The sequence below is a fragment of the Procambarus clarkii genome, chromosome 42 (assembly GCF_040958095.1).
Source record: "Procambarus clarkii isolate CNS0578487 chromosome 42, FALCON_Pclarkii_2.0, whole genome shotgun sequence".
NCBI lineage: Eukaryota > Metazoa > Arthropoda > Malacostraca > Decapoda > Cambaridae > Procambarus > Procambarus clarkii.
Window position 1 is genome coordinate 35764998 of NC_091191.1, and position 138664 is coordinate 35903661.

Genomic DNA, 138664 nt, shown 5'->3' on the forward strand with positions numbered 1-138664 from the left:
TTAATCATTGTGAAGGGTTTCAGATTGTCCTTGGGCGTTTTCCAGGTAATCTGCTGTTCATCTTCAAGATGTTAAGACCCTTAAACCTCTTGGTTGATTGGTTGTCATCAGACGTAAATCACTTGGGAAGTGATGGTGAGGATTGTAACGTTTTCGGCATGTTTTATTTAGTCTCTTGGAAGACTAGACGGTTGATGAACGTGTGTGTTGTGTTCAAGTTCACCATCAGAGGGTGTGAACTTGTCTTGAGAGTTATGATTGAGATATGGTGCCTAGGTATATGCCTGTTTTCTTTCACTGATCGTTATGACAGAGTTATGAGGCAATTGATTTCTGTGTTCCTTATGGATCATCTGAGTCAGTTCGATCAGGTAGTCTTTGCACTTATCTTGGGTTGTATTTCTTGGTTGGAAGGTCAAAGGTTTGATAAGTCGGTGTCTTGTGTTTCGGAAGGTTCTATGAATGGGAAAGTCTTATGCATAATTGTGAGGTTTAATGCTACTTTCTCTAATTTTAGTATCCATTGGGCGAGAGTATGTGTTCCACAGAGGATCAAGAGTGATGAGCAGATGTCTGTGTCAGAGCATACCCAGGAGAAGTTCCAACTCAACTCAACATACAGCCTGCTTCAATTAAGCAGTTCAGCTCCAGAAAAAGGGAGTAATGGAAAATCGAGGCTGTCTTGGGAAAATTCACCATGTGGAAAAGGAATCACATGGAAAAATGAAACTGATCTTGAAGAAATAGTAGAAACATATGAAAAGCAAAATTGCCATGATAACTGTGTGAAAGCAGCTACCTTTATTGACAATTCTATTCATGCTACTAATGATAATGTAGATAGGAGTGTGAAATATGCTCTAAAACAAAGTGAAATAAATGAGATAGTACCTTGGAGAGATAAATTTGCATACTCCAGTGACACATATGTAGAACATAGTCATAAGACTGAAATTTCTGAGTTTCCTGTAAGACTATATTTGGAGTGTTTTCATATTTGTCCAGAAATGTGTTCTTATTACTTATACATGTTTGGTGTAATTAATACCATAAATCTCAAGTGTCATACATTTTACTTTGAAAAAATGCCATTGATCTTCAATCTATTGCATTTTTTTTCTTGGAGGTGGAAGTGTTACGTACTCCTAGCAGAATACGTATATAAATTTAAAATAAATATTATTTTATTTTATCATTGCATGTATATGTACACACATTGTGTTTTGGGTAAATTGTCGTGTGGTTTGGCAGCGTCAGTGGACAGGAGAGCGGTTGTCTCTGCACACGTCTATTACTTGATTGATACGGGAAAGCTGGACCTGTTCAGTTTGAGAGTTCCAGATGTCACTTTTATTTAGTTAGGAAATGTTTTATATACTGTAATTAAACAGGTGTCATTGTACTTATATATTTTGTAAGTAACTATTATATGTAACTTGCAGTCGTATGTGTTTTGAGAACAAGTGGTTGTTCAATTAGTTTATAATATTAAAAAGTCCTTAGTTTCCATCCCTCATCCTGGGATGAGGCAGACGGGAGGTGAGAATGTGGGTGGCGACAGAGCGAGAGTTCAGTAGCTGATACAGGACTAGGAGAGTAACATATGGGAGATAAGTCTGTTATATTCTGTTATATTTTGTTGTGCCATAGTTACTATTATATATTACTTGCCATGAAAATATTTTTCATATATTCTACAAGTTAACTTTACCATCTGTGTTTTTATATTATACTGTTTTGAATATATAGCTATCATATTGTGTATCTATTCTTCAGTCCTAAACGAAGATTGTTAATTATGTGCTCATTACCTATTAAGGGGTTATACTGGTGATTCGCTATTGAGAACAGCAGTTGTGTCGTATCCCTAGATGTAATTAAAGTTTGGCTGCTGTAGAGTCACGAGCCGTAACGTACGATAGGTAACAGTGATCATGTCCCTCATAACTCTTCTGTCTTCCAGCGACGTGAGGTTTAATTCCAACATTCTCTCCTCGTAGCTCATACCCATCAGTTGGGGTACCAGTCTGGTGGCAAACGTTTGAAACTTTTCCAGTTTAGTCTTATGACTAGATATGGACTCCGTGCTGGAGCTGCATTCCCCAGGATTGCTCTGACATGTATGATATACAAAGTTCTGAATGATTCCTTACACAAGTTTCTATAGGCCGCCCATATGTTAGCCAACCTTACATATGCCGCTGATGTTATTCACTTGGATGTTACACACACATGACAATTAGCACATACCCCTTCACAATCATTACTCCACAGTGCATAAGTAATATTCAAACAAGTCCTCCACCAACAAGGACAACCACCCTGGTATATTCAAACACGCTAATCACGTCATCTCCCTGACTCAGAGCCTTTAGTATTGAATCACACGTTCCAGTAAACACTCGCCTAACTACATGCTAAGTTGTTAAGGTGGAGACGCTTAAACGAGGCTGTTTATCATTATTTATGTCGCACTGGAATAAAGTCAGGTAGGAAAACTCAGCTTAAATAATTGCACGTTTAAGATAAAAGTTACACTAAGATATAATAATTTAGCACGTCAATTGATAAGGAAAGTGATAACTGGCAAAGGATGAAGGGTATGGGGAAAGTTGTGAGTGTAGGGAAGATGGTGAAGGGAATACAAGGAAGATGAAAAGGCAGTAGAGAAAAGAGAGAAGTGGTGGGGGTGGGGAAGGGGAGAGGGTCTCTGGCTCAGCCGGATACCCTTCCTAGTATACAGATATACATGTGAATATTCATATTTGTATTAAAGATATACACACACATACACAGGTCTAAATGCACATCAGTACCCAGTGGTTAACGGAACAGTGCAAGATTCCGTGCGAATGCAAATACACACCAGTGTACGTAGCAGTGTATACCCTTACCAGTGTATATTGCAATATAGAAATTTGGGAAGGCTATAAACCTGGGCTTAGAGAAGTGTTGAAATAGACATTGCGCAGCGGCCCTGTTAGCGTTCTAACCTTCCAGCCTCCAGTGAAAAATGATGACGGGAGTTAATTGAAGGCAGAAACCAACACAAGGATGGCGTATCTGGGTGCGATTTCAATTAGATCAGACGGCAACGCGAGTCAATACCTTTACTGCGTGGTGTGGTATTGGTGGTAGTGGTTGTGGTGGTGGTGGTGGTGCCTGCAGCGAGGTGTGGGTGGTGGTGGTGCATTCAGCGAGGTGTGGTGGTGGTGCATGCAGCGAGGTGTGGTGGTGGTGCATGCAGCGAGGTGTGGTGGTGGTGGTGCATGCAGCGAGGTGTGGTGGTGGTGGTGCATGCAGCGAGGTGTGGTGGTGGTGGTGCATGCAGCGAGGTGTGGTGGTGGTGGTGCATGCAGCGAGGTGTGGTGGTGGTGGTGCATGCAGAAATGTGTGCTGGTGATGCCTGCAGCGAGGTGTGGTGGTAGTGGTTGTGGTGGTGGTGCCTGCAGCGAGGTGTGGTGGTGGTGCATGCAGCGAGGTGTGGTGGTGGTGCATGCAGCGAGGTGTGGTGGTGGTGCATGCAGCGAGGTGTGGTGATGATGTCTGCAGCGAGGTGTGGTGGTGGTGGTGAGTAGCGTAAATTATGACTACGACCGGGCACGCCACCTGGGCAGGTGTGCCACCTGTGGCTCACCTGACAGGTACCGCACCCAGTCATAGTTTCAAGGAGTGAGAGGTGCCCCACTCACGCTCGGTCGTAGTCTCCCCAGGAGGTTTTACCTCACTATGAGTGATTAATTGAGTGTATGTGAGCCTGTGTGCAGGTGTGTAGCATGTGTGCAGGTGTGTAGCATGTGTGTAGGTGTGTATGATTAAGTGTAAGTAAAGGTGATTTTTGAAAGCGGATGTATTGGAAGCGTAGAGTTGTACTGGTATGTATGCTTAGAGTGTTAAGCATAGACCTCTAGATCTGAGCATAGGTCTTCTAGAGTTAAGCATGGTGGTTGCACATGGCATCACCAGACCTAGGAGACCGGCTGCAGTATGTGGAAGGTTGGGTTAGTGTTAACGAGAAGGGGGGACGGGGCTGGCAGAGCCAGGCTTTGAAGACCAACCGTGGGAACAAAAGGGCAGCTCGCAAGTGGCCTAACGCGGTGAGAGCACCTAGTTGTACTTACCATTGTTATCAGCTGTCCACGATCCCTCACTCAGCTTCTGGGTGTTAAAAACCACACATATTAACCAAAGGAGCTCAAAGGAGCATACACACCTGCACAACTCTACACTCCCAATACATACTTTCAACAATCACCTTTACTTACACTTTATCATACACACCTACACACATACGTCATACCTGCACACATGCGACACACCTGCACACATGCTCACATACCCAATTAAACACTTGTGGGAAAATCCTGGCAGCTATTCTCTTTTTTAAATTGACTTTAATAAGATAATTTTCTAAGTGAGTAAGTAATTAAGTGAGTGAACTGTATGTACTGATTCAACTGCCGGAAATTATCTCACATAATTTGGGGGGACAATTTGCAACTTAAACCACTTTGAGATGGCTCCTTCTTAAACCACAAATTGTTTACCTTATAAATATAATAATATCATACCACATATGGTGGTCTAATCTACTATTATTATGGCAATGATTAATTAATAATTATGAGCACTACTTCTACAGTATATACAAAAGGAGGGCTTAGCTGTTACTGTAGAAGGGGCCTGCTAAGGCTGTGTATTTTTTGTTGCGATATATACAAGAGTTGTTACATTCTTGTACAGCCACTAGTACGCGCAGCGTTTCGGGCAGGTCCCTGGAATACGATCCCCTGATGCGAAGAATCGTTTTTTCATCCAAGTACACATTTTACTGTTACGTTAAACAGAGGCTACAGTTAAGGAATTGCGCCCAGTAAATCCTCCCCGGCCAGGATACAAACCCATGACATAGCGCTCATGGAACGCTAGACGGAGACTGCTAAGACCACGGAGAATTGTTGCATCAAAGATGGGTGTGGCCCTGTGCCTCTGAGTGCCATGTAATGGCGGCTGTTTAGGAGGCCTACAAGACTTGGCATACAGCTAGGTAATATTTGTGTAAGGCCCAACTGTCTGCTCAGCTTCTTGTTACTCCAAATCATAATTACCTGCCAAGTTCAAAGAATTAATAATGTTTCTCTAAACATATAAGTACAGGTAAGACATGGAATATGAGTGTTGGAAATTTCCAACACTAATATACTACTGTTGTATTATAATAAATCATCATCATTATATACTAACTACAGTAGTTATTAATTTCACTAATGGTAGTGTAAACATAAATTAAACCATTTCATCTGCATATTAGTGCTAGAATTCTCATGAAATCGAGTAGCAACATTGCGTCAGATAATGTCTAGTTAGACACGTTTATTACCAATGTGTTAGAGAATTGAATGTGGTTCTCTAAAATTATCAGTATTCCGTGTAATAATTACCTATTGATAATATGACTCCCGGTAATCTAAAACCGAGAGTTATTAACTGAAATTGTTATCAAGTAGCAGTTTTATCTGTTACGTGCAAATGCTATAGAGAACAAAAATCATCTCCATTTCTCGTTTAAGACCATTAAACGAGAATATGATAATATTTAAGTCCCTATAACTGCAACCCAGTTCTCATTAATGTATTACATCCATAATTGAGCGGAAAAGAATTATTTTTGATTAATAATTTCTGTGGTGAATGCGAGAGACGGGTCGAGGGAAGGCGGAGACACCATTGGACAAGAGGCATCCCTGGCGTGAGGAGTGGCGAGACACGTGGTAGTGGCTGGGAGTTTCTATCGACAAGAATTACGTTGATACCCGGTTAACAGTTAACTATTACTTATTCACGTGTTCTATAGTGCCCGGCCAGTTAATAACGCCACGTCAATTGAAGCCACGACCCGTAATTACACGTACACAGCAGTGGACGCCTGGGACTGGCTGACGCGGTTTTGGCAGACCTCAGTATTTGATACGCTCATGTTAAGTATACCATTCTCCTTTGATGCATCATCCTGGATTGTATATTTGTGAGTAGTCTGTCGTTATACAGCAAGGATACCTAATACACAACGTTAGTTGAATTTCAACAATTTCTCCGTTTTCATGAATATTTGAAATAAATCGTAGCCTAATCAAATGCTACTTAAATTTCTCTGATTTCAGCGTGTATACGAGGAGTCGACAAGTTGTTTCTCATCATTCATGATATTCACCTCAGGTTCTTTCCTTATTGGGATCCTGTGACCACGAGGACGAATGACAAAAGGGCGTTATAGAAATCGTCTTACAGCTAAGACCTCTATTTCGTACAAATTTATCTAATATTATTACCGATTTCTATATAATTCATATAGGATCTTTACATTGAATAAATTATTGCCAGAAATGATGATTTGGTAATTAAGGTGTTTGCTCTGACTGTTGTTCACTAATTCATGATCTTTAATATTCATAATTTGAGTTATCATATCTTTGAATCTATTGTAGTTTAGATTTACTATGTTACTAACTCAACAATGAACTAGTGACGAACCACACTGATTCCTAGATATATTTGAACCTCTAGAAGTATCCCCCAATGTTGATATTTGAGGCTTTGACTTTAATTAATTAATAATACAGTTTATTCATTATTTTCAAGTGATTCTTCTTTTAATTATTATCCATAGACACTGGTTCTCTAGTGTCATTCTAATGATCACTTTTATTCGTTTTCCCTCTTTTCTCAAAAGTGGGTGGTCCTTCGATTTATTAAATACAATAAGCAAATAATTGAATATATGAGTCAAGCCCCAGAAATCCAACATTATGGTCCTTAACGAACCGGATACATACCAATTAACATTACTAATTAGTCATAACTAATCACCGTGTGAAGTAGTCTAGAGTAACCACATTTAACTAATTGTGGCTACCGGCAGTGTACCACATTAGTTAGCCTAATTCACACCAATTTATTTGCTGCTTATACCTCATGTATAAAATAGCACTAGTGGGACACAATCAATTGCCTACAACACTCAGACCTATACCTCACACTGAGGTAAGAATCTTCAGGTCACCAGGAGCAACAGCTCAGAACTTCTATAATAATTCCACATTAACACCTGCGTTAGAGTGGCCTCACCATCTAACTATTATTTATTTAGGTGGTAATGACATCCATCCTACTCGACACCCAGCTGAGGTAATTAATCACCTTAAAACAATAATTTCCTCATTTAAACTTGTTAGCAGTTCAGTAGTGTTCACATTGGTGGAACCTCGCCAACTGAGCAATAATAATCGTTGGGGAGTGAGTACAGAATATTACCAAAGAGCTGCCAAATATATAAACTTTAGGCTGAGGAAGAGAGTACGATTGGATGCCACTTACATTCAATTTACAGCCAGACCATACAGGCAAAACCTGGCAAGAGATGGTGTACACCTGTCAGGTGAGTCTAGGTCATATGTAGTTGACAAATTGATCCACACAATCAATCACCATAAAGGGCTGTGGCTGGCAAGCCAAATTAATTGTACATAATTGTATTTTCACCTTTGTGTGCAAGTGCACCTTTATAAACTATATAATCTAAAAAACCCAAAAACACAGCACAACTATATATTCACATTATTGCACCACAAATTAATCTATGCCAACCTTCATTAGGTAGGAATTTAGGCTGTGATTGTGCTGAATTTGGCACAAATGCAGACTAAATAAATTTGTAGTTTCTTAGGTAGAAATTCTTACAACTAGTCTTGAACTAGTTAGTAGTGCATACATTATACATTATTGTGCTGACCCTATCAAGGGTGGGATTCAAACTTTATGGTAACTCTAATCAGAGTATATCCATATTAATTATTTGTGTACTCATTATTTGTGTGTATGCATTTTGAGTGCTGCTGAATGATCACCATTACCTCTAATGGTGATAAAGATGAACTAGCCGGAAGAAAGTTAATAGTGAAATTCAAGCACTGCTCAAAATCCTTAGCTACTTATTGTTAGGTAGGTACATTTAACCTCGAGTGAGGTAGAGTGTAATTTAGCCAGATTAATTTAGGCTATACTCAATATTAATTGTCAACTAATGAGCAAGTACCTCAGCTTCATTAGTAATATTTATTCAAGTCCTATGAAATTTGGACTTAAAGCCACCATGGCTACTCCTGAACAATTAAGGAGAACCTATATTGGCCTTAAAGGTCATTTGACCAGACTAATTAATAAGTCTGATACCTTGTCTAAAGCAACTCCCATTGATTACTATCGACTAGAAACATCAGTGAGAGTGGCTGATCTAAAATTTGATCAAGTTAGATCTACAAGCCAGTCTTATCTCAATCTACTGAATGCAACTGAAACTGATCCTGAGGAAATAGATCAAATTATAGCAGATATTTCTCAGTATGAAGATGAGACTCACGATAAACTTGACATACTATCCAATATAGTAACACAATCTAAATCTAATGCAAATAATACTATGTCTCAATCCAGTAATCAATTACCTGAGGTTCGTCTGCCTACTTTAGACTTACCTACATTTGCAGGGCTGGATGAAGAAAATTGGGACACATTTTGGACTTCATTTGAAGTTCATATACATAAGAAATCTTCTCTTGACAGAGTTTCTAAATTCTCATACCTGATTAGTCTTCTCAAAGGGGAGGCTAAAAAGGTCATAAATAATCTAGCTCTCACTGAGAGTAATTATGAGGATGCTATAAAACTGCTAAAGTTGAACTATTGCAACAAGGAGTTGAGTATAGCTAACCTTTATTACCAGTTGCTGGATCTGAATGCACCAAGTAACAGACCAGACTCACTTCAAAGCGCTCAGGCTAGAAGTAGTCTCTAGTGAAGGCCTTAGGTACTAAAGTTAATGTACCCGCCTCAGAATGGTCAATCAAGTTACTTTTGCAGAGGAAATTGCCTCAAAATATCTTAGCAGAAATCTGCTCTCACTATAAAACCGAGTTTCTCACTGTCGAGCAATTATTCGAGGGGCTGAGAATAACGGTTAACAGGTTGAAGACTCATGATAAGATTAAACCCGAGTCTAAACCACCTAACATTGACAACTCAATCAAAACCAAATTGACTTTGAATAAGCCCAATAAATTCAAACCTAAGACTACTCCATCCACTGGAAAAAGGAGTGGTAGTGTAGGTATTTATTCTGTATCTCCCTCTGACGTTACAACTGATATGTCTACTAAAAGGACAAATTCAGCCAGAGAGAGAAAGTGTCTATTCTGTGATCAAGAACATGTCACCACAAATGCACTGTTTATCCTAACTTTAATACCAGGATTAAACGGCTACAAGAATTACACAGATGCACCAAGTGCACGGGTTCTCATGATCCCAGTAAATGTGTAGTGCAGCTACGGTTATGCAGTAGATGCCACAAAGGTGTACATCATTATGCCTTATGTAGAAAAACTTCTACGCAATCTATGACACCTGGGGAGAATTCTATGAATTCTACCACAGTACAATATTGCAAGGTACATCAAGAAATAAATGGTACTTGCTACTGAGTCAGACAATAATACCACTCTGCCTACAGCTCAACTCAAACTAATTGACAGGAACTCTATAGTTGACACAAGAGGTCTCATTGATCAAGGATCACAGAAAATCTTCATCACACAACAATTAGTCGAGCAGTTAAAATTAAAACCTGTCAAAAGTGAGAGACTGAATATTTCTGGATTCTTGACTAATAGTGGACCTCGTGAATACCAATTAGTCAAGGTGTTAGTGAGACTTGGATCTTCCACTAGTCCAATACAAGCGGTAGTAGTAGATAAACGTCCTTCAGACCTGCAGGTCACAGGACTAGCTCGCACTGCGAGATATCTTAAAGGAAACCGCATGAGGCTAGCAGATTACAAAACAAATTCTGAATGCCTCACAGATGTTGGTATACTTATAGGCGCTGACCATTATTATAAATTTATAACTGGGATGCCCCAGACAACATGGAATGAATTTGTTGTCATCTGCTGGAGGCAAGTTGCTTACTGGACCGGTGCTTTTCCAACAAAATCCAGCGTCAGCCAACCAACAATCTAACAATACAATAGTGGCGTGACTAGGCTTGGACCAGTCATCCCTACATTTCAGAGAAATATCTGAAGATAATGAGTCTGATCCATCTGTACATCGTCTGTGGGATTTAGACACATTAGGTATTGTCCCTGAACAACCAATACCTGATATGTGGACTTACCAGCAATATCTGGATACAGTTGTCTATAAGGACAAACAATACTGGGTGAGACTACCATGGAAGTTGAATCATCCACAACTTCCAGTTAATTATTTCATGGCAGCCTCTCAATTACAGTCTCAATTAATACGGCTGAAGAAACAGCCAGATAAATTGAACATGTATCACCAATTAATTCAACAACAACTCAATAGTAAATTTATCGAAGTTGTTGATAATGATGACCGAAAATTAGGTCACTATTTACCCCATCACGCTGTGGTGAAAGATTCATTGACAACACCAATACGTATTGTCTTCAACTGTAGTGCCAAAGTGAAGGTAAACAGCGTGTCCTTGAATGAATGTCTCCAAACGGGACCTAGGCTAACACAAAGGCTACATGATGTACTATTACGATTCCGCACTAGTATTTTCGCTTATACTGCTGACATCAGTAAAGCTTTCCTTAGAGTAGGCTTGCAAGAAGAGGATCGTAACTACACCAAATTTCTCTGGATTAAGGACCCGCTGGATCCTGACAGTGATGTCATAACCTACCAATTTGCCTCTATGCTATTTGGAGCGACTTCCTCCCCGTTTCTACTTTAAGCCACATTTGAGGAAGTCAAATAGCCCTTATAAAACATAGATCAGTGACAACTTGTATGTCGATAATTTCCAGGGAACTACAAATGACAAATTCAAATTGGTAGAAATCTACCATGAGGCTAACCGTGAGTTATTAGGAGCCAATATGCCACTACAATCATGGGCCTCAAACAATAAATCATTAAACCAGATAATCGAGAAAGAATTTCCGGGTTATCAGGTGCTTAATCAATTAAAAGGTCTGGGCGTGGAATGGAACACAGGTACTGACGAGATGAATGTCAAGTCAGTACAAACCAGTAATTCATCCCTTACCATGAGAAAATTACTCACGTATGTCAGTCAACCATTTGACCCTTTAGGCTTACTTAGTCCTATATTAATAAGGGGCAAACTCCTAATGCAAGAATGCTGGCAGAAACATATGGGATGGGATGATCTGTTGCCAATTGAGTTGTAAGATAAATGGCAGATACTCACAACAGATTTCAATTAATTAGGTGTTTTGAAATTTCCTCTTAATGCATCAGGACAAAACTTACCCACAAATTTGCACGTTTTTTGCGATGCCTCTGACAAAGCGTATGGCGCTGCAGCCTACTTAGTCAATAGTGCACAATCAATTTTACTCACATCTAAAGCAATAGTTGCTCCAATCAAGAAGAGATCTTTACCTCAAATGGAGTTGACTGCATTGCTGGTGGGAGTAAGATTGGCTCATTGCCTGAAAAAGACACTCAATAATATCCACTTTGGTGAAATCGTAGTGTGGTCAGACAATGAGGCAGTCTTACAATGGGTAAGAAATAACAACAACAAAACTCCCTACGTTAGTAATCGCGTTAGGGAAATTCATGAATTATCTGCTGGATATAAATGCAGACATGTCCCCACTAAGGACAATCCTGCAGATTACTTATCTCGAGGGTTAACATTAAAACAACTAATCAAGTCTTCGATGTGGTTCAATGGACCTTCATGGCTTGTTAGTGGTCAGTGGCCCAAACAGAAGCCACAAGTCATAGTGACCAGCATAACTACTCCTATGAAAGAACCAGAACCTCATTGAATCTCAGCTATTAATCCTCACAATTATTCTAACTTGAGTAAGTTATTAAGAGTCACAGCACGTGTGTTTGACTTTCTTGCTAAGATAGAAATCAGACATAAGTTTCCCAATCCTATCCTCTACTGGATCAAACGTGCACAACAAGAGACATATAGAAGTGAATATGAAAATCTTACAGATAAATTAACCACGTCTCTAGGTATCTGATATGATACCAACACTCATAATATAATAAGGTGTGGAGGACATTTACTTCATGCAAAAATTGATTTGGATATAAAGAATCCTATCCTTCTACCACGTCACCACATTATTACAAAACTTCTAGTTTTACATCACCATCAATATGGTACTTTGCATGGCGGAGTATTAGACACTCTCACCGACCTCAGACAGAAATATTGGCTTCCTCAAGGTCGTCAAACTGTCAAATCAATCATTAAGTTCTGTGTAATCTGCAAAAGATACGACGCTCGAGTGTGTCCTTACCCAGGACCTCCACCACTCCCTAAGGAGAGAGTAGCTCATCTTCGTCCCTTTGAGACCACTGTCACGACCCTTGAGACTAAATAATGTTCTTCTCCCCACAGTGTAAAGAACAAATAAAAATCTGCCATGCCAATAGGTGTCTAGGGGTATAATTAATCACTGTATAAAAACGGGAGAACAATATATTTTGCTAAGGGTGACAACTTAACAACAATTAAATAAATAGTAGCCAGAAATATTTATCAGCATATAATACTATAGAATGCAAGTAATTATTTGAGACCTGAGCACTATCACCAGAATATGGAGTAAGCCATAAATACACTAAAATCGTCTATCCAGATAAATTAATATTTATATGGGCTTAAAATAACAAAAACCAAGAACTTAGCTTAAACACAACTGCACTCGACCGCAGCTGCCACTCTACTGCCTAGGACGTGGTCCGCAGGCCCAACGTCGACTAACCGTCTACCCAAACACCAATTAACGTTCGCATGAACATTGTGAACATTCTATTTACAAAGGTCAGCCCTAACTCCAACATTATTTACTAAGAGTTGTAATTACCGGTCTCACATTCCTTGAAATATTACGGCTACCACATATGGGAATAAATAAATATAAAACTATAGGCAATTGATTTGCCAACAATCGCCCTGGCCATTCCCAAATATTGTCAACTGCTTACACGGCTAATTTCACGTGACATCCACCACCAAAACAACCTTACACACACTACCCAGCTATCTATGTTATATATATATATATAATGTATATATATCTATATACACAAATCTTATACAACTGACAGCAATATTTACTTAGAGAAAACAATAATATAATACGAGGTTCGGGAGAATTGGCAGAATCGTAATAAGATTCGTGACAACCACTGGTGTCGATTACACAGGAGCCTTGCTTCTCACTGGCAATCCAGATTAGATACCAGTGAAAACTTATATTTGCCTCTTCACGTGTGCTACCACACGAGGCGTACATCTAGAAGTGACTTCTGACATGAGTGCCGAAGCCTTCTTCCAAGCTTTTCGTAGATTTGCAGCTCGCAGATCCTGTCCCAAACTAATGATATCTGATAATGGTTCAAATTTTGTGGCAGGAGAAGCCTGCCTACGAGAGATACGGAATCATCTAGAAGTGCAGTCAGTCCTGCAGAGACGACAATGCCACTGGAAATTGATTGTTCCCAGAGCCCCCTGGCAAGGTGGGTTCTATGAACGTATGATAGGGACTGTCAAGAAATGTTTAAGGAAGACCTTACATCAACAGAAAATTAGTTACTCCGAACTCCAAACACTTGTTGTGGAAATTGAGGCGCGAGTCAACAATCGCCCATTAACTTACCTATCAGATGATTTCTCACACAGAGAGCCTCTGAGTCCCTCGCATTTAATACATGGAGGCCTGCTGAGCCCTCTGATACCTTTGGCAGCAGAGGACCCCGTCGACCCTTCCCATGTAACCAGGAGTGACTTAGTAGAAAGTTACCAACATCTCTCGAGAGTAATTGAAAGGTGGAATGAGGTGTAGACTCGAGAGTAACTCACCGCTCTACGTGAGTACCACTATGGAGCTTCGAGCCCCTATAATAAAGTTCAACTCAAACCAGGAGACCTAGTATTGGTTGACAGTGATGGACCAAGGTCAGAATGGCCTATAGGCAAAATTGTTGCTATCCACACAGATCAACAAGGCATCCTGAGAGTAGTACGGGTTTTGTGCCGAGGCACTACTACCCTAAAGACATTAGAGAAGTTGGTACCTCTCGAATTAGCAGAACGAGAGTGTTTATCAGAACCAGCTTCACCAACAGTTTCCGAGAACAACAATTCTGATCCACCGAGCACCCGCCCCACTAGAGCAGCTGCTCAACAATGCAAACGGAAACTACAAGCCTATTATAGCTCTGACTAAGAGCAAATACTTTCCCATCCAATTTGAGTAATCATGATGATGCTGTGTTGTGATGTCAAGTAACAAATCAGTTACCAGTCACAATGACCCAAGACATTCACCTCACAGTGGATTCTCAGTTACTTTAAATTGTATGATTTAATTCTTAATTTGTTTGTGTATGCTATCAACTATAACATTATTTCATTGAGAGCATCTATGAGTTTGCAAAACTTTAAGACTTAGTAACATAACCGTCACATGTCATCGCGACACTAGTCACAGAGTACATTGTAGGCTTTAGTAGTCATTAACTTTAGATGATTCACAATTCCATGTTTTCATTTAACATGAGTTCCTTTACAAGACTTAAATTCTTGTATGTCCTTGACAATTACGGGACATCCGTTATGTGTGTACTAACATACTAACACAAATACTAACTTCGGGATAGGTACGTCAGTACTCAACATTGCACTGCGACTAGAGTTTTCTCCCCCCGGAGTTATGTTGGAAATTTCCAACACTAATAAACTACTATTGTATTATAATAAATCATCATCATTATATACTAACTACAGTAGTTATTAATTTCACTAATGGTAGTGTAAACATAAATTAAACCATTTCATCTGCATATTAGTGCTAGAATTCTCATGAAATCAAGTAGCAACATTGCATCAGATAATGTCTAGTTAGACACATTTATTACCAATGTGTTAGAGAATTGAATGTGGTTCTCTAAAATTATCAGTATTCCATGTAATAATTACCGATGGATAATATGACTCCTGATAATCTAAAACTGAGAGTTATTAACTGAAATTGTTATCAAGTAGCAGTTTTATCTGTTACGTGCAAATGCTATGGATAATAAAAATCATCTCCATTTCTCGTTTAAGACCATTAAACGAGAATATGACAATATTTAAGTCCCTATAATTGCAACCCAGTTCTCATTAACGTATTACAGCCATAATTGGGTGGAAAAGAATTATTCGTGATTAAAAATTTCTGTGGTGAATGCGAGAGATGGGTTGAGGGAAGGCGGAGACGCCATTGGACAAGAAGGATCCCTGGCGTGGTGAGTGGCGAGACACGTGGTAGCGCCTGGGAGTTTTTATCGACAAGAATTACGTTGATACCCGGTTAACAGTTAACTATTACTTATTCACGTGTTCTATAGTGCCCGGCCAGTTAATAACGCGTCAATAATTGAAGTCACGACCCATAATTACACGTACACAGCAGTGGACGCCTGGGACTGGCTGACGCGGTTTTGGCAGATATCAGTATTTGATACGCTCATGTTAAGTATACCATTCTCGTTTGATGCATCATCCTAGATTGTATATTTGGGAGTAGTGTGTCGTTATACAGCAAGGATACCTAATACACAACGTTAGTTTAATTTCAACAATTTCTCCGTTTTCATGAATATTTGAAATAAATCATAGCCTAATCAATTGCTACTTAAATTTCTCTGATTTCAGCGTGTATACGAGGAGTCGACAAATTGTTTCTCATCATTCGTGATATTTACCTCGGGTTCTTTCTTTATTGGGATCCTGTGACCACGAGGACGAATGACGAAAGGGCGTTATAGAAATCGTCTTACAGCTAAGACTATTTCGTACAAATGTATCTAATATTATTACTTATTTCTATATAATTCATACAGGATCTTTACATTGAATAAATTATTGCCAGAAATGATGATTTGGTAATTAAGGTGTTTGCTCTGTTGCTCAGTAATTCATAATCTTTAATATTCATAATTTGATTTATCATATCTTTGAATCTACTGTAGTTTAGATTTGCTATGTTACTAACTCAACAATGAACTAGTGACGAACCACACTGGTTCCTAAATATATTTGAACTCCTAGAAATACCCCCCCCCCCCAATGTTGATATTTAAGGCTTTGACTTTAATTAATAATACAGTCTATTCATTATTTTCAAGTGATTCTTCTTTTAATTATTATCCATAGACACTGGTTCTCTTGTGTCATTCTAATGATCACTTTTATTCATTTTTCCTCTTTTCTCAAAAGTGGGTGGTCCTTCGATTTATTAAATACAATAAGCAAATAATTGAATATATGAGTCAAGCCCCAGAAATCCAACAATGAGGGTGTTAAATTGTGTAAACGTACTTGTTATGGGGGGTCGTCATGCAAATAACCGGCGACCTATCTACATTAAAAGATCAATCTATTTAAAATAGAATACTAGCAGTCAGATACTTAATTGCTCCAGTTGAGTGGTAGAGGAGTTGCTGGTAGTTTCTTGGGGACAGAGTAGGTCTATCGTGTGAAACTAATATCACAATTCTCTCAGGAGCAAACGTTCTGTGTTGTTATTGTTCAGAGAGTAAGTGACGCTCTCCCGGCGACCGACGCCCCTGTTTTGTTGGTTCCACTTCTTAATTTAATTTTACAGTAACAAGGGAGTCAAGCTATATTTTGGTGTTAGTAATTATATTCAGTCTTATTGAACACTTTTATTAAATTGAAACATTAGACTGTTGTATAAACAGAATTAGGATAATGTAAATATGTAGCGTCGATGACGTCACGGAATCACCCATTCTCGATTCTTTAAGGGGATACTTTAAGGAAGTACTATGTTATTATGCGTGTCGGATTTCCGACAACACTCATAATGAGGTAAAACCTCCCGGGGAGACTACAACCAAGCGTGAGTGGGGCACCTCTCACTCCTTGAGACTATGACCAGGTGGCGCACCCGGTCGTAGTCATAATTTACACTACTATTGTGGTGGTGGTGCTAGTGCTGCTGCTGGTGGTGATGGTGGTTGTTGTGCTGGTGGTGGTGGTGATGCTGGTGGTGGGGCATGCTGCGAGGTGTGGCGGTGGTGCTATTGGTGCTGGTGGTGGTGCTGCTGCTGCTGCTGCTGGTGGTAGTGGTGGTGGTGGTCCTGATAGTGGTGGTGGTGCTATTGGTGCTGGTGTTACTGGTAGTGCTGGTGATGGTGTGGCGGTGCTGCTGCTGGTGGTGGTGGTGCTATTGGTGCTGGTAGTGCAGGTGATGGTGGTGCTATTGGTGCTGGTAGTGCTGGTGGTGGTGATGGTTGTGGTGGTGGTGATGGTTGTGGTGGTGCTGATAGTGGTGGTGCTGCTCGTGGTGGTGCATGCAGCGAGGTGTGGTGGTGGTGGAGAGCGCGTGTCAAACACCCGTCTTCTCATTAGGTTAAAAACTGTTATTATCCGTGCAGAACCTCGGTGTCTGTGGCGTATGGCCCAGGACGTCCTGTCAGTGTGGCCCGGGACGTCCTGTCAGTGTGGCCCGGGACGCCCTGTCAGTGTGGCCCGGGACGTCCTGCCAGTGTGGCCCGGGACGCCCTGTCAGTGTGGCCCGGGACGTCCTGCCAATGTGGCCCAGGACGTCCTGTCAGTGTGGCCCGGGACGCCCTGTCAGTGTGGCCCGGGACGTCCTGCCAGTGTGGCCCGGGACGACCTACCAGTGTGGCCCGGGACGTCCTGCCAGTGTGGCCCGGGACGTCCTACCAGTGTGGCCCGGGACGTCCTGCCAGTGTGGCCCGGGACGACCTACCAGTGTGGCCCGGGACGTCCTGCCAGTGTTGCCTGGAACGACTTACCATTGTGGCCTCGGACGTCCTGCCAGTGTGGCCCGGGACGTCCTGCCAGTGTGGCCCGGGACGTCCTGCCAGTGTGGAACGGGACGTCCTGCCAGTGTGGCCCGGGACGTCCTGCCAGTGTGGCCCGGGACGACCTACCAGTGTGGCCCGGGACGTCCTGCCAGTGTTGCCTGGAACGACCTACCAGTGTGGCCCGGAACGTCCTGCCAGTGTGGCCCGGAACGTCCTGCCAGTGTGGCCCGGGACGTCCTGCCAGTGTGGCCTGGGACGTCCTGCCAGTGTGGCCCGGGACGTCCTGCCAGTGTTGCCTGGAACGACCTACCAGTGTGGCCCGGGACGTCCTGCCAGTGTGGCCCGGGACACCCTGCCAGTGTGACCCGGAACGCCCTGCCAGTGTGGCCCGGGACGTCCTGCCAGTGTGGCCCGGGACACCCTGCCAGTGTGGCCCGGGACGTCCTGCCAGTGTGGCCCGGGACACCCTGCCAGTGTGGCCTGGGACGTCCTGACAGTGTGGCCCGGGACACCCTGCCAGTGTGGCCCGGGACGACCTGCCAGTGTGGCCCGGGATGCTTTGCTAGTGTGGCCCGTGATGCCCTGCCAGTGTGGCCCGGGACGACCTACCAGTGTGGCCCAGGACGACCTAGCAGTGTGACCCGGGATGACCTGCCAGTGTGGCCCGGGATGCTTTGCTAGTGTGGCCCGTGATGCCCTGCCAGTGTGGCCCGAGACGACCTGCCAGTGTGGCCCGGGACGACCTGCCAGTGTGGCCCAGGACGACCTAGCAGTGTGGCCCGGGATGACCTGCCAGTGTGTTATACTCAAATTCTGTCAGTTGAAATGTAACCAATCACAGGCGAGTAGGCCTCTGACGTCATGCCAGACAGAGGAGCATCAAGCATGCTCCCAGCAGCCTCAGTTATCCTCACAGACTCAGAGTAGAAGGACCTCGGCTAGGCAGATATATACCTTGCTATCTCAGTCAATAAATATATACAGAAGCGACTACTGTGTCTACATTCTACCCGAACAAGGCAAACGAATACTGGTAGCAGCAGTGGGATCCAGAAATTTTTTCTGGAAACAAAAGTTCAAGTACCCAGCATCGCCTCGTGTTCCAGCCAAAACCGCCGCCACCGCCACCGCCATAAGCCGCCATCAAGCCACCCACGCATCAAATATTGTGCCAGACCGGGGTCCTGCAATCAACCACTACTCCAGGCCAACGTTTCAGAAGTAAGGGTCAGTATTTTCCGGTGAGAACGCGCACTCATCAGTGAGGAGGAAGGAAGCTTCCCGCGCCAGCCATTTTTTGAACCTCGCGCCACCACGTGGGAACCTCAACCCGTTCTCGCAAATTCGTAAAGTCAATATTGACTTATTAACTACGTGCATAGGTGATATACTAAACATAATAGATACCCTTAAAAAGATTCATAGAAAACACCGACCTTACCTAACCTTGTTAGTATCTTAAGATAAGCATCTTATTGCTTCGTAATTACAATTATTACTTAACCTATACCTATTATAGGTTAAGTAATAATTGTAATTACGAAGCAATAAGATGCTTATCTTAAGATACTAATAAGGTTAGGTAAGGTCGGTGTTTTCTATGAATCTTTTTAAGGGTATCTATTATGTTAAGTATGTCACCTATGCACATATTTAATAAGTCAATATTGACTTATTCAATTTGCGAGAACGGGTTGGGGAACCTACACCCACCACCACCACCCAAGCTGACAGCATCTAAGCTTTGCTCACACACCTCGCCTCCCTCTAAGCTCACACCTCGCCACCAGCCCCTGCTACATCGTTTTGTGTGAACTTCTAGAAAATTGTATTCTCAATATCGTCGTCTCCGAATTTATCTTCGCGCTCCCAAGATCAACAGTGTGGGGTCCCTGAGTCTCGCGCCACCGCCGCCAGGAGCGCTGCCGTCGCATCCAGTTTGTAAACACGCCTCACATGGGCCTCTTCAGATCTTCACGACGCTTCTCCTACTTTGGCTACTGGTGATCCTCATAAATTACAACCCTGAGATAAGTAATTGCTAGTTGAGAACAACGTGCCAAGTGCTAAAAAGTGACTTATGTAATAATTCCCATAATATCCTGTGAATTAACCATTCAGTGACTTGTTAAATATTGGAGCTGGTTCAGTACTCCACTCCCCACAGTTTTCTTGTGTGATTTCAACATTCCTGCTTCTTACAGCAATTTCATTGAATTTTAATTGTTCTCCTAGAGTGTTATTGGTAAATTCAAATTCCAGTGAAGTAAGAAATCCTTGTTTTAGTAGCAGTTAAGGATTTGTGCAATATAATTTTTTTTTAATTCCTCCAGGCCTAAAATTTAAATTTATTCCTTCAACATTGCATATTATAATTTTTTTACCAGAGTTATATACATTCCTGTGTCCAGTTTATGTGCTACATACATATTTCTTGCATTGCCACTTGTTGTGTTGAATCTTTTTAATGAAATTTTGCAATTGCACTTCCAGTTTTTATATTCTCAATTGCTGTGCTTAGTCTGGTTTAATTAATTTACATACATCTAATTCCAGTCATTTTTTTAATGAAAGATTGCTAAATTTAGTTTACAATTGCTTGTTCTTAATTATTTTCTTGCCTAGCCCAATTTAAAAATTTTATTTCTGCCATTTTTACTTTAGCCAAGTTGATATTTTTTTGTGTTTATTTTTGTGTATACTATTTCTGATGCCAGGTGCACTTAATTATAATCTGCGTTCAAATATTACTTCCACGGCTGTGACAATGCCTACCACTGTTGAAACCCCTTCAGAATCAATGGGAACAGTTGCTCGTCCCAATGGCCAGAGATCAGCTCAGGAAATGGCTATTCCTCTTTTTGCCGGTGAATCCTGCTTATTAGAGTCATGGTTTAGTAAGGTTGAAGCGAAAACAGTTGCACGTTTTTCTAAGCCTACTGATGCCGAATACTTAGCAATTGCACGGTCAGCTGTGGACACAACCAAAGGTGATGCACGTTTTGTTGTTGATGAGAAAGCCATTGTTAGCCTCCAGTCTTGGCCTGAATTTAAGGATTTCTTTCGCCGTCGCTTTGTTAATAAAGGAGACCTTGACCCATATAGGTTAGTCAAGAAAATTGCCAATGCCACCATGCAGCCTGGTGAATCGTTTAATGCGTTTACTAGCCGTCTCGATTAGTATCTGTATGCCTTAGTTTCTGCTATGAATAATTCGACTTGGTTAGATAAAGACAATAATCTGTCCCCAGAGGCTATGGCCAAAATGATAGCATTTGGTACTTTAATGCATTTTGCCCCCGAGCATACAAAACCAATCGTTGAGCAACAAAATTTTGGTGTTAAACATGAAATTGGTGAAGTGTTTGAGGCTATTAACAATGCCGCAGATAAACTAGCTCCCCAAAGTGCTCAACTGTTGCCACCCTCTGATGCTGTAAATGTTGTTACAAGCTCTCAGCATCCTCCCACAAATTCTCAAAACTCTTGGTCGCAGAAGCGTACCCATGCTCGTAGCCCCCAGTCAAATTCGCCGCCTCATAAAATGCCGAAACGCCATTGTCCACAACCATCCACTCCCTCATGTTGGCATTGTGGTAAGAGTAACCACCTTGCAAGGGACTGTTGGTCCGCCCCTAGATCATCACCACCTAGACAATTCTCTCGGTCCCCTCATCAATCTAATCATTCTAGGATTCCATATTGCACGTACCATAAACAAGTTAGTCACCACACTGCGGATTGTAGAGCTAGGCAAAGGACATCTCCACCTCATAACTCCCATGGTCAGTCTTGGTGAGGCTCACAGCGTCCAAGACATTATCAGAACTCTCGTAATTACAACTCCCAGCCCAGCTATAATGCAACTTCAAATTATAATGCTCAGTCACAGAATGCTGGAGCTCAGAATGTTCACTCCATGTCGTCGGGAAACCCCCAAGGCCATCCGCTAACCAATTCAAGCTAGCCAATCCTAGTGCCCTCCCTGTGTATTCAGTAGCTACCCAAAATAGATTTGGACACTTGACAGAGGAGGACACTGACTCTAGACCAGTTGTAGATGTTGACGGATCCACAGTAAATTTGACACAAACAAGACGCAGATATCCCAGACAACATAAGTCAAAAGTAGTAACTTGTCCAGTCTCAAGTGATGGTCCCCTTGTATCAGCCATTGTACATGGTAGAGTTTTAAAAGTTTTTTTGACTCAGGTGCAAAAATTAATATTGTCAAGCCCTCAGCTCTTAGAGACATTGAAAGTAAGCACCCTACTATTTTAAAACAGTCACACATACCTTTTCTAAGTGGTATTTCAGGAAATAAAGTAAAAGTTCAGGGTGAAATTGACCTCCCACTCAAGTTCAATGATGTCACATTGTCTATAACATGTTTAGTTGTTGACATTAGTCATTTTCCTGGAGACATTCTCTTAGGTCTGTACACCATGATTGATGAAAATATTGCATTGTTTCCCCATCGTTGGAACATAAGTATCAAAGACCATGTCATACCCTTGTGTAGCATGTATCGACAGGGCCACGAGTTCAACCTTCAATCAGATTATGTTAATTTTGTTGACACCCGCCTTGCAAGCGTAGGTTTGTCAGATCATTGTCGTGGTAGCATACCCGAGAAAACAGGCACTCGATTGAAGCATAGTAGTTGTGCAGTTGTTAAGGAGAATGAGTATCGGGACTTTCTGGAAGGGGACGCCCTAACGGATTCTCGTTGTCTCGCTCGCCTGGCAGCTTCCATCTCTGAAGTCAGTGGTTCCACGGCTACTGACACTGTGCTACACCCTCATTCTCTCACCAGAATAAGAGTTAAGGTTCAGGGAGTGCCTGAGTTGTCGGATGTGATTGCGGAAAGTGAAACATGTAAAGTGAATGGTACATTTGTTGAACCCTCCTGGCACACAGTGCAGGATGGTACTGTCACACTTTTTATCGCAAACACAAGTAATGCCGATATCTATCTCCAGTCTGGTACCCATGTTGTAGATTTTGCCCATTACTCGTTACCGGTGCGAGTTGTGGATGATGTCTCCATGGATCATACTGTTTGTACACTCACACCAGGAGAACAGGGATCTCAGCCAGAGGTGCAAACGCAACACCTCAGTCCTACTGATTTTCCTGACTCGGTGGCTCAGCTTTTGGAAATTTTGAACAGGAATAGAGCTGTTGTTGCTCTACCAGGAGAAAAATTAGGTCTCACTCCTCTCATTACACATAAAATTCCGCTTGAACAAGGAACTACGCCTATTTATGTACCAGCTTACCGTCTTCCCCATTCTCAGAGAGCAGAAGCAGATCGACTTGTAGAAGAAATGGTACAGAGTGATGTAATTTAATCGAGTAATTCGCCATGGAACGCTCCATTGATTCTTGTACCAAAGCGAGATGGGACTTGGAGACCTGTAATCGATTATCGCAACCTTAACAGAGTAACAATACCCGATCGTTTCCCACTTCCAGTTCTAAATGATTTGTTGCAAAGTGTTGGTCGAAACAAAGTATTCTCAACGTTAGATTTGTTGCAGGGATTCTGGCAAATCCCCCTTGATGAGGAAAGTAAACAATTGACAGCCTTTAGTACTCCCAATGGTCATTTTCATTTCAAAAGAATGCCGTTTGGTTTGCGTAGTAGTCCAATAACCTTTTCACGGCTCATGACAATTCTATTTCGTAGATTGATAGGAAGTACGCTTCTAGTTTACCTTGATGATCTCATAATCATGTCGCAAGATGTTCAGACTCATTTCCAGAACCTTGAAAAAGTACTTGCAAAGCTCGCTGAAGCTAATTTAAAAATAAAGCTTGCAAAATGTTCATTTTTAAAGCAAAAGATAAATTTCCTAGGTCATACAGTTACACCTTCAGGTATTACATTGAATGAATCAAAAATTATTGCTGCCCGTGATTTTCCAACACCTCGTACGTACCGCAGAAGCCGTAAGACAGTTCACAGGTCTTGTAGGATTTTATCGTTCATTTATTGCTGGATTCTCTATTATAGCCGCTCCGCTTTACAAGTTGCAAAGAAAAGATGAACCCTTTGTTTGGGGAGAGGCCCAGGATCAGTCATTCAAAAAACTCAAAGCAGCCTTGATTTCGTCACCTGTCCTTAGGTACCCAGATTTTTCTAAACCTTTTACGTTGGTTACAGATGCTAGTGACATAGGTTTAGGTGCTGCATTACTTCAAACAGAAGGTCACAGAGATTACGCAATAGCTTATGCTAGCCGTACTTTATCTAAAGAAGAGAAAAATTATAGTGCAACAGAACGAGAAGCCTTGGCAGTTGTCTGGGCACTTAAACATTTCAAGGATACAATTTATAATTACCCAGTTCATGTTCTTACAGATCACCAACCATTAATTCCCTTGTTCAAAAATAAGAATCCAGTTGGAAAGTTTGCTAGATATTTGCTCACAATTCAAGAATTCAATCCCACATTTGGATATATTCCAGGAAAGCAAAATGTTGTAGCCGATGCGTTTTCTCGACACATAGCTGCGATTCAGTTAAATTACCCAGCATTAGATGCTACAGTAGTAGAAACGGAACAAAGACAAGACCCCATATGGGCACCCGTCATTAAATTTTTTACTAAGCAAGACACTCGCCCGATTCATAAACCGCCAGTACCATTGAAAGAACTAGTTATGTTGGACAATTTACTGTGTAGAGTAGTAAAGCTAGGGACAGCCCCGAGGAAATGTTGTCAGTTAGTTGTTCCAGCTGTCTTGGTACCAACTGTGTTAAAAATTATCCATGATGCTCCTGCAAGTGCACATCCAGGAAAGGATCGTACACTCCAACAAGGTCGATTGAAATATTTTTGGCCAAAAATAGCTAAGGAGATTGCTCATTATGTTGACAGATGTTTAACTTGTTTACAGCACAAGGGACATGTTTCAGGACCTAATCCAATTCAGGTGTACCCAGCAACTAAAACTCCTTGGGAACGAATATCGATGGATTTATTGACAAATTTTGCGGAAACAGAGAAAGGGAACAAACATTTGCTTGTAATGGTCGATAATTTTTCACGGTTTTGCGAACTAGTTCCTATCCCGAACAAAACAGCAGAAACCATAGCCAGCGCATTCCATGACCAAATAATTTGTAGATATAGTATGCCTAAAGTAATCCTTTCAGATAATGGTCCAGAATTCAGTAATAGTATTCTAACTAGCTTGTGTGATTTATATAACATCAAAAAATATAGCATCATGCCTTATCATCCGGCAAGTAATGGACTAGCTGAACGTACTAACAGGAAAGTGTTAGATGCCTTGAGAGTCACGTTGAATTTTGATAACAACAATTGGGATGATTTTATACCCTTAATTCAGTGTGCTATAAATTCTTCAATTAATGTTTCTACTGCTGACACACCTCACGCCTTTATGGTACAGATAAGATCCTCCCTAATGAATTGATTAACGTACCTCCTACTCCCTTATATAACGTAGATGATTTTGTTCAAGTGAAGCGTAGACAAATGCAATTAGTATTCAAGAAAATACGAGAACAACTGTCCAAAGCAACAGCCGAGTTCACTCTAGCAAGGAATGCACGAGCTAAACCCAGTGAAATAACTATTGGATCTGTAGTAATGATACTTAACCAACACAGGTCTGGTCCTATGTACAAGTTAACTAAGAAATTTTTGGGTCCATATAAGGTAATCGAGCTTATTAAAGGTAACAAATACAGACTTAAGAACTTGTTAACAGGAGAGTATATAAATGAGCATTTAGACCATATGAAGTTAGCTAAAATGACTGTTGACGAGACTGATGAGGAAGATGACAATGAACTTACCCAGACAGATACTCCTACTCAGACACCACCTTCTGTGGTTGACAGACCACTGGATGCTCAGCAACCCCATACTAGCAATTATAATCTTAGATCTAGACCTCTCGTTTCAACCGTGCACTCACCACATGTCCATTGGATAGATGCTAACGAGGATATCTCTCAAGATGATAGTTTGTCGCATGAAGTTTCATCTGTTCTGGACCTTCAGTCAGAGCCAGAGTTGTATAGTGCTCTGGATGAGCTAGGTGTAGATATCCGCTGAATTTATAATTGATTGCACTCTGTAGTTATTCTGTTTGTTTTGAAAAAAAAATCATTTGCAGTATTTCTACCACATGTGTCTTATTATTACCATTATATATAATGTATAGTTTTTCTCAACTTTATTTTGTTATGAATTAGATGCCATTGTTAAGTCTACTACCATTTGTATTTTTACAGTGCTTGTCATAAGAGTTATTATTGTTCTAGCAACCACATTGTGGCCAGTGAATCCTGACTGCTATCACGCAGATGTTAGTCTTCTTGTTCCAGGTTTTGTATATAGCTTGTAAATATATGGCACATTAAATATATTGTACATTGGTCTTGTAAATATATTGTATATTTCAGAGAAAAAAAAATGAAAAAAAAAAAAATCATTATCTATCTTGAAATTCAATTGTGGTTGTTAGGTCAGAACTTTGTTCTATTAATGTAATAATTGTTTAATTTTGTATGGTTTTCAAGCACTTGCCATTGACACATGTTAATAATTTTGTTTAGGCAATACCTCGAGTTGTATTGTTCATATCTGATCAGTAGACATACACACGTTCTTAATACTCTGGTTTAATCAAAGCTTGTTACCATGATTTTCACCTATTATGATGAATTTTTTTTTTGGTGCATATATGCTGAGTTGTTAGTATTACGCACACCTGATCTTCTTTCAATGTTTTATTATGCAAATTTCACATGTAAGCCATTATTGAATGCCACCGAGGTCCTTTCAGTATCATTGTAACTATATAGCTAGCCAGAGCTTGTCGACAAGGGACGTCGACTTGGTAGCGTGTCCGAGCGGTGTTATACTCAAATTCTGTCAGTTGAAATGTAACCAATCACAGGCGAGTTGGCCTCTGACGTCATGCCAGACAGAGGAGCATCAAGCATGCTCCCAGCAGCCTCAGTTATCCTCACAGACTCAGAGTAGAAGGACCTCGGCTAGGCAGATATATACCTTGCTATCTCAGTCAATAAATATATACAGAAGCGACTACTGTGTCTACATTCTACCCGAACAAGGCAAACGAATAAGTGTGGCCCGGGACGACCTGCCAATGTGGCCCGGGACGCCCTGCCAGTGTGGCCCGGGACGACCTACCAGTGTGGCCCGGGACGACCTGCCAGTGTGGCCCGGGACGACCTGCCAGTGTGGCCCGGGACACCCTGCCAGTGTGGCCTGGGACGTCCTGCCAGTGTGGCCCGGGACACCCTGCCAGTGTGACCTGGGACGTTCTGCCAGTGTGGCCCGGGACACCCTGCCAGTGTGGCCCGGGACGACCTGCCAGTGTGTCCCGGGACGACCTGCCAGTGTGGCCCGGGACGACCTACCAGTGTGGCCCGGGACGACCTGCCAGTGTGGCCCGGGACGACCTGCCAGTGTGGCCCGGGACGACCTGCCAGTGTGGCCCGGGACGACCTGCCAGTGTGGCCCGGGACGACCTGCCAGTGTGGCCCGGGACGACCTGCCAGTGTGGCCCGGGACGACCTGCCAGTGTGGCCCGGGACGACCTGCCAGTGTGGCCCGGGACACCTTGCTTGCATGCAGGAAAACCGCTGTTCCAAGAAGTATCAACATTCCCTAGTGCTGTTGCAATGCTTTTGCAACTCATCCCCAGGTAACTGGTATATACCAGACAGTTTACTCAGGTTACTGCGCTCTACAGTACGTCCCTTTTACCTGTGCGCCTCTACCTGTGCATCTCTACCTTTCTGTCGCTACATTTGCATCTCTACCTGTGCGTCGCTAACTATTTTTATCTATCATATCTACTACATGTATTTCTCCCGGGCACACAAAGTCTTCTATGAAGTGTGCGTTTAACAAAGTTTCAGAGAGGGTCGGAGAAATGGCTACTGGTGTTCAACACGAGCTAAGTGTAAAGTTATGGAAATGAGACCAGCTGACACGAGACCAAATGGTCAGTACACAATGAAGGGGAAACTACCTTAAGAAAACATGTTATTCCCATACGTTTGAGGGTTGTACGCAATAGTTGTCCGCAATAGTGACACATGAACTTCATTAGAAAAAAAACACAGGCTTGGTGGTATAATGTCTTCTTCTGTCCAATGTGTACACATATCTGATCAGGACCAATACATGTTACGGTAAACCAATAGCTAAATTGTCATCAATATCAGTGAACTCATTCCTGGTTGATACCTGGTTGATGGGGTTCTGGGAGTTCTTCTACTCCCCAAGCCCGGCCCGAGGCCAGGCTTGACTTGTGAGAGTTTGGTCCACCAGGCTGTTGCTTGGAGCGGCCCGCAGGCCCACATACCCACCACAGCCCGGTTAGTCCGGCACTCCTTGGAGGAATAAATCTAGTTTTCTCTTGAAAATGTCCACGGATGTTCCGGCAATATTTCTTATGCTTGCTGGGAGGACGTTGAACAACCGCGGACCTCTGACGTTTATACAGTGTTCTCTGATTGTGCCTATGGCACCTCTGCTCTTCACTGGTTCTATTCTACATTTTCTTCCATATCGTTTACTCCATTACGTTGTTATTTTACTGTGTAGATTTGGTACTTGGCCCTCCAGTATCATCCAGGTGTATATTATTTGATATCTCTCTCGTCTTCTTTCTAGTGAGTACATTTGGAGGGCTTTGAGACGATCCCAATAATTTAGGTGCTTTATTGCATCTATGCGTGCCGTATATGTTCTCTGTATTCCCTCTATTTCAGCAATCTCTCCTGCTCTGAATGGGGAAGTGAGTACTGAACAGTACTCAAGACGGGACAACACAAGTGACTTGAAGAGTACAACCATTGTGATGGGATCCCTGGATTTGAAAGTTCTCGTAATCCATCCTATCATTTTTCTGGCTGTCGCAATATTTGCTTGGTTATGCTCCTTAAACGTCAGGTCGTCAGACATTATTATTCCCAAATCCTTTACATGCTGTTTTCCTACTATGGGTACATTTGATTGTGTTTTGTACTCTGTATTATGTTTAAGGTCCTCATTTTTACCGTACCTGAGTACCTGGAATTTATCACTGTTAAACATCATGTTTAACCTCGGGTAGTAGTAGTTAAAGTAGCAGACATAGCCCCTCTACACAAGGGAGGGAGCAAAGCATTGGCAAAAAATTATAGACCTAACATTATATGCACTAACATCGCACATCATAAAAGTATTTGAGAGAGTGATTAGGAGTCAGGTCACCAATTTCATGGAGACCAATGACCTTCACAACCCAGGCCAACATGGATTTCGAGAGGGAAGATCGTGCCTCTCACAGCTACTTAAGCACTACGACAAAGTCACTGAAGCATTAGAAGAGAAACAGATTTCACTAATATTTTCACTAATAATAATTTTAGGATTTCACTAATTTCTTTGTCATCCTCCGTGTATGAACCTTCACTTGTACGAATAGGTCCAATACTGGCAGTGGTTTTTGCTTTTGATTTCGCATATGAGAAGAAATATTTTGGATTTTTCTTTATTTCCTGAATGGCTTTCTGTTCTAACTGCCTTTCTTCAGTTTCATATGAGTGTTTCAATTTCCGCTCGATTTCTTCAATCTCCCTATTTAAATTATTCCTTCTTTGACGGGAAATTCGTGTCTGCATAAGCAGTTCCGTTATTTTTTTCCTGTGTTTATAGTGTCGTCTGTGTTCTCTTTCTACGTTAGATCTCTTTCTGGCTTTCCTCAAAGGAACATGTTTCAGACAAACTTGATACGCTTCTGAAGTCAGTTTTTCTATTCCTTCTGTAGGATTTGTATTACTTAGAACAGTTCCCCATGGAATGTTTGTAAGTTCCCTGTTTATTATCTCCCAGTCTATCCTTTTATTATTAAAATTGAATTTACTGAATAGCCCCTCTCGCTTTATCAAAGTTTTAGGTCTATTCTGAGTATTGATGGTCGTTTGCACTTCAATGAGCTTGTGATCTGAATATGTGGTATCTGATATCGTAATGTCTCTGATAATGTCTTCATTGTTCGTAAAGACCAGATCTAGAATATTTTCATTTCTCGTTGGCTCCGATATCTGCTGATTGAGTGAAAATTTGTCACAGAATCTAAGTAGTTCTCTAATCTGTGGTTGGTTAGGTCCTGATAGATTTCCTGGTATAATATTATTGTTTGCTATTTTCCATCTGAGACTAGGCAAGTTGAAGTCACCTAGGAAGATAATATCAGGTATCGGGTTCTCCAAATTATCAAGGCTATTCTCTATTTTGCTTATCTGTTCTGTGAATTCCTCAGCCGTTGCATCTGGCGGTTTGTATATTAGTATAATCACTAAATTTATTTTCTCTATTTTTAATCCCAGTACCTCTACCACCTCATTTGTAACGTTTAGGAGCTCCGAGCATACAAGGTCTTCCCTAATATACAGACCCACTCCTCCATGTGACCTAATTTTCCTATCACACCTGTATAGGTTATATCCTGGAATCCAGATCTCACTGTCCAACAATTCCCCTGCATGGGTTTCTGTGAAAGCTCCAAATACTGCATTTGACTCCGTGAGGAGGCCATTTATGAACTGTACTTTGTTGTTTGTTCTTGTTTTCAGTCCTTGTATGTTGGCAAAGATGAATGAGGTTACTCTATTAGTGATAGTTTGAATGGGAGACTTTTTCGGCAAGTCCATTATTCGTGGACATAATGAGTTTGTTCTGACCAGTACTGATTGTTGTAGGGCAGTTTTCTGTCGTAGTTGTAGTTCCCTTTCGGTGGGTAATTGTATCTGTAATTCTTGAATGCAAGTGGATCTGGCATCCAGTTCCATACACTCTTCATGCTGCTCCTTTTGAATTCTCTGCCGGTCTGGTATAAAAAATTTATAGAGTTTCCTCCAAATTCATTATCCTGCTTGCCACTCTTTATGTAGCGTTCCGTGCCTTTCACGTGAAAGTGTGGGCAGCTGAGGTCATAGCATTTTCTGTCCTCCAGTGAGGTTTGGCACATGTCAGGATGGAAAAACCTACATATTGATCCAAATCGACACTCACCTTTCCTAAGCATATTTAAACATTTTTTGGGATGTTGGTAACCGCATTCTAATCCTTTCTTATTACCAGCATATCTATGTCTGCATATGCCCTTTGCATAAAATTTGCATAAGTCTGTCCTTCTGTTCTGAATTGCTCTATCGGGAATCGTCGTAGTGTCTGTACCTATCGAGCTGTCAGTGCTGTCTGTTACACTTTCTAGTTTACTGTCATCTACATCCGGGCCTACTGAGTCAGAGTTTACAACTTCCTGAGTTTCAGCCTCAGTTTCATCCCTGACTATATCCTCCCCCCTTGTATATTAATTTTGTTGTTCCTTTCCCACTCCTTCTGGATGGCTGGTAGGCTTCCAATGAACGATGTTTTCCGTTCATGCGTCATGTTATCTAGAAGGTTTTTTAGGATATTCCAAGCTGGCAGGTCATTTTTACACACCCAGAGCAAGTGGCCATCTCTCAGTGCCGTAGTGTTACTCACTCCTGTACAAGCCGAATGGAATCTAGTCTTACAGATATAACATTCAATTCCCGTTACCTTCGTCTTTAAGAAGTTGTTACAGTGGCCACAAATTTGTTTATTTACTCCCATATTGCCTCGTTTTGTTGTATATATCTATATATTTATAATATTATATGTATATTGTATATTTGTAACAATATATATGTATATATATTTATATGTTTAATATTTATAATATTATATGTATACCGTATATTTGTAATATTATGTATGTTATTTTATTCAAACTTTATGGCAGATACTTAGCGTAGGTAGCGAGGCTGGTCCCCCGGTCAGTACAGGTGACCTCTTGTGGCCCAGGTTGATGTCACCAGTTTCCAGTTACCCGATTTATAACCACTGATGCCGCCTCTTGCCACTATTCTATATTTCTAGTATTCTATATTTATACTATTCACTTCCAACTTATATGTTATTTTGATACCCGTTCCACATCACTGTTCCACGAATCACCGTTCACTATTTTTTTGTTTTTTTTCCTAGTACACGCATGTACCCAAAGCGTCGTTCACTGGCTCACACGTGGTCTCCAGTTTATTCTCTATTTAACACAAAGTTCTATTGTTAATGACTATTTTCAATTTTCCAGCGGGTCACTATGCACTTTGTTATGTCTGTAATCAGTAATCCACGGCAGTAGTCCTAGGAATCCCTGTTAATGTCACGATTTTAACGGAGCGCGCACGGTACGTCTACCCGTGCGTCTATTCGTTCAGGCTTTAGGGCTATAACTGCCCCGCAGACTGGCTCCCAAACACACACAAAACTCACTCACAAACATATCAATAGATTCAGAAATTACAGCCACAGAGACTGACACCCATAGACAATCAGAATCCAGACTGACAATCAGTGACACTCAGATATACGGATACAGACACATAGGTCTCCCTACAGTCCTTCTCTCAGATAGATGTATCACTGCGAGCGAGCTCCGCACCGTACTCTGGGTAGAAATGAACTTGTTTTCGAATAAAACATTTCATGTTTTAATCTTCATAAATATTTCCTTTCAGAAACTGACGTTGAAAGATATTAAACAATTACCACTAACACATAAAACACATATCTGGCAACTCTCCACCCGGACCTACAGAAGAGCTGTATAACCCGAGGCCCCACACACGACGACTCCGACTCCATCCACACCAGAAAAATGACAACCAGAAGCCAAGCCATCAGGATTATGGCCAGGAGGGAAAATGGACATCTACACTAACACCATGTCAGCTACAACCAACAACATGACAGGTGGTGAGAACCTTCGTTTTCTCTGTTTAGGGGGATGTGCACATAGTTTGGCTCTATGTGTAAATTTCTTCTGGGACCAAAAGTCCGTCATCGAGAAGGAAGAAGACTCCAGCACCACCGACGAAACAAGACTCCAGCACCACCGACGAAACAAGACTCCAGCACCACCGACGAAACAAGACTCCAGCACCACCGACGAAACAAGACTCCAGCACCACCGACGAAACAAGACTCCAGCACCACCGACGAAACAAGACTCCAGCACCACCGACGAAACAAGACTCCAGCACCACCGACGAAACAAGACTCCAGCACCACCGACGAAACAAGACTCCAGCACCACCGACGAAACAAGACTCCAGCACCACCGACGAAACAAGACTCCAGCACCACCGACGAAACAAGACTCCAGCACCACCGACGAAACAAGACTCCAGCACCACCGACGAAAGAAGACTCCAGCACCACCGACGAAAGAAGACTCCAGCACCACCGACGAAAGAAGACTCCAGCACCACCGACGAAAGAAGACTCCAGCACCACCGACGAAAGAAGACTCCAGCACCACCGACGAAAGAAGACTCCAGCACCACCGACGAAAGAAGACTCCAGCACCACCGACGAAAGAAGACTCCAGCACCACCGACTAAAGAAGACTCCAGCACCACCGACGAAAGAAGACTCCAGCACCACCGACGAAAGAAGACTCCAGCACCACCGACGAAAGAAGACTCCAGCACCACCGACGAAAGAAGACTCCAGCAACACTGAAGAAAGAAGACTTCACCACTCAAGAGGACAGTAGTCCCCACTACAGCGCCCCACAACGAGACCTCGCCTCCTCGCCTAGGTGTTGATGGCGACAGTTAACATCGTGCAGCTGGGCCAAGCCCGGGCATTATCTCTACGACTTCAACGTTTCCTCTCACCGGCTATTCTTAAGCTGTAACCACTTACCTGCTCACCCCATGGGTATCTTGTCCTATATATGAGATATATATATATTATATATACGGTACAGGCCAAATGGGGGGATGGGTAAGGTCGCGGAACAGGAGAGTCTTGTTTATGAATGAAAAACGGTTTGCACGAATCAGCTGATGACGTTCGAACGTTTCTCGAACAGTGCTTCGCTGACGACCTCTGTTCGAACCCCAGCCCGTCCTCGAAACAAAGACCCAAAAGTGATTCCATGCACCCGCCAAACCCCATGTTTATGAATGAAAAACGGTTTACACACGACTCAACTGATTTCGTTGGAACACTTCCGGAACAAGTGCTTCACTGACGAATTTTGTTCCACCCACAATGCTGTAAATGCAACACCCGCGTTCTACAAATACAAATAATCGCCAATAGAACCTAATCTATGCCTATATATGCACAATATGCTAATATTTAACAATATTAATTTATATTTGAGGAAATAACTATTATGAATGAAAAGCATGTTAAAATTGATGAATGCGTCTTACCGAGGACGGGTTGTCGAACCACAAAGCTATAAATGCTTCACCCAATTGCTTCAAATACAAATAATCGCAAAAAGAACCTAAATACCTAACCGAAGCCTTGTACTTTACATGAAAATTTATTATGTGATAATATTAACTTATTAGAACAATCCAAGTTTTAATTCACAGTACGTTAAAACTGACGAATGCTTCTTGGGGGGGGGGGGGGGTAGGGGGATAGGTCGACGACTGCTGCTCTAACGAGCCTGTACTTAGGACTTGTTGAGCGATCGGCCCCAAAATCGCAGTCATCTTGTTTAACATCTTGCTCATTCAAAACCGTAATTATATATTCCCAACAGGTTATTAATTTTTTCCCTTGTGTTGGTATTAAATCACAGGAAGAACAAAACAATACATGCAAGAGGGCAACCATGGGGAGCATACAGAAATACAACAATCGTATTAATTCAGCAGATATGCAGAGACAGGTCACATAAACAATGAACACCCGACCCCAAACGGAGCTGCCCATTCTCCCGAGCGTTTCCAGCTTCATTAATCTGTTTCACTAAATTGCCCGAACCTAACCAACCTAAGGACCTAAGAACAGAAAACGGGACATCGTCAATTTCCCGAGCCGCTCTCAGTTTAAATGCATCTATTTTGGCCTTTGGGAAATTATGCGTCAAAATGGCGAATAATTATTCAGGAGAATGGGTTGAACAGAGAACATTGACCAGAAGGACACACCAAAAACAGTCATACATTATGAAGCCTCAAGGCCTATATCAAACCATTTACTTCTATTAATAAAAATTTACAATAATACAAACAGGCAAATGAAACTTTAACCAACAGCAAAATGCACAAAAAGGCAAAGCACAAACAAAATAAGCATTCAGAAAATACACAAACCACACAAGTGTACCCACCAATTCCACCAAAAGACAAGTAACGCAGCCAACCGGAACAAAACGAAGCAATATTCACACACACATGAAAGAGATACTCACCTGAGCGAGCCGCTCCTGGGTAACGGTCAACACCACACTCGCCCCTCCTGCAGCATGCTGTATGGTCAGTTGTCGCAGCATCCGCTACCCGACTGTTCGGTCTCCACAATCATCCACCACAAAGACTGATGGAGTACCAGACCAAACCCCACACTATAACACCACGACGTCACCCTCACACACCACCCTGTGAGCAGGAAGCAGGAGGAATACCATCACTCGTCAACTACCTGCTGGACAGTAACCTCACTGTCCCGACAACCACCAACTGCAACACCCAAGGTCGACTGCTGGCAGCCGTGGAGTGAGGACGTTTAACGACCCTCCGTGGCTGTTGGGGTCGTTTGCCATTTTGGTCGCCAGGTGGTGTGGGCGTCTCTGCCCTGCCAGTTTTGTTGCCTGCCTGACTGCGTGCTGACGTGGCGGTTCTGACATGGGGGGGGGGCCATTTTCCTCCTGTCGTCCGTGTAAATTCCGTGGGGTTGGAGTTCACGTGTAAGGCTGGATATCCGACCATTAAGTTGGTGATGTGTGATATGCTTCGTATCTTGGTGGAGGCTATTTACGGTATTGAGCTTGTTACTGTCACCCAGGTGGTTGTCAAGTTCGTGAGGGAGGAGGAGTACCGAGACTTCCTCCATCGGTACGAGGGACGTACGTTGCCGTTGCCAGATGCTGCCGGCTCTGTGGTGATCTCGGACCGCAGTGGTGCCCTGACTTATGTCAGTGTCCACGGTGCACCCCTGGAGTTCCCTGAAGACCTCCTCCGGCACTACTTCGGGAGGTATGGTGCAGTTGTCGGTGTGCGAGTGAACACGCTTTCCTCGGGGAGATATGCTGGGCGGCGGACGAACATCCGTACCTTAAGCAGGCGATAAGTCACAATAACGTAGCTAAAGTATGATGACCAGACCATACACTAGAATGTGAAGGGACGACGACGTTTTGGTCCGTCCTGGACCATTCTCAAGTCGATTGTGATGAGGGAGTAGAGACAGGCAATAAATAGGAACGAGTGATGAGGAGCAAAGTAAGGTGTAGTAGAGGGGCTAGTAGTAGGAACTGCAGAGGGCCTATTGGCCCATTCGAGGCTGTTCCTATTATAACCACCGAAAGAGAAGGAGAAAATAATGAGAAGAGGAAAACGAGCGAACGTAGGAGAAGACAATGAACAGAAAAAAAGAGAGAAAAGAGAAAGAAAGGTAAATGGAAAAGGTAAGCTTATGTAAGGTCACGTTTGTTAGAAAGATTAGAGCATTTGAGTATATACTGTGAAAGGGAAGAGTCCAAAGCAACAAAGCGAGGACTCAAATTCATGTTGGGTACATTGTGTATTAGAGCTGATTCAACAAGACGGCGTCTGTGTAGAGTAGAGGCAGGAAAGATTATTTTGGAGGAAGACCAATCAATGGGATGATTAGAATCCCTCACATGGCAGAAGAGAGCATTGTTAGTGTCTGCAGACTTAACCCTTCTCTTGTGTTCTTTAAGTCTGTCATTCAGTGTACGGCCAGTTTCGCCAAAGTATTCTCAAGCTAAACGAAATTTCTTTCATCCTAAACCCTCTTCCAACACAAGTAGCACTGTACTATGCCTTCCCTTCATATCTGAACTCAAACCGTTTACAAATACCTTTCGTCCTCTTGACATTAAGCTCGCCTTTCATCAAACTAACAATTCGTAGCAATCTAGTTCACACTGCTCCTCCTGCTTCTAATGCTGCTGGTGTCTACTCTATTTCCTGTTCGTCTTGTCCTCTCCAATACTTTGGCGAAACTGGCCGTACACTGAATGACAGACTTAAAGAACGCAAGAGAAGTGTTAAGTCTTGCCGCCTCTTCCGTCTCCAGCCGTCTCTTCCATGTCTCCTGCGGTCTCAGTGGAGGAGCTACCGTCTCGTCGACCGTCCCCTGCTCCTGTGCGTACGACGGCCAGGCAGTCTCAGCGACCCTCGTCCGCTTCTTCGGCGTAGTCTGCTTCCTCGCAGGGAGTGGTTGGCGCTCCCCGGCCTCGTTATGCGACTTGTGTCAGTGACCTTAAGCGTTGTTGGCGATCTGATCGGGTGGCTGTTGCCACCTGATCTGGATGTTCCAGAGTTTATGATACCTCCTCGGCAGCGGGGCATTCGTAACCCTTCCGACCTTGAGGATTTGATTTGGGAGGCTTATAAGAAGTATCCATACGATCTTTTCCCTGAAAAGCACACTTTTGCCTCTTGAGGACTGTGTTCCTCGCATATGATTTCTTTATATTTTGTGTATCCTTTTGTGTGCATGGCTGTGGGGTGCGGGTGGGGCGTGTGAGTGTGTGGGTGGGGTAGGTTATGCTTCCCGGTTCCTGCGTGCTCCGGTTTATGTTGTGGGTTTTTTCTTGTATGGCTTGTGTGTGGGTGTGCGGTTCCTGTGCGTTGGTGTGTCCGGTTGTGGATGTCGTGTGCGCTTGTTTATGTCTTATTGCGTGCCCTTCAGGCTGTCGGCGTGTTCCGGCCACGGTTTGTGCTCTTTGTTATGTTTTGTCACTATGTTTCGCCTCCAGTTTGTTATGGGAGGTCTGTTTCCTTTATTGGTATTATCTTTCTTATTGTATGTTATCGTTTTGTGATGATGCCTCTCCGTCTGTGTTTGAGGTGTGGGTAGGCTTGTTATGTGTACGTTATGTTCTGGTGTTTTCCCTGTGCTTATATTCTGCTGTGTTTATCTTTTTGTTGTGTTTTATGTATGCGCTTCTGTGTGTTTTGTGGTCAGCCCTTCCGGCTGGTCTTCTCTTGATTTATTCCTTTGTCCGTGTACATATGTGTGCTTTGTACATTGTGCTTGTGTTCTTTGTTCTATTTGTTTATGCTTTTATTGTAACTTCTACGCATGCTTGCATGTAAAAATAAAAATAAATAAAAAAAACTGCAACACCCAAGAACCACCACCATACCTCACCTGATCCTTGGTCGGACACAACGACCACCACTTGTAAAATCCCCGAAAGTCCTCCTCTTTCACTGGACTTCAAACAATGGCAGACCCGCTTCGTGGTAACCCACAGCAGTAGAGAAATAGTTGCCGGACCTGGCATCACCGCCCCTGACCCTACCATGGGTAACCAGCCACAAAAACCACCCGCTAACTGCCGAACAAGGCAGAGGCTCCCGGTCATGGCGGGGATTACGTATTAGTGTATATTTATTGCGTACTAGTGTATATTTAGAGGTTGCGTTAAACGCTTGGTATATGATAATAATTTTATACTTATTCTTATTTAATTAAATACTATAACAAACACTCGCTGGTGTTTGAACGAGAATGAGTGTGTTTTTTTTCCACCGTTGCTACGATATATGTTTGGACGGAATAGATAAAATTGATGACACAAGAATGGTGACTAATAATTGACTTATAATTCATTCCTCGGCGGCCTTGTTGCGATGGTGAGTCTTGTGTCTGGTTTTGTGTTAGACTTAAAGACCTGTCAACCACGTGAGGGGTTTAGGGCCACCGTAATACCTTACTGACCAAACAGTAAGCACATTTCAGTCCTATACATAGTCGAGGACTGAAGTAAACTCTCGATGTATACCCCCCTCTCGATTTATATACCTCTCAATGTATACCCCTCTCAATGTATACCCCCTCTCGATGTATATACCTCTCAATGTATACCCCTCTCGATGTATATATTCCGTGTGAAATGTTTTTTTGTTTCATCCATGTATGGTAAACGTGATAACCGGAGATGCTTAAGCAGAATTACCCAAATTAGTTCAACTTAGATACCTGACTCAACATGAAATTTGATATTAGTAACTTGTTGCACCTTTTCACTCGGAGCGGCTTTAAGGTCCGTGCAGATTATATGAAGATGTTCTTCTTTCGATGACTGCAAGAGTTGTGATGTTAGGAGACGCGTCTCAGTGGAGCGTCAGAGCTGATAGTCTAGGATTCAACGTTCTTTCTAAGTGTTAGATTTTGTTGTTGCTGTTGGTAGTTGACTTGAGGGTGAGGATGAAACTAGACGTATGCATCCTTTTGATTCGGTTCTTGGCATGGAAACAAAACGGACAGGTTATCCCCCCAAAAAACAATGTCAAACACCATTAACAAAACCGCTTAGTGGGGCGACACACGAATTTATGGACTCCTGGTTCAACCTTGACGCCGAGCCTGGACACCTCCGCCTGGGAGCCGCCTAATCACGTCATGGTTTCGCGTTCTGGCTTTGCTACTGCCGTTTGGCATCCCTATTCAACGGTCCGATTGTACGACGCCTGGCACACATACCGCCTTGGGGTCACGGGAATGTTGATTGATTTTTTTTTACGTTTTCTGACTGGTTCTCCTAAGGGGTGACGGTGATCGAGGGCAGGCTTGGCTGAGAGGTGCCGGGGGTTGGCGGGTCTTACTGGGCTCCTGGTGTGCCCTCAGTCGTGGTGGGCGGCTGGCTTTTGCTCTGCCGGGAAGACTGGATGACTTTTGCGTTTTAGTTGGGGGCCGAGTTTGGGGTTTTGCTACCTGGTGGAGCGGAGCCAGTGCTTGTCACCCTGAGGGTCTCCTGGGGCTCACCAATCATTTGTCCATCTGTGCGTTTATTTGCCGGATGGCATATTAGTTTCTAGTGATTGGCGTCACTCGTTTCGCGATTGGGCTTCGCGGTTCACCCTTAACGGGTCCGCCGGGGCGCATCCGTACCTACGATCGTCGTCGCCCCTAAATCAACAACAACACACGAATTCAAATTCAAATTCAATTTTTGTAATTCAGGTAAAAGTACATACATTGATGAAGAGTTACAAACATAATATTGGATTTATAGATAGAGCTAGTACATACAATACCTAAAGCCTCTAATATGCATAGCATTTCGGGCAATACCCATAGCAGGGCAGGCGCAGGCCATCCAGTGGGCATAATATCCCAAAAGCAACGCCGAATCAACGTCATTGGGATCGTTGATTCAAAGTCGAAGCATCGCCATTCTTGGATGTTTTGAAATTGAAATTGAAATAAGTTTATTGAGGTAAAATACACACAAAGGGATGAGGTAGCTCAAGCTATTCTCACCCCGTTCAGTACAACGTGTAAATACATACATAGACACACATCACAAACAATAAACATATTATTCTTCTTGGACGTTGTGCCTGCTATAGGAACCCACACCACACACAGCGCAAAAAGAGCCACGTACCTCCACCCCCAGAGAGCGCACAGGAGCCTCCAGGGACCTCATCACCTCTAAGCAAAGTAGACTCTGGACTTCCGATCGATGCTCTAAAAGCAACCCAGAAAATGAAAAAAAAATCCCTCAACGCACCTTTGACCTCACCTCACGGTGATGAATGCGCCAGCAGCGGTCCGGACACTTGATTAAACGTGCCTTACAGAACAACGTATTAACGTGGTATTTATAAACAATTAACAGCCTATGCACCTTCACTCAATAATTCTCAGGACATGGAGAGGGAGGGAATTATCAGGGGGAAAGCGCCAAGCCATTACGATTATATATATAGCACTGGGAAAGGGTAAGGATATTACGGGCTATTCATGCCCGTGCCTCCTCTTGGGTGGCTTAATCTTCGTCAATCAATCGGGTCAGGATAAGTATTTGGGATGGGACGGGGGCCCCACTCTCTTAATTCTGATCTTGTGATAACACTGACATGGGGACGGCTTACCATAAACATGAAACAAACCAAGCAACACAACAAAGGAATTATTAAGCACATTAAATAGACACGCCTTCTGTTATAAATGACAGGAGTGAGATTAATACTCAAGAAGCTTTTAACTCAACAATTAATTGTTTTAAGTAATAAAAAGGAACACCATACTGTGTTTTGTCCCTAACCGGACATTAATAGTCAGGTTTATTGTACCAGAACGGGAGCAACAAGTTCTTGTTAATTAATAGAGCACAAGTATATTCATGGTCACTCGCAATGTTAGTGTCACCCCCGATGTTAGTGTCACCCCCGATGTTAGTGTCACCCCCGATGTTAGTGTCACCCCCGATGTTAGTGTCACCCCCGTTGTTAGTGTCACCCCCGATGTTAGTGTCACCCCCGATGTTAGTGTCACTCCCGATGTTAGTGTCACCCCCGATGTTAGTGTCACCCCCGATGTTAGTGTCACCCCCGATGTTAGTGTCACTCCCGATGTTAGTGTCACCCCCGATGTTAGTGTCACCCCCGATGTTAGTGTCACCCCCGATGTTAGTGTCACCCCCGATGTTAGTGTCACCCCCGTTGTTAGTGTCACCCCCGATGTTAGTGTCACCCCCGATGTTAGTGTCACTCCCGATGTTTGTGTCACCCCCGTTGTTAGTGTCACCCCCGTTGTTAGTGTCACCCCCGATGTTAGTGTCACCCCCGATGATAGTGTCACCCCCGATGTTAGTGTCACCCCCGATGTTAGTGTCACCCCCGATGTTAGTGTCACCCCCGATGTTAGTGTCACTCCCGATGTTAGTGTCACTCCCGATGTTAGTGTCACCCCCGATGTTAGTGTCACCCCCGTTGTTAGTGTCACCCCCCGATGTTAGTGTCACCCCCGATGTTAGTGTCACTCCCGATGTTTGTGTCACCCCCGATGTTAGTGTCACCCCCGATGTTAGTGTCACCCCCGATGTTAGTGTCACCCCCGATGTTAGTGTCACCCCCGATGTTAGTGTCACCCCCGATGTTAGTGTCACTCCCGATGTTAGTGTCACCCCCGATGTTAGTGTCACTCCCGATGTTAGTGTCACCCCCGATGTTAGTGTCACCCCCGATGTTAGTGTCACTCCCGATGTTAGTGTCACCCCCGATGTTAGTGTCACTCCCGATGTTAGTGTCACTCCCGATGTTAGTGTCACCCCCGATGTTAGTGTCACCCCCGATGTTAGTGTCACCCCCGATGTTAGTGTCACCCCCGATGTTAGTGTCACCCCCGATGTTAGTGTCACCCCCGATGTTAGTGTCACCCCCGATGTTAGTGTCGCTCCCGATGTTAGTGTCACTCCCGATGTTAGTGTCACCCCCGATGTTAGTGTCACTCCCGATGTTAGTGTCACTCCCGATGTTAGTGTCACCCCCGATGTTAGTGTCACTCCCCCCCCCCTGCCTTGCACTCTGAAGACACAACACACAATTGAATTCTCACTAGTCACAGGCATACAGTGCCCGGGACGCCTCGATCCTCGGCCCGCTCATGAGCCAATGCCTTCATGAGCACTATCGGCCTATCCTGCCGGCCTATCACAGTAGCTGGCCCCTCCTCCAACCGAGGCCACTGCTCTCTCACATTGCTCAATTGAGGAGTGGCTTCCATCCCATTATGTCCCTGTTGACGAGGAGAGAAAACCTTGTCTCCCCAGTGGAGGAGCCATACCCAACCCACCTCCCCAGTGGAGGAGCCATACACAACCCACCTCCCCAGTGAAGGAGCCATACCCAACCCACCTCCCTAGTGGAGGAGCCATACACAACCCACCTCCCCAGTGAAGGAGCCATACCCAACCCACCTCCCCAGTGGAGGAGCCATACACAACCCACCTCCCCAGTGGAGGAGCCATACCCAACCCACCTCCCCAGTGGAGGAGCCATACCCAACCCACCTCCCAAGTGGAGGAGCCATACCCAACCCACCTCCCCAGTGGAGGAACCATACCCAACCCACCTCCCCAGTGGAGGAGCCATACACAACCCACCTCCCCAGTGGAGGAGCCATACCCAACCCACCTCCCAAGTGGAGGAGCCATACCCAACCCACCTCCCCAGTGGAGGAGCCATACCCAACCCACCTCCCCAGTGGAGGAGCCATACCCAACCCACCTCCCCAGTGGAGGAGCCATACACAACCCACCTCCCCAGTGAAGGAGCCATACCCAACCTACCTCCCCAGTGGAGGAGCCATACCCAACCTACCTCCCCAGTGGAGGAGCCATACACAACCCACCTCCCCAGTGGAGGAGCCATACTCAATCCACCTCCCCAGTGGAGGAGCCAAACACAACCCACCTCCCCAGTGGAGGAGCCATACTCAATCCACCTCCCCAGTGGAGGAGCCATACCCAATCCACCTCCCCAGTGGAGGAGCCATACCCAACCCACCTCCCCAGTGGAGGAGCCAAACACAACCCACCTCCCCAGTGGAGGAGCCATACTCAATCCACCTCCCCAGTGGAGGAGCCATACCCAATCCACCTCCCCAGTGGAGGAGCCATACCGAACCCACCTCCCCAGTGGAGGAGCCATACCCAACCCACCTCCCCAGTGGAGGAGCCATACCGAACCCACCTCCCCAGTGGAGGAGCCATACTCAATCCACCTCCCCAGTGGAGGAGCCATACCCAACCCACCTCCCCAGTGGAGGAGCCATACCCAACCCACCTCCCCAGTGGAGGAGCCATACCCAACCCACCTCCCTAGTGGAGGAGCGGAGGAGCCATACACAACCCACCTACCCATTGGAGGAACTATACCCAAACCATTTCCACAGTGGAGGAGCCATACCCAACCCACCTCCCCAGGGGAGGAGCCATACCCAACCTACCTCCCTAGTGGAAGAGCCATACCCAACCCACCCCAGTGGAGGAGCCATACCCAACCCACCTCTCCAGTGGAGGAGCCATACCCAACCCACCTCTCCAGTGGAGGAGCCTACCCAACCCACCTACCCAGTGGAGGAGCCATACTCAACCCACCTCCCCAGTGGAGGAGCCATACCCAATCACCTCCCCAGTGGAGGAGCGATACCCAATCCACCTCCCCAGTGGAGGAGCCATACCCAACCCACCTCCCCAGTGGAGGAGCCATACCCAATCCACCTCCCCAGTGGAGGAGCCATACCCAACCCACCTCCCCAGTGGAGGAGCCATACCCAACCCACCTCCCACACATCAACTTAACACGGGACCTGTGAGTACCTGGAAACAATTCCTTACTCACAGCCATAAAACTTGACAAACGTAATGGTTCTTCTACCTCAGACGAGCGCCCTTTTGGCTCTGTCTGGCAGCCTGGAATGTCAGGAATAATTGCTCAACCATAACCCTGGATCAGAGGTCTCTCTGAGTTTCCCAGCGAATCCCAGTGGACCCTAGTTAGGCCCCAGCCAGCTGTTAAGGACAGAGAGCGAAAAACACCAAAGTACGTTACTTCATAAGTGTTTTATACCTAAATGGCTAAAGAATAATGCGATGAAACACAGTGATGTTGCCAGAGTGACTGTGACGTGGCCAACATGACAGTGACGTGGCCAGTGTAACAGTGACGTGGTCAGTGTAACTGTGACGTGGCCAGTGTGACATTAACGTTACCAGTGAGACAGTGACTAAACCAGTGTGCCACAACGGAGGACAGTGAGACAGGAACGATGACAGTGTGACAGGAACGGGGCCCACTGTGAGAGTAAGGAAACCAGTATAACAGGGACGAGGCCAGAGTAACAGTAAAATCAGTGAGAGGAGCAGAGTGACGTTATTCACACACTAAATTAATAATTGTGTCTGTCTGTCTGTCTACTCTCTCTCTAATACACGATTACCTACATCCTTGAAATACATTATACACGAACACACCGGACACGCTGTTCGTTTAACCGGCATATATATATTTTGGGTTTTATCCCCCGCCTCTTTTATCCGGAATTAATAAACGCTTTATTCGTACCGGTGGGCCCCTGATGGCACCTGTTATGCTTCCGGTGTTCCGCTTGACGGAGCATTATGCTGCAGTACTCCTGTGTTCACACCTATTACCTCCCCCCCCACCCACCTCCACAACCTATTTTTACTCCCTGCTCTCTCTCTTTTATTTTTATCCTATCCTATTTTCCCAGTACGGGCCCTCTACACTCATTCTTCTTCTTTCTCACAATCCTAATCAGTTCTAATCAACTTCTATTTTCTCTCATCTTGTCATCCTGACATCGTTACAGCTCGCATTCCCTCTTCATCTATAATCTGTTCCATCTCTCCCTCTTCGTGTTTCTCTTTCGTTTGATTCACTCCATTTTCACTTCCTTCCTCACATTCTTCCTTGCTGTCTCTTCTCTTTATTGCTCTTTTTCGCGATTTTCTCACAGTTCCATCTCCTTACTCTTCGTCTCACTCCTCGTCCGTTCTTTCCTCTTCCATGTTCTTTCCTCTTTCATGTTCTTTCCTCTTCCCTGTTCTTCCCTATGCTGCTCTGCCCTTCTACTCTCTTCCTTACTCCTCCATCACCTTTACTTAATACCTGGTAATTCTCCCACTGCCAATGACAGCAGTTCCTTCAAAAATACTGACACATGCGCTACCTCGCGCCAAAACTCCACTGGAGTTTGGACAAGGGAATCCAACGTTCGACTCCACCTTTACGTTACATTTTTGTTATTTTCTTAGAGAAAAAGTCGATTTTACCATAGCAATAATCTTCATGCAGACGCTGAGTCACAATAACGTGGGTGAAGATATGATGATCGAACCACACATCAGAAAATGGAGAAACGACGACGTTTCGGTCCGTCCTGGACCATTATCAGGTCATGGACTATTATCACACGACTTGATATTGGTCCAGGACGGTCCGACACGTCATCTTTTCTCCATATTCCGATGTGTGGTTTGGTCATCAGTATTCTTCATGACTTCAAGCTCTTGGTAATCCACACAACAGAACCAACACCACATTAGCTTCTCCATGCGAATTTCTCCTGTGCAGTCCTAAGTATAATCATTATATCGCGTCGGGTTCCGCACCGCGTCTTCCAGTGGCGTGCTCCTATTGGCAGAGTTTAAATATGCAGACCTTTGATTGGTGTGCTACAAATTCAGCCCCTCCCGGATTGGTCAGATTCGATTTGAAAGTTATCCGGAATATCTACTGGCTATAGTTAAACCATTTCCGTTAGTGGAGCAGTTGACCCTTACTCTGACACTTGGCTTCCTGATATCAAATACATGATTTATGATCTGTTTACTGATTATTGCGGTAGTTTATGGCTATGTGGAATGTGTTTTTTCCATGGATTTTTTCCCCTGGGATTTAAAGTTATGGGTATATCAGAAGGGATACACAAGAGTGCCAATGGATTGTTTAATTGTCTCTCCCTCTACCCCTCTTTTCCCACTTCTCACACACCCATTCTTCCCCATCGGGGCCGGATCTAACTGTTTGTGGGCCTTGGACCAAAACAGCTAAATGGGCCCCACCGTGATCTTAGGCCTACTGCACGATCCTGCCCTTTTTTCTCCATCTTTTCTCTCCTTCCTCCCTTTCCCGCCTCCCTGCCCCTTTCTCCTTTTCTGCCCTCTCTCCCTCTTTCCCCTTCTTTCTTCTCATCTTCCCCATTTTCCCCCTTCTCCTCCTCCCTCGACCCGCCAACATGGAATAGATAGACATTTTTATTTACATGTAAAGAACCAGCAGAACCCGGTTCTCTTCCCCTCCATCTTTCCACCCTCTTCATCCCACCTCCCCCTTGACCCCCTCACCCAGCATCACTTGTGTCCCCGGGGACCCTCCGCTCCTCCCCCCTGAGCCCCCCCTCTTCGCTGGGTTCCTCCCCTCCTTCCCCCTCTCGGAAAATGTGTTTCTGGTAAACACTGGGCAATTGTGGGGGTCTCGGAAAATATATTATTATGGTGATTTAAAATTATAGGGGCAGTTATCTTGAGGTTTACTTGAGATGATTTCGGGGCTTAGCGTCCCCGCGGCCCGGTCCTAGAAAAGACCTCCTTTTTGTTACCCCCCCCCCCCCCAGGAAGCAGCCCGTAGAAGTTGTCTAACTCCCAGGTACCTATTTACTGTTAGGTGAACAGGTACATTAGATGAAATGATTATGAGACATTGTTTCTCAATAGATGTGGTCAAGAGACATACTGTTTCTCCGGGGTTTTGGTCAACAGACATACTGTTTCTCAGGGGATGTGGACAAGAGACATACTGTTTCTCAAGGGTTGTGGTCACGATACATACTGTTTCTCAGGAATTGTGGACAAGAGACATACTGTTTCTCAGGGGTTATGGTCATGAGACATACTGTTTCTCAGGGATTGTGGTCAAGAGACATACTGTTTCTCAGGGGGTTGTGGTTATGAAACATACTGATTCTCAGGGGGTTGTGGTCATGAGACATAATGTTTCTTAGGGGTTGTGATCAAGAGACATACTGTTTCTCAGAAATTTTGGTCATGAGACATACTGTTTCTCAGGGGGTTGTTGTCATGAGACATACTGCTTCTCAGGGGGTTGTGGTCAAGAGACATACTGTTTCTCAAGGGTTGTGGTCACGAGACATACTGTTTCTCAAGGGTTGTGGTCACGAGACATACTGTTTCTTAGGGGTTGTGGTCACGAGACATACTGTTTCTCAGCGGTTGTGATAATCAGACATACTGTTTCTCAGGGGGTTGTAGTCAAGAGACATACTGCTTCTCAGGGGGTTGTGGTCAAGAGACATACTGTTTCTCAAGGGCTGTGGTCACGAGACATACTGTTTCTCAAGGGTTGTGGTCACGAGACATACTGTTTCTTAGGGGTTGTGGTCACGAGACATACTGTTTCTCAGGGGTTGTGGTCAAGAGACATACTGTTTCTTAGGGGTTGTAGTCACGAGACATACTGTTTCTTAGGGGTTGTAGTCACGAGACATACTGTTTCTTAGGGGTTGTAGTCACGAGACATACTGTTTCTTAGGGGTTGTAGTCACGAGACATACTGTTTCTCAGGGGTTGTGGTCACGAGACATACTGTTTCTCAGGGGTTGTGGTCATGAGACATACTGTTTCTCAGGGGTTGTGGTCAAAAGACGTAGTGTGACTAAATAGTAAATCAAAATTCGTGAGAAATCCCTAAAATATTTGAAAACTATCTTCAAGAACATTTTTTCCTTTGAATTAAGAGTTCGTAGAAAGTCTCCATATCCATTGTGGCGTCGTCGAGCAGACATGAAGACCCGCTACTTAACACAAAATTTGTTTCCAAAACGACACCGAATTTGGCAACATTGGCCAATATCAACAAATAATTTTTTTTTTTTTTTGAGATATATACAAGAGTTGTTACATTCTTGTACAGCCACTAGTACGCGTAGCGTTTCGGGCAAGTCCTTAATCCTATGGTCCCTGGAATACGATCCCCTGCCGCGAAGAATCGTTTTTTCATCCAAGTACACATTTTACTGTTGCGTTAAACAGAGGCTACAGTTAAGGAATTGCGCCCAGTAAATCCTCCCCGGCCAGGATACGAACCCATGACATAGCGCTCGCGGAACGCCAGGCGAGTGTCTTACCACTACACCACGGAGACTGCAAACTAATTTCGTTTCATGAGCACACACTCACAAGCAAGTGTTCCAAGTTTATATATAATGCGATGAGCAATGCCGGACAGATCGTCCAGAAACTAATACAAAAGAAGAGTAAAAGAATCGACGATAATAACAATAAAGAAAACAGTAATAATAATCACAAAAAAGAACTATACACTTTCGCCGCAGTGTGGAGAGCCGCCGCGAGGTGTTGCCATCAGTCTGCTCACCTTCTTAGTGCGCCGCGTAGGAGCACTTTACTCCCGCCTAAACAAACATTATACCCGTGTCCTAACGCAGCCCAAACACTTTTACTCCGGGCGTTTTCCCACGAGATGCAGCGAAGACTTGGCCAGAGATAGCTGCCCGGCGTTTTACCTCGCTTGTATGTCCGCACGTGATATGCTTCTAATAAAATTAATTCTCTCTGCCTTCGCTTCCCTACACATCAGCCCAAAAGCCTCGTCCAGCCAACCAGAGCCTCGATTGTCCAGCCCACCGCCCCAGAGCCTCGTCCAGCCCACCGCCTCAGAGCCTCGTCCAGCCCACCGCCCCAGAGCCTCGTCCAGTCCACCGCCTCAGAGCCTCGTCCAGCCCACCGCCCCAGAGCCTCGTTCAGCCCACCGCCCCAGAGCCTTGTCCAGCCAACCGCCCCAGAGCCTCGTCCAGCCCACCGCCTCAGAGCCTTGTCCAGCCCACCGCCTCAGAGCCTCGTCCAGCCCACCGCCCCAGAGCCTCGTCTAGCCCACCGCCCCAGAGCTTCGTCCAGCCCACCGCCCCAGAGCCTCGTCCAGCCCACCGCCCCAGAGCCTCGTCCAGCCCACCGCCACAGAGCCTCATCCAGCCCACCGTCCGAGAGCCTCGTCCAGCCCACCGCCCCAGAGCCTTCTCCAGCCCACCGCCCCAGAGCCTCGTCCAGCAAACCGCCTCAGAGCCTCGTCCAGCCCACCGCCCCAGAGCCTCGTTCAGCCCACCGCCCCAGAGCCTTGTCCAGCCCACCGCCCCAGAGCCTCGTCCAGCCCACCGCCTCAGAGCCTTGTCCAGCCCACCACCTCAGAGCCTCGTCCAGCCCACCGCCCCAGAGCCTCGTCCAGCCCACCGCCCCAGAGCCTCGTCTAGCCCACCGCCCCAGAGCTTCGTCCAGCTCACCGCCCCAGAGCCTCGTCCAGCCCACCGCCCCAGAGCCTCGTCCAGCCCACCGCCACAGAGCCTCATCCAGCCCACCGTCCGAGAGCCTCGTCCAGCCCCCCGCCCCAGCGCCTCGTCCAGCCCACCGCCCCAGAGCCTTCTCCAGCCCACCGCCCCAGAGCTTCGTCCAGCCCACCGCCCCAGAGCCTCGTCCAGCCCACCGCCCCAGAGCCTTCTCCAGCCCACCGCCCCAGAGCCTCGTCCAGCCCACCGCCCCAGAGCCTCGTTCAGCCCACCGCCCCAGAGCCTCGTCCAGCCCACCGCCCCAGAGCCTCGTCCAGCCCACCGCCTCAGAGCCTTGTCCAGCCCACCACCTCAGAGCCTCGTCCAGCCCACCGCCCCAGAGCCTCGTCCAGCCCACCGCCCCAGAGCCTCGTCTAGCCCACCGCCCCAGAGCTTCGTCCAGCTCACCGCCCCAGAGCCTCGTCCAGCCCACCGCCCCAGAGCCTCGTCCAGCCCACCGCCACAGAGCCTCATCCAGCCCACCGTCCGAGAGCCTCGTCCAGCCCCCCGCCCCAGCGCCTCGTCCAGCCCACCGCCCCAGAGCCTTCTCCAGCCCACCGCCCCAGAGCTTCGTCCAGCCCACCGCCCCAGAGCCGCGTCCAGCCCACCGCCCCAGAGCCTTCTCCAGCCCACCGCCCCAGAGCCTCGTCCAGCCCACCGCCCCAGAGCCTCGTCCAGCCCACCGCCACAGAGCCTCGTCCAGCCCACCGCCCCAGAGCCTCATCCAGCCCACCGTCCGAGAGCCTCGTCCAGCCCACCGCCCCAGAGCCTCGTCCAGCCCACCGCCCCAGAGCCTCGTCCAGCCCACCGCCCCAGAGCCTCGTCCAGCCCACCGCCCCAGAGCCTCATCCAGACCACCGTCCGAGAGCCTCGTCCAGCCCACCACCCCAGCGCCTCGTCCAGCCCACCGCCCCAGAGTCTCATCCAGCCCACCTCCCCAGAGCCTCGTCCAGCCCACCTCCTCAGAGCCTCGTCTAGCCCACCGCCCGAGAGCCTCGTCCAGCCCACCGCCCCAGAGCCTCGTCCAGCCCACCGCCCAAGCGCCTCGTCCAGCCCACCGCCCCAGAACCTTCTCCAGCCCACCGCCCCAGAGCTTCGTCCAGCCCACCGCCCCAGAGCCTCGTCCAGCCCACCGCCCCAGAGCCTTCTCCAGCGCACCGCCCCAGAGCCTCGTCCAGCCCACCGCCCCAGAGCCTCGTCCAGCCCACCGCCCCAGAGCCTCGTCCAGCCCACCGCCCCAGAGCCTCATCCAGCCCACCGTCCGAGAGCCTCGTCCAGCCCACCGCCCCAGAGCCTCGTCCAGCCCACCGCCCCAGAGCCTCGTCCAGCCCACCGCCCCAGAGCCTCGTCCAGCCCACCGCCCCAGAGCCTCGTCCAGCCCACCGCCCCAGAGCCTCATCCAGCCCACCGTCCGAGAGCCTCGTCCAGCCCACCTCCCCAGAGCCTCGTCTAGCCCACCGCCCGAGAGCCTCGTCCAGCCCACCGCCCCAGAGCCTCGTCCAGCCCACCGCCCCAGAGCCTCGTCCAGCCCACCGCCCATGAGCCTCGTCCAGCCCACCGCCCCAGAGCCTCGTCCAGCCCACCGCCCCAGAGCCTCGTCCAGCCCACCTCCCCAGAGCCTCGTCCAGCCCACCGCCCCAGAGCCTCGTCCAGCCCACCGCCCCAGAGCCTCGTCCAGCCCACCGCCTCGTCCAGCAAACCGCCCCAGAGCCTCGTCCAGCCCACCGCCCCAGAGCCTCGTCCAGCCCACCGCCCCAGAGCCTCGTCCAGCCCACCGCCTCGTCCAGCAAACCGCCCCAGAGCCTCGTCCAGCCCACCGCCCCAGAGCCTCGTCCAGCCCACCGCCCCAGAGCCTCGTCCAGCCCACCGCCCCAGAGCCTCGTCCAGCCCACCGCCCGAGAGCCTTCTCCAGCCCACCGCCTCAGAGCTTCGTCCAGCCCACAGGCCCAGAGCCTCGTCCAGCCCACCGCCCCAGAGCCTTCTCCAGCCCACCGCCCCAGAGCCTCGTCCAGCCCACCGCCCCAGAGCCTCGTCTAGCCCACCGCCCCAGAGCCTTCTCCAGCCCACCGCCCCACAGCCTCGTCCAGCCCACCGCCCCAGAGCCTTCTCCCGCCTACCGCCCCAGAGCCTCGTCCAGCCCACCGCCCCAGAGCCTCGTCCAGCCCACCGCCCCAGAGCCTCGCCCAGCCCACCGCCCCAGAGCCTCGTCCAGCCCACCGCCTCAGATCCTCGTCCAGCCCACCGCCCCAGAGCCTCGTCCAGCCCATCGCCCCGGAGCCTCGTCCAGCCCACCGGCCCAGAGCCTCGTCCAGCCCACCGGCCCAGAGCCTCGTCCAGCCCACCGCCCCAGAGCCTAGTCCAGCCCACCGCCTCAGAGCCTCGTCCAGCCCACCGCCCCAGAGCCTCGTTCAGCCCACCGCCCCAGAGCCTTGTCCAGCCCACCGCCCCAGAGCCTCGTCCAGCCCACCGCCTCAGAGCCTTGTCCAGCCCACCACCTCAGAGCCTCGTCCAGCCCACCGCCCCAGAGCCTCGTCCAGCCCACCGCCCCAGAGCCTCGTCTAGCCCACCGCCCCAGAGCTTCGTCCAGCTCACCGCCCCAGAGCCTCGTCCAGCCCACCGCCCCAGAGCCTCGTCCAGCCCACCGCCACAGAGCCTCATCCAGCCCACCGTCCGAGAGCCTCGTCCAGCCCACCGCCCCAGCGCCTCGTCCAGCCCACCGCCCCAGAGCCTTCTCCAGCCCACCGCCCCAGAGCCTCGTCCAGCCCACCGCCCCAGAGCCTCGTCCAGCCCACCGCCCCAGAGCCTTCTCCAGCCCACCGCCCCAGAGCCTCGTCAAGCCCACCGCCCCAGAGCCTCGTCCAGCCCACCGCCCCAGAGCCTCGTCCAGCCCACCGCCCCAGAGCCTCGTTCAGCCCACCGCCCCAGAGCCTTGTCCAGCCCACCGCCCCAGAGCCTCGTCCAGCCCACCGCCTCAGAGCCTTGTCCAGCCCACCACCTCAGAGCCTCGTCCAGCCCACCGCCCCAGAGCCTCGTCCAGCCCACCGCCCCAGAGCCTCGTCCAGCCCACCGCCCCAGAGCCTCATCCAGCCCACCGTCCGAGAGCCTCGTCTAGCCCACCGCCCCAGAGCCTTGTCCAGCCCACCGCCCCAGAGCCTCGTCCAGCCCACCGCCCCAGAGCCTCGTCCAGCCCACCGCCCCAGAGCCTCATTCAGCCCACCGTCCGAGAGCCTCGTCCAGCCCACCGTCCGAGAGCCTTGTCCAGCCCACCACCCCAACGCCTCGTCCAGCCCACCGCCCCAGAGCCTCGTCCAGCCCACCTCCCCATGCAGAGCCTCGTCCAGCCCACCTCCCCAGAGCCTCGTCTAGCCCACCGCCCGAGAGCCTCGTCCAGCCCACCGCCCCAGAGCCTCGTCCAGCCCACCGCCCCAGAGCCTCGTCCAGCCCACCGCCCCTGAGCCTCGTCCAGCCCACCGCCCCAGAGCCTCGTCCAGCCCACCGCCCCAGAGCCTCGTCCAGCCCACCTCCCCAGAGCCTCGTCCAGCCCACCGCCTGAGAGCCTCGTCCAGCCCACCGCCCCAGAGCCTCGTCCAGCAAACCGCCCCAGAGCCTCGTCCAGCCCACCGCCCCAGAGCCTCGTCCAGCCCACCGCCCCAGAGCCTCGTCCAGCCCACCGCCCCAGAGCCTCGTCCAGCCCACCGCCCGAGAGCCTTCTCCAGCCCACCGCCTCAGAGCTTCGTCCAGCCCACAGCCCCAGAGCCTCGTCCAGCCCACCGCCCCAGAGCCTTCTCCAGCCCACCGCCCCAGAGCCTCGTCTAGCCCACCGCCCCAGAGCCTTCTCCAGCCCACCGCCCCACAGCCTCGTCCAGCCCACCGCCCCAGAGCCTTCTCCCGCCTACCGCCCCAGAGCCTCGTCCAGCCCACCGCCCCAGAGCCTCGTCCAGCCCACCGCCCCAGAGCCTCATCCAGCCCACCGTCCGAGAGCCTTGTCCAGCCCACCACCCCAACGCCTCGTCCAGCCCACCGCCCCAGAGCCTCGTCCAGCCCACCTCCCCATGCAGAGCCTCGTCCAGCCCACCTCCCCAGAGCCTCGTCTAGCCCACCGCCCGAGAGCCTCGTCCAGCCCACCGCCCCAGAGCCTCGTCCAGCCCACCGCCCCAGAGCCTCGTCCAGCCCACCGCCTCAGAGCCTTGTCCAGCCCACCACCTCAGAGCCTCGTCCAGCCCACCGCCCCAGAGCCTCGTCCAGCCCACCGCCCCAGAGCCTCGCCTAGCCCACCGCCCCAGAGCTTCGTCCAGCTCACCGCCCCAGAGCCTCGTCCAGCCCACCGCCCCAGAGCCTCGTCCAGCCTACCGCCACAGAGCCTCATCCAGCCCACCGTCCGAGAGCCTCGTCCAGCCCCCCGCCCCAGCGCCTCGTCCAGCCCACCGCCCCAGAGCCTTCTCCAGCCCACCGCCCCAGAGCTTCGTCCAGCCCACCGCCCCAGAGCCTCGTCCAGCCCACCGCCCCAGAGCCTTCTCCAGCCCACCGCCCCAGAGCCTCGTCCAGCCCACCGCCCCAGAGCCTCGCCCAGCCCACCGCCCCAGAGCCTCGTCCAGCCCACCGCCCCAGAGCCTCATCCAGCCCACCGTCCGAGAGCCTCGTCCAGCCCACCGCCCCAGAGCCTCGTCCAGCCCACCGCCCCAGAGCCTCGTCCAGCCCACCGCCCCAGAGCCTCGTCCAGCCCACCGCCCCAGAGCCTCATCCAGACCACCGTCCGAGAGCCTCGTCCAGCCCACCACCCCAGCGCCTCGTCCAGCCCACCGCCCCAGAGCCTCATCCAGCCCACCTCCCCAGAGCCTCGTCCAGCCCACCTCCCCAGAGCCTCGTCTAGCCCACCGCCCGAGAGCCTCGTCCAGCCCACCGCCCCAGAGCCTCGTCCAGCCCACCGCCCAAGCGCCTCGTCCAGCCCACCGCCCCAGAACCTTCTCCAGCCCACCGCCCCAGAGCTTCGTCCAGCCCACCGCCCCAGAGCCTCGTCCAGCCCACCGCCCCAGAGCCTTCTCCAGCGCACCGCCCCAGAGCCTCGTCCAGCCCACCGCCTCAGATCCTCGTCCAGCCCACCGCCCCAGAGCCTCGTCCAGCCCATCGCCCCGGAGCCTCGTCCAGCCCACCGGCCCAGAGCCTCGTCCAGCCCACCGGCCCAGAGCCTCGTCCAGCCCACCGCCCCAGAGCCTCGTCCAGCCCACCGCCTCAGATCCTCGTCCAGCCCACCGCCCCAGAGCCTCGTCCAGCCCATCGCCCCGGAGCCTCGTCCAGCCCACCGGCCCAGAGCCTCGTCCAGCCCACCGGCCCAGAGCCTCGTCCAGCCCACCGCCCCAGAGCCTAGTCCAGCCCACCGCCTCAGAGCCTCGTCCAGCCCACCGCCCCAGAGCCTCGTCCAGCCCACCGCCCCAGAGCCTTGTCCAGCCCACCGCCCCAGAGCCTCGTCCAGCCCACCGCCTCAGAGCCTTGTCCAGCCCACCACCTCAGAGCCTCGTCCAGCCCACCGCCCCAGAGCCTCGTCCAGCCCACCGCCCCAGAGCCTCGTCTAGCCCACCGCCCCAGAGCTTCGTCCAGCTCACCGCCCCAGAGCCTCGTCCAGCCCACCGCCCCAGAGCCTCGTCCAGCCCACCGCCACATTGCCTCATCCAGCCCACCGTCCGAGAGCCTCGTCCAGCCCACCGCCCCAGCGCCTCGTCCAGCCCACCGCCCCAGAGCCTTCTCCAGCCCACCGCCCCAGAGCTTCGTCCAGCCCACCGCCCCAGAGCCTCGTCCAGCCCACCGCCCCAGAGCCTTCTCCAGCCCACCGCCCCAGAGCCTCGTCCAGCCCACCGCCCCAGAGCCTCGTCCAGCCCACCGCCCCAGAGCCTCGTCCAGCCCACCGCCCCAGAGCCTCGTTCAGCCCACCGCCCCAGAGCCTTGTCCAGCCCACCGCCCCAGAGCCTCGTCCAGCCCACCGCCTCAGAGCCTTGTCCAGCCCACCACCTCAGAGCCTCGTCCAGCCCACCGCCCCAGAGCCTCGTCCAGCCCACCTCCCCAGAGCCTCGTCCAGCCCACCGCCCCAGAGCCTCATCCAGCCCACCGTCCGAGAGCCTCGTCTAGCCCACCGCCCCAGAGCCTTGTCCAGCCCACCGCCCCAGAGCCTTGTCCAGCCCACCGCCCCAGAGCCTCGTCCAGCCCACCGCCCCAGAGCCTCATTCAGCCCACCGTCCGAGAGCCTCGTCCAGCCCACCACCCCAGCGCCTCGTCCAGCCCACCGCCCCAGAGCCTCATCCAGCCCACCTCCCCAGAGCCTCGTCCAGCCCACCTCCCCAGAGCCTCGTCTAGCCCACCGCCCGAGAGCCTCGTCCAGCCCACCGCCCCAGAGCCTCGTCCAGCCCACCGCCCAAGCGCCTCGTCCAGCCCACCGCCCCAGAACCTTCTCCAGCCCACCGCCCCAGAGCTTCGTCCAGCCCACCGCCTCAGACCCTCGTCCAGCCCACCGCCCCAGAGCCTTCTCCAGCCCACCGCCCCAGAGCCTCGTCCAGCCCACCGCCCCAGAGCCTCGTCCAGCCCACCGCCCCAGAGCCTCGTCCAGCCCACCGCCCCAGAGCCTCATCCAGCCCACCGTCCGAGAGGCTCGTCCAGCCCACCGCCCCAGAGCTTCGTCCAGCCCACCGCCCCAGAGCCTCGTCCAGCCCACCGCCCCAGAGCCTCGTCCAGCCCACCGCCCCAGAGCCTCGTCCAGCCCACCGCCCCAGAGCCTCATCCAGCCCACCGTCCGAGAGCCTTGTCCAGCCCACCACCCCAACGCCTCGTCCAGCCCACCGCCCCAGAGCCTCGTCCAGCCCACCTCCCCATGCAGAGCCTCGTCCAGCCCACCTCCCCAGAGCCTCGTCTAGCCCACCGCCCGAGAGCCTCGTCCAGCCCACCGCCCCAGAGCCTCGTCCAGCCCACCGCCCCAGAGCCTCGTCCAGCCCACCGCCCATGAGCCTCGTCCAGCCCACCGCCCCAGAGCCTCGTCCAGCCCACCGCCCCAGAGCCTCGTCCAGCCCACCTCCCCAGAGCCTCGTCCAGCCCACCGCCTGAGAGCCTCGTCCAGCCCACCGCCCCAGAGCCTCGTCCAGCAAACCGCCCCAGAGCCTCGTCCAGCCCACCGCCCCAGAGCCTCGTCCAGCCCACCGCCCCAGAGCCTCGTCCAGCCCACCGCCCCAGAGCCTCGTCCAGCCCACCGCCCGAGAGCCTTCTCCAGCCCACCGCCTCAGAGCTTCGTCCAGCCCACAGCCCCAGAGCCTCGTCCAGCCCACCGCCCCAGAGCCTTCTCCAGCCCACCGCCCCAGAGCCTCGTCTAGCCCACCGCCCCAGAGCCTTCTCCAGCCCACCGCCCCACAGCCTCGTCCAGCCCACCGCCCCAGAGCCTTCTCCCGCCTACCGCCCCAGAGCCTCGTCCAGCCCACCGCCCCAGAGCCTCGTCCAGCCCACCGCCCCAGAGCCTCATCCAGCCCACCGTCCGAGAGCCTTGTCCAGCCCACCACCCCAACGCCTCGTCCAGCCCACCGCCCCAGAGCCTCGTCCAGCCCACCTCCCCATGCAGAGCCTCGTCCAGCCCACCTCCCCAGAGCCTCGTCTAGCCCACCGCCCGAGAGCCTCGTCCAGCCTACCGCCCCAGAGCCTCGTCCAGCCCTCCGCCCCAGAGCCTCGTCCAGCCCACCGCCTCAGAGCCTTGTCCAGCCCACCACCTCAGAGCCTCGTCCAGCCCACCGCCCCAGAGCCTCGTCCAGCCCACCGCCCCAGAGCCTCGTCTAGCCCACCGCCCCAGAGCTTCGTCCAGCTCACCGCCCCAGAGCCTCGTCCAGCCCACCGCCCCAGAGCCTCGTCCAGCCCACCGCCACAGAGCCTCATCCAGCCCACCGTCCGAGAGCCTCGTCCAGCCCCCCGCCCCAGCGCCTCGTCCAGCCCACCGCCCCAGAGCCTTCTCCAGCCCACCGCCCCAGAGCTTCGTCCAGCCCACCGCCCCAGAGCCTCGTCCAGCCCACCGCCCCAGAGCCTTCTCCAGCCCACCGCCCCAGAGCCTCGTCCAGCCCACCGCCCCAGAGCCTCGTCCAGCCCACCGCCCCAGAGCCTCGTCCAGCCCACCGCCCCAGAGCCTCATCCAGCCCACCGTCCGAGAGCCTCGTCCAGCCCACCGCCCCAGAGCCTCGTCCAGCCCACCGCCCCAGAGCCTCGTCCAGCCCACCGCCCCAGAGCCTCGTCCAGCCCACCGCCCCAGAGCCTCATCCAGACCACCGTCCGAGAGCCTCGTCCAGCCCACCACCCCAGCGCCTCGTCCAGCCCACCGCCCCAGAGCCTCATCCAGCCCACCTCCCCAGAGCCTCGTCCAGCCCACCTCCCCAGAGCCTCGTCTAGCCCACCGCCCGAGAGCCTCGTCCAGCCCACCGCCCCAGAGCCTCGTCCAGCCCACCGCCCAAGCGCCTCGTCCAGCCCACCGCCCCAGAACCTTCTCCAGCCCACCGCCCCAGAGCTTCGTCCAGCCCACCGCCCCAGAGCCTCGTCCAGCCCACCGCCCCAGAGCCTTCTCCAGCGCACCGCCCCAGAGCCTCGTCCAGCCCACCGCCCCAGAGCCTCGTCCAGCCCACCGCCCCAGAGCCTCGTCCAGCCCACCGCCCCAGAGCCTCATCCAGCCCACCGTCCGAGAGCCTCGTCCAGCCCACCGCCCCAGAGCCTCGTCCAGCCCACCGCCCCAGAGCCTCGTCCAGCCCACCGCCCCAGAGCCTCGTCCAGCCCACCGCCCCAGAGCCTCGTCCAGCCCACCGCCCCAGAGCCTCATCCAGCCCACCGTCCGAGAGCCTCGTCCAGCCCACCTCCCCAGAGCCTCGTCTAGCCCACCGCCCGAGAGCCTCGTCCAGCCCACCGCCCCAGAGCCTCGTCCAGCCCACCGCCCCAGAGCCTCGTCCAGCCCACCGCCCATGAGCCTCGTCCAGCCCACCGCCCCAGAGCCTCGTCCAGCCCACCGCCCCAGAGCCTCGTCCAGCCCACCTCCCCAGAGCCTCGTCCAGCCCACCGCCCCAGAGCCTCGTCCAGCCCACCGCCCCAGAGCCTCGTCCAGCCCACCGCCTCGTCCAGCAAACCGCCCCAGAGCCTCGTCCAGCCCACCGCCCCAGAGCCTCGTCCAGCCCACCGCCCCAGAGCCTCGTCCAGCCCACCGCCCCAGAGCCTCGTCCAGCCCACCGCCCGAGAGCCTTCTCCAGCCCACCGCCTCAGAGCTTCGTCCAGCCCACAGGCCCAGAGCCTCGTCCAGCCCACCGCCCCAGAGCCTTCTCCAGCCCACCGCCCCAGAGCCTCGTCCAGCCCACCGCCCCAGAGCCTCGTCTAGCCCACCGCCCCAGAGCCTTCTCCAGCCCACCGCCCCACAGCCTCGTCCAGCCCACCGCCCCAGAGCCTTCTCCCGCCTACCGCCCCAGAGCCTCGTCCAGCCCACCGCCCCAGAGCCTCGTCCAGCCCACCGCCCCAGAGCCTAGCCCAGCCCACCGCCCCAGAGCCTCGTCCAGCCCACCGCCTCAGATCCTCGTCCAGCCCACCGCCCCAGAGCCTCGTCCAGCCCATCGCCCCGGAGCCTCGTCCAGCCCACCGGCCCAGAGCCTCGTCCAGCCCACCGCCCCAGAGCCTCGTCCAGCCCACCGCCCCAGAGCCTCGTCCAGCCCACCGCCTCAGATCCTCGTCCAGCCCACCGCCCCAGAGCCTCGTCCAGCCCATCGCCCCGGAGCCTCGTCCAGCCCACCGGCCCAGAGCCTCGTCCAGCCCACCGGCCCAGAGCCTCGTCCAGCCCACCGCCCCAGAGCCTAGTCCAGCCCACCGCCTCAGAGCCTCGTCCAGCCCACCGCCCCAGAGCCTCGTTCAGCCCACCGCCCCAGAGCCTTGTCCAGCCCACCGCCCCAGAGCCTCGTCCAGCCCACCGCCTCAGAGCCTTGTCCAGCCCACCACCTCAGAGCCTCGTCCAGCCCACCGCCCCAGAGCCTCGTCCAGCCCACCGCCCCAGAGCCTCGTCCAGCCCACCGCCCCAGAGCTTCGTCCAGCTCACCGCCCCAGAGCCTCGTCCAGCCCACCGCCCCAGAGCCTCGTCCAGCCCACCGCCACAGAGCCTCATCCAGCCCACCGTCCGAGAGCCTCGTCCAGCCCACCGCCCCAGCGCCTCGTCCAGCCCACCGCCCCAGAGCCTTCTCCAGCCCACCGCCCCAGAGCTTCGTCCAGCCCACCGCCCCAGAGCCTCGTCCAGCCCACCGCCCCAGAGCCTTCTCCAGCCCACCGCCCCAGAGCCTCGTCCAGCCCACCGCCCCAGAGCCTCGTCCAGCCCACCGCCCCAGAGCCTCGTCCAGCCCACCGCCCCAGAGCCTTGTCCAGCCCACCGCCCCAGAGCCTCGTCCAGCCCACCGCCTCAGAGCCTTGTCCAGCCCACCACCTCAGAGCCTCGTCCAGCCCACCGCCCCAGAGCCTCGTCCAGCCCACCGCCCCAGAGCCTCGTCCAGCCCACCGCCCCAGAGCCTCATCCAGCCCACCGTCCGAGAGCCTCGTCTAGCCCACCGCCCCAGAGCCTTGTCCAGCCCACCGCCCCAGAGCCTCGTCCAGCCCACCGCCCCAGAGCCTCGTCCAGCCCACCGCCCCAGAGCCTCATTCAGCCCACCGTCCGAGAGCCTCGTCCAGCCCACCACCCCAGCGCCTCGTCCAGCCCACCGCCCCAGAGCCTCATTCAGCCCACCTCCCCAGAGCCTCGTCCAGCCCACCTCCCCAGAGCCTCGTCTAGCCCACCGCCCGAGAGCCTCGTCCAGCCCTCCGCCCCAGAGCCTCGTCCAGCCCACCGCCCAAGCGCCTCGTCCAGCCCACCGCCCCAGAACCTTCTCCAGCCCACCGCCCCAGAGCTTCGTCCAGCCCACCGCCCCAGACCCTCGTCCAGCCCACCGCCCCAGAGCCTTCTCCAGCCCACCGCCCCAGAGCCTCGTCCAGCCCACCGCCCCAGAGCCTCGTCCAGCCCACCGCCCCAGAGCCTCGTCCAGCCCACCGCCCCAGAGCCTCATCCAGCCCACCGTCCGAGAGGCTCGTCCAGCCCACCGCCCCAGAGCTTCGTCCAGCCCACCGCCCCAGAGCCTCGTCCAGCCCACCGCCCCAGAGCCTCGTCCAGCCCACCGCCCCAGAGCCTCGTCCAGCCCACCGCCCCAGAGCCTCATCCAGCCCACCGTCCGAGAGCCTTGTCCAGCCCACCACCCCAACGCCTCGTCCAGCCCACCGCCCCAGAGCCTCGTCCAGCCCACCTCCCCATGCAGAGCCTCGTCCAGCCCACCTCCCCAGAGCCTCGTCTAGCCCACCGCCCGAGAGCCTCGTCCAGCCCACCGCCCCAGAGCCTCGTCCAGCCCACCGCCCCAGAGCCTCGTCCAGCCCACCGCCCATGAGCCTCGTCCAGCCCACCGCCCCAGAGCCTCGTCCAGCCCACCGCCCCAGAGCCTCGTCCAGCCCACCTCCCCAGAGCCTCGTCCAGCCCACCGCCTGAGAGCCTCGTCCAGCCCACCGCCCCAGAGCCTCGTCCAGCAAACCGCCCCAGAGCCTCGTCCAGCCCACCGCCCGAGAGCCTCGTCCAGCCCACCGCCCCAGAGCCTCGTCCAGCCCACCGCCCCAGAGCCTCGTCCAGCCCACCGCCCGAGAGCCTTCTCCAGCCCACCGCCTCAGAGCTTCGTCCAGCCCACAGCCCCAGAGCCTCGTCCAGCCCACCGCCCCAGAGCCTTCTCCAGCCCACCGCCCCAGAGCCTCGTCCAGCCCACCGCCCCAGAGCCTCGTCCAGCCCACCGCCCCAGAGCCTCGTCCAGCCCACCGCCCCAGAGCCTCGTCCAGCCTATCGCCTCAGATCCTCGTCCAGCCCACCGCCCCAGAGCCTCGTCCAGCCCATCGCCCCGGAGCCTCGTCCAGCCCACCGGCCCAGAGCCTCGTCCAGCCCACCGGCCCAGAGCCTCGTCCAGCCCACCGCCCCAGAGCCTAGTCCAGCCCACCGCCTCAGAGCCTCGTCCAGCCCACCGCCCCAGAGCCTCGTCCAGCCCACTGCCCCAGAGCCTCGTCCAGCCCACTGGCCCAGAGCCTCGTCCAGCCCACCGCCTCAGATCCTCGTCCAGCCCACCGCCCCAGAGCCTCGTCCAGCCCATCGCCCCAGAGCCCCGTCCAGCCCACCGGCCCAGAGCCTCGTCCAGCCCACCGGCCCAGAGCCTCGTCCAGCCCACCGGCCCAGAGCCTCGTCCAGCCCACCGGCCCAGAGCCTCGTCCAGCCCACCGGCCCAGAGCCTCATCCAGCCCACCGGCCCAGAGCCTCGTCCAGCCCACCGCCCCAGAGCCTCGTCCAGCCCACCTCCCCAGAGCCTCGTCCAGCCCACCGCCCGGGAGCCTCGTCCAGCCCACCGCCCCCAGAGCCTCGTCCAGCCCACCGCCCCAGAGCCTCGTCCAGCCCACCGCCCCAGAGCCTCGTCCAGCCCACCGGCCCAGAGCCTCGTCCAGCCCACCGGCCCAGAGCCTCGTCCAACCCACCGGCCCAGTGCCTCGTCCAGCCCACCGCCTCACCCAAGGCCTGATTTATTCCCTTGAGAATACATCTGGGTGTACGAATACTTGGGAGTTCTGCCTCGCCTACTCGAGATTGGGAAATGAAGGTTCTTAAAACGTACTCGACCTTGGGTTATGCTTGCAGTCTGATGTCTCGAGGCATGAGTGCGTGTTGAATGGTGCAGTAATGCTTCCATCTTAAATCGGGAGTCTTTTGTGAGGGGTATGATGTTATTCTGACTGGCAATATGGGCTTTTCCAGATGCCTATTCGCACACATTTTATTTGTATTGTTTCATTTTATTTTAGTGGGTCGATCTGATGCAAGAGTTGCCGTTAACTTTACTGGAGTGGTCGTAGGAGCAATTTTGCCTACCCAGACCATGTCTTGTTGGGTACCTACCAATCAGCAATCATCATGCAAAGTTGGATGAGGCTAACACCAAGCGTCTGGTGGCAACACACACACACACACACACACACACACACACACACACACACACACACACACACATTAATATTGCATTAATTAATATGGCATTAAATTTAGTATGACATTAAACACAACATCATTGTAGATATTGTTAATTTGAATATTTTCCATTTTACGCAAATAGCTTCTACCATCTGGAGAGTGAAGAAACATTAGGCCACTTAATCTTTCATTTTATTGTTCTCACGCTTCGTCAGCAATGTAACATCTTCAGGAATACACTCTATGTTCGACTGACAACGGTATACTGAGCTTACAGATCTTGCACGATCTGATCTTACAAGTTGTTGTTTTAGATACAGCTACTCGGAACAAAAAGTTCCAAATATCACGGGCTATTGTGAGCCCGTAGTGGACTTACCTGGCACAGGAGCAGGGCTGTAACTGAATCGTTGCAAGTAGAAATCAAGGCTTACAAGGTTGTTGTTGTTGTTTAAGATTCAGCTACTGGGAACAAAACGTTCCAAGTAGCACAGGCTATGGTGAGCCTGTAGTGGACTTACCTGGCACAAGAGCGGGGCTGTAACGTTTTAGAAAAAAGGCTTACAAGGAGAAACCTAGATATTTATAGGTATGGAAACCCCTCACTTTACGATTCACCTAACCTCCTTAATCGTAGGGAGCGCCAAAGGGTAAGGTGAGGCGACTGTTCCCTGACTCCGGCTTCTATCTGTCCGCCAGGTCTTACATCTTCCCTCTGGGTCAATGGAGGACCATCAAATAGTTGTATTCTCGATGCCGAATACATCTGGATGTTGATTACTGGTGTCAGCTCCCAAATGAACACAGCCCCAAGCATATGAAGCCTCCTACGGTCGTCCGTGCGTGTGATTACTGTCGTATCTTTCACTATATCTTGGCGGTTAAGGATGGTGTTGAGAATGATGGTGCTTAATATCTCTCTCTCTTGCAACATCATTAGTAGTTGAAATGACCCCAATGACCGGCCGTTTTGCTTTTTTTCCAGGGCCGATCATTGGGGTCAGGGGGGGGGGTATTCGTTTTTTCTCCCCAAGGCCTGTCATTGGGGTCAGGGGGGGTCTCCATTTTTCCCGATGCATCGTCATTGGGGCAGGGGTGTTTTAAATTTTTCCGACAGCTGGCTCTAGCCTGGAGTATGTTTTTCAATTTTTATTCGTTAGTACCTCATCGTCTCCTTATATTTTCATTCATTTATCGTCTTCTCCCGTCCATCATATGGAAATTTCCAAAATGTGAGATTCAAAGGTTCGCTCCGAGGCCCCGGCCATTTTGTTCGAGGGGATTAAAAGGTCGGTCCCTGTCATATCCGAATTCCCTTACCCCGATGATCCTGCACAGGCATCGCTAATGGTCATTGACGTCACCACCTAGCCGCTCAGTGACCCTGCACAGGTACGTTCAAGGGAATGAAAAGCCGGTCAATGGCCCGGTTCGTTTTCGGTACCCCAGCGAGTGATTGCTAGCCTTTAAGCCAGGGGTCTCCAAACTTGTCAATGTAAGCGCCACATTATATATTTCCCATATTTATGCGGGCCGGAGGAATAAAAAATGAAAAAAAACAAAAAACAAATCAGTGCCAGTAATTTAATTTCCTCAAATATTAAAGTATAAACATGGAAAAATTAAAACATATCTTTTTGGAAAAAATCAGGGTAAACTAAATAGATTCCTGCCTTTAGTTTTATGCAACCATATTAGTGTGACGAATGATACTGTCGTTTTGACTTCAAAATTTCATTAAAATCAGGTTCCCTATTAGATGAGCCAATTGTAAGAATTGATTTCAAGTGATCATCAGACAAATTTGCTCGATAGTTAGATTTCACATACTTCATTTTGGAAAAAGTTTGTTCACACAAGTATGTTGAACCAAAAATGGACACAAAACTACAAGCAAACTTTATCAAATTTGGAAACTGATCTGGCTGCAGGCATTTATAAAACTCAATCAGATTTCCTTCTCTATACTTATCTTTCAGTCTGTCATCTGCCTGGAGATCAATAATTTCCATTTGAAATTGAGTTGGAAGATTTTCAGCATTGCAGTCAAATGGATTATGAAAGAGCCTGATTTCATTTGCTTTGGCATCAAGGTCAGCAAATCGCTTCTGAAACTGTTTTTTCAAATCTGAAATTATTTCATTTGCAAATGAAAAAGGAAATTCAACTTTACTTTCTGCATGAAATTTTTCACAACATGGAAAATGAGCAAAATTCTTAACCTTCACCTGGCCTTCAAGTAGCGCAAGTTTTGCTCTGAATGCCTTGACATGAACAAAGTAGTCACTGATCAAATTTGTTTTGCCTTGCTATTTCAGATTCAAGTTATTCATATGACCTGTCATATTCATATGACCTGTCATATCTGCAAAATATGCCAATTTCCAAATCCATTCACATTCTGATAATAATGGCTGAGGGTTATTTTTCTCTGTGAGAAATAAATCAATTTCTAATCTGAGCTCAAAGAAATGCAGCAAAACCTTTCCACAACTAAGCCATCTAACTGCTGTATAATAAGGCAAGTTAACAAACTCCGCATCAATTTCTTTCAAGAAATCACGGAAATGGCGATGGTTGAGTGCATGAGATCTAATGAAATTAACCACAGAAACAACAGGTTTCATGACACAAGACATATCAACATATTTTAGGCACAATGCTTGTTGATGGATAAGGCAATGCAGAAAAATGGGTTTTGAGAATCCTCCAACCTCACAAGCTGTTGTAATTTGCCCAACCAAACCCTTCTTTGTCCCAGACATATTCTTTCCTCCATCAATTGTCACACACTGCACTTGTTTCCATTCCAGGTTATATTCTGTCATAGTTTTACTTACTTCATTGAAAATGTCCTCTCCAGTTGTTGTGGTGTGCATGCTGTGAACTGATGCTAATTCTTGGCTCACATTAAATTCACTATCAACACCACGAATGAATAAGAGCTGAGAAGTATCACACACATCAGTTGATTCATCCAACGCAAGAGAATACCAACAAAATCTTTTTGTTTTTTCCTTTATTTGCCGAATTATGTCGCCTCCTAAATCTTCAATTCTACGAGCAACAGTATTTGACCCAAGACTTATCATTTTGAAGAGGTTTACTTTTTCTGGACATACCTCTCCTGCTGCTTCCACTATACACTCTTTTATGATACTACCATCAGTGAAAGGTTTTCCTTTTTTAGCCAACACATAGGCAACTTTGTAACTGGCTCTAGTTGAAGTTTCATTTTCAGATTTTTTCTTACTGAAAACAGCTTGTTGAGAATGCAGACTGTGCTGAAATGATTCAAACTTTTTAGTGCGTTCTGCTCAATTGATGTGAGAATAACTTGAGCCATGTTTAGATTCATAGTGCCGACGAATATTGTATTCCTTCAGAACAGCAACAGTCTCTATATATTATGCATAAAGCTTTTTCATTTGCTATCACAAAAAAGTACTTTATCTTCCATTCGTCATTGAACCGACGGCACTCAATGTCCACTTTTCTTTTCTTTATCTTTTCCATATCTGAAAACATAAGGGTAAAATAAATGAAATAAATTCTACAGGAAAAAAACAGCTTGTATGTGGTGTTAAAAAGCATAGCATATTATTATAAAGTGGTAAATATTATGGCAACAGCTTTCGTTGATAAACTTAATGGTTACCATTTTAACTATTTTAAACATGCAATATTTTTGGCTACAATAGTATTATTGCTATTTTGTATAACTAAGATAAAGGCATTGTCAAAGTACAGAGAAACGAATATTGTACAGTGTTTGTGCTCCCTGAAACGGAAGCAGCGAAGCCCCACTCGCCCTCCATCCCCACAATATACAGTTATACACAACTGATTGGTTGTAATGCACAACACATACCTACCAGTATTAGTATCTGTGCGTCACACTATCGAGAGAGAGGAAAACTGACTCGGGTTGAGCGCCACCAGTCAGCAGCCCCAGCTTTGAATAATTCTGCGATGCCATTCGTACGATAATTATTTTTTCAAGGCCACCACACAGGGATTTGTTTGGAGGGCCGGATGAAATTATGTGGCGGGCCGGATGTGGCCCGCGAGCCATAGTTTGGAGACCCCTGCTTCAAGCCGTTTTGTTCAAGGGGATTAAAACGCCGGTCTATGAGTCATGTAATTTTCGTTACCCCAGCGACCCTGAAACCGAGTGTACAATAACATCATTCAAAGTCTATTTTAAATCTCCTATTTATTTCCAATCTATGTTAACCAGAACATCAACTGTTTCTATTAGATGAACTTCGGTAAGTCAATTCCCAATTAATATCCCCTTTCTTCTCCAATTATACACATCAATAATGTAACTCCATTAATATTAAGAAGGTCCTATTTATTCCTCTTACTTATCCAGAAGCTTTGCATTGAGTGACCGGCCAAGGATCGTTTATTAAGCATAGGAATGAAATCCACCATCAGCCATTTGCATGTAGCAAAGGAGAAGCAACACAGAGCATGAACTATCATGTATCTCAGCATGCACCCTGTTACCAAACCAGTATTTACCCAGTTTTTTTTTCCTAAATCTAAAACTTATCAAATTTATACCCAATGTTTCGTGTTCTGTCTCGTGTCGATACTTTTATTAGGCTATTAATATTCCCCTTTGACATGTACATTTTCTCACACCTCTGTCATGCTACCCCCCCCCCTATTTCTTCGCCTTTCTAGAGAATGTAATGTAAGCTTTGACAATCTTTCTTCAAGGATTGCTTATCGAGCATCGTGTAAATATAAATGAAAACCCACTATCACCCGTTTTGTATGAAACAGCCCCCCCCCCAAGACACGATGACTTCAACAGGGGATTCAGTATTAATCCAAATAATTTAAAAAAACAGGCAACACCAACACTCAGACATTTTTATTTAATTCCTCCTTCACTGCTAACGCTGTGCACGTCTTAAATTCGCTCAAAAACATGCCTCCCACACCTTACTGTAGCATATAACAAAGCTAAATACTCATTCAGTGTACATATATATGAACTGCATTGAATAAAAAATGGCTTCCTATGTTTTGAAATAAGGCTTTCTGCAGTTACCTTTATTCTGACGTCATCATCCCTAATGCGGTTCGATCCACCAATGGGTGGATTTTGCTTTCAGCCGACGTTCTACATGCGGTTCCTAGGAGGTTCACACATTAGTGCAATCTCTTAATATCTCTCGCAATACCTCAACTGTACTCTGTGTTTCATCACAGGCGATGCTCTGATGCCTTGCTCATATTGTTTCGCTCATTGCTCATATATTTCTGTTATGTAATTCATAAGCCCTATCAAAGCTAACCTAAACTAAATATACAAACAAATGCATTCTACAGCAATGAGATCCGTTGTTGTTGTTTTAGCGATGTTACAAAAGCTGCCCAAGTATAGGGATAAAGTATTGTCACCCATTAACCGATAGGTATTAAGGCTCCACTGCAAACCGACTGTTCAACTGTGTGTGACGTCACCAGATGGGTAATGAGGCCCTAGCATGCTGTATATCTATGTAGTATATATTTAATGTTATTATTAATAAAATGGCTCGTTTATCCCTCCCCAACCTAACCTAACCTAATCAGAAGTTTAAGAATATACATTTTAGTCATCCACAACTGTTATCATTTCATTATGCAGTGATGGGTTCAAAACTATAATAGCAACCCAAATGTCGTACAGCAATTTATGCAGAATCGTACATCTGGCAGCACAGCAGACCTAGTACCTGTGCTCAGCTGTCCTCACATCCATCAAATAGCTGCCCAAATGTCGCACCGTAATTCATCCATCTAGCAACTTGGCTGGATGCTAGCCACTATATTCATAGGATAATCATTTCTACACCCAAAAAATCCTAATCTTGCTACGCAAATCAGCTAACTTATTTCTAAACCAACAGTCACAGATACATATATACATACCTACACATACTCCACAAACCATACGTTCATAGAGAATAATCCCTAAAATGTATTAAGAATAAGATTGCAGTAGCCCCACATTCACCCCCAAGTAATCTTAATTATTTATACTGTTAATTTATATTAATGCATACCAATCAGCAAGGTAACCATATTATTCAAGCAAGTTCAAAATATTATTAAATGCCAACCTACATGCTATTCAAATGGATAAACCAGGGTGTATATGTCCAATTGAAATAAATATATTTGCAATTATTCATAAAAAGCTAAGGTTGTGATAAGGCGCACAAAAATATATATAATTTTAACATCATTCGCATAAAATGCAACACTTGCACTTACACTACAAATACACAAAATAAAAAAAAGAAAACACAGTATAAAACACATACACATATTCACTCGATATAGCATTTACGCACAAAGCATTTCCACACTAAATTCCATTTACACAGAAAATACAGCAAATACACACCAACTATGTCATTTATGCATAAAATATATTATTTACACACATAATATGCCATTTACACACAAATGTATGTGTATAGACAAAATATGTCATTTACATATAAAATATGTCAGTTGAACACAAAAATATACCATTTACTCAAATATTGCACATACACTCAGAATATAACATTTACGTAAAGTATTGTATTTGCACAAATATAGCAAATTGCTTACACATTTAGACAATCAAAATGGGCTTTCACTAAAATTACATAATTTCCACAAAATACCCACATATTGTCTCATAAACCAAAATACACTTACTAATGCAGATCTATTTTTTCAGATTTCATATACAGAACTTATATAAATACAGAATTTGCACACAAAAAACAAAGTTGCACCAGTTCCACTTCAGCAAATTAAAAACACAACTTGCGTAAATACACAATTCGCACAAGACGATTATAAAACATGGACAATTATTACACAAATTGTGTAATTATTATACATCTTTGCACAATTAGTACAAGCAAACTTGCTATATAATTACATAACTTGTGCAATGACAAACAATACACAGCTGGTGTAAATACACAATTCCTCCATATATAATTACACTACATGCTCAAATTAATACACAACTTGCACAATTATTATACATCTTTCATAATTATTATTACACAACTTGCATAAATACAAACAAATACATATCCAGCAGAAATACGTACAGTATATAACTAGCCCAAATACGTAAATACACTACTAGCACAAATACGCAATTCACACAAATACAATTACAACATATACACAACTTGCATGAAAATATAAACAATACACAACTATCTTGAGGTTATCTTGAGATGATTTCGGGGCTTTTTAGTGTCCCCGCGGCCCGGTCCTCGACCAGGCCTCCACCCCAGGAAGCAGCCCGTGACAGCTGACTAACACCCAGGTACCTATTTACTGCTAGGTAACAGGGGCATAGGGTGAAATAAACTCTGCCCATTGTTTCTCGCCGGCGCCTGTGATCGAACCCAGGACCACAGGATCACAAGTCCAGCGTGCTGTCCACTCGGCCGACCGGCTCCCTAGCTAGCCCAAATATAAACGATACATAACTAGTGCATATACATCAAATACAAAACTACACAATTCCACAAATACACCTACAAAACATGTACAATAAATACACAACTTGCACAAACAATACACAATTTGTAGGAATGGAATCAATACATAATTGCAATCATCATCATACAACTTATACAAAATACAGAATATGCACAATTAATACACGACGTGAACAATTATAATAATTGTGCTATTTGTACAAATACAATCACAGCCAACTAAGTAAAAAATACACAATTTGCATTATATTTTTCTAGGTATGTTTAGGTCATCATTTATAATATGCTGCGTTTAACCAATTTGACTAAAGTCATAAGGTTGTGAAGAAAAACGGTATAAGTAGCGTAATTGAAAATAGTTGTTGAAGCACTGTGGCAGTGTGCAGAGTGGAGCAGACCTGTGACCAACCGTGACCTCACACCCGGCAGCAATCCTTCCAACACCACATGGGGAGACGCTTGGAGATTCACTCACCTATTGTGTTAGCAGGACGGTAAGGTACTTGGAACCCCTGTGGGTAAGGTTGGATTATAACAATGATTAGGTCAGGAAGGGCGTCTAGGTCCAGCAGTGTTCTGATTGAAGAAGAAGATAGGTTTGTGGAGAAGATGATTGGGAAATTTGAAGAGAAGAGGGATGTTTGGATAAATGATCTAATCCAGGGGATTAAGAATGACAAAGACAAAGGACAGAGGACAACAGGATCAGATGCAACAGAGCTAGGAACGATTACAATAACATAAGACGAACATCGGAAAGGAACTATGAGACCAATATTGCGATCAGAGCAAAAAAATAAAAGCAACCTGAAATACTACACAGTCATATAAGAAGAGAAATGTCGGTGAACGACCAAGTGAGACGACTAAGGAAAACAGAGAAGGTATATATTGAAAGGGACAAGGAATTCGGCGAGGCACTGAATGCCAGTTTCCATGGAGTGTTCACAACCGAGCCTGAGCAGCTCCCATTGTTAGAAGAGATTATCTTAGATGAAAGACTATCAGATATAGAGGTGACAGCAGGGGAGGTGAATGAAACATTTGACAACACTGGATGCAAATAAAGCGGTTGGACCAGACAAAGTATCACCGTGGATACCCAAAGTGGCAGTGCAGGCCCTCAGCATGTCTCTGGCAATGATCTATAATGAGTCACTTATGTCGGGAGAATTGCCCAGTTGCTGGAAGAAGGTAAATGTCGTACCGATTTTCAAGAAAGGCGATAGGGAGGGGGCACTCAACTATAGACCTGTATCACTGACAAGAATCCCCTGTAAAATACTTGAAAGAATAATTAGGCTACGACTGGTTGCACACCTTAAGAATGTTAGGTTTGTGAACAAACATCAACATAGGATCTGGAAAGGGAAAGCGTGTCTAACAAACCTTTTGGAATTCTATGATAAAATAACGAGGATAAGACAGGACAGAGATGGTTGGGCAGACTGTATATTTCTGGACTGCCAAAAAGCCTTTGATACAGTACCGCACATGAGACTGCTGTTCAAACTCGACAGGCAGGCGGGAGTGGGAGGAAAGGCCCTAGTATGGATAAGGAACTATCTAACAGGAAGGAGCCAAAGAGTTACAGTACGGGGCGAGAAGTCGGACTGGCGAACAGTAACGAGTGGAGTACCTCAAGGATCGGTGGTGGGACCAATTCTATTTCTAATATATGTTAACGACATGTTTAACGGTGTAGAGTCCTATATGTCGATGTTCGCGGATGACACAAAGTTGATGAGAAGAGTTGTGACAGATGAGGATTGCCGGATCCTCCAAGAGGACCTGAACAGGTTGCAGAGATGGTCAGAGAAATGGCTACTGGAGTACAACACGAGCAAATGTAAAGTTTTGGAAATGGGACTAGGTGACAGGAGACCAAAGGGACAGTACACAATGAAGGGGAATTGCCTACCTGTGACGACACGAGAAAGACACCTGGCCGTGGACGTATCACCTAATCTATCTCCTGAAGCACATATAAATAGGATACCGACAGCAGCGTGATCTACACTGGGAAAAGTTAGAACATCATTCAGAAACCTAAGTAAGGAGGCATTTAGGGTGCTTTACATTGCCTACGTGAGGCCAGTCTTAGATTATGCCGCCTCATCATGGAGTCCATATCTGAAGAAGCATATAAGGAAACTGGAAAATGTACAGAGGTTTGCAACGAGACTCGTCCCAGAGTTACGAGGGATGGGGTATGAGGAGCACCTGAAGGAACTGCGCCTTACGACACTAGAAAAGAGAAGGGAGGGAGGGGGGGGTATATCATTAGAACTTTTAAAATACTCAGAGAACTGACAGAGTAGACAATAGACGAAATGTTCACACGGAATAATAGCAGAACGAGGGGACATGGGTGGAAGCTGGAAACTCAGATGAGTCACAGAGATGTTAGGAAGTTTTCTTTTAGCGTGAGAGTAGTGGAAAAATGGAATGCACTTAAGGAGCAGGTTGTGGAAGCAAATTATATTCATTATTTTAAAACTAGGTATGATAGGGAAATAGGACTGGAGTGATTGCTGTAAACAACCGATGGCTCGAAAGGCAGGATCCAAGAAGCAATGCTCGATCCTGCAGACACAAATAAGTGAGTACAAAATAGGTGATTACACACACACCCAGGAAGCAGCTCAGTAAAAGCTGTCTAACTCCCAGGTACCTATTTACTGCTAGGTTACAGCGGCATCAGGGTGAAAGAAACTTTGCCCATTTGTTTCTGCCTGGTCCGGGAATCGAACCCGGGTCATAGAATTACGAGACCTGCGCGTTGTCCGCTCAGCTACCAGACCCCCCCCCCTTCCCTGTGAAAAAACAAGTTGACTGACAGTTGAGAGGCGGGCCCAAATAACCAGAGTTGAACCCCTGCAAGCACAACTAGGTGAATACACACACACACACACACACACACACACACACACACACACACACACACACACACACACACACACACACACACACACACACACACACACACACACACACACACACACACACACACACACACACACACGCAAGCACGAAATAATCGGAAACACAAAGCTCTCCCTTCACTTTTACAACGGCTTATTCCTTGAATTGAACCCAACATGAATTGTGGGATTTGCCGTTTTTTCTCTCGATTATTTTTTGTTATGTGAGCTGCTGTGAGGACGCGTCTCACCTGAGGTTTACCTGCAGGTAAACTCATCCCACCTTAGGTTTACCTGTGATATACCTACAATCAGTCTCATACCCCCTGAGGTTTACCTGAGGTTTACCTGCAGGTAAACTCATCTCACCTGAGGTTTACCTGCTGTTAGACTCATCGTACTTGAGGATCACCAACAGCCAGTTCCGATAGTTTGTTGAAGTCGGATTTTTCCAAGGTTTTGAGTATCTTCACGATTTAAAAAGTCTACTTCAAAATACACACAATTCTCGAAATATTTTGAAACAGGAGGCAACTTGCGTTTTCTTTACACATTCTCAATATATTTGGCTTTATTGATATGAACAAAATGAAAACAAAAATGGGAAACCTGAATAAACACGAGATATTTATTTTTACTAGCTGTACCCGCCACGCGTTGCTGTGGCTCAGTCTGGTTAAATCCAAAGAAAGAAAAGAGAAACGGTACGTTTCTAATATGTTTAATTTCATAATGTTTGTGGGTATACTACATTTGTTGTTGTTCCATTATCTGTGGAGATATAGAGATTGTCTGGTTTGCGGACTCTTGAACACGCAACATGTAATTGTCCCAATGAGAAGCAATCCGTGTCTAGATATAAACTGCACAATTCTAAAGATTGGCCCTGAGCTTTGTTGATGGTGATTGCAAACGACAATCGAATTGGAAATTACAATAACTTAAATTGAAATGCCATTCATAGGCATTTGGAATCATAGGAATGCGAGGAATGAGGACATCTTCACCTTTGAAAGATCCTGTCAAGATTGTTGCTTCTACGACGTTGCTTATTATTTTTTATTACAAGGCGTGTGGCGTTGCAAAGCTTTATCTGATTGATATTTCGCAATATGATAATTGGCACGCAGATTTTCAATTGTCTTACGTGTGATGGTATCCCTGGCAGATCGAGTGAATTAAAAAATTCAGTTGGATAACTAACCGCTTTATCTGCTTTCTCAACAGTGTCGACGGACTTGTATCGTGGAATTACAGGTAATGTTTCTCTGAAATCTCCTGCAAGCCATATTAATGCGTTCTCAAATTTGTCTGGTTTTTCCATGCAAATCTTGGAATGATCGATCAAGAGCCTCGAGCGATTTTTTATGGGCCATTGTGCATTCATCACAAACAATAAGTTTACATTTCTGCAATACTTTTCCCATGCCGGATGCTTTGGAAATGCTGCACGTGGGAATTTCTATGAATTGCATGTTCAACGGCAATTTCAAAGCCGAAGTAGGAGTTCTTCCACTTGTTAACAATGTCGCAGCTGTTCGGGACGATGCAAGAGCTAGGGTTATGCCATTTTGGAATCGAAATGCTGCCAGAATCAATTTAATTAGGAAGGATTTACAGTTCCTCCTGGCGCATCTTAGAAGATTTCTCCAAACTCGTTATTGACAGTTTTATTTATTTGATTGTAAATGCCTTTTCGCTCAAGCGTTAGCTTAGGAATATTTTATTGCACATACGACAACAAATCACTCGTGTTGTAATTGTGTTTACGACGCAATTCTACATCGAACGAAGCAACAGTAGATCGAGTCGGTAATGGCATTTCCAATTGATTTAGAACTTTGTTCGTGATTTCTAAGCACAAATCTGCAATCATTATTAACGCTTCGTTGTAGATTTTTGCTGTGAAATCCATGTTCATATTTGATTTTTCCTTCATATTCGACGAATAATATCTTCATCCATGTGCGATTTATATTTCTCCCATAACTCTGTTGGAGATAAAGAAGAGCCGGTGGTCAATATGATTGCAAACAATGCACGAATTTAATTTGGATGTGACGTGTTGGACGCGTCATTAATGCATACATCCCAGTGTTGGTCGTTCTTCAATAAATTCCGAGCTTAACATGCACTACGGAAAGTAGCATATGTTACGCCGTTGACAAATCTCAATGGCTGGAAAGACGTTGGACCGGGCACATTTACCAACAGCATGCGAAGAAAGAAGCATTCATCCTGATTAGGATGCACGGTGTATAGTCTGCCTATCGTAGTTTATTTGAATATGCCAGGTTGTCCGTCGACTCGCTCTCCTGGTTTGCGTTGTTCAAATGATTTTCTACTGGCATCCCAAGTGTAATACGTATGCACTTCCGAATACAGCAGTGATTTTGCAAACGCGTCATTTTGACCTAACGTTAAGAAAGCAGTTAACGTCGAAGCCGGTGGATTCATAGCTATTGTAAATTTGCAGCTGTGAAATAAACCTGATGTTCATTTTCTTGTTTTCAAAACAAAAACATACAATTGCACTAAAAAATAAGAACAGTTAAAAAAACGAAAAAAAAAATGAAAAAAGAAACAAATAAGCTATATTCACGAAATGAACGGTATGGTAAACAACTCAGATCAATTCCAATGCAACGTCACTCAAAATAATTAAAACAAAATGAAAATAAATCAAAATCTATGAAAATTCAATTTATCAATGCAATCGGAAACATTGAAATGGAATCATAATATATTTTGTATATCGTGTTGCTCTTACATGCAACAGATGGCGTTGTTTTTCAAAAAAACGCATGTTTTTACCTGTCACAGGTGTGGCATCTAAATAGTACGTATATAAAAACAAGCACGTATTCGAATGCAATGTTGTGTCAAAATTTCAAAGCAATCGGTAAAGAGGTTTCAAAGATTTCCCTCACATGAAAAACATCCGAAAAACACAGCTTTAAAAAAAAAAAACGTGTTTTTTCCTGTCACAGACGTGACATCTATATAGTATGTATACAAAAACACGCTCGGTTACAAAAGGAACGTTGTGTGTAAATTTCAAGGCAATCGGTGAAGAACTTTCGGAGATTAGCGATTTTGTACAAATGAACATTTCCATTTTTATTTATATAGATTACAAATTCATAAGCAATGGTGGGTTTCAATATATATATATATATATATATATATATATATATATATATATATATATATATATATATATATATATATATATATATTAAATTGTGTTTATAAGGGTGTTATCAGAAATATTGAGTGCTTTCTCTTTATTATGGAGAAAATAAGATTGAGAAGACCTGTCCACAACAGTGACAGTGTCTCACGTATACCGTCGATACGTTAGATATCTGTCAGATAGACAGTTGATAGAATTATTAGGATATGGAACGTCACACACATTTTTGGAACGTTACAAAAAATACTCCACTTTTTGCGTCACTAATTTTCTAGAGGTCCCGGGAAAGACGACAACAATATCATACCTTTTCCCTAGGCGCTGCATAATACATACACGGACTAAATTAATCCCAAGATTACGTATATTAGGACTAAGATTGCTTATCAATCTCTAGGCCAGGATATATTTGGAGGATGATAGAGATGTTGAAGATGTCATGATTATACCAAAATGTTGACTTTTTGAGCGCAACGGTTTGTAGTTTACATATCTTCTCTGTCGTTGCCATTTTTACAATTTTTTTTATGAGGATGGGGCAGCATTGAGAAGATTGAGAAGAAGTTCAAACACGCAAAATACACCCTTATCTCCACCGCCACAGAGAGGTTTACACAATGAGAAGAGGCTAAGGGAGTTAAAAAATCACATCACTTAATGATTGACGGAATCGCGGGGACATGGTAATGACATGAAATCCTCAAGAAATTGATTAGGTTGATAAAGAGGGCATGATCAGTGTTAGGCTACTTAGCAAATTAAGATATGGGAGGAAAATTGAGCACATATTGTTGAGTACTCCTCTGCCACTTACTGCTGGTATGTGTTCTCTTACACCACTTGCTGCTGGTATGTGTCCTCTCGTACCACCTGCTGCTGGTATGTGTCCTCTAACACCCCCTGCTGCTAGAATGTGTTCTCTTACACCACCTGCTGCTGGTATGTGTCCTCTTACACCACCTGCTGCTGGTATGTGTCTTCTTACACCACTTGCTGCTGGAATGTGTCCTCTTACACCACCTGCTGCTTATATGTGTCCTCTTACACCTCATGCTGCTGGCATGTGTTCTCTTACACCACTTGCTGCTGGTATGTGTCCTCTTACAACACCTGCTGCTGATATGTGTCCTCTTGTACCACCTGCTACTGGTAGGTGTCCTCTGACACTCCCTGCTGCTGGTATGTGTCCTATTACACATCCTGCTGCTGATATGTGTCCTTTTACACCATCTGCTGCTGGTATGTGTTCTCTTGTTCCAGCTGCTACTGGTGTGTGTCCTCTTACAACACCTGCTGCTGGAATGTGGCCTCTTGTACCACCTGCTGCTGGTATGTGTCCTCTTGTACCACCTGTTGCTAATATGTGTCCTCATGTACTACCTGCTGCTGGTATGTGTCCTCTAGTAAAACATGCTGTTGGTATGTCTCCTCTTACACCACCTGCTACTGGTATGTATCCTCTTACACCACCTGCTGCTGGTATGTGTCCTCTAGTAAAACATGCTGTTGGTATGTGCCCTCGTACACCACCTGCTGCTGGTGTGTGTCCTCTTACAACACCTGCTGCTGGTATGTGTCCTCTTGTACCACTCGTTGCTGGTATGTGTCATCTTACACCACTTGCTGTTGGTATGTGTCCTCTTGAACCACTTGCTGCTGGTATATGTCCTCTTACACCACCTGCTGCTGGCATGTGCCCTCTTACACCACCTGATGCTGGTATGTCTCGTCTTGTACCACTTGCTGCTGCTATGTGTCCCCTTGTACCACCTGCTGCTGGTATGTGTCCTCTTTCACAACCTGCTGGTGGTATGTGTCCTGTTGTACCAATCTGCTGCAGGAATATGTACTCTTATACCACCTGCTGTTAGCATGTGTCCTCTTGTACCACGTGCTGCTGGTATGTGTACTCTTTTGCCACCTGTTGCTGGTATGTGTCCTCTTGTTCCACTTGCTGCTGCTATGTGACCTCTTGAACCATCTGTTGCTGGTTTGTATCCTCTTGTACCACCTGCTGCTGGTATGTGTACTCTTGTACCATCTGCTGCTGGTATGTGTCCTCTTGTACCACATGCTGCTGGTATGTGTACTCTTGTACCATCTGCTGCTGGTATGTGTCCTCGTGTTCCACTTGCTGCTGCTATGTGACCTCTTGAACCATCTGTTGCTGGTTTGTATCCTCTTGTACCACCTGCTGCTGGTATGAGTACTCTTGTACCATCTGCTGCTGGTATGTGTCCTCCTGTACCACCTGCTGCTGGTATGTGTCCTCTTGTACCACCTGCTGCTGGTATCTGTCCTCTAGTTCCACCTGCTGTTGGTATGTGTCCTCTTGTATTACCTGCTGCTGGAATCTGTCCTCTTGTTCCACCTGCTGTTGGTATGTGTCCTCTTGTACCACCTGCTGCTGTTATGTGTCCTCTTGTACCACCTGCTGCTGGTATGTGTCCTCTTACACCTCCTGCTAGTGGTATGTGTCCTCTTGTACCAATCTGCTGCAGGAATATGTACTCTTATACCACCTGCTGTTAGCATGTGTCCTCTTGTACCACCTGCTGCTTGTATGTGTCCTCTTACACCTCCTACTGGTGGTATGTGTCCTCTTGTAACAATCTGCTGCAGGAATATGTACTCTTATACCACCTGCTGTTAGCATGTGTCCTCTTGTACCACGTGCTGCTGGTATGTGTAATCTTTTGCCACCTGTTGCTGGTATGTGTCCTCTTGTACCACGTGCTACTGGTATGTGTCCTCTTGTACCACCTGCTGCTGGTATGTGTCCTCGTTCACCAACTGCTGCTGGTATGTGTCTTCTTACAGCACCTGCTGCTGGTATGTGTCGTCTTGAACCATCTGTTGCTAGTATGTGTTTTCTTGTTCAACCTGCTGGTGGTATGTGTCCTCTTTCACCACCTGTTGCTAGTATCTGTTCTCTTGAACCATCTGTTGCTGGTATGTGTCCTCTTGTACCACCTGCTGCTGGTGTGAGTCCTCTTGTACCACTTGCTGCTGGTATGTGTCCTCTTGAACCATCAGTTGCTGTTATGCGTCCTCTTCTACCACCTGCTCCTGGTAAGTGTACTCTTGTACCACTTGCTGCTGGTATGTGTCCTCCTACACCACCTGCTGTTGGTATGTGTCCTCTTGTACCACCTGCTGCTGGTATGTGTCCTCTTGTACCACTTGCTGCTGGTATGTGTCCTCTTGAACCATCTGTTGCTGGTATGTGTTCTCTTTTAACACCTGTTGCTGGTATGTGTACTCTTGTACCATCTGCTGCTGGTATGTGTCCTCTTGTACCACATGCTGCTGGTATGTGTACTCTTGTACCATCTGCTGGTATTATGTGTCCTCTTGTTCCACATGCTGCTGCTATGTGACCTCTTGAACCATCTGTGGCTGGTTTGTATCCTCTTGTACCACCTGCTGCTGGTATGAGTACTCTTGTACCATCTGCTGCTGGTATGTGTCCTCTTGTACCACCTGCTGCTGGTATGAGTACTCTTGTACCATCTGCTGCTGGTATGTATCCTCTTGTAGCACCTGCTGCTGGTATGAGTACTCTTGTACCATCTGCTGCTGGTATGTGTCCTCCTGTACCACCTGCTGCTGATATGTGTCCTCTTGTATCACCTGCTACTGGTATGTGTACTCTTGTATCACCTGCTGCTGGTATGTGTACTCTTGTATCACCTGCTTTTGGTATGTGTATTCTTGTACCGTCTGTTGTTTGTATGTGTCCTCCTGTACCACCTGCTGCTGGTATGTGTCCTCTTGTACCACCTGTTGCTTGTACATGTAGTCTTGTACCACCTGCTGTTGGTATGTGTCCTCTTGTACCTTCTGTTGCTGGTATGTGTCCTTTTGAGCCATCTGTTGTTGGAATATGTCCTCTTGCACCACGTGATGCTGATATGTGTACTCTTTGCAACCTGTTGCTGGTATGTGTCCTCTTGTACCACCTGCTGCTGGTATGTGTCCTCTTACACCACCTGCTGCTGGTATGTGTCCTCTTACACCACCTGCTGCTGGTATGTGTCCTCTTGTACCACCTGCTGCTAGTATGTGTCATCTTACACCACCTGCTGCTGGTATGTGTCCTCTTGTACGACCTGCTGCTGGTATGTGTCCTCTTGTACCACCTGCTGCTGATATAAGTAGTCTTACACCACCTGTTTCTGGTATGTGTCCACTTACAACACCAGCTGCTAGTATGTGTCGTCTTGAATGATCTGTTGCTAGTATGTGTCCTCTTGTACCACCTGCTGCTGATATAAGTAGTCTTACACCACTTGTTTCTGGTATGTGTCCACTTACACCACCAGCTGCTGGTATGTGTCCTCTTGAACCATCTGTTGCTGGTATGTGTCCTCTTGTACAACGTGCTGCTGATATGTGTCCTCTTGTACCACCTGCTGCTGGTATGTGTCCTCTTTCACCACCTGCTGTTGGTATGTGTCCTCTTACACCACCTGCTGTTGTTATGTGTCCTCTTATACCACCTGATGTTGGTATGTGTCCTCTTGTACCATCTGCTGCTGTTGTGTGTCCTCTTGTTCCACATACTGCTGGTATGTGTCCTCTTGACCCATCTGTTGCTGTTTTGTGTCCTCTTACACCACCTGCTGTTGGTATGTGTCCTCTTGTACCACCTGCTACTATTGTGTGTCCTCTTACTCCACCAGTTGTTGGTATGTTTCCTCTTGTACCACCTGCTGGTGGTATGTGTACTCTTGTACCATCTGCTGCTGTTGTGTGTCCTCTTGTTCCACTTACTGATGGTATGTGTCCTCTTGAACCATCTGTTGCTGGTATGTGTTCTCTTGTACCACCTGCTGGTGGTATGTGTTCTCTTTCACCACCTGCTGCTGGCATGTGTCCTCTTACACCACCTGCTGCTGATATGTGTCCTCTTGTACCACCTGCTACTGGTAGGTGTCCTCTGACACTCCCTGCTGCTGGTATGTTTCCAATTACACATCCTGCTGCTGATATGTGTCCTTTTACACCATCTGCTGCTGGTATGTGTTCTCTTGTTCCAGCTGCTACTGGTGTGTGTCCTCTTACAACACCTGCTGCTGGAATGTGGCCTCTTGTACCACCTGCTGCTGGTATGTGTCCTCTTGTACCACCTGTTGCTAATATGTGTCCTCATGTACCACCTGCTGCTGGTATGTGTCCTCTAGTAAAACATGCTGTTGGTATGTCTCCTCTTACACCACCTGCTATTGGTATGTATCCTCTTACACCACCTGCTGTTGGTATGTGTCCTCTAGTAAAACATGTTGTTGGTTTGTGCCCTCGTACACCACCTGCTGCTGGTATGTGTCCTCTTGTACCACTCGTTGCTGGTATGTGTCGTCTTACACCACTTTCTGTTGGTATGTGTCCTCTTCAACCACCTGCTGCTGGTATGTGTCCTCTTACACCACCTGCTGCTGGCATGTGTCCTCTTACACCACCTGATGCTGGTATGTCTCGTCTTGTACCACTTGCTGCTGCTATGTGTCCTCTTGTACCACCTGCTGCTGGTATGTGTCCTCTTTCACCACCTGCTGGTGGTATGTGTCCTCTTGTACCAATCTGCTGCAGAAATATGTACTCTTATACCACCTGCTGTTAGCATGTGTCCTCTTGTACCACGTGCTGCTGGTATGTGTACTCTTTTGCCACCTGTTGCTGGTATGTGTCCTCTTGTTCCACTTGCTGCTGCTATGTGACCTCTTGAACCATCTGTTGCTGGTTTGTATCCTCTTGTACCACCTGCTGCTGGTATGGGTACTCTTGTACCATCTGCTGCTGGTATGTGTCCTCTTGTACCATTTGCTGCTGGTATGTGTCCTCTTGAACCATCTGTTGCTGGTATGTGTTCTCTTTTAACACCTGCTGCTGGTATGTGTTCTCTTTTAACACCTGCTGCTGGTATGTGTACTCTTGTACCATCTGCTGCTGGTATGTGTCCTCTTGTACCACATGCTGCTGGTATGTGTACTCTTGTACCATCTGCTGCTGGTATGTGTCCTCTTGTTCCACATGCTGCTGCTATGTGACCTCTTGAACCATCTGTTGCTGGTTTGTATCCTCTTGTACCACCTGCTGCTGGTATGAGTACTCTTGTACCATCTGCTGCTGGTATGTGTCCTCCTGTACCACCTGCTGCTGGTATGTGTCCTCTTGTATCACCTGCTGCTGGTATGTGTACTCTTGTATCACCTGCTGCTGGTATGTGTACTCTTGTATCACCTGCTTTTAGTATGTGTATTCTTGTACCATCTGTTGTTTGTATGTGTCCTCCTGTACCACCTGCTGCTGGTATGTGTCCTCTTGTACCACCTGTTGCTTGTATATGTAGTCTTGTACCACCTGCTGTTGGTATGTATCCTCTTGTACCTCCTGTTGCTGGTATGTGTCCTCTTGAACCATCTGTTGTTGGTATATGTCCTCTTGCACCACGTGATGCTGATATGTGTACTCTTTGCAACCTGTTGCTGGTATGTGTCCTCTTGTACCACCTGCTGCTGGTATGTTTTCTCTTGTACCACCTGCTGCTAGTATGTGTCATCTTACACCACCTGCTGCTGGTATGTGTCCTCTTGAACGACCTGCTGCTGGTATGTGTCCTCTTGTACCACCTGCTAGTGATATAAGTAGTCTTACACCACCTGTTTCTGGTATGTGTCCACTTACACCACCAGCTGCTAGTATGTGTCGTCTTGAATCATCTGTTGCTAGTATGTGTCCTCTTGTACCATTTGCTGCTGATATAAGTAGTCTTACACCACCTGTTTCTGGTATGTGTCCACTTACACCACCAGCTGCTGGTATGTATCCTTTTGAACCATCTGTTGCTGGTATGTGTCCTCTTGTACAACGTGCTGCTGGTATGTGTCCTCATGTACCACCTGCTGCTGGTATGTGTCCTCTAGTAAAACATGCTGTTAATATGTCTCCTCTTACACCACCTGCTACTGGTATGCATCCTCTTACACCACCTGTTGTTGGTATGTGTCCTCTAGTAAAACATGCTGTTGGTATGTGCCCTCGTACACCACCTGCTGCTGGTATGTGTCCTCTTGTACCACTCGTTGCTGGTATGTGTCGTCGTACACCACCTGCTGCTGGTATGTGTCCTCTTGTATCACCTGCTGCTGGTATGTGTACTCTTGTATCACCTGCTTTCGGTATGTGTATTCTTGTACCATCTGTTGTTTGTATGTGTCCTCCTGTACCACCTGATGCTGGTATGTGTCCTCCTGTACCACCTGCTGCTGGTATGTGTCCTCTTGTATCACCTGCTGGTGGTATGTGTACTCTTGTATCACCTGCTGCTGGTATGTGTACTCTTGTATCACCTGCTTTTGGTATTTGTATTCTTGTACCATTTGTTGTTTGTATGTGTCCTCCGTTACCACCTGCTGCTGGTATGTGTCCTCTTGTACCACCTGTTGCTTGTATATGTAGTCTTCTACCACCTGCTGTTGGTATGTGTCCTCTTTTACTTCCTGTTGCTGGTATGTGTCCTCTTGAACCATCTGTTGTTGGTATATGTCCTCTTGCACCACGTGATGCTAATATGTGTACTCTTTGCAACCTGTTGCTGGTATGTGTCATCTTGTACCACCTGCTGCTGGTATGTGTTCTCTTACACCACCTGCTGCTGGTATGTGTCCTCTTGTACCACCTGCTGCTAGTATGTGTCATCTTACACCACCTGCTGCTGGTATGTGTCCTCTTGTACGACCTGCTGCTGGTATGTGTCCTCTTGTACCACGTGCTGCTGATATAAGTAGTCTTACACCACCTGTTTCTGGTATGTGTCCACTTACACCACCAGCTGCTAGTATGTGTCGTCTTGAATCATCTGTTGCTAGTATGTGTCCTCTTGTACCACCTGCTGCTGATATAAGTAGTCTTACACCACCTGTTTAAGGTATGTGTCCACTTACACCACCAGCTGCTGGTATGTGTCCTCTTGAACCATCTGTTGCTGGTATGTGTCCTCTTGTACAACGTGCTGCTGGTATGTGTCCTCTTGTACTACCTGCTGCTGGTATGTGTCCTCTTTCACCACCTGCTGTTGGTATGTGTCCTCTTACACCACCTGCTGTTGTTATGTGTCCTCTTATAACACCTGTTTTTGGTATGTGTCCTCTTGTACCATCTGCTGCTGTTGTGTGTCCTCTTGTTCCACTTACTGCTGGTATGTGTCCTCTTGACCCATCTGTTGCTGTTTTGTGTCATCTTACACCATGCACTTGCTGTTGGTATGTGTCCTCTTACACCACCTGCTGTTGGTATGTGTCCTCTTGTACCACCTGCTACTATTGTGTGTCCTCTTACTCCACGAGTTGTTGGTATGTTTCCTCTTGTACCACCTGCTGGTGGTATGTGTACTCTTGTACCATCTGCTGCTGTTGTGTGTCCTCTTGTTCCACTTACTGATGGTATGTGTCCTCTTGAACCATCTGTTGCTGGTATGTGTTCTCTTGTACCACCTGCTGGTGGTATGTGTTCTCTTTCACCACCTGCTGCTGGCATATGTCCTCTTACACCACCTGCTGCTGATATGTGTCCTCTTGTACCACCTGCTACTGGTAGGTGTCCTCTGACACTCCCTGCTGCTGGTATGTTTCCAATTACACATCCTGCTGCTGATATGTGTCCTTTTACACCATCTGCTTCTGGTATGTGTTCTCTTGTTCCAGCTGCTTCTGGTATGTGTCCTCTTACAACACCTGCTGCTGGAATGTGGCCTCTTGTACCACCTGCTGCTGGTATGTGTCCTCTTGTACCACCTGTTGCTAATATGTGTCCTCATGTACCACCTGCTGCTGGTATGTGTCCTCTAGTAAAACATGCTGTTAATATGTCTCCTCTTACACCACCTGCTACTGGTATGTATCCTCTTACACCACCTGCTGTTGGTATGTGTCCTCTAGTAAAACATGCTGTTGGTTTGTGCCCTCGTACACCACCTGCTGCTGGTATGTGTCCTCTTGTACCACTCGTTGCTGGTATGTGTACTCTTGTATCACCTGCTGCTGGTATGTGTACTCTTGTATCACCTGCTTTTGGTATGTGTATTCTAGTACCATCTGTTGTTTGTATGTGTCCTCCTGTACCACCTGCTGCTGGTATGTGTCCTCCTGTACCACCTGCTGCTGGTATGTGTCCTCTTGTATCACCGGCTGCTGGTATGTGTACTCTTGTATCACCTGCTTTTGTTATGTGTATTATTGTACCATCTGTTGTTTGTATGTGTCCTCCTGTACCACCTGCTGCTGGTATGTGTCCTCTTGTACCACCTGTTGCTTGTATATGTAGTCTTGTACCACCTGCTGTTGGTATGTGTCCTCTTGTACCTCCTGTTGCTGGTATGTGTCCTCTTGAACCATCTGTTGTTGGTATATGTCCTCTTGCACCACGTGATGCTGATATGTGTACTCTTTGCAACCTGTTGCTGGTATGTGTCCTCTTGTACCACCTGCTGCTGGTATGTGTTCTCTTACACCACATGCTGCTGGTATGTGTCCTCTTGTACCACCTGCTGCTAGTATGTGTCATCTTACACCACCTGCTGCTGGTATGTGTCCTCTTGTACGACCTGCTGCTGGTATGTGTCCTCTTTTACCACCTGCTGCTGATATAAGTAGTCTTACACCACCTGTTTCTGGTATGTGTCCACTTACACCACCAGCTGCTAGTATGTGTCGTCTTGAATCATCTGTTGCTAGTATGTGTCCTCTTGTACCACCTGCTGCTGATATAAGTAGTCTTACACCACCTGTTTCTGGTATGTGTCCACTTACACCACCAGCTGCTGGTATGTGTCCTCTTGAACCATCTGTTGCTGGTATGTGTCCTCTTGTACAACGTGCTGCTGGTATGTGTCCTCTTGTACCACCTGCTGCTGATATAAGTAGTCTTACACCACCTGTTTCTGATATGTGTCCACTTACACCACCTGTTTCTGGTATGTGTCCACTTACACCACCAGCTGCTGGTATGTGTCCTCTTGAACCATCTGTTGCTGGTATGTGTCCTCTTGTACAACGTGCTGCTGGTATGTGTCCTCTTGTACCACCTGCTGCTGGTATGTGTCCTCTTTCACCACATGCTGTTGGTATGTGTCCTCTTACACCACCTGCTGATGTTATGTGTCCTCTTATACCACCAGTTGTTGGTATGTGTCCTCTTGTACCATCTGCTGCTGTTGTGTGTCCTTTTGTTCCACTTACTGCTGGTATGTGTCCTCTTGACCCATCTGTTGCTGTTTTGTGTCCTCTTACACCATGCACTTGCTGTTGGTATGTGTCCTCCTACACCACCTGCGGTTGGTATGTGTCCTCTTGTACCACCTGCTACTATTGTGTGTCCTCTTACTCCACCAGTTGTTGGTATGTTTCCTCTTGTACCACCTGCTGCTGGTATGTGTACTCTTGTACCATCTGCTGCTGTTGTGTGTCCTCTTGATCCACTTACTGATGGTATGTCTCCTCTTGAACCATCTGTTGCTGGTATGTGTTCTCTTGTACCACCTGCTGGTGGTATGTGTTCTCTTTCACCACCTGCTGCTGGCATGTGTCCTCTTACACCACCTGCTGCTGATATGTCTCCTCTTGTACCACATGCTACTGGTAGGTGTCCTTTGACACTCCCTGCTGCTGGTATGTGTCCAATTACACATCCTGCTGTTGATATGTGTTCTTTTACACCATCTGCTGCTGGCATGTGTTCTCTTGTTCCAGCTGCTACTGGTATGTGTCCTCTTACAACACCTGCTGCGGGAATGTAGCCTCTTGTACCACCTGCTGCTGGTATGTGTCCTCTTGTACCACCTGTTGCTAATATGTGACCTCATGTACCACCTGCTGCTGGTATGTGTCCTCTAGTAAAACATGCTGTTGTTATGTCTCCTCATACACCACCTGGTACTGGTATGTATCCTCTTACACCACCTGCTGTTGGTGTGTGTCCTCTAGTAAAACATGCTGTTGGTATGTGCCCTCGTACACCACCTGCAGCTGGTATGTGTCCTCTTGTACCACTCGTTGCTGGTATGTGTCGTCTTATACCACTTGCTGTTGGTATGTGTCCTTTTGAACCACCTGCTGCTGGTATGTGTCCTCTTACACCACCTGCTGCTGGCATGTGTCCTCTTACACCACCTGATGCTGATATGTCTCGTCTTGCACCACTTGCTGCTGCTATGTGTCCTCTTGTACCACCTGCTGCTGGTATGTTTCCTCTTTCACCACCTGCTGGTGGTATGTGTCCTCTTGTACCAATCTGCTGCAGGAATATGTACTCTTATACCACCTGCTGTTAGCATGTGTCCTCTTGTACCACATGCTGCTGGTATGTGTCCTCTTGTACCACATGCTGCTGGTATGTGTACTCTTGTACCATCTGCTGCTGGTATGTGTCCTCTTGTACCACATGCTGCTGGTATGTGTACTCTTGTACCATCTGCTGCTGGTATGTGTCCTCTTGTTCCACTTGCTGCTGCTATGTGACCTCTTGAACCATCTGTTGCTGGTTTGTATCCTCTTGTACCACCTGCTGCTGGTATGAGTACTCTTGTACCATCTGCTGCTGGTATGTGTCCTCCTGTACCACCTGTTGCTGGTATGTGTCCTCTTGTATTACCTGCTGCTGGAATCTGTCCTCTTGTTCCACCTGCTGTTGGTATGTGTCCTCTTGTACCACTTGCTGCTGTTATGTGTCCTCTTGTATCACCTGCTGCTGGTATGTGTCCTCTTACACCTCCTGCTAGTGGTATGTGCCCTCTTGTACCAATCTGCTGCAGGAATATGTACTCTTATACCACCTGCTGTTAGCATGTGTCCTCTTGTACCACCTGCTGCTGGTATGTGTCCTCTTACACCTCCTGCTGGTGGTATGTGTCCTCTTGTACCAATCTGCTGCAGGAATATGTACTCTTATACCACCTGCTGTTAGCATGTGTCCTCTTGTACCACGTGCTGCTGGTATGTGTACTCTTTTGCCACCTGTTGCTGGTATGTGTCCTCTTGTACCACGTGCTACTGGTATGTTTCCTCTTGTACCACCTGCTGCTGGTATGTGTCCTCGTTCACCAACTGCTGCTGGTATGTGTCCTCTTACACAACCTACTGCTGGTATGTGTTTTCTTGTACCACCTGCTGGTGGTATGTGTCCTCTTTCACCACCTGTTGCTAGTATCTGTTCTCTTGAACCATCTGTTGCTGGTATGTGTCCTCTTGTACCACCTGCTGCTGGTGTGAGTCCTCTTGAACCATCTGTTGCTGGTATGTGTCCTCTTGTACCACCTGCTGCTGGTATGTGTCCTCTTGTACCACCTGTTGCTAATATGTGACCTCATGTACCACCTGCTGCTGGAATGTGTCCTCTAGTAAAACATGCTGTTGTTATGTCTCCTCATACACCACCTGGTACTGGTATGTATCCTCTTACACAACCTGCTGTTGGTGTGTGTCCTCTAGTAAAACATGCTGTTGGTATGTGCCCTCGTACACCACCTGCAGCTGGTATGTGTCCTCTTGTACCACTCGTTGCTGGTATGTGTCGTCTTATACCACTTGCTGTTGGTATGTGTCCTTTTGAACCACCTGCTGCTGGTATGTGTCCTCTTACACCACCTGCTGCTGGCATGTGTCCTCTTACACCACCTGATGCTGATATGTCTCGTCTTGCACCACTTGCTGCTGCTATGTGTCCTCTTGTACCACCTGCTGCTGGTATGTTTCCTCTTTCACCACCTGCTGGTGGTATGTGTCCTCTTGTACCAATCTGCTGCAGGAATATGTACTCTTATACCACCTGCTGTTAGCATGTGTCCTCTTGTACCACATGCTGCTGGTATGTGTCCTCTTGTACCACATGCTGCTGGTATGTGTACTCTTGTACCATCTGCTGCTGGTATGTGTCCTCTTGTACCACATGCTGCTGGTATGTGTACTCTTGTACCATCTGCTGCTGGTATGTGTCCTCTTGTTCCACTTGCTGCTGCTATGTGACCTCTTGAACCATCTGTTGCTGGTTTGTATCCTCTTGTACCACCTGCTGCTGGTATGAGTACTCTTGTACCATCTGCTGCTGGTATGTGTCCTCCTGTACCACCTGTTGCTGGTATGTGTCCTCTTGTATTACCTGCTGCTGGAATCTGTTCTCTTGTTCCACCTGCTGTTGGTATGTGTCCTCTTGTACCACTTGCTGCTGTTATGTGTCCTCTTGTATCACCTGCTGCTGGTATGTGTCCTCTTACACCTCCTGCTAGTGGTATGTGCCCTCTTGTACCAATCTGCTGCAGGAATATGTACTCTTATACCACCTGCTGTTAGCATGTGTCCTCTTGTACCACCTGCTGCTGGTATGTGTCCTCTTACACCTCCTGCTGGTGGTATGTGTCCTCTTGTACCAATCTGCTGCAGGAATATGTACTCTTATACCACCTGCTGTTAGCATGTGTCCTCTTGTACCACGTGCTGCTGGTATGTGTACTCTTTTGCCACCTGTTGCTGGTATGTGTCCTCTTGTACCACGTGCTACTGGTATGTTTCCTCTTGTACCACCTGCTGCTGGTATGTGTCCTCGTTCACCAACTGCTGCTGGTATGTGTCCTCTTACACCACCTACTGCTGGTATGTGTTTTCTTGTACCACCTGCTGGTGGTATGTGTCCTCTTTCACCACCTGTTGCTAGTATCTGTTCTCTTGAACCATCTGTTGCTGGTATGTGTCCTCTTGTACCACCTGCTGCTGGTGTGAGTCCTCTTGAACCATCTGTTGCTGGTATGTGTCCTCTTGTACCACCTGCTGCTGGTATGTGTCCTCTTGTACCACTTGCTGCTGGTATGTGTCCTCTTGAACCATCTGTTGCTGGTACGTGTCCTCTTCTACCACCTGCTGCTGGTAAGTGTACTCTTGTACCATCTGCTGCTGGTATGTGTCCTCTTGAACCATCTGTTTCTGGAATGTGCCCTCTTGTACCACCTGCTGCTAGTATGTGTCCTCCTGTACCACCTGCTGCTGGTATGTGTACTCTTCTACCATCTGCTGCTGGAATGTGTCCTCTTCTTCCACCTGTTGTTGGTATGTGTCCTCTTGTCCCATGTGCTGCTGTTATATGTCCTCTTGTTCCACCTGTTGTTGGTATGTGTCCTCTTGAACCACCTACTGCTGGTATGTGTCCTTTTACACCACCTGTTGCTGGTATGTGTCGTGTTGAACCATCTGTTGCTGGTATGTGTCCTCTTGTACCACCTGCTGGTATGTGTACTCCTGTACTATCTGCTGCTGGTATGTGTCCTCTGGTATCACCTGCTGCTGGTATGTGTCCTCTTGTACCATCTGCTGCTGGAATTTATCTTCTTGTTCCACTTGCTGCTGGTATGTGTCCTCTTTTAACCCTTGCTGCTGGTATGTGTACTCTTGTATCACCTGCTGCTGGTATGTGTATTCTTGTACCATCTGTTGTTTGTATGTGTCCTCTTGTACCACCTGTTGCTTGTATATGTAGTCTTGTACCACCTGTTGTTGGTATGTGTCCTCTTGTACCTCCTGTTGCTGGTATGTGTCCTCTTGATCCATCTGTTGTTGGTATATGTCCTCTTGCACCACGTGATGCTGATATGTGTACTCTTTGCAACCTGTTGCTGGTATGTGTCCTCTTGTACCACCTGCTGCTGGTATGTGTCCTCTTACACCACCTGCTGCTGGTATGTGTCCTCTTGTACCACCTGCTGCTAGTATGTGTCATCTTACACCACCTGCTGTTGGTATGTGTCCTCTTGTACGACCTGCTGCTGGTATGTGTCCTCTTGTACCACCTGCTGCTGATATAAGTAGTCTTACACCACCTGTTTCTGGTATGTGTCCACTTACACCACCAGCTGCTAGTATGTGTCGTCTTGAATCATCTGTTGCTAGTATGTGTCCTCTTGTACCACCTGCTGCTGATATAAGTAGTCTTACACCACCTGTTTCTGGTATGTGTCCACTTACACCACCAGCTGCTGGTATGTGTCCTCTTGAACCATCTGTTGCTGGTATGTGTCCTCTTGTACAACGTGCTGCTGGTATGTGTCCTCTTGTACCACCTGCTGCTGGTATGTGTCCTCTTACACCTCCTGCTGGTGGTATGTGTCCTCTTGTACCAATCTGCTGCATGAATATGTACTCTTATACCACCTGCTGTTAGCATGTGTCCTCTTGTACCACGTGCTGCTGGTATGTGTACTCTTTTGCCACCTGTTGCTGGTATGTATCCTCTTGTACCACGTGCTACTGGTATGTGTCCTCTTGTACCACCTGCTTCTGGTATGTGTACTCTTTTGCCACCTGTTGCTGGTATGTGTCCTCTTGTTCCACTTGCTGCTGCTATGTGACCTCTTGAACCATCTGTTGCTGGTTTGTATCCTCTTGTACCACCTGCTGCTGGTATGTGTACTCTTGTACCATCTGCTGCTGGTATGTGTCCTCTTGTACCACATGCTGCTGGTATGTGTACTCTTGTACCATCTGCTGCTGGTATGTGTAATCTTGTTCCACTTGCTGCTGCTATGTGAACTCTTGAACCATCTGTTGCTGGTCTGTATCCTCTTGTACCACCTGCTGCTGGTATGAGTACTCTTGTACCATCTGCTGCTGGTATGTGTCCTGTACCACCTGCTGCTGGTATGTGTCCTCTTGTACCACCTGCTGCTGGTATCTGTCCTCTTGTTCCACCTGCTGTTGGTATGTGTCCTCTTGTATTACCTGCTGCTGGAATATGTCCTCTTGTTCCACCTGCTGTTGGTATGTGTCCTCTTGTACCACCTGCTGCTGTTATGTGTCCTCTTGTATCACCTGCTGCTGGTATGTGTCCTCTTACACCTCCTGCTGGTGGTATGTGTCCTCTTGTACCAATCTGCTGCATTAATATGTACTCTTATACCACCTGTTGTTAGCATGTGTCCTCTTGTACCACCTGCTGCTGGTATGTGTCCTCTTACACCTCCTGCTGGTGGTATGTGTCCTCTTGTACCAATCTGCTGCAGGAATATGTACTCTTATACCACCTGCTGTTAGCATGTGTCCTCTTGTACCACGTGCTACTGGTATGTTTCCTCTTGTACCACCTGCTGCTGGTATGTGTCCTCGTTCACCAACTGCTGCTGGTATGTGTCCTCTTACACCACCTACTGCTGGTATGTGTCTTCTTACAGCACCTGCTGCTGGTATGTGTCGTCTTGAACCATCTGGTGCTAGTATGTGTTTTATTTTACCACCTGCTGGTGGTATGTGTCCTCTTTCACTACCTGTTGCTAGTATCTGTTCTCTTGAACCATCTGTTGCTGGTATGTGTCCTCTTATACCACCTGCTGCTGGTGTGAGTCCTCTTGTACCACTTGCTGCTGGTATGTGTCCTCTTGAACCATCAGTTGCTGGTATGTGTCCTCTTCTACCACCTGCTGCTGGTAAGTGTACTCTTGTACCACTTGCTGCTGGTATGTGTCCTCCTACACCACCTGCTGTTGGTATGTGTCCTCTTGTACCACCTGCTGCTGGTATGTGTCCTCTTGTACCACTTGCTGCTGGTATGTGTCCTCCTGTACCATCTGCTGCTGGTATGTGTCCTCTTGAACCATCTGTTTCTGGTATGTGTCCTCTTGTACCACCTGCTGCTAGTATGTGTCCTCCTGTACCACCTGCTGCTGGTATGTGTACTCTTCTACCATCTGCTGCTGGAATGTGTCCTCTTCTTCCACCTGTTGTTGGTATGTGTCCTCTTGTACCATGTGCTGCTGTTAAATGTCCTCTTGTTCCACCTGTTGTTGGTATGTGTCCTCTTGAACCACCTACTGCTGGTATGTGTCCTTTTACACTACCTGTTGCTGGTATGTGTCGTGTTGAACCATCTGTTGCTGGTATGTGTCCTCTTGTACCACCTGCTGGTATGTGTACTCTTGTACCATCTGCTGCTGTTATGTGTCCTCTGGGTTCACCTGCTGCTGGTATGTGTCCTCTTGTACCATCTGCTGCTGGAATTTGTCTTCTTGTTCCACTTGCTGCTGGTATGTGTCCTCTTTTAACACCTGCTGCTGGTATGTGTACTCTTGTATCACCTGCTGCTGGTATGTGTATTCTTGTACCACCTGTTGTTTGTATGTGTCCTCTTTAACCATCTGTTGCTTGTATATGTAGTCTTGTACCACCTGCTGTTGGTATGTGTCCTCTTGTACCTCCTGTTGCTGGTATGTGTCCTCTTGATCCATCTGTTGTTGGTATATGTCCTCTTGCACCACGTGATGCTGATATGTGTAATCTTTGCAACCTGTTGCTAGCATGTGTCCTCTTGTACCACCTGCTGCTGGTATGTGTCCTCTTACACCACCTGCTGCTGGTATGTGTCCTCTTGTACCACCTGCTGCTAGTATGTGTCATCTTACACCACCTGCTGCTGGTATGTGTCCTCTTGTACGACCTGCTGCTGGTATGTGTCCTCTTGTACCACCTGCTGCTGATATAAGTAGTCTTACACCACCTGTTTCTGGTATGTGTCCACTTACACCACCAGCAGCTAGTATGTGTCCACTTACACCACCAGCAGCTAGTATGTGTCGTCTTGAATCATCTGTTGCTAGTATGTGTCCTCTTGTACCACCTGCTGCTGATATAAGCAGTCTTACACCACCTGTTTCTGGTATGTGTCCACTTACACCACCAGCTGCTGGTATGTGTCCTCTTGAACCATCTGTTGCTGGTATGTGTTCTCTTGTACAACGTGCTGCTGGTATGTGTCCTCTTGTACCACCTGCTGCTGGTATGTGTCCTCTTACACCTCCTGCTGGTGGTATGTGTCCTCTTGTACCAATCTGCTGCAGGAATATGTACTCTTATACCACCTGCTGTTAGCATGTGTCCTCTTGTACCACGTGCGGCTGGTATGTGTACTCTTTTGCCACCTGTTGCTGGTATGTGTCCTCTTGTACCACGTGCTACTGGTATGTGTCCTCTTGTACCACCTGCTGCTGGTATGTGTCCTCGTTCACCAACTGCTGCTGGTATGTGTCCTCTTGTACCACCTGCTGCTGGTATGTGTCCTCTTGTACCACCTGTTGCTAATATGTGACCTCATGTACCACCTGCTGCTGGTATGTGTCCTCTAGTAAAACATGCTGTTGTTATGTCTCCTCATACACCACCTGGTACTGGTATGTATCCTCTTACACCACCTGCTGTTGGTGTGTGTCCTCTAGTAAAACATGCTGTTGGTATGTGCCCTCGTACACCACCTGCAGCTGGTATGTGTCCTCTTGTACCACTCGTTGCTGGTATGTGTCGTCTTATACCACTTGCTGTTGGTATGTGTCCTTTTGAACCACCTGCTGCTGGTATGTGTCCTCTTACACCACCTGCTGCTGGCATGTGTCCTCTTACACCACCTGATGCTGATATGTCTCGTCTTGCACCACTTGCTGCTGCTATGTGTCCTCTTGTACCACCTGCTGCTGGTATGTTTCCTCTTTCACCACCTGCTGGTGGTATGTGTCCTCTTGTACCAATCTGCTGCAGGAATATGTACTCTTATACCACCTGCTGTTAGCATGTGTCCTCTTGTACCACATGCTGCTGGTATGTGTCCTCTTGTACCACATGCTGCTGGTATGTGTTCTCTTGTACCATCTGCTGCTGGTATGTGTCCTCTTGTACCACATGCTGCTGGTATGTGTACTCTTGTACCATCTGCTGCTGGTATGTGTCCTCTTGTTCCACTTGCTGCTGCTATGTGACCTCTTGAACCATCTGTTGCTGGTTTGTATCCTCTTGTACCACCTGCTGCTGGTATGAGTACTCTTGTACCATCTGCTGCTGGTATGTGTCCTCCTGTACCACCTGTTGCTGGTATGTGTCCTCTTGTATTACCTGCTGCTGGAATCTGTCCTCTTGTTCCACCTGCTGTTGGTATGTGTCCTCTTGTACCACTTGCTGCTGTTATGTGTCCTCTTGTATCACCTGCTGCTGGTATGTGTCCTCTTACACCTCCTGCTAGTGGTATGTGCCCTCTTGTACCAATCTGCTGCAGGAATATGTACTCTTATACCACCTGCTGTTAGCATGTGTCCTCTTGTACCACCTGCTGCTGGTATGTGTCCTCTTACACCTCCTGCTGGTGGTATGTGTCCTCTTGTACCAATCTGCTGCAGGAATATGTACTCTTATACCACCTGCTGTTAGCATGTGTCCTCTTGTACCACGTGCTGCTGGTATGTGTACTCTTTTGCCACCTGTTGCTGGTATGTGTCCTCTTGTACCACGTGCTACTGTTATGTTTCCTCTTGTACCACCTGCTGCTGGTATGTGTCCTCGTTCACCAACTGCTGCTGGTATGTGTCCTCTTACACCACCTACTGGTGGTATGTGTTTTCTTGTACCACCTGCTGGTGGTATGTGTCCTCTTTCACCACCTGTTGCTAGTATCTGTTCTCTTGAACCATCTGTTGCTGGTATGTGTCCTCTTGTACCACCTGCTGCTGGTGTGAGTCCTCTTGAACCATCTGTTGCTGGTATGTGTCCTCTTGTACCACCTGCTGCTGGTATGTGTCCTCTTGTACCACTTGCTGCTGGTATGTGTCCTCTTGAACCATCTGTTGCTGGTACGTGTCCTCTTCTACCACCTGCTGCTGGTAAGTGTACTCTTGTACCATCTGCTGCTGGTATGTGTCCTCTTGAACCATCTGTTTCTGGAATGTGCCCTCTTGTACCACCTGCTGCTAGTATGTGTCCTCCTGTACCACCTGCTGCTGGTATGTGTACTCTTCTACCATCTGCTGCTGGAATGTGTCCTCTTCTTCCACCTGTTGTTGGTATGTGTCCTCTTGTCCCATGTGCTGCTGTTATATGTCCTCTTGTTCCACCTGTTGTTGGTATGTGTCCTCTTGAACCACCTACTGCTGGTATGTGTCCTTTTACACCACCTGTTGCTGGTATGTGTCGTGTTGAACCATCTGTTGCTGGTATGTGTCCTCTTGTACCACCTGCTGGTATGTGTACTCCTGTACTATCTGCTGCTGGTATGTGTCCTCTGGTATCACCTGCTGCTGGTATGTGTCCTCTTGTACCATCTGCTGCTGGAATTTATCTTCTTGTTCCACTTGCTGCTGGTATGTGTCCTCTTTTAACCCTTGCTGCTGGTATGTGTACTCTTGTATCACCTGCTGCTGGTATGTGTATTCTTGTACCATCTGTTGTTTGTATGTGTCCTCTTGTACCACCTGTTGCTTGTATATGTAGTCTTGTACCACCTGTTGTTGGTATGTGTCCTCTTGTACCTCCTGTTGCTGGTATGTGTCCTCTTGATCCATCTGTTGTTGGTATATGTCCTCTTGCACCACGTGATGCTGATATGTGTACTCTTTGCAACCTGTTGCTGGTATGTGTCCTCTTGTACCACCTGCTGCTGGTATGTGTCCTCTTACACCACCTGCTGCTGGTATGTGTCCTCTTGTACCACCTGCTGCTAGTATGTGTCATCTTACACCACCTGCTGTTGGTATGTGTCCTCTTGTACGACCTGCTGCTGGTATGTGTCCTCTTGTACCACCTGCTGCTGATATAAGTAGTCTTACACCACCTGTTTCTGGTATGTGTCCACTTACAACACCAGCTGCTAGTATGTGTCGTCTTGAATCATCTGTTGCTAGTATGTGTCCTCTTGTACCACCTTCTGCTGATATAAGTAGTCTTACACCACCTGTTTCTGGTATGTGTCCACTTACACCACCAGCTGCTGGTATGTGTCCTCTTGAACCATCTGTTGCTGGTATGTGTCCTCTTGTACAACGTGCTGCTGGTATGTGTCCTCTTGTACCACCTGCTGCTGGTATGTGTCCTCTTACACCTCCTGCTGGTGGTATGTGTCCTCTTGTACCAATCTGCTGCATGAATATGTACTCTTATACCACCTGCTGTTAGCATGTGTCCTCTTGTACCACGTGCTGCTGGTATGTGTACTCTTTTGCCACCTGTTGCTGGTATGTATCCTCTTGTACCACGTGCTACTGGTATGTGTCCTCTTGTACCACCTGCTTCTGGTATGTGTACTCTTTTGCCACCTGTTGCTGGTATGTGTCCTCTTGTTCCACTTGCTGCTGCTATGTGACCTCTTGAACCATCTGTTGCTGGTTTGTATCCTCTTGTACCACCTGCTGCTGGTATGTGTACTCTTGTACCATCTGCTGCTGGTATGTGTCCTCTTGTACCACATGCTGCTGGTATGTGTACTCTTGTACCATCTGCTGCTGGTATGTGTCTTCTTGTTCCACTTGCTGCTGCTATGTGAACTCTTGAACCATCTGTTGCTGGTCTGTATCCTCTTGTACCACCTGCTGCTGGTATGAGTACTCTTGTACCATCTGCTGCTGGTATGTGTGCTGTACCACCTGCTGCTGGTATGTGTCCTCTTGTACCACCTGCTGCTGGTATCTGTCCTCTTGTTCCACCTGCTGTTGGTATGTGTCCTCTTGTATTACCTGCTGCTGGAATATGTCCTCTTGTTCCACCTGCTGTTGGTATGTGTCCTCTTGTACCACCTGCTGCTGTTATGTGTCCTCTTGTATCACCTGCTGCTGGTATGTGTCCTCTTACACCTCCTGCTGGTGGTATGTGTCCTCTTGTACCAATCTGCTGCAGGAATATGTACTCTTATACCACCTGTTGTTAGCATGTGTCCTCTTGTACCACCTGCTGCTGGTATGTGTCCTCTTACACCTCCTGCTGGTGGTATGTGTCCTCTTGTACCAATCTGCTGCAGGAATATGTACTCTTATACCACCTGCTGTTAGCATGTGTCCTCTTGTACCACGTGCTACTGGTATGTTTCCTCTTGTACCACCTGCTGCTGGTATGTGTCCTCGTTCACCAACTGCTGCTGGTATGTGTCCTCTTACACCACCTACTGCTGGTATGTGTCTTCTTACAGCACCTGCTGCTGGTATGTGTCGTCTTGAACCATCTGGTGCAAGTATGTGTTTTCTTTTACCACCTGCTGGTGGTATGTGTCCTCTTTCACTACCTGTTGCTAGTATCTGTTCTCTTGAACCATCTGTTGCTGGTATGTGTCCTCTTATACCACCTGCTGCTGGTGTGAGTCCTCTTGTACCACTTGCTGCTGGTATGTGTCCTCTTGAACCATCAGTTGCTGGTATGTGTCCTCTTCTACCACCTGCTGCTGGTAAGTGTACTCTTGTACCACTTGCTGCTGGTATGTGTCCTCCTACACCACCTGCTGTTGGTATGTGTCCTCTTGTACCACCTGCTGCTGGTATGTGTCCTCTTGTACCACTTGCTGCTGGTATGTGTCCTCCTGTACCACCTGCTGCTGGTATGTGTCCTCTTCTACCACCTGCTGCTGGTAAGTGTACTCTTGTACCATCTGCTGCTGGTATGTGTCCTCTTGAACCATCTGTTTCTGGTATGTGTCCTCTTGTACCACCTGCTGCTAGTATGTGTCCTCCTGTACCACCTGCTGCTGGTATGTGTACTCTTCTACCATCTGCTGCTGGAATGTGTCCTCTTCTTCCACCTGTTGTTGGTATGTGTCCTCTTGTACCATGTGCTGCTGTTAAATGTCCTCTTGTTCCACATGTTGTTGGTATGTGTCCTCTTGAACCACCTACTGCTGGTATGTGTCCTTTTACACTACCTGTTGCTGGTATGTGTCGTGTTGAACCATCTGTTGCTGGTATGTGTCCTCTTGTACCACCTGCTGGTATGTGTACTCTTGTTCCATCTGCTGCTGTTATGTGTCCTCTGGGTTCACCTGCTGCTGGTATGTGTCCTCTTGTACCATCTGCTGCTGGAATTTGTCTTCTTGTTCCACTTGCTGCTGGTATGTGTCCTCTTTTAACACCTGCTGCTGGTATGTGTACTCTTGTATCACCTGCTGCTGGTATGTGTATTCTTGTACCACCTGTTGTTTGTATGTGTCCTCTTTAACCATCTGTTGCTTGTATATGTAGTCTTGTACCACCTGCTGTTGGTATGTGTCCTCTTGTACCTCCTGTTGCTGGTATGTGTCCTCTTGATCCATCTGTTGTTGGTATATGTCCTCTTGCACCACGTGATGCTGATATGTGTACTCTTTGCAACCTGTTGCTGGTATGTGTCCTCTTGTACCACCTGCTGCTGGTATGTGTCCTCTTACACCACCTGCTGCTGGTATGTGTCCTCTTGTACCACCTGCTGCTAGTATGTGTCATCTTACACCACCTGCTGCTGGTATGTGTCCTCTTGTACGACCTGCTGCTGGTATGTGTCCTCTTGTACCACCTGCTGCTGATATAAGTAGTCTTACACCACCTGTTTCTGGTATGTGTCCACTTACACCACCAGCAGCTAGTATGTGTCGTCTTGAATCATCTGTTGCTAGTATGTGTCCTCTTGTACCACCTGCTGCTGATATAAGCAGTCTTACACCACCTGTTTCTGGTATGTGTCCACTTACACCACCAGCTGCTGGTATGTGTCCTCTTGAACCATCTGTTGCTGGTATGTGTTCTCTTGTACAACGTGCTGCTGGTATGTGTCCTCTTGTACCACCTGCTGCTGGTATGTGTCCTCTTACACCTCCTGCTGGTGGTATGTGTCCTCTTGTACCAATCTGCTGCAGGAATATGTACTCTTATACCACCTGCTGTTAGCATGTGTCCTCTTGTACCACGTGCGGCTGGTATGTGTACTCTTTTGCCACCTGTTGCTGGTATGTGTCCTCTTGTACCACGTGCTACTGGTATGTGTCCTCTTGTACCACCTGCTGCTGGTATGTGTCCTCGTTCACCAACTGCTGCTGGTATGTGTCCTCTTGTACCACCTGCTGCTGGTATGTGTCCTCTTGTACCACCTGTTGCTAATATGTGACCTCATGTACCACCTGCTGCTGGTATGTGTCCTCTAGTAAAACATGCTGTTGTTATGTCTCCTCATACACCACCTGGTACTGGTATGTATCCTCTTACACCACCTGCTGTTGGTGTGTGTCCTCTAGTAAAACATGCTGTTGGTATGTGCCCTCGTACACCTCCTGCAGCTGGTATGTGTCCTCTTGTACCACTCGTTGCTGGTATGTGTCGTCTTATACCACTTGCTGTTGGTATGTGTCCTTTTGAACCACCTGCTGCTGGTATGTGTCCTCTTACACCACCTGCTGCTGGCATGTGTCCTCTTACACCACCTGATGCTGATATGTCTCGTCTTGCACCACTTGCTGCTGCTATGTGTCCTCTTGTACCACCTGCTGCTGGTATGTTTCCTCTTTCACCACCTGCTGGTGGTATGTGTCCTCTTGTACCAATCTGCTGCAGGAATATGTACTCTTATACCACCTGCTGTTAGCATGTGTCCTCTTGTACCACATGCTGCTGGTATGTGTCCTCTTGTACCACATGCTGCTGGTATGTGTACTCTTGTACCATCTGCTGCTGGTATGTGTCCTCTTGTACCACATGCTGCTGGTATGTGTACTCTTGTACCATCTGCTGCTGGTATGTGTCCTCTTGTTCCACTTGCTGCTGCTATGTGACCTCTTGAACCATCTGTTGCTGGTTTGTATCCTCTTGTACCACCTGCTGCTGGTATGAGTACTCTTGTACCATCTGCTGCTGGTATGTGTCCTCCTGTACCACCTGTTGCTGGTATGTGTCCTCTTGTATTACCTGCTGCTGGAATCTGTCCTCTTGTTCCACCTGCTGTTGGTATGTGTCCTCTTGTACCACTTGCTGCTGTTATGTGTCCTCTTGTATCACCTGCTGCTGGTATGTGTCCTCTTACACCTCCTGCTAGTGGTATGTGCCCTCTTGTACCAATCTGCTGCAGGAATATGTACTCTTATACCACCTGCTGTTAGCATGTGTCCTCTTGTACCACCTGCTGCTGGTATGTGTCCTCTTACACCTCCTGCTGGTGGTATGTGTCCTCTTGTACCAATCTGCTGCAGGAATATGTACTCTTATACCACCTGCTGTTAGCATGTGTCCTCTTGTACCACGTGCTGCTGGTATGTGTACTCTTTTGCCACCTGTTGCTGGTATGTGTCCTCTTGTACCACGTGCTACTGGTATGTTTCCTCTTGTACCACCTGCTGCTGGTATGTGTCCTCGTTCACCAACTGCTGCTGGTATGTGTCCTCTTACACCACCTACTGCTGGTATGTGTTTTCTTGTACCACCTGCTGGTGGTATGTGTCCTCTTTCACCACCTGTTGCTAGTATCTGTTCTCTTGAACCATCTGTTGCTGGTATGTGTCCTCTTGTACCACCTGCTGCTGGTGTGAGTCCTCTTGAACCATCTGTTGCTGGTATGTGTCCTCTTGTACCACCTGCTGCTGGTATGTGTCCTCTTGTACCACTTGCTGCTGGTATGTGTCCTCTTGAACCATCTGTTGCTGGTACGTGTCCTCTTCTACCACCTGCTGCTGGTAAGTGTACTCTTGTACCATCTGCTGCTGGTATGTGTCCTCTTGAACCATCTGTTTCTGGAATGTGCCCTCTTGTACCACCTGCTGCTAGTATGTGTCCTCCTGTACCACCTGCTGCTGGTATGTGTACTCTTCTACCATCTGCTGCTGGAATGTGTCCTCTTCTTCCACCTGTTGTTGGTATGTGTCCTCTTGTCCCATGTGCTGCTGTTATATGTCCTCTTGTTCCACCTGTTGTTGGTATGTGTCCTCTTGAACCACCTACTGCTGGTATGTGTCCTTTTACACCACCTGTTGCTGGTATGTGTCGTGTTGAACCATCTGTTGCTGGTATGTGTCCTCTTGTACCACCTGCTGGTATGTGTACTCCTGTACTATCTGCTGCTGGTATGTGTCCTCTGGTATCACCTGCTGCTGGTATGTGTCCTCTTGTACCATCTGCTGCTGGAATTTATCTTCTTGTTCCACTTGCTGCTGGTATGTGTCCTCTTTTAACCCTTGCTGCTGGTATGTGTACTCTTGTATCACCTGCTGCTGGTATGTGTATTCTTGTACCATCTGTTGTTTGTATGTGTCCTCTTGTACCACCTGTTGCTTGTATATGTAGTCTTGTACCACCTGTTGTTGGTATGTGTCCTCTTGAACCATCTGTTGCTGGTATGTGTCCTCTTGTACAACGTGCTGCTGGTATGTGTCCTCTTGTACCACCTGCTGCTGGTATGTGTCCTCTTACACCTCCTGCTGGTGGTATGTGTCCTCTTGTACCAATCTGCTGCATGAATATGTACTCTTATACCACCTGCTGTTAGCATGTGTCCTCTTGTACCACGTGCTGCTGGTATGTGTACTCTTTTGCCACCTGTTGCTGGTATGTATCCTCTTGTACCACGTGCTACTGGTATGTGTCCTCTTGTACCACCTGCTTCTGGTATGTGTACTCTTTTGCCACCTGTTGCTGGTATGTGTCCTCTTGTTCCACTTGCTGCTGCTATGTGACCTCTTGAACCATCTGTTGCTGGTTTGTATCCTCTTGTACCACCTGCTGCTGGTATGTGTACTCTTGTACCATCTGCTGCTGGTATGTGTCCTCTTGTTCCACTTGCTGCTGCTATGTGACCTCTTGAACCATCTGTTGCTGGTTTGTATCCTCTTGTACCACCTGCTGCTGGTATGTGTAAACTTGTACCATCTGCTGCTGGTATGTGTCCTCTTGTACCACATGCTGCTGGTATGTGTACTCTTGTACCATCTGCTGCTGGTATGTGTCCTCTTGTTCCACTTGCTGCTGCTATGTGACCTCTTGAACCATCTGTTGCTGGTCTGTATCCTCTTGTACCACCTGCTGCTGGTATGAGTACTCTTGTACCATCTGCTGCTGGTATGTGTCCTGTACCACCTGCTGCTGGTATGTGTCCTCTTGTACCACCTGCTGCTGGTATCTGTCCTCTTGTTCCACCTGCTGTTGGTATGTGTCCTCTTGTATTACCTGCTGCTGGAATATGTCCTCTTGTTCCACCTGCTGTTGGTATGTGTCCTCTTGTACCACCTGCTGCTGTTATGTGTCCTCTTGTATCACCTGCTGCTGGTATGTGTCCTCTTACACCTCCTGCTGGTGGTATGTGTCCTCTTGTACCAATCTGCTGCAGGAATATGTACTCTTATACCACCTGTTGTTAGCATGTGTCCTCTTGTACCACCTGCTGCTGGTATGTGTCCTCTTACACCTCCTGCTGGTGGTATGTGTCCTCTTGTACCAATCTGCTGCAGGAATATGTACTCTTATACCACCTGCTGTTAGCATGTGTCCTCTTGTACCACGTGCTACTGGTATGTTTCCTCTTGTACCACCTGCTGCTGGTATGTGTCCTCGTTCACCAACTGCTGCTGGTATGTGTCCTCTTACACCACCTACTGCTGGTATGTGTCTTCTTACAGCACCTGCTGCTGGTATGTGTCGTCTTGAACCATCTGGTGCTAGTATGTGTTTTCTTTTACCACCTGCTGGTGGTATGTGTCCTCTTTCACTACCTGTTGCTAGTATCTGTTCTCTTGAACCATCTGTTGCTGGTATGTGTCCTCTTATACCACCTGCTGCTGGTGTGAGTCCTCTTGTACCATTTGCTGCTGGTATGTGTCCTCTTGAACCATCAGTTGCTGGTATGTGTCCTCTTCTACCACCTGCTGCTGGTAAGTGTACTCTTGTACCACTTGCTGCTGGTATGTGTCCTCCTACACCACCTGCTGTTGGTATGTGTCCTCTTGTACCACCTGCTGCTGGTATGTGTCCTCTTGTACCACTTGCTGCTGGTATGTGTCCTCCTGTACCACCTGCTGCTGGTATGTGTCCTCTTCTACCACCTGCTGCTGGTAAGTGAACTCTTGTACCATCTGCTGCTGGTATGTGTCCTCTTGAACCATCTGTTTCTGGTATGTGTCCTCTTGTACCACCTGCTGCTAGTATGTGTCCTCCTGTACCACCTGCTGCTGGTATGTGTACTCTTCTACCATCTGCTGCTGGAATGTGTCCTCTTCTTCCACCTGTTGTTGGTATGTGTCCTCTTGTACCATGTGCTGCTGTTAAATGTCCTCTTGTTCCACCTGTTGTTGGTATGTGTCCTCTTGAACCACCTACTGCTGGTATGTGTCCTTTTACACTACCTGTTGCTGGTATGTGTCGTGTTGAACCATCTGTTGCTGGTATGTGTCCTCTTGTACCACCTGCTGGTATGTGTACTCTTGTACCATCTGCTGCTGTTATGTGTCCTCTGGGTTCACCTGCTGCTGGTATGTGTCCTCTTGTACCATCTGCTGCTGGAATTTGTCTTCTTGTTCCTCTTGCTGCTGGTATGTGTCCTCTTTTAACACCTGCTGCTGGTATGTGTACTCTTGTATCACCTGCTGCTGGTATGTGTATTCTTGTACCACCTGTTGTTTGTATGTGTCCTCTTTAACCATCTGTTGCTTGTATATGTAGTCTTGTACCACCTGCTGTTGGTATGTGTCCTCTTGTACCTCCTGTTGCTGGTATGTGTCCTCTTGATCCATCTGTTGTTGGTATATGTCCTCTTGCACCACGTGATGCTGATATGTGTACTCTTTGCAACCTGTTGCTGGTATGTGTCCTCTTGTACCACCTGCTGCTGGTATGTGTCCTCTTACACCACCTGCTGCTGGTATGTGTCCTCTTGTACCACCTGCTGCTAGTATGTGTCATCTTACACCACCTGCTGCTGGTATGTGTCCTCTTGTACGACCTGCTGCTGGTATGTGTCCTCTTGTACCACCTGCTGCTGATATAAGTAGTCTTACACCACCTGTTTCTGGTATGTGTCCACTTACACCACCAGCAGCTAGTATGTGTCGTCTTGAATCATCTGTTGCTAGTATGTGTCCTCTTGTACCACCTGCTGCTGATATAAGCAGTCTTACACCACCTGTTTCTGGTATGTGTCCACTTACACCACCAGCTGCTGGTATGTGTCCTCTTGAACCATCTGTTGCTGGTATGTGTTCTCTTGTACAACGTGCTGCTGGTATGTGTCCTCTTGTACCACCTGCTGCTGGTATGTGTCCTCTTACACCTCCTGCTGGTGGTATGTGTCCTCTTGTACCAATCTGCTGCAGGAATATGTACTCTTATACCACCTGCTGTTAGCATGTGTCCTCTTGTACCACGTGCGGCTGGTATGTGTACTCTTTTGCCACCTGTTGCTGGTATGTGTCCTCTTGTACCACGTGCTACTGGTATGTGTCCTCTTGTACCACCTGCTGCTGGTATGTGTCCTCGTTCACCAACTGCTGCTGGTATGTGTCCTCTTACACCACCTACTGCTGGTATGTGTCTTCTTACAGCACCTGCTGCTGGTATGTGTCGTCTTGAACCATCTGGTGCTAATATTTGTTTTCTTTTACCGCCTGCTGGTGGTATGTGTCCTCTTTCACCACCTGTTGCTAGTATCTGTTCTCTTGAACCATCTGTTGCTGGTATGTGTCCTCTTGTACCACTTGCTGCTGGTATGTGTCCTCTTGAACCATCAGTTGCTGGTATGTGTCCTCTTCTACCACCTGCTGCTGGTAAGTGTACTCTTGTACCACTTGCTGCTGGTATGTGTCCTCCTACACCACCTGCTGTTGGTATGTGTCCTCTTGTACCACCTGCTGCTGGTATGTGTCCTCATGTACCACTTGCTGCTGGTATGTGTCCTCTTGAACCATCTGTTGCTGGTATGTGTCCTCTTCTACTACCTGCTGCTGGTAAGTGTACTCTTGTACCATCTGCTGCTGGTATGTGTCCTCTTGAACCATCTGTTTCTGGTATGTGTCCTCTTGTACCACCTGCTGCTAGTATGTGTCCTCCTGTACCACCTGCTGCTGGTATGTGTACTCTTCTACCATCTGCTGGTGGAATGTGTCCTCTTCTTCCACCTGTTGTTGGTATGTGTCCTCTTGTACCATGTGCTGCTGTTATATGTCCTCTTGTTCCACCTGTTGTTGGTATGTGTCCTCTTGAACCACCTACTGCTGGTGTGTGTCCTTTTACACCACCTGTTGCTGGTATGTGTCGTGTTGAACCATCTGTTGCTGGTATGTGTCCTCTTGTACCACCTGCTGGTATGTGTACTCTTGTACCATCTGCTGCTGGTATGTGTCCTCTGGTATCACCTGCTGCTGGTATGTGTACTCTTGTATCACCTGCTTTTGGTATGTGTATTCTTGTACCATCTGTTGTTTGTATGTGTCCTCCTGTACCACCTGTTGCTTGTATATGTAGTCTTGAACCACCTGCTGTTGGTATGTGTCCTCTTGTACCTCCTGTTGCTGGTATGTGTCCTCTTGATCCATCTGTTGTTGGTATATGTCCTCTTGCACCACGTGATGCTGATATGTGTACTCTTTGCAACCTGTTGCTGGTATGTGTCCTCTTGTACCACCTGCTGCTGGTATGTGTCCTCTTACACCACCTGCTGCTGGTATGTGTCCTCTTGTACCACTTGCTGCTAGTATGTGTCATCTTACTCCACCTGCTGCTGGTATGTGTCCTCTTGTACGACCTGCTGCTGGTATGTGTCCTCTTGTACGACCTGCTGTTGATATAAGTAGTCTTACACCACCTGTTTCTGGTATATGTCCACTTACACCACCAGCTGCTGGTATGTGTCCTCTTGAACCATCTGTTGCTGGTATGTGTCCTCCTGTACAACGTGCTGCTGGTATGTGTCCTCTTGTACCACCTGCTGCTGGTATGTGTCCTCTATCACCACCTGCTGTTGGTATGTGTCCTCTTATACCACCTGTTGTTGGTATGTGTCCTCTTGTACCATCTGCTGCTGTTGTGTGTCCTCTTGTTCCACTTACTGCTGATATGTGTCCTCTTGTACAACTTGCTGCTGGTATGTGTCCTCTTGTACCACCTGCTGCTGGTATGTGTCCTCTTACACCACCTGCTGCTGTTATGTGTCCTCTTACACCACCTGTTGTTGGTACGTGTCCTCTTGTACCACCTGATGCTGGTATGTGTCCTCTTGTACCACCTGCTGCTGGTATGTGTACTCTTGTACCATCTGCTGCTGTTATGTGTCCTCTTGTTCCACTGGCTGCTGGTATGTGTCCTCTTGAACCATCTGTTGCTGGTATGTGTCCTCTTGTACCACCTTCGGCTGGTGTGTGTCTTTCTACAAGACATGAGTAGTGTAATATGTGACTACGACCGTGCGCACCAGCTGCCCAGGTGGCACTCATGAGTGCCAGCTGGACAGGTGAGGCATGACGTCGTAGTCGCAGCGTGTCGCTCTAGTCACAGGGGGTTTTGGGGGGGATTTTCCCGGAAGTTTGGCGCGTTTCGGACGCGTATGAGCGTCCGGTGTTTGGGTATGTGGTCAGGAAAGAGGGAGACATGTTGTTGGGTGCCAGGTGGTGCTCGTCGTCGTAGTCGCAGCGCGTCGCTCTAGTCACAAAGGGTTTGGAGGGAATTTCCCGGATGTTATGACGCGTGGCATGCGGCCAGGCGTCACTTGAGAGAGTGTCATGTTGGGGTTGGAAGCTAAGTGGTTGGTATGCAGTCATGTAGGGAGGAAGAGGAGGAGTGTAGGTTATGTTGTGAAGGGAGGGGGGAGCCCCAATACCTGAGAGGATATCAATGACGTCCATTAGTTCTCCCCCAACATGGGCAGGAAGTGTTGAGGGGAGCGTGAGAGACCAGGGTCTTAAGATTGGAGGGGGAGAAGGAGGGGAAAGGGAGGTAACAGCTGGCAGTGGGTTTGTGTGTGAAAGTAGTCATTATTTTTTCTTAAAGAATGACGGTTTTATGTACCCTCCCTGCTTCCAGAGCGCTAAGGATATGTGGGCTATACCTACCACATAGCTATGAGGAGTGACACCACATGTCCACATGGGTTACCTCTTCAAAGGCTGAGGCCTAACTGTTGCGAATGTCATCATCAACCTCTAACATAGTCAGTCGGTCATGCCCCCCCCCCTCCATCCACATAGCAGGATATACCACATACCAACACCACCACCACCACACTGCTCGGAGTGACAGCAATACGGCATACCATACTCTCTCCTGACACAGCTCGCACGGCACATAGCAGTGAGTGTGACAATGATCTTTCTCAAAGGTGAGCCATGAGCGCAACATACAAATTCCAAAATGCAGTCCTGGGAGTTTGACACACATTGATTAACAAGCTATCTGATTATTTATACATCTCTCTCTACATTATATGCGGGTTACATAGTGTGTCAAGAACTCTCTCTCTCTGTCTCTCTGTCTCTCTCTCTCTCTGACTATCTGTCTCTCTGTCTCTCTGTCTCTCTGTCTCTCTCTGTCTCTCTGTCTCTCTGTCTCTCTCTCTCTCTCTCTGTCTCTCTGTCTCTCTCTGTCTCTCTGTCTCTCTGTCTCTCTCTGTCTCTCTGTCTGTCTCTGTCTCTCTGTCTCTCTCTGTCTCTCTGTCTCTCTGTCTCTCTCTCTCTCTCTCTCTCTGTCTCTCTCTGTCTCTCTCTGTCTCTCTGTCTCTCTCTGTCTCTCTGTCTCTCTCTGTCTCTCTGTCTCTCTCTGTCTCTCTGTCTCTCTGTCTGTCTCTCTCTCTCTCTCTGTCTATCTGTCTCTCTCTCTCTCTCTCTCTCTCTCTCTCTCTCTCTCTCTCTCTCTCTCTCTCTCTCTCTCTCTCTCTCTCTCTCTCTCTCTCTCTCTCTCTCTCTCTCTCTCTCTCTCTCTCTCACCCTCTCTAAAGTCCACCACACGGCACTTCACTTAGTAAACTCAGTCAAAGTCAGTAGGTTAGCGTTTACTAAAAGAGAGAAACATTTCATATCGTCACGAAGACGCGATCTCTACCTACAAATTTTTCGTGTTAACTGTGATCATTGAAATGTATGCATGTTTACTCAATCTCCATCACCTCTTCGTCCTACAGCCATTACTGTTGTGCGGAGCTAACTTGTCAAGGTCTCACCTTCGCGGCGGATTGCGGCGTAGTGAGATTGACAAGGTAAGGGGCCGGCCTTACCCTCCCCCCGTCCACCCCCACCAAACCCATACCCCTACCACCCCCTCCATGGCCAAACCATCACTGCTCCCTTCCCAGACCAAGTGTTCTGTGCTAAGCCTTAGTAACACCATTCTTTGCTCAAATAGCATTTTTTTTTTTAAGAATATCCAGTCATAAGCTGGTCTTCAATCTTATTATTATAACAAATCATAATTTGCTGTTCTCTCTCTCTCTCTCTCTCTCTCTCTCTCTCTCTCTCTCTCTCTCTCTCTCTCTCTCTCTCTCTGTCTCACTGTCTCTCTCTCTCTCTCTCTCTCTCTCTCTCTCTCTCTCTCTCTCTCTCTCTCTCTCTCTCTCTCTCTCTCTCTCTCTCTCTCTCTCTCTCTCTCTCGCTCTCTCTCCAGATCATTTAATAGTTGGGGAAAGTAACATCATTTCCTTTCTCCTGCTGCCGCTGTTCACGTACCTTTCTCCATTTCACTTAGACTGTCAGCGCATCAGAGGATGACCACTAATGTCAATTTTCGAGCCCCCCATCACTCTCACCCTTATAACCTTGTAAGGTAACTCGACCAATATGCTAACTTCGTTCTTTGCCCAATATCATTAATGTAACGTGGACAATATACCAACTTCGTTCTTTGCCCAAATAACATTTTAAGAGTAACGAGCAACATTCTGTCGATGTCTGAATATGGAAAACACAATCTTGCAAGCAAAGTATGCATATATGCGATAATATGGCAAAACACAATCTTCTTACTATTATTAAATTGACTTGTTCATTATCCCGAGTTCAACACACTCTCTCTGTCTCTCTGTCTCTCTCTGTCTCTCTATCTCTGTCTCTCTATCTCTGTCTGTCTCTCTCTCTCTCTCTCTCTCTCTCTTAAGACCTACATTATCCAATGTAAACAGTCCGGATGAGCTGGGTTAAGTCTGTTTTTCAGTTCTTATAACATTTGAAAATGTAAGCGTGGTTACTCATTCCGTCTCGGCGCATCTCGTTAGGGACTGACCTTGAGTCTTTCCATAGCGCGAGTTTTCACTCATCATCAACCATTAGCAATCGTTCGATCCAACAGGAAAAAAAAACAGAGACTAGTGATAGCATAATAGGTAAAAAAGTTGATCTTTCTCTTATTACGTTTATTCAATAACTGGTAGACATAACATAACTCGCATATTTATCTTGGTAAAACAAAACATAATAACTGTCAGACAGACAGACAGACAGACAGACAGACAGACAGACAGACATAACACTCAGCACAATGCGGACATATGGTGATAGCATAATAGGTGAAAAAAATAGTTGATTTCAATTCTTAGCTTGTTCTTCACATGTTCAGTGTTCATTCTTGTATTCCCTATGTTCCTTATCATGTCTTCATATTCTCTATAAGTTCATATTCCCTGCATGTTCACTCTATTCATCAACTTTTTCTTACATGTTTTCTGTGTTCACCGTATGTTCACTGTGTTCATTCCCCTACTTAACCTCAATTTTTTTTTATGTTCTTTGTTTCTTTAAACCAATTTGTTTCTTCCATTCACTAACTAGTTCTTTGTCAAATAATATTATACTGCAATACAGTTCCCTCAACAATTTTAGTCACCAAGTTTTATTTACAAAACTATGTCAAAGTAATTCTCGTCGTCAACTTAATAGTTCTACCAACCCCGTTCTTAAACAAATCTACACTTTATTCAGTTCCAAATTTACAAAGACAAACCTTTCTTGTAACTTCTTAACTAAAAATCTTTCGCCAATCAACTAAAAAATAGTCACTTTCCTCATTTCTCAACTAAACTTATTATCCAATCAACCAAAAAATAGTCAAAGGAATCTTTCCAACGCTGTTCATAACTAAACTTATTCCCTAGTCATCAGAAAAATAACCGTGTTCTTCATGTTTCATTGTCATTTCATAACTAAAATTATCCATCAATCAACAGAAAAAGTCATATTCATCATCATTGTTCCTAACTAAAATTATGTTTTGTCAAGTAAGAAAAAATAACCAAAGATATCTTTCATCGCTGTTCTTAACTGACATTATACTTTGGGAAGCACAAATAGTCTCCCTCGTCATGTTTTGTCTTTTTCCTTAACTACAAGTATTCATCAGTCAAATAAAAAATAGTTACTTCATCATGTTTCCCTGTCATTTCTTAACTGAAATATCACTTCTCTCATCTGAAATAGTCATGTGTAGCCTCTTTCCAACACTGTTCTTAACTAAAGTAGCCTTTCACTTTGCTAAAATAGTCATATTCATCATTGCTCCTAACTAAAATTATATGACGTTAAGTAAGAAATATAGTCAAAGACACTCTTCGAGACATCAAGGACTTACTCAAAGACATCAAAGTTGATCTGCAAGATATCTTCGAGACATCAAAGTTACTCTTCATTACATCAAAGACTCATTCAAATACTACTCATGTTCTCAGAAGTCATTCTCAAAGTCATCACCGATTTTCTCAGAGTCACCAAAGTTATTCTCTGAGTTAACAAAATACTACTTATGCTCTCAAAAGACATTCTCAAAGTCATCAAAGTTATTCAAAGAGCTAACAAAAGTTATTCTCGGAGTCACCTTTGTTCTTCAGAGAAACTTTCCAAAACATCTTTGTTCATCAAAGTTATTCTCGGAGTCATCAAAAGGTATTCTCTAACTTACTTTTGGTCATTAAAGTTAATTTCTATGTTATAAAAGTTTGTCTCAGAGACATCTAAAGTTAATCTTAGAGTTATCAAATGTATTCTCTAACTCACTTTTGTTCATCAAAGTTGGTCTCAGAGTTAACAAAGGTAATCTCTAACTCACTCTCGTTCATCAAAGTTGTTTCAAAGACATCAAAGTTATTCTAAGAGCTATCAAAAGTTATTCTCAGTCATGATATGTTATTCTCTAAGTAACCTTCCGTTCATCAAAGACATTCTCTAAGCTCTCAAAGTTATTCTCTAAGACAACAAAGTCATTCTCAGAGTCATCAAAAAGTTATTCTCAGACTCACCTTCGTTATTCAAGAAGCCTTCTGAGACATCCTCGTTCAACAAAACTGTCCTCAGAGCCATCAAAAAGTTAAATACAGTCATCAAAGTTATTCTCTAAGTATCTTTTCGTTCATCAGAGAAGCTTTCTAAGACATCTTTGTTCATCAAAGTTGTTCTCTAAGACATCAATGTTGTTCTCTAAGACATCAATGTTGTTCTCTAAATCATAAAAGTTAATCTCTAAGTCACCTTCGTTTACTAGAGAAACTTTCCAATCCATCTTCGTTGATCAAAGTTATTCTCAGAATCATCAAAGAGATCTCTAATTCCCCTTCGTTCACCAAAAAGTTGTTCTCTAAGACACCTTCGTTCATCAAAGAAACTCTCCTTCCATCATGTTATTCTTTAAGACATCTTCAGTCATAAAATTTCTCTCCAAAATGTAACTAGTTCAGCTTTTCATACCAAACCTGCACTTCTGTTAAAATATATTTTCTTAGTCACTTTACCCTAAAACTGTTCTCAGAACTACACTGCCCAAATCCTACGTAACCTATCCTCTCCACCCAATGTTACTTAGTTAACGTAACCTTCCTAAACCTAACTTTACCTATCCTAACTTAACTTACCTTACCTTTACCTATCGTACCTAACTTAACCTGCAAAACCTAACTTTACCTATCCTAACATGACTTGCCTTACATTACCTATCTTACTTAACTTAACCTGCACAACCTAACTTACATAACTTATCTTACCTATCCTAACGTAACCTAACTTGCTTTACCTAACTTAATCTTACATTCCCAAACTGATGTATCCTAACTTATCTAGTCCAACCAGACATGATCTAACTTACATAATTATTCCTGCTTGTCTTTTGTGTTTCGTCAATCATTGTCTCATATTCATTACTCATTTCAAGGGTTAATTTCTCAAATGGACATTTTTGCATTTCAAGTGTTATTTATTTAAGATTGTGTGTTTAACCATTTCAAAGGATTTTTGTTATATATGGGAATTTACTCGTTTCAAGGGCAAATTTCTCAAAAGGTCATTTTTGCAGATCAAGGGTTATTTGTTAAAGCTCATCAAGTTGCTCATAAGTTGTATTTATTATGTTTGTTATTATTTATTCTTATTCCCCATCCCCTTAACCTATCCTCTTGTAATCTTAGTGTATTTAGTAGGTTCTATCATATGTTCTTATTCCCCAACCCTTTAACCTAACCTTTCAGATGTAGTTTATTGTGTTTTTTGACGTATTTGTTGAATATATTATCCTTTTCATAACCTTTCAGATGTAGTTTTGTTTCTCCTTTTTGTATATTTTTACCCAAACCCACCATCCCACTTAACCTTCTTTCCTTCTTTTACTTTGTTTTCACATATAAGTTCATTCTTTATCTTAGTAATAATAAAATTACAATAGTAAAGAATCAGATCTACTAAGACTTGAAATTGAGAAAAACAAGAGAGCAAGTGAGTGAGAGCATGAAACGAGGAGAAAAGAGTAAGAGAGAGGGGGGAGGAAGAGAGAGAATAAGGGAGAGAGATAGAAAAGGAGGGTTAGAAGGAGTAGGAGAAACAAAGTAAAAGAAGGAAAGAAGGTTAAGTGTGATGGTGGGTTTGGGTAAAAATATACAAAAAGGAGAAACAAAACTACATCTGAAAGGTTATGAAAAGGATAATATATTCAACAAATACGTCAAAAAACACAATAAACTACATCTGAAAGGTTAGGTTAAAGGGTTGGGGAATAAGAACATATGATAGAACCCACTAAATACACTAAGATTACAAGAGGATAGGTTAAGGGGATGGGGAATAAGAATAAATAATAACACATAATAAATACAACTTATGAGCAACTTGATGAGCTTTAACAAATAACCCTTGATCTGCAAAAATGACCATTTGAGAAATTTGCCCTTGAAACGAGTAAATTCCCATATATAACAAAAATCCTTTGAAATGGTTAAACACTCAATCTTAAACAAATAACACTTGAAATGCAAAAATGTCCATTTGAGAAATTAACCCTTGAAATGAGTAATGAATATGAGACAATGATTGACGAAACACAAAAGACAAGCAGGAATAATTATGTAAGTTAGATCATGTCTGGTTGGACTAGATAAGTTAGGATACATCAGTTTGGGAATGTAAGATTAAGTTAGGTAAAGCAAGTTAGGTTACGTTAGGATAGGTAAGATAAGTTATATAAGTTAGGTAAGGTAAGTTAGGTTAAGCAGGTTAAGTTAAATTAGGTAATGTAGGTAAGTTAGGTAAGATAGGTAAAGTTAGGAAAGGTAGGTAAGGTAAGGTAACATAGGTAAAGTTAGGTTAGGTTAGGTTAGGTAAGATAGGTAAGGTAGGTAAGGTAACATAGGTAAAGTTAGGTTATGCAGGTTAAGTTAGGTAAGATAGGTAAAGTCAGGTAAGATAGGTAAGGTATGGTAAGGTAATATAGGTAAAGTTAGGTAAGATAGGTTAAGCAGGTTAAGTTAAGTAAGATAGGCAATGTAAGGTAAGTCATGTTAGGATAGGTAAAGTTAGGTTATGCAGGTTAAGTTAGGTACGATAGGTAAAGGTAAGGTAAGTTAAGTTAGGATAGGTAAAGTTAGGTTTAGGAAGGTTACGTTAACTAAGTAACATTGGGTGGAGAGGATAGGTTACGTAGGATTTGGGCAGTGTAGTTCTGAGAACAGTTTTAGGGTAAAGTGACTAAGAAAATATATTTTAACAGAAGTGCAGGTTTGGTATGAAAAGCTGAACTAGTTACATTTTGGAGAGAAATTTTATGACTGAAGATGTCTTAAAGAATAACATGATGGAAGGAGAGTTTCTTTGATGAACGAAGGTGTCTTAGAGAACAACTTTTTGGTGAACGAAGGGGAATTAGAGATCTCTTTGATGATTCTGAGAATAACTTTGATCAACGAAGATGGATTGGAAAGTTTCTCTAGTAAACGAAGGTGACTTAGAGATTAACTTTTATGATTTAGAGAACAACATTGATGTCTTAGAGAACAACTTTGATGAACAAAGATGTCTTAGAAAGCTTCTCTGATGAACGAAAAGATACTTAGAGAATAACTTTGATGACTGTATTTAACTTTTTGATGGCTCTGAGGACAGTTTTGTTGAACGAGGATGTCTCAGAAGGCTTCTTGAATAACGAAGGTGAGTCTGAGAATAACTTTTTGATGACTCTGAGAATGACTTTGTTGTCTTAGAGAATAACTTTGAGAGCTTAGAGAATGTCTTTGATGAACGGAAGGTTACTTAGAGAATAACATATCATGACTGAGAATAACTTTTGATAGCTCTTAGAATAACTTTGATGTCTTTGAAACAACTTTGATGAACGAGAGTGAGTTAGAGATTACCTTTGTTAACTCTGAGATCAACTTTGATGAACAAAAGTGAGTTAGAGAATACATTTGATAACTCTAAGATTAACTTTAGATGTCTCTGAGACAAACTTTTATAACATAGAAATTACCTTTAATGACCAAAAGTGAGTTAGAGAATACATTTTGATGACTCCAAGAATAACTTTGATGAACAAAGATGTTTTGATAAGTTTCTCTGAAGAATGAAGGTGACTCCGAGAATAACTTTTGTTAGCTCTTTGAATAACTTTGATGACTTTGAGAATGTCTTTTGAGAACATGAGTAGTATTTTGTTAACTCAGAGAATAACTTTGGTTACTCTGAGAAAATCGGTGATGACTTTGAGAATGACTTCTGAGAACATGAGTAGTATTTGAATGAGTCTTTGATGTAATGAAGAGTAACTTTGATGTCTCGAAGATATCTTGCAGATCAACTTTGATGTCTTTGAGTAAGTCCTTGATGTCTCGAAGAGTGTCTTTGACTATATTTCTTACTTAACGTCATATAATTTTAGTTAGGAGCAATGATGAATATGACTATTTTAGCAAAGTGAAAGGCTACTTTAGTTAAGAACAGTGTTGGAAAGAGGCTACACATGACTATTTCAGATGAGAGAAGTGATATTTCAGTTAAGAAATGACAGGGAAACATGATGAAGTAACTATTTTTTATTTGACTGATGAATACTTGTAGTTAAGGAAAAAGACAAAACATGACGAGGGAGACTATTTTGTGCTCCCCAAAGTATAATGTCAGTTAAGAACAGCGATGAAAGATATCTTTGGTTATTTTTTCTTACTTGACAAAACATAATTTTAGTTAGGAACAATGATGATGAATATGACTTTTTCTGTTGATTGATGGATAATTTTAGTTATGAAATGACAATGAAACATGAAGAACACAGTTATTTTTCTGATGACTAGGGAATAAGTTTAGTTATGAACAGCGTTGGAAAGATTCCTTTGACTATTTTTTGGTTGATTGGATAATAAGTTTAGTTGAGAAATGAGGAAAGTGACTATGTTTTAGTTGATTGGCGAAAGATTTTTAGTTAAGAAGTTACAAGAAAGGTTTGTCTTTGTAAATTTGGAACTGAATAAAGTGTAGATTTGTTTAAGAACGGGGTTGGTAGAACTATTAAGTTGACGACGAGAATTACTTTGACATAGTTTTGTAAATAAAACTTGGTGACTAAAATTGTTGAGGGAACTGTATTGCAGTATAATATTATTTGACAAAGAACTAGTTAGTGAATGGAAGAAACAAATTGGTTTAAAGAAACAAAGAACATAAAAAAAATTGAGGTTAAGTAGGGGAATGAACACAGTGAACATACGGTGAACACAGAAAACATGTAAGAAAAAGTTGATGAATAGAGTGAACATGCAGGGAATATGAACTTATAGAGAATATGAAGACATGATAAGGAACATAGGGAATACAAGAATGAACACTGAACATGTGAAGAACAAGCTAAGAATTGAAATCAACTATTTTTTTCACCTATTATGCTATCACCATATGTCCGCATTGTGCTGAGTGTTATGTCTGTCTGTCTGTCTGTCTGTCTGACAGTTATTATGTTTTGTTTTACCAAGATAAATATGCAAGTTATCTTATGTCTACCAGTTATTAAATAAACGTAATAAGAGAAAGATCAACTTTTTCACCTATTATGCTATCACTAGTCTCTGTTTTTTTTTCTGTTGGATCGAACGATTGCTAATGGTTGATGATGAGTGAAAACTCGAGCTATGGAAAGACTCAAGGTCAGTCCCTAACGAGATGCGCCGAGACGGAATGAGTAACCACGCTTACATTTTCAAATGTTATAAGAACTGAAAAACAGACTTAACCCAGCTCATCCGGACTGTTTACATTGAATAATGTAGGTCTTAAGAGAGAGAGAGAGAGAGAGACAGAGAGAGAGAGAGAGACAGAGACAGAGATAGAGAGACAGAGAGATAGAGAGACAGAGTGACAGAGAGAGACAGAGAGACAGAGAGACAGAGAGAGTGTGTTGAACTCGGGATAATGAACAAGTCAATTTAATAATAGTAAGATTGTGTTTTTCCATATTATCGCATATATGCATACTTTGCTTGCAAGATTGTGTTTTCCATATTCAGACATCGACAGAATGTTGCTCGTTACTCTTAAAATGTTATTTGGGCAAAGAACGAAGTTGGTATATTGTCCACGTTACATTAATGATATTGGGCAAAGAACGAAGTTAGCATATTGGTCGTGTTACCCTACAAGGTTATAAGGGTGAGAGTGATGGGGGGGCTCGAAAATTGACATTAGTGGTCATCCTCTGATGCGCTGACAGTCTAAGTGAAATGGAGAAAGATACGTGAACAGCGGCATTAAATGATCTGGAGAGAGAGCGAGAGAGAGAGAGAGAGAGAGAGAGAGAGAGAGAGAGAGAGAGAGAGAGAGAGAGAGAGAGAGAGAGAGAGAGAGAGAGAGAGAGAGAGAGAGAGACAGAGACAGAGACAGAGAGACAGAGAGAGAGAGAGAGAGAGAGAGAGAAAGAGAGAGACAGAGAGAGAGAGAGAGAGAGAGAGAGAGAGAGAGAGAGAGAGAGAGAGAGAGAGAGAGAGAGAGAGAGAGAGAGAGAGAGAGAGAGAGAGAGAGAGAGAACAGCAAATTATGATTTGTTATAATAATAAGATTGAAGACCAGCTTATGACTGGATATTCTTAAAAAAAAAAAATGCTATTTGAGCAAAGAATGGTGTTACTAAGGCTTAGCACAGAACACTTGGTCTGGGAAGGGAGCAGTGATGGTTTGGCCATGGAGGGGGTGGTAGGGGTATGGGTTTGGTGGGGGTGGACGGGGGGAGGGTAAGGCCGGCCCCTTACCTTGTCAATCTCACTACGCCGCAATCCGCCGCGAAGGTGAGACCTTGACAAGTTAGCTCCGCACAACAGTAATGGCTGTAGGACGAAGAGGTGATGGAGATTGAGTAAACATGCATACATTTCAATGATCACAGTTAACACGAACAATTTGTAGGTAGAGATCGCGTCTACGTGACGATATGAAATGTTTCTCTCTTTTAGTAAAAGCTAACCTACTGACTTTAACTGAGTTTATTAAGTGAAGTGCCGTGTGGTGGACTTTAGAGAGAGAGAGAGAGAGAGAGAGAGAGAGAGAGAGAGAGAGAGAGAGAGAGAGAGAGAGAGAGAGAGAGAGAGAGAGAGAGAGAGAGACAGACAGAGAGACAGAGAGAGAGAGACAGAGAGACAGAGAGAGACAGAGAGACAGAGAGAGACAGAGAGACAGAGAGAGACAGAGAGAGAGAGAGAGAGAGAGAGAGAGAGAGAGAGAGAGAGAGAGAAAGACAGAGAGACAGAGAGAGACAGAGAGACAGAGAGAGACAGAGAGACAGAGAGAGACAGAGAGAGACAGAGAGAGAGAGAGAGAGAGAGACAGAGAGACAGAGAGACAGAGAGAGACAGAGAGACAGAGAGAGACAGAGAGAGAGAGAGACAGAGAGAGAGAGACAGAGAGACAGAGAGACAGAGAGACAGAGAGAGACAGAGAGAGACAGAGAGACAGAGAGACAGAGAGACAGAGAGAGAGAGAGACAGAGAGACAGAGAGAGAGAGTTCTTGACACACTATGTAACCCGCATATAATGTAGAGAGAGATGTATAAATAATCAGATAGCTTGTTAATCAATGTGTGTCAAACTCCCAGGACTGCATTTTGAAATTTGTATGTTGCGCTCATGGCTCACCTTTGAGAAAGATCATTGTCACACTCACTGCTATGTGCCGTGCGAGCTGTGTCAGGAGAGAGTATGGTATGCCGTATTGCTGTCACTCCGAGCAGTGTGGTGGTGGTGGTGTTGGTATGTGGTATATCCTGCTATGTGGATGGAGGGGGGGGGGCATGACCGACTGACTATGTTAGAGGTTGATGATGACATTCGCAACAGTTAGGCCTCAGCCTTTGAAGAGGTAACCCGTGTGGACATGTGGTGTCACTCCTCATAGCTATGTGGTAGGTATAGCCCACATATCCTTAGCGCTCTGGAAGCAGGGAGGGTACATAAAACCGTCATTCTTTAAGAAAAAATAATGACTACTTTCACACACAAACCCACTGCCAGCTGTTACCTCCCTTTTCCCTCCTTCTCCCCCTCCAATCTTAAGACCCTGGTCTCTCACGCTCCCCTCAACACTTCCTGCCCATGTAGGGGGAGAACTAATGGACGTCATTGATATCCTCTCAGGTATTGGGGCTCCCCCCTCCCTTTACAACATAACCTACACTCCTCCTCTTCCTCCCTACATGACTGCATACCAACCACTTAGCTTCCAACCCCAACATGACACTCTCTCAAGTGACGCCTGGCCGCATGCCACGCGTCATAACATCCGGGAAATTCCCCCCAAACCCTTTGTGACTAGAGCGACGCGCTGCGACTACGACGACGAGCACCACCTGGCACCCAACAACATGTCTCCCTCTTTCCTGACCACATACCCAAACACCGGACGCTCATACGCGTCCGAAACGCGCCAAACTTCCGGGAAAATCCCCCCCAAAAAAACCCTGTGACTAGAGCGACACGCTGCGACTACGACGTCATGCCTCACCTGTCCAGCTGGCACTCATGAGTGCCACCTGGGCAGCTGGTGCGCTCGGTCATAGTCACATATTACACTACTGACATGTTGCTTTTATGTGTCCTCTTACACCACTTGTTGTTGGTATGTGTCCTCTTGTACCACGTGCTGTTGGTATGTGTCCTTTTGTATCATCTGCTGCTGGTATGTGTCCTTTTGTATCATCTGCTGCTGGTATGTGTCGTATTAAACCATCTGTTGCTGGTATGTGTCGTATTAAACCATCTGTTGCTGGTACGTGTCATCTTGTATCACCTGTGGCTGGTATGTGTACACTTGTATCATCTGCTGTTGATATGTGTCCTCTTGTACCACCTGCTGCTATTATGTGTCCTCTTGTACCACCTGCTGCTGGTATGTGTTCTTTTACAGCACCTGCTGCTGGTATGTGTCCTCTTGAACCATCTGTTGCTGGTATGTGTTCTCTTTTACCACCTGCTGGTGGTATGTGTCCTCTTTCACCACCTGTTGCTGGTATGTGTCCTCTTTCACCACCTGTTGCTGGTATGTGTCCTCTTACATCACCTGCTGCTGTTATGTGTCCTCTTACAATACCTGTTGTTGGTATGTGTCCTCTTGTACCACCTGTTGCTGGTATGTGATCTTTTACACCACCTGCTGCTGGTATGTGTCGTCTTGAACCATCTGTTGCTGGTATGTGTTCTTTTACACTACCTGCTGCTGGTATGTGTCGTCTTGAACCATCTGTTGCTGGTATGTGTACTCTTACTCCAACTGTTTCTGGTATGTGTCCTCTTGTATCCCATACTGCTGGTATGTGTACTCTTGTTCCAACTGTTTCTGGTATGTGTCCTCTTGTACCACCTGCTGCTGGTATGTGTCCCCTTGTACCACCTGCTGCTGGTATGTGTCCTCTTACACCATCTTCTGCTGATATCTGTCCTCTTGAACCAATTGTTGCTAGTATGTGTCCTCTTGTACCATCTGCTGGTGGTATGTGTCCTCTAGTTCCTCCTGCTGCTGGTATGTGTCCTCTTGTACCTCATGCTTCTGGAATGTGTCCTCTTGTACCACCTGCTGCTGGTATATGTCTTCCTACACCACCTGCTGCTGGTATGTGTTCTTTTGAACTATTTGTTGCTGGTATGTGTCCTCCTGTACCACCTGCTGGTGGTATGTGTCCTCTTTCATCACCTCTTGCTGGTATGTGTCCTCTTGAACCATATGTTGCTGGTAAGTGTCCTCTTGTACCACGTTCTGCTGGTATGTGTACTCTTTTACTACCTGTTGCTGGTATGTGTCCTCTTGTACCACCTGCTGCTGGTATGTGTACTCTTATTCCACTTGTTTCTGGTATGTGTCCTCTTGTACCACTTGCTGCTGGTATGTGTCTTCATGTACCACCTGCTGCTGGTATGTGTCCTTTCGTACCATCTGCTGCTGGTATGTGTCCTCTTTCACCACCTGTTGCTGGTATGTGTCCTCGTACACTACCTGTTGCTGGTATGTGTCCTTTTGTACCACGTGCTGCTGGTATGTGTACTCTTATTCAACTTGTTTCTGGTATGTGTCCTCTTGTACCACTTGCTGCTGGTATGTGTCTTCTTGTACCACCTGCTGCTGGTATGTGTCCTTTCGTACTATCTGCTGCTGGTATGTGTCCTCTTACACCACCTGTTGCTGGTTTGTGTCCTCTTACACCACCTGCTGCTGATATCTTTCCTTATGTTCCACCTGCTACAAGCTTTAACAGGTGGTGCCTGTACATTGTTTCATACTTTTTAGTTACTTAGATGAGTAATCCTGCAACAATTATTTTTCTTCTTTCTTCCAGTATAGTTATTGCCTGCGCCATTGTCTGTAAATCCGGCCACTAGGTCTTTTATATATAAGCCAGCCTTCAAAAAGCTGCCCCCTCAAGCAGCTGGCCCGGCTGCTCAGCGAGGCATCAGGATGATGCCCACAGGAAACGAACTTTCCTCAAATTAATGCCAAAATTGTATATGGTGACATTAATGCCAAAATTGTTGTGGGAACCGACCTGTGAGATTTATGTTTATTTAATTTATATGAATTTATATAGAATTTATATTTACGTTAATTTATATACTTCGATAGCAATTTGTATGATGATAAGTGGACTGTATTTCTGCAATAATCTCACAAATCGATCCTCTACACATTAGGGGGAGGTTTATATTGAATTTATATATATGCAGCCAATCAAACTACAGTATTAGACTACATACATTGAAGAGGTTCCTTATCTTATTGTACAGCAGGCCTTAATCCACCAGGTATAACCAGGATGTAGACACCAAATTATCCTCTTTGAGGTAGCTTCCATCACCCAGTAACTGGTACACAAAGCATGCTTCCTCGTCTTGACCTGTCAAAAGGGCGCGAGCTAAGAAGCCATAATCCTAATATATGACAGCTATATCAGAGAAAACACTGTACAAAGAACCATAAAGACCTAGGCTTAATTACCTTTTATTAAGAGGCAGATCGTATTCTAACGGGCTCGCCCTTTATATCTACCTAATATTCATGGCCACAAATAATTAGATAAACGGGTTTCGGCAGAACACTTAACTTGTATTTGTGACAGCGTGTTGATGACGGTACACCTTTGGTTTCCATAACACTTCGTCCAAGTAAAATTAACAGGAGCCGTATTTGCTCCCGTGCTTCTGGTCTAAGTACAATAACAATGGCTGACCACTCCCTCCTCACTGACGCTACTGGCCTACATTGTCCAGATGACAGTAAGTGATAGAAGGGTCACATTTACTCTATTTTAATTCTGATAATTAAGTTAATTTATATGAGATGTTTTTATGATGGTAAAGTCCAAAGACTAATGTATTTAAGAATAATTCCCACCATAATAGGTGGTGAATTTATAATAGTATGTGGTAATGATATCCCATTTTCTATAGACGGAAATTCCACTACAAGTTACATTTTCTATGGGTTAACTTGTTTATGCAACACAGCAATATTATCTGTCTGTATGATATTATTAAATGGTGTCGGATTTTCCGACATAATTCCCCGAGGGCTGCTCATGGGTCGAAGTCCTATTTAGAACAGACTAACACCGATACTCCTCCTTCGAATTATTAGATTATTTTGATGTTAGTAGTTAGTAATCACACATTTGTGCGTCTGTTCATACAGGACGGATGTCCCGTACTAGAGTTGCAGGGGTTAGAAGTCTAATGCGATTTCATTTCCCTGTTAACTCTTGAAAGGCTAAAATTCAAGCCTAATTGCATATTATTTAACCCAGAAGTCTGAATGTGATCAAGTACTACAGTCAAGTATGATTCAGGGACTGCAGTGAGATCAGTGACATTAGATATAACTTGAAGTTTGTTCAGGTAACTGGTCACTGATATATAAACACTGAGGCCCATGGAATACATCTTGATTAAATAATAAATGTATCAAATCAGTCATCAGATTTATTGGGGTTTAATTTAGTTAATTGATTCAAAAGATTGAATAGCTCATCGTTAAAGCATAGTATGGTTCTGAGACTGCAGTGGGTTCAGTGACATTGGTCGCAGTGACTTGTAGCTGTTTAGGGTACTGTTCACTGATTTGCCACTGAGGCCTCATGAACTCATCTTCAGCTTTAAATGATGATACTAACATCAACCTCTGTTGGTATAGTCAGCTGTAATCTCCTTAGTATAATGCTACTGGAGAAATATAATCAGCTGACAAATTTAGATTTCTATTGGTATTGTTTATCTGCAGCCATAGGTCTCCTCAGGCTTGATACTGGCCCTGAGAGTAATTTACCTCCTGCAGAATTTAAAATTAACATGGTTATGCCCTGATATTTAGTAGGGCTACCAATGAATTGATGGTAGTAGTCTGTCCCCACAAGGAGAGCTATTTGGCATTTGATTTGCTCAAATTTACCTGCAGCTGCTTGACAATAGCTTTCCAGGTCAGCATAATCAACTTGAGATTGCTGTGACAAATCTTCACATTTCTTGATCTGTCTTGTTAAGTGGCCTTTAAGACCTGCAAGGGTTCTTTTCATTCTCCCTGCATTATCCATACTGGCTAGTTGGTGAAGCCTTGTGGGGCTTGTACTTGGGTCGCTCATAATGCTGAACAAGCTCTAATGGTAGCCTAGGGTAAAATTCTGCACTCACTAGGCAATAATCCTACCTCTACTAGAGGTTAGCACTTAAAATTAATTCACATTATATATATATACAATCATACACACTAATGATTTGAGTGATAAACCAGTGTCACTGGAAGTACCTTTAGGTTAGCTCTTCTATATCACCCTAGGATGGTATAGACACTAACTAATCACTCAAAGGTGTAATGATCATAAGTAAATTATAATATATACACAACTCAACTCGAGTTGATAAAAATTACACCCAAAATAGGGTCTGGACCATTCATTAATGGTGCTAGGTTGTTTAATATAGTACAACGAGACTATGGTAATAATGGGACTAGGATGAACAATAAATAGTTCAACTAGTCAATGGTAATATCCTACCCTGTTGTGGGTTGGCAATTAGTAAATATTATATTGAGATCACTAGTGCAATATATATTAAATAATTCTCTATTTTGGAGAAATAATATACACAATTATTGATAATAGCCTCTTAATTGCCTCTATGAAACTTCTAATATTATCTAGAAGTATTAAATATTATTAGTGACCTCACGAAATAAACTCCACAAAATTCGTGGATAATGTCTCGCGAAATTTAACACCACGAAATCCGTGAACAATCTCGCGAAGACACAGCCACTAATTTGGCTGGCCTCAATATTAGCGCTGTCATTTCACGGAATAACACGCCACCAAATTTGTGGGTGACCATATGAAACCGCTGATGAGGCTGAAATGAACTGAGGGGGGCTCCTGAGCTCGCACGAGGCAACGCCGCCGTCTTTGACTGCTGGCTTTGTATAAATCACACTGCACTAGTATATTTAATGAATCCACTGGTTAACTGGTTCATCCGGTACTAAGATGACCAAATAGGGTTCAAAGGACCAAATAATCCGGTTCTGAAGGTCCAAATAATGTGGGAACTGTCACGTGGGGGTGGGCGGTCCGGGGCTCTGCTAACACTCGGCTGCTAGGGGCTCAAAGGCCCAAATACTCAGCCCCTCCGACTCCCTGGATTCACCGGAGTCTCCTTGGTCACACAAGAGAGGACCAACAATGCCCACCTCCGCAGGTCTTTGCTTCCACCACAAAGGGGTGCCACTGATTCACCCTGGAAGCCCTTCAGTCAAACACGGGGAAACTGCTGTTAACAGTTCCGGCCTAGACCCGTGGGGGAGTGAAGGAAGACTCAGGCTTACCTTGTAACCATAACCTCCCTGAGCCTTGCCTGCCAGACAAAAAAAAGGTTGCAGGAACTCCTTTCCCACCTGTCTTATCTATCTTCCTCTTAGCAAGGTCGCCAGCTGGGTTATTATATCTGCACCCCAGCAATGCAGTTCAGTGGGTGTATTATATATTGTTTGTAGCCAGAAATGTATGCTCATAGAGAAATATCATAAATGGAGGCACACTCAAACACAGTAATAAAATGTGTGGATTTACTGATGCAAATTACATGAACACACACACACAATCACAAGTAATACATGAATATGGAATATGGATAATGAGTCTGGAGATCGTCAGCCTCTTCTTCCACGACCTCCAACACTCCTTCAACTGGGCAGGAAGACAGGAGTCTCACACTCTCACAGGAGGGCCTCTTCACCACGTCGGCACCTCTTCTTCACTGTCCTGCCATCCATACACACTGTCCTCTCTGACAGTCCTGGACACAAGCTGCTTTGCAGCCTACTCTACTATTAAAGTAATAAAGTCTTGCTGCCACATACACAAGTAAATATTGTGGCCTAACTAGCCTACTCATACAAGGGGTAATGGGAGGGAAAAATGATCTACCTTACACTCCTGGCTCACGACGCCTGTCCCTCGATGGTGTGAGGTTCCCACGCTTCCTTGGGTCGATCCTCGACGATCCAGGACGTTCCACAGGTCCTCAGGTGTCGTGAAGCCTTCGCGTCGTCGCCGTTCCAATCCCTGAGATTCAGCTGCCCCAATCCTGGTTCATCGATGGGCGCTGAGCTAATCACTATTTTTCCCCACACTCGCCTTTCCCACAGGGCGTTGCTCCTTGTCCTAGGCACGGTGTCGTCCTTCCAAGATTCTCAGTGGATGTGACCCCAGCCACAGCTAGGCCTGCCCGCCCACCTTCCAGACCTCAACGTCCAGCCGGCGGCGCCGCCCAGCGTCGTCGCCGACTATTTTCCAAGTTTGGCAATCCTCTGCTCACTGAACTTGGTTCCTCTTTTGCTTCCCAGAAGCGCAGGGTCTCCAATAACTGCGATGGGCTGCGATGGCCAGCTCAATCCACTGAACAAGGCTTGCAGAGCCTCCAATCCTTGAGAGCAGACCGAGGCGCGTCCTGTCGCTTCCACGGTCAGAACCACTCTGACGTTGGCGCCGCCCGGGGCACTCGGTGACGTCATGGCGGGCCCTGATTGGTCGCCCGCGACCTACGTCGGCCAATCCGCGATCGGCAATGTCCCTTCCAAAAGGTCATATCTGCCGTAGGGGATACTGTTTCATTTTATAACAGGGCGCCAATTTTCCTTTATTTACAACTTATAATATAACTTCCTTCCCTTAACTGGCAGCCGGTCTGGTCGCCACATATATCATTAGACTCCCTGAACCTCAGAGAATCAGTAGGGAGAGCTGATATGACTCTTTAAGCCGGCAAACGAAAGAAATAGGAGAGGGCACCGTAACAGAACCGACCTGTGAGATTTATATTTATTTAATTTATATGAATTTATATAGAATTTATATTTACGTTAATTTATATACTTCGATAGCAATTTGTATGATGATAAGTGGACTGTATTTCTGCAATAATCTCACAAATCGATCCTCTACACATTAGGGGGGGGTTATATTGAATTTATATATATGCAGCCAATTAGACTACATACATTGAAGAGGTTCCTTATCTTATTGTACAGCAGGCCTTAATCCACCAGGTATAACCAGGATGTAGACACCAAATTATCCTCTTTGAGGTAGCTTCCATCACCCAGTAACTGGTACACAAAGCATGCTTCCTCGTCTTGACCTGTCAAAAGGGCACTAGTTAAGAAGACAGAATCCTAATATATGACAGCTATATCAGAGAAAACACTGTACAAGGAACCATAAAGACCTAGGCTTAATTACCTTTTATTAAGAGGCAGATCGTATTCTAACGGGCTCGCCCTTTATATCTACCTAATATTCATTGCCACAAATAATTAGATAAACGGGTTTCGGCAGAACACTTAACTTGTATTTGTTGACAGCGTGTTGATGATGGTACACCTTTGGTTTCCATAACACTTCGTCCAAGTAAAATTAACAGGAGCCGTATTTGCTCCCGTGCCTCTGGTCTAAGTACAATTACAATGGCTGACCACTCCCTCCTCACTGACACTACTGGCCTACATTGTCCAGATGACAGTAAGTGATAGAAGGGTCACATTTACTCTATTTTAATTCTGATAATTAAGTTAATTTATATGAGATGTTTTTATGATGGTAAAGTCCAAAGACTAATGTATTTAAGTATAATTCCCACCATAATAGGTGGTGAATTTATAATAGTATGTGGTAATGATATCCCGATTTCTATAGACGGAAATTCCACTACAAGTTACATTTTCTATGGGTTAACTTGTTTATACAACACAGTAATATTATCTGTCTGTATGATATTATTAAATGGTGTCGGATTTTCTGACAATTGTATATGGTGACATTAATGCTAAAATTGTATATGGTGACATTAATGCTAAAATTGTATATGGTGACGTTATACACTAGAAGTACAAGAAAGCTAATACTACGGTACGTCTTTTGCCACATTAAGTTCTCTGTATATTACACATATATAAATTAAAGGCTCACTAAACAAGACCAATCTTGTTACTAAGGTTGACTAAAAGAATAAAATTTAACTGCAGAATGCATTTTATTTATTATAATTTGTACAAAGTTTCCGTTTCGAACCTACTTGGCTCATTCTCAAGTGAGGAGACAGTAGGATACTCGAACCGTGGACCTTCTCTCGTGTGATGCCGGAGTTCTATCGACTGGGCTATGAGCAGTCTTTTGAGGAGACAGTCGGGAGCATCAGATTTATTCCAATGGTAGGTTAGGTGCAAGATTGATTGAGAAGAAAGGCGAAAGTAGAGAAGAAAGGTAAGATGCATAGGTTAATAAACTAAACGCACAAAGATAAGTACGGCGATTACAAGTCAGGTGACCGTAGTGGGCGTGGCGTATTGACCAGTGACGTCAGCGTTGGCCTCTTCGAGTTCCAGCCTTGATCTCACTCTCAAGGTGGGTAGAGTGTTCTCACTCTCATGGTGGGTAGAGTGTTCTCACTCTCATGGTGGGTAGAGTGTTCTCACTCTCATGGTGGGTAGAGTGTTCTCACTCTCACGGAGGGTAGAGTGTTCTCACTCTCGTGGTGGGTAGAGTGTTCTCACTCTCATGGTGGGTAGAGTGTTCTCACTCTCAAGGTGGGTAGAGTGTTCTCACTCTCAAGGTGGGTAGAGTGTTCTCACTCTCGTGGTGGGTAGAGTGTTCTCACTCTCATGGTGGGTAGAGTGTTCTCACTCTCATGGTGGGTAGAGTGTTCTCACTCTCATGGTGGGTAGAGTGTTCTCACTCTCAAGGAGGGTAGAGTGTTCTCACTCTCGTGGTGGGTAGAGTGTTCTCACTCTCATGGTGGGTAGAGTGTTCTCACTCTCAAGGTGGGTAGAGTGTTCTCACTCTCAAGGTGGGTAGAGTGTTCTCACTCTCGTGGTGGGTAGAGTGTTCTCACTCTTATGGTGGGTAGAGTGTTCTCACTCTCATGGTGAATAGAGTGTTCTCACTCTCATGGTGAATAGAGTGTTCTCACTCTCATGGTTGGTAGAGTGTTCTCACTCTCATGGTGAATAGAGTGTTCTCACTCTCATGGTAGGTAGAGTGTTCTCACTCTCGTGGTGGGTGGAGTGTTCTCACTCTCATGGTGGGTAGAGTGTTCTCACTCTCATGGTGAATAGAGTGTTCTCACTCTCATGGTGAATAGAGTGTTCTCACTCTCATGGTGGGTAGAGTGTTCTCACTCTCATGGTGAATAGAGTGTTCTCACTCTCATGGTGGGTAGAGTGTTCTCACTCTCATGGTGGGTAGAGTGTTCTCACTCTCATGGTGGGTAGAGTGTTCTCACTCTCATGGTAGGTAGAGTATTCTCACTCTCATGGTGGATAGAGTTTTCTCACTCTCATGGTGGGTAGAGTGTTCTCACTCTCATGGTTAGTTGAGTGCTCTCACTCTCATGGTGGGTAGAGTGTTCTCACTCTCATGGTGGGTAGAGTGTTCTGACTCTCATGGTGAGTAGATCTATCACTCTCATGGTGGGCAGAGTGTTCTCACTCTCATGGTGGGTAGAGTGTTCTCACTCTCATGGTGGGTAGAGTGTTCTCACTCTCATGGTGAGTAGAGCTCTCACTCTCATGGTGGGTAGAGTGTTCTCACTCACATGGTGGGTAGATTGCTCTCACTCTCATGGTGGGTAGATTGCTCCCTCTCTCATGGTGGGTAGAGTGTTCTCACTCTCATGGTGGGTAGAGTGTTCTCACTCTCATGGTGGGTAGTGCTCTCACTCTCATGGTGGATAGAGCTCTCACTCTCATGGTGGGTAGAGTGTTCTCACTCTCATGGTGGGTAGTACTTTCACTCTCATGGTGGGTAATGCTCTCACTCTCATGGTGGATAGTGCTCTCACTCTCATGGTGGGTAATGCTCTCACTCTCATGGTAGGTAGAGTGTTCTCACTCTCATGATGGGTAGAGTGTTCTCACTCTCATAGTGGGTAGAGTGTTCTCACTCTCATGGTGGGTAGAGTGTTCTGACTCTCATGGTGGGTAGAGTGTTCTGACTCTCATGGTGGGTAGAGTGTTCTCACTCTCATAATGGGTAGAGTGTTCTCACTACCATGATGGGTAGAGTGTTCTCACTCTCATGGTGGGTAGAGTGCTCTCGTTTTCATGGTGGGTAGAGTGTTCTCACTCTCATGGTGGGTAGAGTGTTCTCACTCTCATGGTGGGTAGAGTGCTCTCATTCTCATGGTGGGTAGAGTGTTCTCATTCTCATGTTGGGCAGAGTGCTCTCATTCTCATGGTGGGTAGAGTGTTCTCACTCTCATGGTGGGTAGAGTGTTCTCACTCTCATGGTGGGTAGAGTGTTCTCACTCTCATGGTGGGTAGAGTGTTCTCACTCTCATAGTGGGTAGAGTGTTCTCACTCTCATGGTGGGTAGTACTTTCACTCTCATGGTGGGTAATGCTCTCACTCTCATAGTGGATAGTGCTCTCACTCTCATGGTGGGTAATGCTCTCACTTTCATGGTAGGTAGAGTGTTCTCACTCTCATGGTGGGTAGAGTGTTCTCACTCTCATGATGGGTAGAGTGTTCTCACTCTCATAGTGGGTAGAGTGTTCTCACTCTCATGGTGGGTAGAGTGTTCTCACTCTCATGGTGGGTAGAGTGTTCTCACTCTCATGGTTGGTAGAGTGTTCTCACTCTCATAATGGGTAGAGTGTTCTCACTACCATGATGGGTAGAGTGTTCTCACTCTCATGGTGGGTAGAGTGTTCTCACTCTCATGATGGGTAGAGTGTTCTCACTCCCATGGTGGGTAGAGTGTTCTCACTCCCATGGTGGGTCGAGTGTTCTCACTCTCATAGTGGGTAGAGTGTTCTCATTCTCATGGTGGGTAGAGTGCTCTCGTTTTCATGGTGGGTAGAGTGTTCTCACTCTCATGGTGGGTAGAGTGTTCTCACTCTCATGGTGGGTAGAGTGCTCTCATTCTCATGGTGGGTAGAGTGTTCTCATTCTCATGTTGGGCAGAGTGCTCTCATTCTCATGGTGGGTAGAGTGTTCTCACTCTCATGGTGAGTAGAGTGTTCTCACTCTCATGGTGGGTAGAGTGTTCTCACTCTCATGGTGGGTAGAGTGTTCTCACTCTCATGGTGGGTAGAGTGTTCTCACTCTCATGGTGGGTAGAGTGTTCCCACTCACATGGTGGGCAGAGTGTTCTCACTCTCATGGTGGGTAGAGTGTTCTCACTCTCATGGTGGGTAGAGTGTTCTCACTCTCATGGTGGGTAGAGTGTTCTTACTCTCATCGTGGGTAGAGTGTTCTCACTCTCATGGTGGGTAGAGTGTTCTCACTCACATGGTGGGTAGATTGCTCTCACTCTCATGGTGGGTAGATTGCTCCCACTCTCATGGTGGGTAGATTGCTCTCATGGTGGGTAGTGTTCTCACTCTCATGGTGGGTAGAGTGCTCTCATTCTCATGGTGGGTAGATTGCTCTCACTCTCGTGGTGGGTAGATTGCTCTCACTCACATGGTGGGTAGAGTGTTCTCACTCACATGGTGGGTAGATTGCTTCACTCTCATGGTGGGTAGATTGCTCCCACTCTCATGGTGGGTAGATTGCTCTCACTCTCATGGTGGGTAGAGTGTTCTCACTCTCATGGTGGGTAGAGTGAATAGTTTCGTTATATGAGTATTTATGGTGGGTTGTTCGAATTTAATATGAAGAAATAAAGGACATATACAATTTTGGCTTCCACACATCAATGTCGCACACCGTCGGGGATGGGGGGACTTAGGGGGTGAGTATATATATATATATATATATATATATATATATATATATATATATATATATATATATATATTCGAACTTATTTTGCAATGAGTCTTTGGGGTCTTAGTTAGCTTACAATTATCAGTTGAGGAATAAGTCCCGAGAGATCATCGTTGAGCTGGTCAAAATTTTATAAACTATTTCTAATATTCATGTTACTATTTCTAATACTCATGGTTACATGTTTTAATATGTATTAAAACAGATTTGTCAGAAATTCCTAACAAATTGATTGGGAAAGGTCTTTATCAATCACAAATTATAAAATGTTGTAATATTATGTATCTGCAAGAATGAATAAAGTATATGCATGTATTAATACAAAATATTTATCTAATCTTATCATAAGCTACGAGGTTTTTATCGCCGTGTTTAAAGGGATACAGCTGCTGCCCCTTATCCGCAGAAAAATACGCTATCAAAGGTTCGGTTAGCAGCAGCCCATAAACTATAGCTGATGCTATCTATTTGAATAAGATGACACTATCAACAGGCCAACGCCAAGCAGCACTTAAAAATACAGCTGGTGCCATCTGTTGGGAGGACATTGCACTATCAACAGGGAGACAACAGCTCATAAGGTGGAGTTGTGGGGCTGAAGGAAACTTTCCCGTGCTTGCATTTCATTGGTAGACTCTATTTGTTGTCATTTACCAAGACAGCCAATCACAGCAAGGGATCCGCTAAATGCTCCTCAACTTAACAATAATATCTCCGGTGTACAGCAAGGTGCAGTTTTAGGCCTCACCCTGAACCCTTCTAAATGTGAAATAATATGTTCCAACCAGGGCATCGTAGAGAGAATAGAGGGTCTTCTGCCAAATATCCATAAAACTAAACCTGAAGGCAGCACACTCCTAGGAGCTCCCCTGGGGTTGAAAGCCATCGATGAGGTCCTTGATAAGAAAATCGCCGACCCTTAAGAGGCCTTAATTTTGACCAGCTCAACGATGATCTCTTGGAACGTATTCCTCAACTGATAATTGTAAGCTAACTGAGACTCCAAAGACTCATTGCAAAATAAGTTTGAATATATATATATATATATATATATATATATATATATATATATATATATATATATATATATATATATGCGAACAAGCCTGAATGGTCCCCAGGACTATATGCGAATGAAAACTCACACCCCAGAAGTGACTCGAACCCATACTCCCAGAAGCAACGCAACTGGTAACTACAGGGCGCCTTAATCCGCTTGACCATCACGGCCGTCAAAAGGAAGTGATAGCCGAGGCTATTTGAGCCACTTCCCCGACGGCAACTCGGATGGTAATCTTGGGCATAGCATTTCACCAAATCACCTCATTCTTTGGGGCACACGTGAGGAACACAAATGCGAACAAGCCTGGGGTGTGAGTTTTCATTCGCATATAGTCCTGGGGACCATTCAGGCTTGTTCGCATTTGTGTTCCTCACGTGTGCCCCAAAGAATGAGGTGATTTGGTGAAATGCTATGCCCAAGATTACCATCCGAGTTGCCGTCGGGGAAGTGGCTCAAATAGCCTCGGCTATCACTTCCTTTTGACGGCCGTGATGGTCAAGCGGATTAAGGCGCCCTGTAGTTACCAGTTGCGTTGCTTCTGGGAGTATGGGTTCGAGTCACTTCTGGGGTGTGAGTTTTCATTCATATATATATATATATATATATATATATATATATATATATATATATATATATATATATGGCACAACTCTCCTAAACACGAGAGTGAAGTATACAACTTTAGAACACTTTCCCACCAGGAGACTCGAACCCTAGCCAGCACAGAAGCCTTCCAGCAACTGGCATAACAGGTACGCCTTAACCCGCTCCACCACCTGCTCAGACCCTTAAAAGAGATGGTAATTTCGGAGTATTTAAATACCCCAAAGATCAACACCTCCCAAGAGCACCAGAGCAAGTGAGGGGTCATTGATGAAATTAACGTATAAATGACCCTTCACTTGCTCTGGTGCTCTTGGGAGGTGTTGATCTTTGGGGTATTTAAATACTCCGAAATTACCATCTCTTTTAAGGGTCTGAGCAGGTGGTGGAGCGGGTTAAGGCGTACCTGTTATGCCAGTTGCTGGAAGGCTTCTGTGCTGGCTAGGGTTCGAGTCTCCTGGTGGGAAAGTGTTCTAAAGTTGTGTATATATATATATATATATATATATATATATATATATATATATATATATATATATATATATATATATATATATATATATATATATATATATATATATATATATACTCACCCCCTATGTTCCCCCATCCCCGGCGTTGTTCGACATTTATGTGTGGAAGCCAAAATTGTATATGTCCATTATTTCTTCATATAAAATTCGAACAACCCACCATAAATACTCATATAACGGAACTAGTCACTCTACCCACCATGAGAGTGAGAACACTCTACCCACCATGAGAGTGAGAGCACTCGACTCACCATGAGAGTCAGAGCACTCAACCCACCATACGAGTGAGAGCACTCTACCCACCATGAGAGTGAGAGCACTCTACCCACCATGAGAGTGAGAACACTCTACCCACCATGAGAGTGAGAACACTACCCACCATGAGAGCGAGAGTACTCTACCCACCATGAGAGTGAGAATACTCTACCCACCATGAGAGTGAGAACACTCTACCCACCATGAGAGTGAGAACACGACTCACCATGAGAGTGAGAGCACTCTTCCCACCATGAGAGTGAGAATACTCTACCCACCATGAGAGTGAGAATACTCTACCCAACATGAGATTGAGAACACTCTTCCCACCATGAGAGTGAGAACAATCTACCCACTATGAGAGTGAGAGCACTCTACCCACCATGAGAGTGAGAATACTCTACCCACTATGAGAGTGAGAACAATCTATCCACCATGAGAGTGAGAACACTCTACCCACCATGAGAGTGAGAATACTCTACCCACTATGAGAGTGAGAGCACTCTACCCACCATGAGAGTGAGAGTACTCTACCCACCATGAGAGTGAGAACACTCTTCCCACCATGAGAGTGAGAACACTCTTCCCACCATGAGAGTGAGAACAATCTACCCACTATGAGAGTGAGAGCACTCTACCCACCATGAGAGTGAGAGCACTCTACCCACCATGAGAGTGAGAATACTCTACCCACCATGAGAGTGAGAACAATCTACCCACTATGAGAGTGAGAACAATCTACCCACTCTGAGAGTTATCTTGAGGTTATGTTGAGATGATTTCGGGGCTTTTTAGTGTCCCCGCGGCCCGGTCCTCGACCAGGCCTCCACCACCAGGAAGCAGCCTGTGACAGCTGACAAACACCCAGGTACCTATTTTACTGCTCGGTAACATGGGCATAGGGTGAAATAAACTCTGCCCAATGTTTCTCTGCGGCGCCTGGGATCGAACCCAGGACCACAGGATCACAAGTCCAGCGTGCTGTCCGCTCGGCGGACCGGCTCCTTTGAGTGTAGAGTAGAGTGAGAACAATCTACCCACCATGAGAGTGAGAACACTCTACCCACCACGAGAGTGAGAACACTCTACCCACCACGAGAATAAGAACACTCAACCCACCATGAGAATGAGAACACTCTACACACCACGAGTGTGAGAGCACTCTACCCACCATGAGAGTGAGAACACTCTACCCACCATGAGAGTAAGAGCACTTTACCTGCCACGAGAGTGAGAGCACTTTACCTGCCACGACAGTGAGAGCACTTTACCCAGCATGAGAGTGAGAGCACTTTACCCACCATGAGAGTGAGAGCACTTTACCCACCATGAGAGTGAGAGCACTCTACACACCACGAGAGTGAGAGTGAGAGCACTCTATCCACCATGAGAGTGAGAGCACTCTACCCACCATGAGAGTGAGAACACTCTACCCACCATGAGAGTGAGAGCACTCTACCCACCATGAGAGTGAGAGCACTCTACCCACCATGAGAGTGAGAGCACTCTACCTACCATGAGAGCGAGAGCACTCTACCCACCACGAGAGTGAGAGCACTCTACACACCACGAGAGTGAGAGCATTCTACCCACCATGAGAGTGAGAGCACTCTATCCACCATGAGAGTGAGAGCACTCTACCCACCATGAGAGTGAGAGCACTCTACCCACCATGAGAGTGAGAGCATTCTACCCACCATGAGAGTGAGAGCACTCTACCCACCATGAGAGTGAGAGCACTCTACCCACCATGAGAGTGAGAGCACTCTACCCACCATGAGAGTGAGAGCACTCTACCCACCATGAGAGTGAGAGCACTCTACCCACCATGAGAGTGAGAGCACTCTACCCACCACGAGAGTGAGAGCACTTTACCCACTACGAGAGTGAGAGCACTTTACCCACCATGAGAGTGAGAGCACTTTACCCACCATGAGAGTGAGAGCACTTTACCCACCATGAGAGTGAGAGCACTTTACCCACCATGAGAGTGAGAACAAGACCGGAACACAAAGAGACCAGTGCTCAATACGCCACGCCCACTACGGTCACCTGAGTTGTAATCACGTGACTTATTAACCTATGAGTCTTACAAAGCCACGTAACGAAACCCCTTACTTCTTTCGCCTTTCTCCTCACTTAATCTTGTACCTGACCTCTCATTGGAATAAATCTGAGACTCCTTACTGTCTTCTCGTTCAAAAGACTAAAGCACCAATTCCTTCTAGTCTAAGGCAAGGCAACCAACCATGGCAAAGGCAAGGCAACCAAAGGCGTATCAAGTGACTACTGTTCCAATGGTTATTGCCTCCCTAACAGAGACCTTCAGAGAGATGCTGGACAAAACATTCCAAGAACTGGAACAGACCAACCCACAGTCAAGAAAGGAAATGATAACATAGTTCAAAAAACAATCTACTGAACTTATTTCTTCCACATTTCTTCAAGCCCTGCCTGAAAAGGTTGACGAAGTAGAAGTCGAAGAAAGTGACGAAACTGAATTGTTTCAGCAGCCAATAGCAGTCTCCACTCCAGCCAAGAAGACACAAGCCGTCGGGGAAATCAGCGATTTTAAACTACCATGGACTCAATGGATTCAACTCTAACAGAATAATGGACAATCTCAAGATTATACAATGGAACATTCAAGGATTCAAAAACAAAGCACAAACACCCAGCGCAGTGCTTCTGAAGGACAACATTGATATTGTTTTACTTCAAGAAACACTCACCAGGACTGAAAGATATATCAATATTCCAGGATACCATGGTTTCCACTTCCCAATTGCACAAGGTGGCACCAGAGGCATTTCAATTCTAGTCAGAAATCATATCAATGCCACGGCAATCACAGACCTACCTAACTGTGGTGAGAACGTCGAAATTATGGGTGTTAATCTCACTGTGAGGAACTCAATGCTGTCCATCTTCAATGTATACAGGAGCCCTAGAGAACACGACTTGGATCTCTCTGCTATCTTTGAAATAGCAGTTACCTACTATCATCTCGGGTGACTTCAAAGCTCATAGTGAATTACTACTTGATTCACCACCAAGAACCGATGCCTCCGGAAGATATATTGAACACCTTTTGGATGAAGTGCCTGAAATCAGTCTGCTTAACTCGACGGAACCAACCTATCACTTACAATATGCTGGCCAAACTAGGAGAAAAGGGTGAAGAAGCCTTCTTGAATCTCATCAACAGAGTACGGGTGACAAGAACTCGACCACTTATTTGGAACAGAGCAAATTATAGTTCCCATTCAAAAACGTAAAGACCCAGGAAATCCGAGACCCATCTCATTAACAAGCTGTCTGGCCAAAACTGCGGAAAGAATGGCCCTTAATCGAATTGAATGGAAAGCCAATACACATACCAGCAGCAGATGGTTCAAGAGGACACATACAAGCAACAGGTGGTGTAAAAAGACACATACCAGCAACAGGTGGTACAAGAGGACACATACCAGCAGCAGGTGGTGTAAAAGGACACATACCAGCAACAGGTGGTATAAAAGGACACATACCAGCAGCAGTTAGTGTAAGAGGACACATACAAGCAGCAGATGGTACAAGAGGAAACATACCAGAAGCAGGTGGTAAAAGAGGACACATACCAGAAGCAGGTGGAACAAGAGGACACATACCAGCAGTTGGTGGTACAAGAGAACACATGCCATCAGCAGGTGGTACAAGAGGACACATACTTTAGGACTTTCAAGAGGACCTTTACTGTTTCTAATATATGTAAATGATCTCCCAGAGGGTATAGAATCGTTTCTCTCAATGTTTGCCGATGATGCAAAAATTATGAGGAGGATTGAAACAGAGGATGATAGTAGGAGGCTGCAAGATGACCTAGATATACTGAGTGAATGGTCCAACAAATGGCTGTTGAAATTCAACCCGAGTAAATGCAAAGTAATGAAACTAGGCAGTGGAAACAGGAGGCCAGACACCGGATACAGAATAGGAGATGAAGTACTTAATGAAACGGACAGAGAGAAAGATCTAAGAGTTGATATCACACCAAACCTGTCTCCTGAAGCC

The 138664-nt window shown here is 46.7% G+C and overlaps 20 protein-coding genes across 20 annotated transcripts; 7 read left to right on the forward strand and 13 right to left on the reverse strand.

Annotated features, from left to right (window-relative positions):
• The first annotated feature begins 48577 nt into the window (after positions 1-48577).
• LOC138373537 (uncharacterized) lies at positions 48578-53973 on the forward strand. Its single transcript, XM_069339755.1, has 3 exons — positions 48578-48659; positions 48965-49825; positions 53333-53973. The coding sequence occupies exons 1-3, from the start codon at positions 48578-48580 to the stop codon at positions 53971-53973; spliced, it is 1584 nt and encodes a 527-aa protein (XP_069195856.1).
• Positions 53974-77302: 23329 nt separating this feature from the next.
• LOC138373538 (uncharacterized) lies at positions 77303-78262 on the forward strand. The gene has a single exon (XM_069339756.1). It carries the CDS (start codon positions 77303-77305, stop codon positions 78260-78262), a length of 960 nt encoding a protein of 319 aa, XP_069195857.1.
• Positions 78263-78531: 269 nt separating this feature from the next.
• Positions 78532-79424, reverse strand: LOC138373539 (antigen LPMC-61-like). The gene is made up of 2 exons (XM_069339757.1): positions 79332-79424; positions 78532-78765 (listed from the first exon to the last, which is right to left on the reverse strand). The coding sequence occupies exons 1-2, from the start codon at positions 79422-79424 to the stop codon at positions 78532-78534; spliced, it is 327 nt and encodes a 108-aa protein (XP_069195858.1).
• Positions 79425-79763: 339 nt separating this feature from the next.
• LOC138373540 (antigen LPMC-61-like) lies at positions 79764-80264 on the reverse strand. The gene is made up of 2 exons (XM_069339758.1): positions 80085-80264; positions 79764-79997 (listed from the first exon to the last, which is right to left on the reverse strand). The coding sequence occupies exons 1-2, from the start codon at positions 80262-80264 to the stop codon at positions 79764-79766; spliced, it is 414 nt and encodes a 137-aa protein (XP_069195859.1).
• Positions 80265-80634: 370 nt separating this feature from the next.
• Positions 80635-82014, forward strand: LOC138373541 (uncharacterized). The gene is made up of 2 exons (XM_069339759.1): positions 80635-80902; positions 81077-82014. The coding sequence occupies exons 1-2, from the start codon at positions 80635-80637 to the stop codon at positions 82012-82014; spliced, it is 1206 nt and encodes a 401-aa protein (XP_069195860.1).
• A 1360-nt stretch (positions 82015-83374) lies between these two features.
• LOC138373542 (nuclear transcription factor Y subunit beta-like) lies at positions 83375-83923 on the reverse strand. Its single transcript, XM_069339760.1, has one exon. It carries the CDS (start codon positions 83921-83923, stop codon positions 83375-83377), a length of 549 nt encoding a protein of 182 aa, XP_069195861.1.
• A 1374-nt stretch (positions 83924-85297) lies between these two features.
• Positions 85298-85786, reverse strand: LOC138373543 (uncharacterized protein DDB_G0285291-like). The gene is made up of 2 exons (XM_069339761.1): positions 85664-85786; positions 85298-85579 (listed from the first exon to the last, which is right to left on the reverse strand). The coding sequence occupies exons 1-2, from the start codon at positions 85784-85786 to the stop codon at positions 85298-85300; spliced, it is 405 nt and encodes a 134-aa protein (XP_069195862.1).
• Positions 85787-85856: 70 nt separating this feature from the next.
• LOC138373544 (uncharacterized) lies at positions 85857-87720 on the forward strand. Its single transcript, XM_069339762.1, has 3 exons — positions 85857-86634; positions 86783-87028; positions 87416-87720. Exons 1-3 carry the CDS (start codon positions 85857-85859, stop codon positions 87718-87720), a joined length of 1329 nt encoding a protein of 442 aa, XP_069195863.1.
• Positions 87721-87899: 179 nt separating this feature from the next.
• Positions 87900-90355, reverse strand: LOC138373545 (mediator of RNA polymerase II transcription subunit 15-like). The gene is made up of 5 exons (XM_069339763.1): positions 90203-90355; positions 89412-89576; positions 89028-89186; positions 88610-88732; positions 87900-88073 (listed from the first exon to the last, which is right to left on the reverse strand). Exons 1-5 carry the CDS (start codon positions 90353-90355, stop codon positions 87900-87902), a joined length of 774 nt encoding a protein of 257 aa, XP_069195864.1.
• Positions 90356-90586: 231 nt separating this feature from the next.
• Positions 90587-90982, reverse strand: LOC138373546 (uncharacterized protein DDB_G0285291-like). The gene has a single exon (XM_069339764.1). The coding sequence runs from the start codon at positions 90980-90982 to the stop codon at positions 90587-90589; it is 396 nt and encodes a 131-aa protein (XP_069195865.1).
• A 969-nt stretch (positions 90983-91951) lies between these two features.
• LOC138373547 (nuclear transcription factor Y subunit beta-like) lies at positions 91952-93171 on the reverse strand. Its single transcript, XM_069339765.1, has 3 exons — positions 93079-93171; positions 92749-92892; positions 91952-92182 (listed from the first exon to the last, which is right to left on the reverse strand). The coding sequence occupies exons 1-3, from the start codon at positions 93169-93171 to the stop codon at positions 91952-91954; spliced, it is 468 nt and encodes a 155-aa protein (XP_069195866.1).
• Positions 93172-93718: 547 nt separating this feature from the next.
• LOC138373548 (putative uncharacterized protein FLJ45035) lies at positions 93719-94288 on the forward strand. Its single transcript, XM_069339766.1, has one exon. The coding sequence runs from the start codon at positions 93719-93721 to the stop codon at positions 94286-94288; it is 570 nt and encodes a 189-aa protein (XP_069195867.1).
• An 870-nt stretch (positions 94289-95158) lies between these two features.
• On the reverse strand, positions 95159-96111 carry LOC138373549 (antigen LPMC-61-like). The gene is made up of 2 exons (XM_069339767.1): positions 95959-96111; positions 95159-95332 (listed from the first exon to the last, which is right to left on the reverse strand). Exons 1-2 carry the CDS (start codon positions 96109-96111, stop codon positions 95159-95161), a joined length of 327 nt encoding a protein of 108 aa, XP_069195868.1.
• Positions 96112-96342: 231 nt separating this feature from the next.
• On the reverse strand, positions 96343-96738 carry LOC138373550 (uncharacterized protein DDB_G0285291-like). Its single transcript, XM_069339768.1, has one exon. The coding sequence runs from the start codon at positions 96736-96738 to the stop codon at positions 96343-96345; it is 396 nt and encodes a 131-aa protein (XP_069195869.1).
• A 969-nt stretch (positions 96739-97707) lies between these two features.
• LOC138373551 (nuclear transcription factor Y subunit beta-like) lies at positions 97708-98837 on the reverse strand. The gene is made up of 3 exons (XM_069339769.1): positions 98745-98837; positions 98505-98648; positions 97708-97938 (listed from the first exon to the last, which is right to left on the reverse strand). Exons 1-3 carry the CDS (start codon positions 98835-98837, stop codon positions 97708-97710), a joined length of 468 nt encoding a protein of 155 aa, XP_069195870.1.
• A 697-nt stretch (positions 98838-99534) lies between these two features.
• Positions 99535-100765, forward strand: LOC138373552 (putative uncharacterized protein FLJ45035). The gene is made up of 2 exons (XM_069339770.1): positions 99535-99982; positions 100461-100765. The coding sequence occupies exons 1-2, from the start codon at positions 99535-99537 to the stop codon at positions 100763-100765; spliced, it is 753 nt and encodes a 250-aa protein (XP_069195871.1).
• A 179-nt stretch (positions 100766-100944) lies between these two features.
• On the reverse strand, positions 100945-101897 carry LOC138373554 (antigen LPMC-61-like). Its single transcript, XM_069339771.1, has 2 exons — positions 101745-101897; positions 100945-101118 (listed from the first exon to the last, which is right to left on the reverse strand). Exons 1-2 carry the CDS (start codon positions 101895-101897, stop codon positions 100945-100947), a joined length of 327 nt encoding a protein of 108 aa, XP_069195872.1.
• Positions 101898-102128: 231 nt separating this feature from the next.
• On the reverse strand, positions 102129-103095 carry LOC138373555 (probable basic-leucine zipper transcription factor Q). Its single transcript, XM_069339772.1, has 2 exons — positions 102964-103095; positions 102129-102557 (listed from the first exon to the last, which is right to left on the reverse strand). Exons 1-2 carry the CDS (start codon positions 103093-103095, stop codon positions 102129-102131), a joined length of 561 nt encoding a protein of 186 aa, XP_069195873.1.
• Positions 103096-103134: 39 nt separating this feature from the next.
• Positions 103135-104264, reverse strand: LOC138373556 (antigen LPMC-61-like). Its single transcript, XM_069339773.1, has 2 exons — positions 104172-104264; positions 103135-103365 (listed from the first exon to the last, which is right to left on the reverse strand). The coding sequence occupies exons 1-2, from the start codon at positions 104262-104264 to the stop codon at positions 103135-103137; spliced, it is 324 nt and encodes a 107-aa protein (XP_069195874.1).
• Positions 104265-104961: 697 nt separating this feature from the next.
• On the forward strand, positions 104962-105501 carry LOC138373557 (putative uncharacterized protein FLJ45035). Its single transcript, XM_069339775.1, has one exon. It carries the CDS (start codon positions 104962-104964, stop codon positions 105499-105501), a length of 540 nt encoding a protein of 179 aa, XP_069195876.1.
• The last annotated feature ends 33163 nt before the right edge of the window (positions 105502-138664 follow it).

What these genes read in the sequence shown, in the direction of transcription:
- LOC138373550 (XM_069339768.1), bottom strand. Translation starts at nt 96,738, where the DNA reads ATGGATCAAGAGGACACATACCAGCAACAGGAGGTACAAGAGGACACA.
- LOC138373549 (XM_069339767.1), bottom strand. Translation starts at nt 96,111, where the DNA reads ATGGTTCAAGAGGACACATACCAGCAGCAGATGGTACAAGAGTACACT. An exon ending in ACACATACCAGCAGCAGGTG is followed by an intron (nt 95,333 to 95,958) that starts GTACAAGAGGAC and finishes ACATACCAACAG; the next exon opens with CAGGTGGAACAAGAGGACAG.
- LOC138373538 (XM_069339756.1), top strand. Translation starts at nt 77,303, where the DNA reads ATGTGTTCTCTTACACCACCTGCTGCTGGTATGTGTCCTCTTACACCA.
- LOC138373551 (XM_069339769.1), bottom strand. Translation starts at nt 98,837, where the DNA reads ATGGTTCAAGAGGACACATACCAGCAGCAGATGGTACAAGAGTACACT. An exon ending in ACACATACCAGCAGCAGGTG is followed by an intron (nt 98,649 to 98,744) that starts GTACAGGAGGAC and finishes CAGGTGGTGTAG; the next exon opens with GAGGACACATACCAGCAGCA. An exon ending in ACTCACACCAGCAGCAGGTG is followed by an intron (nt 97,939 to 98,504) that starts GTATAAGAGGAC and finishes ACATACCAACAG; the next exon opens with CAGGTGGAACAAGAGGACAT.
- LOC138373543 (XM_069339761.1), bottom strand. Translation starts at nt 85,786, where the DNA reads ATGGTTCAAGAGGACACATACCAGCAACAGGAGGTACAAGAGGACACA. An exon ending in ACACATACCAGCAGCAGGTG is followed by an intron (nt 85,580 to 85,663) that starts GTACAGGAGGAC and finishes ACATACCAGCAG; the next exon opens with CCGGTGATACAAGAGGACAC.
- LOC138373537 (XM_069339755.1), top strand. Translation starts at nt 48,578, where the DNA reads ATGAGCAATGCCGGACAGATCGTCCAGAAACTAATACAAAAGAAGAGT. An exon ending in TAATAACAATAAAGAAAACA is followed by an intron (nt 48,660 to 48,964) that starts GTAATAATAATC and finishes CCTACACATCAG; the next exon opens with CCCAAAAGCCTCGTCCAGCC. An exon ending in GCCCACCGCCCCAGAGCTTC is followed by an intron (nt 49,826 to 53,332) that starts GTCCAGCCCACC and finishes CCACCGCCCCAG; the next exon opens with AGCCTCGTCCAGCCCACCGC.
- LOC138373548 (XM_069339766.1), top strand. Translation starts at nt 93,719, where the DNA reads ATGTGTCCTCTTGTACCACCTGCTGCTGGTATGTGTCCTCTTACACCA.
- LOC138373554 (XM_069339771.1), bottom strand. Translation starts at nt 101,897, where the DNA reads ATGGTTCAAGAGGACACATACCAGCAGCAGATGGTACAAGAGTACACT. An exon ending in ACACATACCAGCAGCAGGTG is followed by an intron (nt 101,119 to 101,744) that starts GTACAAGAGGAC and finishes ACATACCAACAG; the next exon opens with CAGGTGGAACAAGAGGACAG.
- LOC138373545 (XM_069339763.1), bottom strand. Translation starts at nt 90,355, where the DNA reads ATGGTTCAAGAGGACACATACCAGCAGCAGATGGTACAAGAGTACACT. An exon ending in ACACATACCAGCAGCAGGTG is followed by an intron (nt 89,577 to 90,202) that starts GTACAAGAGGAC and finishes ACATACCAACAG; the next exon opens with CAGGTGGAACAAGAGAACAG. An exon ending in ACATGCCAGCAGCAGGTGGT is followed by an intron (nt 88,733 to 89,027) that starts GTAAGAGGACAC and finishes TATTAGCAACAG; the next exon opens with GTGGTACAAGAGGACACATA.
- LOC138373556 (XM_069339773.1), bottom strand. Translation starts at nt 104,264, where the DNA reads ATGGTTCAAGAGGACACATACCAGCAGCAGATGGTACAAGAGTTCACT. An exon ending in ACACATACCAGCAGCAGGTG is followed by an intron (nt 103,366 to 104,171) that starts GTACAGGAGGAC and finishes ACATACCAACAG; the next exon opens with CAGGTGGAACAAGAGGACAT.
- LOC138373539 (XM_069339757.1), bottom strand. Translation starts at nt 79,424, where the DNA reads ATGGTTCAAGAGGACACATACCAGCAGCAAGTGGTACAAGAGGACTCA. An exon ending in ACACATACCAGCAACAGATG is followed by an intron (nt 78,766 to 79,331) that starts GTTCAAGAGAAC and finishes ACATACCAACAG; the next exon opens with CAGGTGGAACAAGAGGACAG.
- LOC138373544 (XM_069339762.1), top strand. Translation starts at nt 85,857, where the DNA reads ATGTGTCCTCTTGTACCACCTGCTGCTGGTATGTGTTCTCTTACACCA. An exon ending in TTTTGTTCCACTTACTGCTG is followed by an intron (nt 86,635 to 86,782) that starts GTATGTGTCCTC and finishes TTACTCCACCAG; the next exon opens with TTGTTGGTATGTTTCCTCTT. An exon ending in TCTTGTACCACATGCTACTG is followed by an intron (nt 87,029 to 87,415) that starts GTAGGTGTCCTT and finishes CACCACCTGCAG; the next exon opens with CTGGTATGTGTCCTCTTGTA.
- LOC138373540 (XM_069339758.1), bottom strand. Translation starts at nt 80,264, where the DNA reads ATGGCTCAAAAGGACACATACCAGCAACAGAAGGTACAAGAGGACACA. An exon ending in AATACACATACCAAAAGCAG is followed by an intron (nt 79,998 to 80,084) that starts GTGATACAAGAG and finishes ACATATCAGCAG; the next exon opens with CAGGTGGTACAGGAGGACAC.
- LOC138373541 (XM_069339759.1), top strand. Translation starts at nt 80,635, where the DNA reads ATGTGTCCTCTTGTACCACCTGCTGCTGATATAAGTAGTCTTACACCA. An exon ending in TCTTATACCACCTGATGTTG is followed by an intron (nt 80,903 to 81,076) that starts GTATGTGTCCTC and finishes TTACTCCACCAG; the next exon opens with TTGTTGGTATGTTTCCTCTT.
- LOC138373547 (XM_069339765.1), bottom strand. Translation starts at nt 93,171, where the DNA reads ATGGTACAAGAGGACACATACCAACAACAGGTGGAAGAAGAGGACACA. An exon ending in ACACATACCAGCAGCAGGTG is followed by an intron (nt 92,893 to 93,078) that starts GTACAGGAGGAC and finishes CAGGTGGTGTAG; the next exon opens with GAGGACACATACCAGCAGCA. An exon ending in ACTCACACCAGCAGCAGGTG is followed by an intron (nt 92,183 to 92,748) that starts GTATAAGAGGAC and finishes ACATACCAACAG; the next exon opens with CAGGTGGAACAAGAGGACAT.
- LOC138373555 (XM_069339772.1), bottom strand. Translation starts at nt 103,095, where the DNA reads ATGGTACAAGAGTACACATACCAGCAGCATGTGGTACAAGAGGACACA. An exon ending in AGCAACAGATGGTTCAAGAG is followed by an intron (nt 102,558 to 102,963) that starts GTCACATAGCAG and finishes ACATACCAGCAG; the next exon opens with CAGGTGGTACAAGAGGACAC.
- LOC138373552 (XM_069339770.1), top strand. Translation starts at nt 99,535, where the DNA reads ATGTGTCCTCTTGTACCACCTGCTGCTGGTATGTGTCCTCTTACACCA. An exon ending in TCTTGTACCACCTGCTGCTG is followed by an intron (nt 99,983 to 100,460) that starts GTATGTGTCCTC and finishes CACCTCCTGCAG; the next exon opens with CTGGTATGTGTCCTCTTGTA.
- LOC138373557 (XM_069339775.1), top strand. Translation starts at nt 104,962, where the DNA reads ATGTGTCCTCTTGTACCACCTGCTGCTGGTATGTGTCCTCTTACACCA.
- LOC138373542 (XM_069339760.1), bottom strand. Translation starts at nt 83,923, where the DNA reads ATGGTTCAAGAGGACACATACCAGCAACAGGAAGTAAAAGAGGACACA.
- LOC138373546 (XM_069339764.1), bottom strand. Translation starts at nt 90,982, where the DNA reads ATGGATCAAGAGGACACATACCAGCAACAGGAGGTACAAGAGGACACA.